The sequence below is a fragment of the Trachemys scripta genome, chromosome 9 (assembly GCF_013100865.1).
Source record: "Trachemys scripta elegans isolate TJP31775 chromosome 9, CAS_Tse_1.0, whole genome shotgun sequence".
Classification (NCBI taxonomy): Eukaryota; Metazoa; Chordata; order Testudines; family Emydidae; genus Trachemys; species Trachemys scripta.
The window spans coordinates 46,673,711-46,817,889 of record NC_048306.1 but is presented as its reverse complement, the minus strand read 5'-3'; the positions used below and the strand labels follow the sequence as shown (position 1 = coordinate 46,817,889).

Below are 144,179 nucleotides of genomic sequence, written 5' to 3'. Positions count from 1 at the left end.
CCTCTCCACTGGTTCCCCAGGATGATGCTAAGGCACATCAGAAGCTGTTAGAGGGTCGCCGCCAACCTGGGCCTCTAGGCGGAGGAGTTAAAGGAGCCCGCAGACTCTCTCTGATGTTCTCTGCCCCGTAGCTGTGGCCAGGGTAGCTTTGGCTCTACATGAGGGGGTCACGAAAATTACAAATGCCCTCTGGCAAGCCCCCTCCTCCTTGCCTCTGATCTCCAAGATAGCGGAGCACAAGTACTTTATGCCATCCAAGGGTCACAAGTACCTTTATACCCACCCTGCTCCCCATTCCCTAGTGGTAGAGGCAGTCAGCCACAGAGAGAGACTGCGTCAACCAGGGGCTACCCCTAAGAATAAAGACTCAGACTAGACCTATTTGGGCATAAAGTTTATTCGTCCTCCGGTCTATAGTTGTGGGTGGCCAACCATCAGGCCCTACTAGGCCGCTATGATTTTAATATGTGGCAGGCCATGACCAAGTTCAAGAGCTCCCTTCCTGAGGCTTCTAGGAAGGAGTTCCAGGCAGTCCTGGATGAGGGCTTGACTACAGCCAGAGCAACTCTCCAGGCAGTGGTGGACGGGGTGGACACGGCTGCCCATACCATGGCATCAGCCATCATGTTGGGCAGGGTTTCTTGGCTGCTCCTCTCTGGGCTTTCCTTGGGTGCTCAGCAGTCAATGCAAGACCTCCCTTTTGACGGGCACACCCTGTTTGCAGAACAGATGGACAATAAACTCCATGGTCTGAAAGATTCCTGCATGACCCTGAAACACTGGGCTTGTACATCCCCTGCCCTTCCTGCAAGTGGCTTAGTCCACAGCAGTCTCAAAGCCAGGGGAGCCACCCTCGCCAGGAGCCTCCCCACAAAAAAATCCAGGGGCTACAAGAGATGACCTGGCCACCAACCCCTGTTTACATCCCAGTCGAGCTCGACCCGCAGTTAGCAGATAGGCAAGCACCTGTTTTGAGGGTATGCCCCAGGGCGACCTACCGGACTGTTTTCTGGATCCTTCCTCCCCTCTATTTGCCAACTGCCTTTCTTCCTTCCTCCCTGCATGGGTGTCTATAACATTGGACCGATGGGTCCTCAATATGGTGGTGCAGGGTTACACCCTTCAGATATTTTCTACCCGCCCTTCCCACCCCTCCTCCCAATATCTCTTCAGGGACCCTTCTCACAAGAGTCTTCTCTCACAGGAGGTAGAGGGTCGACTGCAGCTGGGTGCAGTGGACCTCGGCTGGGGGCACACCTCAGCAGCCTCCAGACCCAAGGTATGTGGTCTCCAGAGGAATCAACGCTACACATAAATGTCAAAGAACTCAGGGTGGTGTGCAGAGCATGCGTGGTCTTCCTACCTCACCGATTGGGCAGAGTAGTCAGAGTCCTCAGCCTAAATGTTCTACATCAACAGTCAAGGCAGAGCATGATCCTTGGCCCTCTGCCAAGAGGCACTCCGTCTCTGGGACTTCTGCATCGACCACGGAATCCATCTAGCAGCGTGTCACCTGCCGGGTGCCAGGAACATGGTAGCAGATCACCTAAGCGGGGACTCTCACCACGAGTGGGTGTTCCACCCAGAGGTAGCTGGCATGATCTTCCAGAAGTGGGGAACTTCCCAAGTAGATTTGTTCGCCACCAGGCAGAATAGGAGGTGCCACAGGTTCTGCTCCAGATGGGGTCTGGGCAAGGGTTTCCTCTTCGACGCCTTCCTCCTGCCATGGGCAGGAATCCTGATTTATACGTTCCCTCCTGATTCCGCTCATCAACAAGGTCCTAGCAAAAATCAAGCGGGACAAGGCACAGGTTATCATGATCAACATTGATTTGGCATGCTATTGAACTTGGCAGCAGTCCCCCTGTGACCCCTGCTGGATCGACCAGACCTCCTGTCACAGGACCATGGTTGCCTCTTACACCCCAACTTTGCATCTCTCCAGCATGGATGCTGTGTGGCTGAATCCTGAAGAACGGACCTGTTTGGAAGTAGAAAACCCTTGACCAGACAGATCTACCTGGCAAAGTGGATGAGTTTTTCCCACTGGGCGGCCGAATGGGGCATCTCTCCATCGCATTCTTTGGTGCAGTCAATCTTCGACTACCTGCTTCATTTGAGGAACCAGGACCTGGCACGCTCCTCTATCAAGGTGCATTTGGCAGCCATATCCGCCTTTCATTTCCCCGTCCAAAGGCAGACTGTTTTCTCCCATGACGTGATGGTTAGGTTCCTCAGAGGTCTTGAGAGACTTTTTCCTCAAGTTCGGTCCCCAGTCCCTCTGTGGGATGTCAACTTGGTTCTGTCCAGGCTCATGGGCCCACCCTTTGGCCTCGTGCTCTCTGTCTCACCTATCGTGGAAGATAACTTTTCTGGAGGCAGTAATGTCGGCACCTGGCCTTCCTTAGCAAGGTGGTGTTTGCTTTCCACATGTGCCAGAACATCTTCCTTCCGGTCTTCTGCCCTAAGCTCCATGAGACTAGTGAAGAGAGGCGCCTCCACGCTTTGGACGTAATAAGGGCCCTGGCTTTCTACCTAGCTCGGACAAAGCCTTTCCATAGGTCAACTCCACTTTTCATCTCTACAGCGGATAAGATGAAGGGCATCTGGTGTCCACACAGAGGATTTCTAACTGGATTACTGCTTGCATAAGGGCTTGTTATGAGCTGGCAGGGGCCCCACTGCCGATCGTCAGAGCTCACTCGCCTAGAGTGCAGGCATCCTCGGCAGCCTTCCTGGCAGATGTTCCGATCCAGGACATCTGTAAAGACTGTATGTGGTCCTCGGTACACACATTCGCAGCCCACTATGCCATCACACAGCAGGCCAAGTACGATGCTGGGTTCGGCAGAGCTGTGTTGCAACCTACATGTCCGTGAACTCCTTACCCACCTCCATGGGTACGGCATGGAGTCACGTAAGTTGAATGGACATGAGCAATCACTCGAAGAAGAAAAGACAGTTAGTTACCTTTTTCCATAACTGGTGTTCTTTGAGATGTATTACTCGTATCCATTCAATGACCCCCCCCCCCCCCCCTTCTTCCCTGCTGTTGAAATTTTCGGCAAGAAGGAACTGAGGGTGGAGGGAGCCGGCGGCATATGCATTCCACTCTAGGGGGCGCCAGAGCTGGTCCCCTACAGATATTGCTATGGGAAAAACTTCTAGGACCGGTGCATGGGGCGAGCACACACACCTAAGTTGAATGAGCAACACGTCTCGAAGAACACCAGTTATGGAAAAAGGTAACTGTCTTTTGCAACCCCCAAGAGTGTGAAATTTAAAGTTTGGATTCTAGACCACCATCCTTTGGCAACGAGTGGCCTCTGTGACATGCTATGGTGCCTGAGTAGACAGGACTGTGGCTGTGCTGAAACCTCTTGGGTCCATATCCTGCCTCTAGCTTCAGTTGGAGCCAGGTGCCCTCATCCATGGGCTGCCCTGGGTTTTACTCTGCATGTGTGACAATGACACAATAGTGTTAGCACTAACTAGTGACTAAAGTGGAGCCATCCTTTACTCCATGTATTTGTAACAGTGGCGGGCATGAGCACCAGTTCTCTTATCCTTTAGTAAGCAAAGGGTGTGCCCTGTCCCTGTCCCTCGTAACAATCTTGGGTTTTTCCTGTAACCAGAATATGCCATGACACTGCCAAACCACAGTTGTTACTCATTTCAGTACTGCATGGTCCTGCAGAGAGCATAATGGGAAAACAAGCGTCCCTTCTCAAAGCTTACACCTAAATTAAACTTCTTTGCCATTATCTACCTCTTTGCCCTCCCTGGCTCTCCAATTCTGTGTTGGTTCCCTGCCAACTTGTATCCTACCACAGTGGAATGCACCTGCAATAGTGAGGTCTGCCACTTTGGGGTGGGGGTTTTGACACCCTGACTTTGTGAAAGGCCTATAATGCTTCTTGTGCTAAAGAGTGTGTTGGGATATGTGAGGGTTAAGTAAAGACCTGGGAAACCGCTGGTGTGCTAGCATGGTATTTTAGGAAGTAAAGGCACAGACAGGCACCGTTTCTTCGCTTGACAGCTAAAGTTGCCATCCCTATCCCTCTCCCTTCCCTTCTGCTTAAGGATTTTTTTCATAGATTCTAGGACTGGAAGGGACCTCGAGAGGTCATCGAGTCCAGTCCCCGCCCTCATGGCAGGACCAAATACTGATAGACATTTATCTAACCTACTCTTAAATATCTCCAGAGATGGAGATTCCACAACCTCCCTAGGCAATTTATTCCAGTGTTTAACCACCATGACAGTTAGAAATTTTTTCCTAATGTCCAACCTAAACCTTCCTTGCTGCAGTTTAAACCCATTGCTTCTTGCTCTATCCTTAGAGGCTAAGGTGAACAAGTTTTCTCCCTCCTCCTTATAACACTCTTTTAGATACCTGAAAACTGCTATCTTGTCCCCTCTCAATTTCTCTTTCCTAAACTAAACGAACCCAATTCTTTCAGCCTTCCTTCAAAGGTCATGTTCTCAAGACCTTTAATCATTCTTGTTGCTCTTCTCTGGACCCTCTTCAATTTCTCCACATCTTTCTTGAAATGCGGTGCCCAGAACTGGACACAATACTCCAGCTGAGGCCTAACCAGCACAGCGTAGAGCAGAAGAGTGACTTCTCGTGTCTTGCTCACAACACACCTGTTGTTACATCCCAGAATCATGTATGTTTGTTTGTTTGTTTGCAACAGCATCACACTGTTGACTCATATTTAGCTTGTGGTCCACTATAACTCCTAAATCCCTTTCTGCTGTACTCCTTCCTAGACCGTCTCTTCCCATTCTGTATGTGTGAAACTGATTTTTCCTTCATAAGTGGAGCACTTTGCATCTGTCTTTGTTAAACTTCATCCTGTTTACCTCAAACCATTTCTCAATTTGTCCAGATCATTTTGAATTATGACCCTGTCCCCCAAAGCAGTTGCAATACCTCCCAGTTTGGTATCATCTGCAAACTTAATAAGCGTACTTTCTATGCCAATATCTAAGTCGTTAATGAAGATATTGAACAGAGCCGGTCCCAAAACAGACCCCTGCGGAATCCCACTTGTTATGCCTTTCCAGCAGGATTGGGAACCATTAACAACAACTCTCCGAGTACGGTTATCCAGCCAGTTATGCACCCACCTTAGTAGCCCCATCTAAATTGTATTTGCATAGTTTATCGATAAGAATATCATGCGAGACCGTATCAAATGCCTTACTAAAGTCTAGGTATACCACATTCACAACTTGTCCCTTATGCACAAGACTCGTTATCCTATCAAAGAAAGCTATCAGATTGGTTTGACATGATTTGTTCTTTACAAATCCATGCTGGCTGTTCCCTATCACCTTACCACCTTCCAAGTATTTGCAGAAGATTTCCTTAATTACTTGCTCCATTATCTTCCCTGGCACAGAAGTTATACTAACTGGTCTGTAGTTTCCTGGGTTGTTTTTATTTCCCTTTTTATAGATGGGCACTATATTTGCCCTTTTCCAGTTTTCTGGAATCTCTCCCATTTCCCATGATTTTCCAAAGATAATAGCTAGAAGCTCAGATACCTCCTCTATTAGCTCCTTGAGTATTCTAGGATGCATTTCATCAGGCCCTGGTGACTTGCAGGCATCTAACTTTTCTAAGTGATTTTTAACTTGTTCTTTTTTTATTTTATCTGCTAAACCTATCCCCTTCCCATTAGCATTCACTATGTTAGGATAGATAAGCGTTGAAGCTGCATAAGGAATGTGGTTGTCTGAAGGATATCCTTTGTGTAAAGAAGTGTTATCTCCCCCCTCCCTTCCTTTTCCAGCTACATAAACGAGCTCGGGGTCATGTCCCCTTCCTCCCTCACCTGTGAACTGCTGATTAAGGGAACTTGTGTCTACAATTACTGCAAAGAAATGTATCTTCAAGGTAAAAATGTCTGTATAATATGCTTAATGCTGAAAACAGTAAACAGCTGGGTATAATTATATTCTGTATATAGCTATTAATATTCATTATATGGGCATTCATGTTATCAAATAAGGGTTTTGGGGATGTTGTAGTAAATGGGTAGTTACATATTAACTTAGGTAAAAAAGCGTGATGTGATTAACTTACCACTTACTTGACAATTGGGTCAAGGGGAACAAGTACCGCAATAAAGAAGCCTGTTTACTCAATCTGCCTCTGGGTCAGCCTGCTCTTCATCTCCAACAGAGTGGGGAAGTACTAGTGTGTGTTGTGCACTTCACTGAGCTGTCAAGCAAGTTACTGGTTTCTAAACTGTGACATTGCTATTGCACTTCCACTTTTGCATTTTGTGTGAGAGGAAGCATGGGCCTGGGATTTACTCACTTCTGACCTTAGACCCATCCCTTAGCCTCTCTGGACCTCAGTTTCCCATCTGTAAATTGTGGGATACTTCCCCTGCCTTGCAGCTGTGTTGTGAGGATAAATGCAGAAGGAATTGTGAGGTGCTCAGACCCCAGGAATGAGGGCCAGATAAGTACAGAACCAATGATAGATTGGCCTGCAGATGGCACTTGCCAGCTAGAATTGTCTGCCAGCTTCTGTTTTCACCATACCACAAGTACTGTCTATCTCAACCATCAGCAGTAATTGCAATGGAGGGCTTTCCTCTCCCACTGTAGGATCATCAGGGTATCAAGGGAATGTAGCATCCAGCCAGAAGTGCTACAGGACCTGGAACATTGAGACTGGTTGGACTGGTCTAATGTAAGGAGCAGTGTGCATGCTAGAATTTTCCCTCTAAAACCCAGCTCATGAAGAGAGGAATAAATGAGAGACTGTGATAGGTGAGGTAGCTAGAGGAGGGCAAGAATGGTCTCCGTGTGCTGGTAGCTCACAAAAAGCATTTGGGAGAATTGGAATTGGACTGACCTACTCAGTACTCCCTATCGATTAGGTCACCTCACCATCTCTTCAACATAGCATCACTAGCCTTTACTTTACAAACCAGATAGAAACCCTGCACTATGGCTGGGCTGAAATCAGATATTAACATGGCTGAAATTATAGCCACTAGCTTAGAGACACCTCTTCTCCACAAGGACCCAGATCCATATAGGGACTTAAATGATGCAGCGCTGAGTATTGTGGCTCCCATCTTTTAGGTGCCTAGAGAATGACAGAACACCACAGTGAGCCACAGAGCCTGAGTTAGGCTCCTAGGTTCCCTATACAATGAATGGGCACCTTAGAATGTGAGTCACAGAAGCCAGCATGCCACGTGGGGAGCCACCTAAAGTAGCCAATGGGAGATGCTGAGCTGAGAGCTGTGTGCTAAGTCCTGCTCCCCTCTCAGAGATGATGCCTAATTCCAGGCTGCAGGCAGGGGCCTCACAGTGCTTAGTGTTCCAGAAACAGGAACCAGACACTTGGCATCTTGTGGTTTAAGCACCTAAGGTGTTTCCTGGGGAATGAGTCCAGCATCTGCTTCACTTCACACAACACAGCTGAAGGAGGAGGAGGCGGCACCCATCTTATAGCCCAGCAGTTAGAGCACTTGCCTAAGACATGGGACACTTGGGTTCAATTCCCCCCTCTGCCAGGCAGGGAGAAAGGGTTTGAACTGGGTTTCCCACCTATTTGGCAAGTGCTCTACAACTGAGGTGCTCCCTCAATCTCCTCTCAAAGCTGTTCCACTGTGGGTAACTAATGATTCTTCTTCAAGTAGATGTGTATCCCATGTAGGATGTGTGTGATCTGTGCACCCGGGCCGGAGACTTGCCTAGCAATACCTGTAGAGAGGCAGCACTTGTGCATGTAGTCCCGCCTGTGGTTCTGTGAGGCAGCCCCCCTCAGTTCCTTCTTACTGCCCGTCAACTGGAGTTGGAGCTCTGTGTGATTTTCTTCACAATCTCTCAAATTTATATCTTAGCCTAGTTGTATATAATTAATAGTTAGTTGGTGATGGAAATGATGCCAGTACCAACGATATCAATGATGTCGGCATTCTGTCCTTGCCACTGGTCCAGGACTTTGCCAGGCTGGTGCCTATGATGAGACCCCAGTTGGAGCATGTTGTTGAAGTCTTGGCACCACACCATGAAGCACCACTTCTTCAAGTGCTTGCTCATATCCATTCCATTGTAGGTATGTGTGCTCACCACATGCTCCAGTGCCGGAAGTTTTTCCCTCAGTGGTATCCGTAGGGGACCAGTTCTGGCACCCTCTTGAATGTCATGCGCATTCACCAGTATAAGGGGCACTACCGGCTTCCCCCCCCCCCCATCCTCAGTTCATTCTTACCACCAGTAATGGTGGTGGAATGTCTCCTTGCCTCAGCAAGCCTATTCTTCTCAACTGTGCACAGTTGTGAACTTTGTATATAGTTGTTATAAAATTGTTAGTTTTAGTATAGTAGTGGGTCCTGAGTGGGACTTAGCCTAGGGACAGGGCATGCCCCTGTCCCCAGGCTTCAAACCTTGTTGTGACTTGCAAGAAGCCCATGCCAATCAGTGATCCCCATAGAAGCTGCTTGAAGTGCTTAGAGCAGGGGAGGACAAACTACGGCCTGCGGGCCAGATCGGCCCATTAGGCTTTCAATCTAGCCTGTGGGACTGCCAGCCCCATGGCACAGCGGGGCTAAGGCAGGCTCCTTGCCTGCCCTGGCCCTGCACTGCTACCGGAAGCGGCCGGCACCATGTCCCTGTAGCCCCTGGAGGGGCGGGGGGGGGGGGGAGAGGGCTCTGTGTGCTGCCCTTGCCTGCAGGCACCACTCTCTTTCCCCCTTCCCCCCTCTCTCCCCTCCCCCGCAGCTCCCATTGGCTGGGAACAGAGCCGCCTGCCCCACCCCACCCCCAGGAGCCACTGCCAGACATGCTGGCCTCTTCTTGGAGTGGCGCGGGGCCAGGGCAGGTAGGGAGCCTGCCTTAGCCCCATTGTGCACTGCTGCCACCCCGGTGCTGCTCGACGTAAGCAGTGCCGAGCCGGAGCTTGCACTCCAAACCCCTGCTGCACCCCTCACACCAACCCCCTGCCCTGAGCCCACTAACCCCCTGACTTCAGCCCCATGCTTCACCCTTCCTGCACCTCAACCCCCTGCCCTGAGCCCCCTCCTGCATCCCACACCCTTTCTGCACCCCAACCCCTTGTCCTGAACCCCTTCTTGCACAAAGCACTCCTTCCCACACCCCAACCTTACATTCATAGCCCTGCATACAATTTCCCCACCCAGATGTGGCCCTTGGGCCAAAAAGTTTGCCCACCCCTGGCTTAGGGGAAACCCACCTTAGCGACAAGTGTCACAATTGCAAGAGTTTCAGACCGTGGACCAAGAAGGAGCAGGACATTCGTCTCCAAGCGCTCCTTATGGAGTTTGCCCTTACTCCGTCCTCAGAGCCGAGCAAATCAGACTCTACTCCTAGCATTGTGGCTTCGGTGTGGAGTGTGTCGCAGACCAGCACCGATCCCCATCCCCGGTAGCAGCTAAAAAACAAAGAAAAGCCGTGAGGGAGCGTTCTCCTACATCCCATAAAGGGAAGGAGAGGGCTGGAGGAGAGCAAAGAGGGGCAGCTCTTCCCCTCCGGACAGAGGTCAGTCCCTGACTCCCGCTGAGTGGCCAAGCCCACTCCAGGACTCGCCTGCCATCCAGGGAGTGGCAGAAGCACTCGGCACCTGGCAGTGCCATCCACGCTGGAGGCCTTTCAGGCTGTGTGAGACATTCTATCCTTGCCAGTGCTGCCCATGCCAGCTACAGACATGCCTCAGTCGAGGGGTAAACTGGCCTTGGAACCCTTCCAATGGTCCTCATCAGTATGACAGCGCTCCTTGCCACAGGAGGTGCCATGTCAACGCTCACCTGAGCAATAGCACCAGCCCGCGGACGCGGGCCGTCTGGCCTGCCAGAGTCCCTGGCGTCAGTCCACGGACTCCAGGCAGTGTTCCTCGGGCTTGAGGTGGCAATCACCAGTGGGATGGCGCAGACCTGTAGAGGTACAACAGCAGTCCTCAGAGCCCCAACGCCAGGAGCGCCTGACCTGCTCACCCAGTGCATGGCACCACTCCACAAGGTCGAAACGCCAGTCCCCAGAGCTACGCCACCGGGTGCCAGACCGTTGGTACGGCTCACCATGAGCGCATTGACAAACTCCGACTCATCAGTCAACCTGCTCATGCTCCCACTCGATGGAGTGGCACCACTTGTGAAAATGTAAGGCGTCGATCGTGGAGGTACAGTCGCAGATCCACTGAAAGCTGCCGCTGGTCACCGGGATTGTGGCACTGCGAGACATTACCCTCCTACAGAGTCTCAGCAGAGGCTCGGGGCCAGAGCCGATGGGATTGGAGTAGACAGGCGCCCTCGGCACTGGCCTGGTCCCCAGACACATATCCCCTCCTCTAGCTCCGACAGTTAGGTGGAGATACTGCCCGCGGGCCAGGGCCACCCGTTAGGGGCATTGGCGTTCTCTGCTGGGCCACCAGTGGTACCATGGCCATAAAATATCAGGGTTGGAAGGGACCTCAGGAGGTCATCTAGTCCAATCCCCTGTTCAAAGCAGGACCAATCCTCAACTAAATCATCCCAGCCAGGGCTTTGTCAAGCTTGACCTTAAAAACCTCTAAGGAAGGAGATTCCACCACTTCCTAGGGTAACACATTCCAGTGCTTCACCACCCTCCTAGTGACAAAGTTTTTCCTAATATCCAACCTAAACCTCCCCCACTGCAACTTGAGACCATTACTCCTTGTTCTGTCATCTAGTACCGTCCTCTTTGGAACCCCCTTTCAGGTAGTTGAAAGCAGCTATCAAATCCCCCCCTCATTCTTCTCTTCTGCAGACTAAACAATCCCAGTTCCCTCAGCCTCTCCTCATAAATCATGTGCTCCATCCCCCTAATCATTTTTGTTGCCCTCCGCTGCACTCTTTCCAATTTTTCCACATCCTTCTTGTAGTGTGGGGCCCAAAACTGGACACATTACTCCAGATGAGGCCTCACCAATGTTGAGTAGAGGGGAATGATCATGTCCCTCGATCTGCTGGCAATGTAAGCCCAAAATGCCGTTAGCCTTCTTGGCAACAAGGGCACACTGTTGACTCATATCCAGCTTCTCATCCACCATAACCCCTAGGCAGAACTGCTACCTAGCCATTTGGTCCCTAGTCTGTAGCAGTGCATGGGATTCTTCCGTCCTAAGTGCAGGACTCTGCACTTGTCCTTGTTGAACCTCATCAGATTTCTTTTAGCCCAATCCTCTAATTTGTCTAGGTCCCTTGGTATCCTATCACTACCCTCCAGCATATCTACCACTCCTCCCAGTTTAGTGTCATCTGCAAACTTGCTGAGGGTGCAATCCACGCCATCCTCCAGATCATTAATGAAGATATTGAACAAAACCGACCCCAGGACCGACCCTTTGGGCACTCCGCTTGATACCGGCTGCCAACTAGACATGGAGCCATTGATCAGTACCCGTTGAGCCCGACGATCTAGCCAGCTTTCTATCCACCTTATAGTCCATTCATCCAGCCAATATGGAGGTGATGTGGTGGGGATGGGGCCAAGGGCTTTGGAGTGTGGAAGGGGGGTCAAGGCTGGGGCAGAGGGTTGGGGTGGGGGGTGAGGGCTCCGGCTGGGGTGCAGGCTCTGGGGTGGGGCCAGGGATGAGGGCTTTGGGGTGCAGGCTGCCCCAGGACTTCCCCCCCCCCTCCCCACAGCAGCACCTGGGCTGAGGGGGAGAGGCGCCTCTCCTCCAGCCGCGGCAGACCCAGGCTGGGGCTGGGGCCGGGGCTGGGGGAGGGGCACTTCTCTCCTGGCCACAGCCCTGAGTCCCAGGTAATGTTTAGTGTCAGGTGACAAGACCACCTGATTCTGTAGGATCACAGCATCCACGAGGCCCTTTTCACAATCCATTGTCCTCACTGATGGGTCATGAGCCCTGTCTGGCTTTTCCATTGTTGTACCTGAAGTGTTAGCAGTGGGCGTCACCCAAAGTAGCATAGTTGAAATACAGATACATAGTTAATATTCCTAACTTCAGATACAGAAATGATACAGGCATAACCTTTCCAATGATATCTCACATAAGCCATCTTGCATAAAGTACATCTCAGTTATGTCATATTCCTATCATAAGCATATTTTCATAAAGAATATGGAATGAAACGTCACACCCACCCTGCCCCAAGCTCACTGGTTGTGTTGGCAGCCAAAGAGCACAACAGATAAGGCCAACCAGGATCTACGCCCAAGAACGAGGAAGCAAAGAGGCTCGATCTATCCTTCTATGAAAAAGGCTCAATCTCTTAGGTAGAAAGATTTATTTTACATCCAGCCTCCAGCTGAGAGTGTCCAACCACCAGACCTTGCTTGGCTGCTATGATTTTAATATCTGGCAGTCCATGGCCAAGTTCTTGGATGCGCTGCCAGAGGAGCCCATGAAGGAATTCCTGATGGTCCTGGATGAGGGTAGGACAGTAGCCAGGGCAGCACTCCAAGTGGCCTCAGATGCCACAGACTACTGCCCGAACCATGGCCTTGGCAATTTCAAGGAGGCATGTGTTCTGGTTGCAATCAGCCTGGTTGCAATCGTCGGGCCTTTCGATGGAGGTTCAGCAGTCCATCCAGTATCTCCCATTCGATGATCTGGCACCGTTTTCTGAACAGACAACAAATTGCATGGCCTGAAAGACTCGAGGGCCGCCTTGTGCACCCTGGGCCTATATACACCGGTGCCGGCAAGGAAGTGGTTTAATCCGCAACAGACACATAGGTTCAGGAGCCAACCTCGGTCAGATCCCTTCTGTAAGAAGGGCAGGAGCTATAAGTGCTGGCAAGGCAACAGTCGGCTTCCTCTGCTCACTCAAGCTCCAGCCATAACCAGCAGGGTAATAAGCAGGCATTTTGAGGGTGCACTCAAGGGCGATCTTCCAGCCTGTGTCCTGGATCCTGCTCCCCTGTTATTTTCCAACCGCCTGTTCCCCTTCCTCCCTGCCTGGGCCTCTATAACATTGGACTGGTGGGCCCTCAGCACAGTAGCAGGGGGTATACCCTCCAGTTTATTTCTATCCCCCCTCTCCCACCTCATCTTCCTGTCCCTCTTCAGGGACCTTTCTCACAAGCATCTGCTCGCTCAGGGAGGTACAAGGCCTTCCCCGGGTGGGAATTGTGGAAGAAGTACCGCTGCATTTAAGGGGCAAAGGCTTTTACTCCTACTATTTTTTGATCCCAAAAGGGGTTTATGGCTCATCCATGACCTGCAGAACCTCAACAAGTATCTCAAGAAGTTGAAGTTTTGTATGCTCTCCCTGGCCTCTGTCATTCCTTCCCAGGATCCAGGAGTTCTCTGCCAGGAGGCCCTCTGCCTGGTGGACTTTTGCATCCAGCATGCAATCCACCTGGAAGCCTCGCATCTCCCAGGCATCCAGAACATGCTGTCGGATGGCCTCAGCAGGTCCTTCTCTCACCATGAGAGGTCGCTCCATTCGAAGGTCATTGAGGCGCTCTTCTGAAGGGGGGGCTCCCTGAGTGGACCTGTTCATCACCAGACAGAACAGAAAGTGTCATCAGTTCTGCTCTCTCCAGGGCCTTGGCAGGGGCGCCTTTCCAATGTTATCATATCCTATCATAGTCGGGAAACCTGATGTATGCCTTCCTACCCATTCCACTTATGGGCAAAGTCCTCTTCAAAATCAAGAGTCCTTATGATCGCCCTGGCGTGGCCTCACCAGTATTGGTATGGCACGCTCATGGAACTGGCTATGGTAGCCCCTTGGCCACTGCCCAGCCACCCGGACCTACTCTCGCAAGACTACGGTCGACTCCTGCACCTGAACCTTACCTCTCTCCACCTCAGGCTTGGATCCTGCATGGCTGAACCCAGAGGAACAGGCCTTCTCTAGTCAGATACAGGTTCTCTTGGAAAGCAGAAAACCCTCCACCAGAGCAACTTACTTGGCAAAGTGGAGGCGCTTCTGCTGGGCATCAGAGCGCAACATCTCCCCGACCCACTCGTTTCTGCAGTCCATCCTGGATTACCTGCTTCAATTAAAACACCAGGGCCATGCCTTCTCTTTGATCAAGGTGCACCTGTCAGCCATATCGGCCTTTCACCCTCGAGTCCAGGGCAAATTGGTATTCTCGCATGAGATGTCGATCAGGTTCCTGAAGGGCCTTGAATGGCTCTTTCCACTGATCTGGGACTTGGTTCCCCAATGGGACCTCAACCTAGTCCTCTCCAGGCTCATGGGCCACCCCTTTGAGTTACTGGCTTCTTGCTCCCTTTCCCATCTGTTGTAGAAGGTTGCTTTCCTTGTAGCGATTACTTCGGTGAGGCAAGTATCTGAGATTAAAGCCCTCACTTTGGAGCCACCGTATACGGTATTCTACAAGGACAAAGTCCAGCTGAGGCCCCATCCGGCTTTCCTACCTAAGGACCCTTTTCATGTCAACTAGGATATCTTCCTCCCAGTGCTTTGTCCAAAGCCACACTCAGCCAGTGAGGAGAGGTGGCCTCACACTTTGGATGTCTGGTGCAACCTGGCTTTCTACCTGGAGTGTACCAAGCCCTTCCGCAAGTCAACCCAACTCTTTATTGCAACAGCTGACAGGTGAAGGGACTTCTGGATTTCGAATTGGATCACGACCTGCATCCATACTTGTTTCAAGTTGGCGCAGGCCGTGCCTCCACCGATAGTGAAGGCTCACTCGACTAGGGCTCAGGCATCTTCCTGGCACATGTCCCTATCCAGTACAACTGCAGGTCCACAACATGGTCTTCAGTACACACGTTCACGATGCATTACGCCATCACCCAGCAAGCCAGAGATGATGCTGGATTTGGCAGAACTGTGTTGCAATTGACATGTCCATGAAAACCTGCCCGCCTCTGGTGGTACTGCTTGGGAGTCACCTACAAAGGAATGGACATGAGCAAGCACTCAAAGAAGAAAAGATAGTTACCTTTTCGTAACTGAGATGTGTTGCTTATGTCCAGTCTCTGACCTGCCCTACTTCCCCACTGTCGGAGTTTCCGGCAAGAAGGAACTGAGAGTGGGGGGAGCTGGCATTGCACCTTATACCAGTGCATACGCGTGCCACTCCAGAGGGTGCCAAAACTGGTCCCCTATGGATACCACTGAGGAAAAAACTTCCAGCACTGGTGCATGTGGCAAGCACAAACACCTACAATGGCATGGACATGAGCAACACATCTCGAAGACCAATAGTTACGGAAAGGTAACTGTCTTTTCCAGGGCTTGGTATGGCCACAGTACTGGAAACAGTACAAGGCTCTTCAGTATTGTGTCCTTCCTTGGCACTGGTGCAATCGATGCTGCAGCTGGTTCCGTGAAGGCTGTCTCCAGCCTCAACATTGAGGCATGCAGGCACTCCAATACCATCATTTACAACAGGCCTGACTTTTCCTATGGCACCAACCTTTTCAGCACTGGTGGTGAGGACTACTTTGGGAGCGCTGATCCTAACCTCATTCTGGGCTATGGATGAGTCGGATTGGCTATTGGCTCCTTCTGGAGTCACCACTCCTATGTTTCCGAGGTGCTGGGACTCCTCTCCTTCAGAGTTGGGCTTCACTTGACCTGAGAGCATCCAAGGGCCATCGGTGGACCACTACGTCTACCAAAGTTGGCATGTGCCTCAAGGCCAGGATGGAGGTCCCTTGCCTAGCGCCTTATCGTCTTCAGACCCAATGGGAGACTACTCACTCTCTGAGGTCTCGCTCATCGTCCAAGTCAAGAGTGAGATCTCCTGCTTGTGTGGCATTGGTGGGTGTGGATCAGATGCAAATTCAAACACCTGCAGTTCCCCTGCCCATGGAGCCCCAGAGTATCCTTCTTTGGAGGTGGTGTCCCGGGAGTAGGACCTGCTGGAGGTCCAGACAAGACTCATCCTTGTCCCTGAATGATGTGGTTTCACCTCATTCTTCCTCCTCTTCCATCCTGGAGGACTTTAAGGCATACCAGGACCTGTTATGCCAGCTAGCCTCCTCCCTGGGTACTCAGGCGGAGTTTTTCCAGAAAAATACCTATAAACTCGTGGACATTCTCCAGCCCTCTGTCCCTGGGAGAGTGGCCTTCCCAATTAATGAGGTGCTCCTTGAGACTGCAAGGGCTTTTGGGGGCACACCAGCCTTGGTACTACTGGTAGGTAAGCAGTTGGGAAGCGCTAATTTATCCCAGTTCAGGGATATGAGGGGTTGTATTCCCACCTGACCCTGATCTCCCTGGTGGTCACAGGGCCCAGCAAGGCAGAGTCAAGTCCTCCCCCAGGAGGCTCAAAGCACCTAGACCTCTTAGGCAGAAAGATATACATCTCATAGTAACTTCAGATGAGTATTGGAAATCAGCAAGTGCTGCTGGCCAAATATGACTTCCTCAACTGGCTGGCTATGGCCAAGTTTGAGGAGCAATAGCCTGAGGGCTCCTAGGATGATTTTCAGGCATTTGTCTCTGAGAGCTGCTTGGTGGAAAAAATGTCTTTGCAATCTGCCCTGGATGCGGAATACACTTTGGCCAGGGGGATGGCCTTGGCAATTAATATGAGGAGGACTTTCAGGCTCCAAAACTCAGGGATTGCTCTGGATGCCCAGCAAGCTATTGAGGATATGCCATTCGATGGCCGAACCTTGTTTTCAGACAAGAATGATGAAACTCTCCATTCCTTCAAGGATTTGAGGGCTACCTTATGGTCTCTGGGAGTATATACATCACCTGAACAGATATACCATTATGGGGCTCAGCCATAGCACCCCTTTTGCAGCCCGTCCCCCCCGAGACAGCAAGACTATCCCAGGAAGGATAGGTCTCATAAGAGGAAGCACTTGAGTTCAGGGCCCAGTCACTCAGTACACCCTCCTTGGATGCCTACTAAGCGCCCAATTTGACTCATTGAGCCAGAGCACTGAGCCAGTTGTTCTTCTTCCTCATTCATCATTCCCCATTCCTCTGGGGACAGGCTGGCTTGTTTTTACAATGCCTGGGTCTCTATAACATCTGACAGCTGGGCCCTAGACACTGTCAGATTGGGCTATGCCATCCAGTTCCTCTGAACACCCTCTCCCCACTTCTCTTCAGAGACCCCTCTCATGAGATACTGCTCTTTAAGCGGGTCAGTTCTCTGATACTATTGGAAGTGGTGGAGGAGGTCCTGCAAGAACACTGCAGTCCCGGATTCTACTCAAGGTATTTCCTGATACCAAAATCCAAGGGTGGGATGAGACCCAAACTCAACAAGTTCATCAAATATGTGAGGTTCTGTGTGGTCACTCTGTCAGCTAGCCTCCCTGTTTTGTCCCAGAATGACTGGTTGGCTGCTCTGGACCTTCAAGATGTTTACTTCCATATGGCCATTCTACCAAATCACAGGAAATATCTTTGCTTCATGGTAGGAGACCACACTTTCAGTAGATGATTCTCCCATTCGGCCTCTCTTCTGCCCCCTGAGTCTTCACCAAATGCATGGTGGTGGTCATGGCGCACCTCAGGAGGAAAGGAATCCATATCTTCCCTTACCTCGATGATAGGTTGTTGAAGGGCAGCTCCAGAGAGGAGGTTCTCACCCACATTGACACCACTCTATGCTTGCTCGACTGTTTGGGACTCATTCTAAACACCATAAAGTCAACTTTTGGCTTCCCACTCAGCAAATAGAGTTCATTGGGGCCTTGTTAGAATCCATGAAGTCGAGGGTGCTCCTGCAGACTGACCGCTTTCCAGGCGATTTGACAGTTGTGCCTCAGTCTGTAACCACAGTTGTCCATTACAGTCAATGTGTGCATGAGCCTATTGGGCCACATGTCCACTTGTACCCAGGTGGTCCATCTTACTAGGTCATCCTCATCAGATGTGGCTCGGGACGGTTTACTGCTCTGCCCTGCATTCTCTAGACAGGTTGGTTCACCTTCCTCCATCAGTCCTGGAGTCCTTGCGCTGGTGGGAGTCTCCACCCAATGTGTGCCAAAGGGTCCCCTTCACTCTCCCACCAAGTCACTGGTTATTGATGTGTTCCTCTTGGGTTGGGAAGCGCATCTGGACTCGGTGCAGGGTCTGTGGTCGGAACAGGAGACCACACTCCATATCAACATGTTGGAGCTTTGGGCCATCCACAACACACGTTTTGCCTTCCAGTATCGGATCAGGCGTTCACTGGTTCACATGCTCATGGACAAAACCACTGTGATGTACTATGTGAACAAATAAGGGGGAGCTCACTCAAGAGTACTCTGCCTGGTTGTGAGTTCAATCCTTGAGGGGGCCACTTAGGGATCTGGGGCAAAAATCAGTACTTGGTCCTGCTAGTGAAGGCAAGGGGCTGGACTCGATGGTCTTTCAGGGTCCCTTTCAGTTCTATGAGATGGGTATCAAAGAGGACATCACCCTGATAGCTGTCCACGTACCATGGGTCCAGAACCATCTCTTGAATCATCTCAGCAGAGTTTTTTCCCCAAGCCACGAGTGGTCCCTATAAAGATGAAGATCTTTCAGATGATGTTCACAATTGACATCTCTTTAACAAGGGAAAATAGAAAGTATTGCCTATTCTATTCTTGAGAGGGGCTCAGCCCAGGCTCCCTGTCTGATGCTTTCCACTGCAGCTGGAACTTGACCTTGCTGTTAGCATTTCCTCCTATCCTGGTCCTTCCCCAAGTCATCGTCCAGCTCAATGCGGATTGAGCCAGACTCATCCTCATTGCCCTGGCGTGCCCAAGGCAGCACTGTTCTCAGATCACCTTGCTCTGCCTGTTCAGCCTCCCCACCACTTCCTCTCCTTTCTGACCTCTTCACACAGGACTGCAGCTGCACCCTGCATCTTTCGGTGTGGCTGTTGCATGGCTGAACAAGGAGGAAGAGCATTGCTCAGAGGCTGGCCAAAAGGTTCTACTTAACAATAGAAAGCCTTCCACCAGAATGGCCTACTTGGTTAAGTGGAAGAAGTTTTCTGTGTGGTCCTTGGCCTGTGGGACCAATCTTGCAGAGGCTTCTATCCAGGACATCTTGGAGTACCTGTTGCACCTTCAGGAATCGGGCCTAGCACTCAGCTCTCTCAAAGTGCACTTGACATCGGTCTTGGTGTTTCATCCAGCAGTGGGTAGCATAGGCTGTGGAAGGCTGTGCCTCTCAAACAGGCAGGCATGTCCCTGCCCATACTCCACCCCCAAGCCCACTCCTGCTTGCTTCCAGTTCCCTTCCCAGCACTCTTCCATGGCTGAGAGGCTGGGGTAGGCATACTGGGGCTGGTGCTCACAAGGCCCGGGGCTGGGGGCGCTGGGGCCACACCACGCCACCCGTCCGCTCGGTGCTGGGGTTGGGGCTGTTGCCACTGCGCCACCCGCCTGGCTCTCCAGGGCTGGGGCTGGGGCCTCATTTCACACAGTTCTCCAGGGAAAAGGTTACGCTTTAGCCATATCCGTAGTTTGTATCCAAGGTGGTCTCAGTTTCACTTGACCTAGCCTATATTCTTCCCCAAACTGCATTCCTCCCTGGAGGAGCAATGCCTCCATATGCTAGACAATAGACGCTGTCTGGCCTTCTATCAGAAGAGAACAGAACAATTTCATGCTTCACCTTGCCTGTTTGTATCATGCAGACCACATGAAAGGTTAAGCAGTCTCTGCACAGACTCTGCACAGTCTGACATCTTTAGATGGATATCAACTTGCTTCAAGGCTGCATATGAGATCGTATGAGCTACACCTCCTCAACAGATAAGGGCATGTTCAACAAGAGCACAGGTATTGTCGGTGGCGTTCCTCAATGACATTTCCATATTGGACAGTTGTAGAGGAGCCACATGGTTGTCCATTGATACTTTTACAGACCATTATGCAATCACTGCTTCTTCCAGAGCAGATGCTAATGTCGGAAGAACAGTCCTGAGATCCTTGCTCAGGACTCCGAGCCCTGCCTCTGGATGGGGGTACTGCTCACTAATCACCTACTTGGAATACGTGTCTGCATCTACTCAAAGAAGAAGAAATGGTTACTTACTGTGTAGCTGTGGTTCTTTGAAATTTCACGCAGACATGTACTCCACAACTCACCCTCTGTCCCCTCTGTATTGGAGTCTTCTTTTGAATGTTCAGTGCAAAGGAACTGAGCGGGGTTGGGATGGCGCCACCTCATATAGCCAGCAGAGGGGTTACAGACACCAGGCACAAGTGGCACCCCTCTACAGGTACTGCTAGGCAAAAGGCTCTGGTGTGCAGCGCACACACACCTACTTGCAATACACGTCTGCATCACATCTCGAAGAACAGTAAGTAACTGTTTCAAGAGTGACTGGAGCAGTGGGGATTGGACTGTGGGTCTCCCACCTCCCAGGTGGGTATCCTTCCCACTGGACTACAGAATCATTCCCTCTGTCTCTGCTCCACTGACCATTCCATTGTGGATAGATACTTAAGTAGCCATTCGGTGAGAGAGAGAATGATTCTGCATAGGTGCTGACTCCATGGGTGCACCCACAGGGAAAAATTAATGGGTGCTCTGCACCCACCGGCAACCAAGCTCCCCTCCTGCCCCCCCTCCTGCCCCCCCTCCTCCTTCCCCCCTCCTGAGCACGCCGTGTCCCTTCTCCTCCGCCTACCTCCCAGCGTTTCCCACCCGGCCGCCGTCAAACAGCTGTTTGGCAGCGTTGGCACACTCTGGGGGAGGGAAGGAGGGAGGAGCGGGAACGTGGCGCACTCAGGGGAGGAGGCGGGGCCCGGGTGGGGATTTGGGGAAGGAGTTGGAATGGGGGCAGGGAAGGGGTGGGAAGAGGTGGGGCAAGGGTGGGGACTCATGGAAGGGGTAGAGTGGGGGCGAGGCCAGAAGCAGAGGTGGGGGGTCGAGCATCCACAGGAAAGAGGGGAAGTTGGTGCCTATGTGACTCTGTAGTCCAGTGATTAAGGCACCCATGAGGGAGACCCAGGGTCCAGTCCCTCTGCTCCATTCACTCCTTTCATTATTTGTACCCAGTGGAACAGCTTCAACAGGAGAAGTGGAGGGAGCTCCACATCAGAACATCCCACAGCTGTCTCCTGAGAGGTAGGAGACCCCTGTTAAAATCCATTCTCCCCGTCTGGCAGAGAAGTGGGAACTGAGCCTGGGTTTCCTACATCTCTGCTGAGTGCTCTAACCAGTGAGATAAAAGTTGTAAAGTGGGTGATAGCAGCAGCACTGGCTCCTCTCGCTGGATTTTGAATCTGATCCCATCAGGAAGCGCTTCTGAGCACTTCTACAGGTGACTCTGCACGCGACATGCAGCCAAACATCTGTCTTTCCCTGGTTTCTAAATCGCTCTTGGGCTTAGATGGGAGATAGGTGCCCATGGGGCCGGTGGAAGCACTAGGCAAGTTAGGCAGCCGCCTAGGGTGCCGAGATCTGGGGGGCGCTGAAAAGCCGGTGCCTAAAAATAGACGCAGGCTGCAGATCGCAGACTGTAGGGAGGATGTAGATAAGAACTACGCTCCCGGGGAATTGCTCTCTTGCCATTTACAAAGCCAGTGATTAGGGAAGTCCTTTGATTAGATCGCAGACTATAGGGAGGAGGAGGTGATAAGAACCACGCTCCCAGTGAATTGCTCTCCGACTCCTGTCTCCTGCCATTTAGAAAACCAGGGAAGTCCCAATTGCTCTCTGACTCCTGCCATGTGAAGTCCTTTGATTGTGAATTGATAATAGTACATGTAAGCAGAGTCAGGATGAGCTCTACCCTGACATCTGGTGGTGAATTATGGTGAGTGTGGAAAAGAACTCCAGGGGCTGATCTTGTTTGCATAGGCACACCCACTCGCCTGGCATGAAACAACAGCAACTGAAAGTGGTTACTTTGGCTGGTGTGGGATCCCCAGTTTTCTCTGTTATTGGGGCAGGAAGAATAAAGTTTTTTTTACCCTGATTCTGTGAATCAAGGCCAGTGGAACTGTTGTATGACAGAAGGACTGAGTGAGTCCTTCACCATTACCTAAGTAGCACTTGCTTGACAAGGGGCATGGGCTACAAAACCCAGTGAATGGAGAGAGGATGGGGATAGGTATTTGTACCTGATGATATGGGCCCCCTCTGAGGGTTTGAAACACCAATTGCACTACCGCGTTTCTCCACTGTTGAATGTCAGAGCTAATTTTGATTCCATTAGGAGTCTAGTTACAGGCTGCTGAGCTGAATTCACTTTGAGCCAATGGTGCACTAGCACTGGGGCTCCCCTACTATGAGCTGAAAGTGCTAAGAGCTGAAATCACAAAAGAGCTAAAGTTATTAAGAGCTGAGATCACTGAGTGCTGTGTTAACTAGTGGGGGAGCCTGAAGCTATATTGCTAAGCAGCTGGTGGAGCAATTTGTGGGGACGACTGGAGGCGCAGCGAGCGGCACAGAGCCTTGCAGGGCTGGTTGGAGCGGCCCAAGGAACGGCTGGAGCGGCTCACAGGTCAGTGAGCGGAGCGGAGCAGCTTGTAGAGCGGAGTAGTTTGTGGGACATCAGGAAGTGGACTGGCTCGTGGTGAAGGCTATGGCGGAACCCCACGGAGAGACGGCCGGCCGGCCTCGGATCACATAAGGTGCCCCTTAACACCCTGCGTGCCCCCCGCTTTTTACTCTGGGGCTGCACTGACCAGGGACAGAGACTTTGGGGTCTGTTGGACTTTTGGGACTTTGGGTGGTTGCTGGACCCAAGAGACTTTGGGGGTGTTGGACTTTGGGGACTCTGGGTGATTTTTGGGTTGCTGGATTCAAGAACCAAAGGGAAAGGACACAGCCCAATTTCCTGGGGTGGGTTTTTTGCTCATGGTTTGTGTTATGAATCCTGTTTGTGGTGTTTTTCCAATTTAATGCTGATGTCATTTACCTCATGTTGTTAAAACATTTTCTGTTACACTCAGACTCCGTGCTTGCGAGAGGGGAAGTATTGCCTCTTAGAGGCACCCAGGGGGTGGTATGTAATTGTCCCAGGTCACTGGGTGGGGGCTCGAGTCGGTTTTGCATTGCATTATTGAAACGGAACCCCTAGATACAGAACCCGGCCCTTGTTGCTGCCAACTTAGATGGGCAGAAGGGTTACATACAGATTGCTGTGTTGGTAGGTACATTATTACAGTATTAGCTCCTCTGTCTTGTAGATTGCACAGCAGCAGCCAGAAGGAGAGTGGAGCAGCTTCGGGGCGGGGGGGGGGAGTATAAGACCCCCCCGCTGGGGCTGAGTTGTGCTGTCAGTGTGGTGCAAGCCAGGCCGACTTGCACATGGCATGCTCCTCAGAGAGCAGGGTGCAGGTTTTCCAGGGCAGAGCCTCTGCTCCCTGGGGAGAGAAGGGAGGGAGGCCGCGGTTGGCAGCTCTGTGGACTCTCTTGCGTGGAGGGGCGGCTAAGCCGCTTTAATCCACCTCCCTGTGCCCCAGCTTTCTACCCTCTCGACCCTGCTTTGGCGTGAGGGCCACGCACTCTGCCTCACAGTCCTGCCCCACCCCCCCTGCCAGAGCGAGAGCCCAGCATTCAACTCCCCAGCCTGGGTGCAGGACAGCCTGGTGATACGCTCCCATTGTCCTGTTGCAATTGCACTGTGACTTGGCCCACTGCTGCATGCCAGGGACTGGAGAGGAGAGCGCCCATTTCACCTTGTGTCTCTTTGAATCCTACCCTTCGGCTCCCCCCATCCACACCCAAACCCGATCTGCTCCCCTTGCACTCCCCAGCCAAACCCGAACCCCCACTGACCAAACCCAGTCTGCTTCCCTTCCCCACCTAACCCAATACCCCACTGACTCAACCCGGTCTGCTTCCCTTCCTTTCCCCAGCCAAACCCGAACCCCCACTGACCGAACCCAGTCTGCTTCCCTTCCCCACCTAACCCGATACCCCAGTATGATGGAGTATCTGCCATTCTAATTTTATAAATTTTATTAATAGCAATAATTCAATATTACAAAGGTAGAATAAAATGTAGTAGATTTTGATTTGACAGAATGAAGGAAGGAAGTATAGGTGACCAAAAAGGGTGTATTTCTGATTACTTAATTTTAATGAAAAGTCATCTTGATCTCTTAATCAATGTTTACATCACCTAGGGAAAGACATACAGAATGAGCTTATTCAGTTTCTATCCAATGCCATCAAACAAAAATTCCTAGCATCTGCTCGTGCTGCAAAATACTTTTCGATCATTCTAGATTGTACACCAGATGCAGGCCATGTTGAACAAAGGACCATAATCATTCAGTTTGTGGATAGGCCTACTTCACAGACCGAGAATGAGACTGAATCAGTATTCATAAAGGAACACTTCTTGGGATTTATGTGGCTTACGGAGACAACTGGAGCTGGTATGACAGAAACTATTCTTCACTAGTTAGAAGAGATGTCTCTACCTATAGAAAACTTGTGTGGTCAAGGGTACGATAATGGGAGCAATATGAAAGGAAAAGAAAATGGTGTCCAGCGAAGAATTTTGGATATTAATCCACGAGCCTTTTTCGTTCCTTGCAGTGCACATTCATTGAATTTGGTTGTTAATGATGCTGCAAAGTGTTGCTTGGAGGCAACTGCCTTCTTTGATTTAGTTCAACGTTTTTGTGTATTTCTCAGCTTCTACACGTCGCTGGGAAGTTCTAACACACCACGTATCTAATCTCACAGTTAAACCATTGAGTGAAACAAGATGGGAAAGTTGAATTGATGCCTTGAAACCTCTTCGCTATCAGCTTGGTGACATCTATGATTCTCTGATAGAGATCTATGGTGACACTACTCTAACAGGATCATCTGGCAATACATCACGAGTTGATGCAAAGGATCTTGCAAAATCCATTTCTAGTTTCAAGTTTCTTGTTTCTCTTGTTGTGTGGTATGACCTATTGTTTGAGATCAACATGCCTAGCAAACAACTTCAGGCGAAAGAATTCGACATAAGTGACGCCGTTAATCAACTTGGAGAAACCAAGAAGTTTCTCGTAGGCCGCAGAAGTGACACAGACTTTGAGAAAACATTGATAGATGCAGGTTAACTTGCGGAGGAGTTGGATGTACCGGCACTTTTTGAACCAGATCCAATCTGTATTAGAAAAAAGAGGAAACAGTTCACACATGAAGCAGATGACGAACCTATTTACAATCTGAAAGAAAAATTCAAAGTGAACTTTTACTTTGCAGTCATCGACACAGCAATACATTCAGTTGAAGAAAGATTCACATTGATGCAGCAAATTAGTTCAGTATTTGGCTTCCTATATGATATTTACAGTTTGCAAAATACAACACCAAAGCAAATTATGGAACATTGCTTGAATCTGGAGCAAGCTTTGCAACACGGTGAATCCAAAGATTGATGCCTTTGACTTGTGCAATGAATTGCAAGCTATTGTACGACGAGTCCAAAAGAGTGCATCACCGCAAGATGTATTGAACTTCATATGCACAAATAAACTGACAGATAGTGTCCCCAACACAGTTATTGCTCTTCGCATCCTCTTGATTCTCCTGGTTTCTGTGGCCAGTGATGAGCAAAGCTTCTCGACGCTCAAGTTGATAAAAACATACATGCGAACATCAATGTTGCAACAAAGACTTGTTGGGCTATCTACCTTGTCAATAGAACATGACATTGCTCGCAGCATTGACTTGGAGGAACTTGTTTCTAAATTTGCTAAACTGAAAGCGCGGAAAAATAAATTCTAAATTATAATGTGTTACTCTGTGACAGTGTATTGTGTATAATGTATGTGATTTATTTTAAGATCCATGCTATGTTATGCAAAGTGAAAACAATAACAATGTCAACACTGTCAGGTTATTCATTTATTTTCATTAAATATGTAGACTAAATAATTAAATTAATAATTTTTCAAGCCGAACGTGTATTAATTCTAATGAACAATGCCACATTATGCAGCATTCATTTTTGAAAGTTTTTAATAAGTGATGTTCGGGGGGGGCGCAAGGTGGAAGTTTCGCCTAGGGCGCAAAATATCCTTGCACCGGCCCTGGGTGCCCAGGCACAGGGATTGTCAAACTTCATTGCATCACGACCCCCTTCTGACAACAAAAATTACTACACGACCCCAGAATGGGGAACCAAAGCCTGAACCCACCCCCACCACCTTGGGCAGGAGGGCCAAAGCCAAAGCCCAAGGGCTTCAGCCTCAGGTGGGGGGCCTGTAACCTGAGACCCACCACCCAGGGCTGAAGCCCTTGGGCTTGGGCTTTGGCCCTGGCTCCAGGCTGTGGAGCTCAGGCTTTGGCTTCTTGGCCAGCAAGTCTAATGCCACCCCTGGTACTGCTAGGGTCCCAACCCACAGTTTGAGAACCACTGGCCTAGAGGAAGGAAGCAGTGCGCATACCTAGAGGCAGAAACTTAGGTGCCCACAGAACTTTTACCCTGAAAACATAGGCACTGAGTGAGTTTAGGTGCCTACAGGATTCAGTGGCAGTTTTGTGGATTGCAATGGAGTCTAAAACTGGGACTTAGGTGTCTAAATACCTTGGTGAATCTGGGCCCAAGAGTTTTTTATACTTTGCTGAGCCCTCTGTTCTTAGCTTGCATGGCTTTTCATAGGCAGTCATAGAATCATAGGGTTGGAAGGGACCTCAGAAGGTCATCTAGTCCACCCCCCTGCTCAAAGCAGGACCAATCCCCAGACAGATTTTTAGTCCAGTTCCCTAAGTGGCCCCCTCAAGGATTGAACGCACAACCCTGGGTTTAGCAGGCCAATGCTCAAACTACTGAGCTATCCCTCCCCCATCCTTTCCCACAATTCCCTTTAGCATACAACCAGCCAAACAGCAGCTCTGCCCTCTTCAGGGCTCTGTCCTTTGCTTACTGTAAGTGCAAGAGGTGAGACATAAATGAGAGCCCTGTGCTTCCCCTTCCTCCAGTGTCTTGTGTGGCTTTTATTCCACCCCTTCTGTATTCAGAACCAGTGTCTAGCTTTCTTGTGGATGAACAAAACCCCAGTTAATTCCCTCTGTCAAAAGCTCCTTTTGACTTTCTGGGCTCAAATGTTTTATTACTAACATGCAGCTGAAGGCTATCGAGCCCTTCATAGACCCTTCCCTAGAGTGCTCTTACCTGGGGTCTCTATCTCTCCCTGCCTTTCTTTTCTTTCCTGGCTTTCTCACCGTGGCTCTTAACTTTGCTGACTCAAACCATCAGGTGGTGGAATCTCCATCCTTAGAGGTTTTTAAGGCCTGGCTTGACAAAGCCCTGGCTTGACAAAGCCCTGGCTGGGATGATTTAGTTGGTGTTGGTCCGGCTTTGAGCAGGGGGTTGGACTAGATGACCTCCTGAAGTCTCTTCCAACCCGAAGATTCTATGATTCTATGATCAGGGGACTGGAGTTTTTCTGATTTGAGGAGCAATGGGAATAGCAATAAAGGAGCTCTCCTGTATATCTCTGAGAGAGAAAGAAGGGCAATAGAGGGGAAGGTAAATGGCCTTGTGGATTATTAGTGGGGTTAAAACAATCTCTCCATTTCAGGAGAGAAACTGCAGTGTTCAGTATGTGCAAACATCAGGACTTTAAGTGTAAAGAATTCAATTCAGTCTTCTCTCTTGAGTCAGAGCTGCTGTAGAGCTCTCAGCACAGGCGCACCTAACTACCAAAAAAGGCAAAAGCATTGCTCAGCTGTAGGAGAATGATTAGTAGCTTGGAGCAGGTGAGAAGAACAATCAGTACAAAGCAGATCAGCAGCTATGGTATGTCTACTGCTCAATTGCATGCCCTGGAAGCACAAAGATGTGGGGACTGATTTCTGAATCAGTCCCAGGAATGGGTACATGGTAGGTTTCAGGTGGAGAGAGCTAAGGGCCAGAACTGTGTACAGGTTACCTCTCCCATTGGGGGTATGCTACCTTCCATGTCCCTTATGTTAGGATCTTGTTTTTAGTATCCCAATGGTAAAGTACAGGTTTTTTTTAGAAAAGACTATATGAAAATTGCACCTTCCTACTCAGCAGATCCCAACGTGTACCAGAGTCACATCTGCTGGCATTAGTGACATGCACACATTTGTACTGCCTTGTACTCCCATTAGCCCTGTGGATCCAACACAAGGGAGAATGAGTGGGCTGACGCTTATTTCTTCTTGTGCCTCATCAACAGAATTGTTTACTGAGTTCCAGTTACACCTGGGCAAACCCTTTTGAAGGCGCTGGGGTTGCACGGATGTAATTTGGTCTTTAATACTGGAGCAGGAAAGCACCCTGCTTGATTCAAATCCCAGAGAGCATTTACAAGGCTGATGATCAGGGGAAAAAATCTTTTTAGCTGTAAAGAGAGCACACTTGAGTTTGCTCTGGTGGGAGGCCATAACAATGGAACCCCTTGTGGCTATCTTTACAAAGGTGAACCTCACTAAACGTAATGTGAGTTATAACAAGACCATGAGATTTGCGGGGTGGGGGACAGAGACTTTCTGGCCTATTGGGCTTGGAGTGATGAGGTTTGGGCATGTTTTGAAAGCCTGGTTGCAGGGAAGCTCATGTCCATTTTGTACACGGGGGGCTGGATGGTAGGGTGGGGGCATTCCATAAAACACGTTCTGAAATAGTTCCTGGTTTTATTGTACCCTTCAAGCCCTACTCCTCACCCCTGACATGCTGCTCCCTTGTGCCTCCTCTAGGCACTTCATGTGTTTGGCATTGCCTTTGGGTTGAAGAGCTAGAGCTGGGCTCTCTCTGGCTGTAGACAAGCAGTTGCAGTTTGGAGTGGCTTCTCTCTAATAGTGCCCCTGGACTGGGGAGGGCCCCCCCCAGACCCCCCACTCCGCCCGTTGTCCCATTTCACATTGGAGCAGGAGGCTTAACCCCAGGATTTTTTGACCAACTCCAGCAAGGGAGTGCCTTGACCAGCACAAGACTCCCAGGAGTTGCTGAGATTTCTGTATGTCGCAGCAAGACAGGGAAGGGTGCGAGGCATGGTTCTGACACCTGCTATTGGAGGGAGGGCGGTGAGGTCTGGCATTTTGGCAGAGCTAGGTAATGACAACTGATGAAAAACCAGTTTAATTCCCTTGCAGCAAGTGAGTCTTCTGGTTTACACACCCTCCTACGTTTCACAGCCTCTTTCAATCCACTTAAAGGAGGAAGGCCTTAGTTCTGTGTGACCTTGGCATGAGGCCAAAAGGAGGGATTGATTGCTCACCTTCCTTTTACCCACAATAGCCAATTAAAGTGGAGATTAGTAAATAGAAAATAAAAGGAAATACTCTTGTACTGTGTATAGTCAGCCTGTGGAATTCACTAGTGCTGGGGGCCACAGACTCAAATACCATGGCTGGAAAGGGCTTGATAAATTTGACCCATAACAATATCTATTGTGATGCAAGCCAAGATAGCGATAATCAAGTCATATGCTTCAGTCATGCTGTCAATGTGTGCCTGGGTCAGGAAGGAATTGCTGCCCAACCTGGCATCCCACCATATTGCATAACTGTCTGGCTGCATTTTGTAGAGTTAGGGGCTTACTGCCTGCTCAGTATGAGCTTTCTTGTGTCGTGCAATTCTTGTGTTTTGCTGATCTCACTGAAAATGATCTGCTTTGGAGCTCACCAAAGATATATTTAATTCCTGGCCTACTGATGTTTCTTAGGAGGAGTATTTTGCCAAGGCCTTTGTCATAAATATAAAGGGAAGGGTAACAATCTTTATGTATGCAGTAACATAAAATCCCTCCTAGACAGAGGTACAGAATCATTTTACCTGTAAGGTGTTAATCAGTTCAGTTAACCTAGTTGGCACCTGACCAGAAGGACCAATGGGAAAAGAAGATACTTTCAAATCTGGGAGGAGGGGGGTAGGATTTGTGTGTGTGCTCTCTTTGTTTGTTCCCTCTGGCTAGTGAGAGAGAGACCAAGCAGGTAACCCATCTCTTGAAAAGATACCTTGAAATGATACATCTAAAATTACAGAGGTGCTGCTTTTACTTTTTTCTTTATTATAAAGTTCTTCTTTTAAGAACCTGATTGATTTTTAGTGTCCTAAAAATAAAGAGTCTGGTCTGTACTTTTATTAAAGGCAATTGGTTGGTATATTACTCTCAAGCCTCCCCAGGAAAGGGGGTGAAGGGGCTTGGGGGGATATTTTGGGGAAATAGGAACTCCAAGTGGTCCTTTTCCTGAATCTTTGTCTAAATCACTTGGTGGTGGCAGCAATATCGTCCAAGGACAAGGAAAGGATTTGTGCCTTGGGGAAGTTTTAACCTAAGCTGGTAGAAATAAGCTTAGGGGGTCTTTCATGCGGGTCCCCATATCTGTACCCCAGAGTTCAGAGTGGGGAGGGAACCCTGACAGCCTCCGCCAATCGGTAGCTAGATTGTGCAGCATCACCAAGGAGATGTAGCCGGCATCCATTCTGGGTGAAATCAGATACTCCAGGCTGTGATTTACCTAAGAACACTGTTCCATAGATGGAACTAGGGTCCAGTCAAAACAGAAAGCCCTCCTCTGCTGCAGGAATGTGCATGTGTTGCCGTAGAAATGTTGTGTTGTTGAAACATGTCACGATAATTCCACTGGCATTTGGACTGAATGACTTGGTTTCCCTGGCACACTTGCTATGTTGGCATTAATCATTCCATTGTCTATTGGCTTAGAGTTAGTCCAGAAATGCAGCAGCTGTGCGGGGGCTTTTAGATGGACCCTGTTGGCCTTCCCTGCATATACTAAAGCTGCCACACATGGAGCCTGATTGTACGTCACAAAAGCTTTTTCCAGTGACTTCAGTTGGCCCAGGATCTGCTCCTGTCGGTGTTCACCTCACAGAGAATTAACATGCTTCCTCTAGAAACTTGTTTCAAATGTTAGCTTAGCTCACAACTGAACATGAGTTCTACCTTGAAGTAATAGCACATCTATGCATACTGAATCTGGGAACCTTTTCCTGGAAAAGCATGAGCCTCAACTGCTTGTACTAAAGGACTGGTTCTGTTAGTTCTGGGGCAATAGCAGGTTCATAAACCCCTATACAGTGTCTAGCAATTATAGGGGATAAAGAGCCTGGCTTACATGAGTGCCTGGATATTTGCCCCTCTACATAACTACATGCTGGGCAACCTCTGATCAAGAAAGGCCCAGAGGTGCTGCAGCTCACCAGGCAGGGGGACTGGCACAAGGTAGTGTGGGAAGCATCCATAACACTTGCTAGCATTAATTCCTGCCTCTCGCCACTGCTATTATTTTCACATGCACCTTCATTAAAAAAAATTAAACACCTGTGGCTTCAGCTCTTCATTCTCAGTGCCTTTCTGGCATCATTGTGGGCTAAAACAGTTGCAAAGAAATGCTGGGTTTCTCATGTCCTGGTGATGAAGATTCATTAGTTTATAACCAAATGTTAGAGCTTAGACATTGTGTTTCAATCCATGGACAATGCCATTGCTTCCTGTGATGGGGGCAGGGCCATGGTTTTGACACTAGATAGCTGAAGAAGAGATTATATGTAGGGCTTCTGGGTTTAGGTTTTTAACTAATAAACACTGATTAAAAAAACCCCACCCCATTCAAAAAAAGAAAAAGGAAAAGAAATTGGTGTTTAGCCAGTCAACACTGGCCAGACACCAGTTACTCAATTTGTGTTCCCAGTGCAGTTGGTTATATAGGCGATGTCCCTGCACCCTGACTTGTACCTAAGGGCTTGTCCACATGGAGTCAGAATGCGGACTATGGGGCTATGATTTCTAAAGTGCACTAATGTGTTGTGCCTGATTCTCCTGGTGTTGTGCATTAACATGCGCACTAAAGTTTACCTAGAGTGCTTTACCGTAGTGCTGTTTGACACAGTACATTAATGTGCCCTAGGGAACAATGCACTACATGCTAAATCAAGGTTTCAATAACAAGGATACAAAGCTTAAACTAACCTGTATGTGTTATATATACACCACTTCCCCGATATATCGGGTCGCATTATAACACGAATTCGGATATAATGCGGTAAAGCAGTGCTCCAGGGGGCGGGGCTGCGCATCCGGTGTTTCAAAGCAAGTTCAATATAATGCGGTTTCACCTATAACATGGTAAGATTTTTTTGGCTCCCAAGGACAGCTTTATATTGAGGTAGAGGTGTGTATATATATATACAGCATCTCAGGCTAGTGACCCCCCCTATGTTTATATACTGTCCCCAATTGCTATAGTCTCTGATGTGGTGCCAGTCCTTGACTAATGCATGGGAAGACTGGTAAAGCCAAGAGTTCAAACATCACAAGACAAATCAAATTAACCCCAGGAGGTCTATTTCCAAGCTGATGAGCCCCTGATTTGGTGCAGGTATCCCCATCCTACAAACATATATGATGGCATCATGCTGAAAAGTGCAGGATACTTACAAGCATGCTTCCTATGAGGTCAATCAATGACGCACTCCCTTTTTCAATGGGAAATGCTACCACAGACTTGACCACCTCTCCCTCAGCCGAACCTGAACAGATATTTGCCTGCCCGCAGATCCAGCTCAGCAATCTGTTTGTCTTAGGCTAGGTCTACACTACGGGGTGTGGGGGGTCGACCTAAGATACGCAACTTCAGCTACCTGAATAGCATAGCTGAAGTTGTGTATTTTAGGTCGACTTACCTGGCCGTGAGGACGGCGGCGAGTCGATCACTGCCGTCAACTCCGCTTCCGCCTCTTGCCGCGGTGGATTTCCGGAGTCGACGGCAGAGCCATCGGGGATCGATTTTATCGCGTCTTCACTAGACGATCCCCAATACATCGACCGCTACCCGCTGATCCGGCGGGTAGTGAAGACATGCCCTTAGGCCTTGCTCTAGAGCAAGCTGCCTTCTTTGCAGCGTCATGTGCCATTGGGGTTAGAGAAGGGACTGTGCTGTGAGAATGAAAGTTTCTTGCAACCCCCTGCCAACCTCCGAGGACAACCAGTAGAGAGATGGTTTCTTCTTGGTGCTTTTTCTTGTCTAGCTGGCCTGGTTGGTGGATGAGACACACACACAACCCGTTCAACAAGAAGTCCGGTTGTGCTACAAGCATGATACTCAGAGCACCAATCCAGGTGTCCCGCCAGCCTGGCTCCACCCTAGAACAGCAGTGGTTGGAACGGTGTATTTGCTTTGCTTCTGGCAAAGAGGTTGCTATTTGTCAGCCAAATTATTCTCGTAATAATCTGAGCATCACTCTACGTCACCAGGGTATGCGAGGAATGTGGAGGGAGAAGGGCACCTCCTTGGTGAGAGGCAGCGAGCAGGGAGACTGCATCTGAACAGAGAAACCTGTTTGATCTTCCCCTGAAGGGCAAGACACACCCACATCTCCTCCTCAGAACAAGGCTTGGCTTTCGGAAGCCAGCCCTTGCAGGTAACCCACTGCAGCTGCTGGGGAGTGCGAAGAAGAGACCTGCAGGGAGCTGGGGGAGACAGCTCCAGCCACTTTACATATCATTTTCAAGTTCACCTTTGGGGGAAACGTGAGCTGAAGAGCTGCCACAGGTAGGGCCACTCATGCTTCTCGGGGCATCTGGAGAGAGCGAGACAGAGCCTCTGTCTTTTTGTTCTCCTCTTCTCTTCCATGCTCACTGTAAGAAAAGGCTGTTTATAACCTGCCAGTGCTGGGATTCAGCCAAAGGCTTTTGCTATTAGCAGAGCTGGGCTTGAATCAAAATCCCAGCTCCCAGTGTGCTGTGGAGCATGCAGGACCTGTATCTGAAATCCCTCTATAATGGACTGTAATAGCCTGGGTCCAAGTGCTGCTGGGCTACCAGAGTGCTGGGTGTAGTATAAGAACCTGAGTGGACCAGAATGTTAGGAGGGGTCAGATCTGGATCTGGACAATGTGGCTTGGGCTTGGGTCAGGTATAATCCATATCCATTTACCTCTTAGCTTTGTCTGACTGCTGCATTCCTTCCTACCAACCTCTCTGAAGCCACTGTTCTACCTAAGATCATTATATACTGAGTAAGAACTGGTCTCCCCTTTGTATGTATTAACCTGATGGGCTGGAGAGCGAGAGAGTGGTGATGGAGGGCTAGAAGGCTTATGAAACTTCTGGCAAACCCTTTCTCCTGCAGAAGTTTATTTGCTTATCTCTGAATTAGTATGTAAATTAATGCTCTTGGAAGGGAGGTATGGGACTGACAGTACAGGTAGGGCCGGTCTAGTGTAGGCAGGCACCTCCCTCAATCCCAACTTCTCCACTGCACCTCAAATCCTGTTACATCCTTTCCACCCTACCTGCTGGTCTAGTTCTAGGTCTCTGCCTAACAGAGACTTGGCCATCTCAGCAAGTGATGTGGTAGCTAACAAATGTGATGCAGCCCTGCCCAGCTCATTTCACTTGTGAGCCAAGGCAACATGCAGACCTAGCTCTCCAAAGGTAAAAGGCTCCTGAGTAGAACAGCTCAGGAGTATTAGTTTTTTTTATTTTTTATGCCTGCAAAACAACTGTAAATGAAAACTAAGCATGTCAAATGTGTTCTCAAAAATTGGTGTTTTTCATTTAAAAAAAAAAACACCCCAAAAATCTGAAACCCTTTTTTTCCAGTTTTCAACAAATTTTCATGTCTTTTTTTATGAAACCCTGAAAATTTTTGACAAAAATGGATTTTTTTTGACAAAAAAATTCCATTTTGTTAAAAAGAAAGCTGTTTTCCATTGCAAAAGTTGAACATTTTCAGTTGAAAATAGAGCTGTTTATGATACTTCATCGATGAGATAGCTGTAATGTGGCCGTAAGGCTTGGCTGAGCCCTTGACGCTAGGGAAAATGGTGTCTTTACTTTTCTTTTTTTATATTGTGGTCAGGGCTCAAGCTGAAGGTTATGTGGGTATGGAGATCATTGCTCTCCTTTTTAAAATAAAGGAAGTACTTTAATAATAATTAGCAGTTAATTACTTCTAATTATAATAATTAAATGGCGGGCACAGTGTTGTGAAATGTGCTTTAGAAATATGTATCGTGATAATAGTAAGCTCACTAGATATGGAACTATTAATTGCTGTTTGTATAGCACAATGGGGTCCCAGTCCGGTTAGTGACCCCAGATGCTGTTGATTGGTGTGTGTGTGTGTGTGTGTGTGTGTGTGTGTGTGCAATAATATTACACATGCGGAGAGGGAAGAGAGGGGTCAAGGAAATGTTTCCCTTGTTAATGGTTTAACTCTGTGATTGTCAACAACAAAAATGTCAGAACTCGTAGCACCCATGTCTTGGAAGGGTTCTTAGGTTGGGATTTTGCCCACTCTTCTGTGTTATAATACAAAACACTGACTGGTGCTCAGAAGGCAGTTCTGTGCAAGCCTTTGTCTGCTCTGGGTTGATCCTGAGATGCTGATACCATAGAACTTCATATAGATTTGCCACCCTGGCTCATCCCAAGTCTGGGATTGTGTCTCTGGCACTGACTGGATCAGAGACTAGCAAATCCAGTAAATGCCTCAAGCCAGCTGAGCATCTGTTTGGTTGCAAGCTTGGGTACTGCACACCCTGACCTGTAGAGCCCACCCCCACCCCAGTTGAGACAAAAGTTCATTTGTGGGACCCATTCCTCCCTTAGCTCTTCTGCTGCAGCAGCCCATGATGGTTGACTTTGCGATGTGAACATCTGTTCACAAGTGACTGAACTAAGTCCTCAGACTCATTTCATTCCATTTCTCTGTTGCCATGAGCTGGATCTGAAAGGGTGCTGAAGAGGGAAAGGTTTCATCTCCCATTATCAGTCTCTGGAACCAGCTAAGCAAATCACTTACAAAAATTAAACTGAACCCTGATCGCTGCAGCAACCAGGACCAGAGGAAGGGTTGAAATGATTCTTTGCCTTCAGACCAACACACCCTGGAGGTTAAAATCTAAACAACAGTTTTCAAACCACCATTTTATATAATGGCATGGAATTCCGTTTATTCACCTGGCAGGAATCTTCGGAATTAATGTTTTCAGTATAGAGGAAAGTGCTGGAAGGAGGTCACCAATGTGGGATGGGCACCCAGGTGTTGAGGAACAAGTTAGTGGACTGAACTAAGTAGCAAGTGTTCAGTTTGGTCAAGGCAGCCAGTGCTTATCGGGTAACACATTAGCTATTGGAGATAGGTAGGGTTGCCAACTTTCTAATCACTCAAAACTGAACATCCTAGCCCCAGCCATTCCCTGAGCCCCACCCCACCCCACTCAGTACATTCCCCCTCCCTTGGTGGCTTACTCTCCCCCACCCTCACTCACTTTCAGTGAGCTCGGTCAGAGGGTGGGGTTGCGGGAGTGGGTGAGGGCTCCAACTGGAGTGCGGGCTCCAGCATGAAGCTAGAAATAAGGGCTTCAGGATGTGGGAGGGGGCTCTGGGCTGGGACAGGGAGTTGGGGTGTGGGATGGGGTGAGGGCTCTGACTGGGGGTGCGGGCTCTGGGATGGGGCTGGGGATGAGGGGTTTAGGGTGCAGAAGGGGGCTCCAGGCTGGGGGGTGGGACAAGGGATTCAGAATGTGGGAGGGGGTGCAGGCTCTGGGGTGGGGCCAGGGATGAGTGCTTTGGGGTGCAGGAGGGGGCTTCAGGCTGGGGGTGGGGCCAAGGGATTTGGAGTGCGGGAGAGTGCTGTGGGTTGAGGCAGGGGGTTGGGGAGTGGAAGGGTGTGAGGGCTCTGGGCTGGGAGTGCTGGCCCTGGGGTGGGGCTGGGGATAAGGGATTCAGGGTGTGGGAGGGGGCTCTGGGCTGGGGCAGGGAGTTGGGGTGTGGGACTGGGTGAGGGCTCCAACTGGGGGTGTGGGCTTTGGGGTGGGGCTGGGGATGAGGGGTTTAGGGTGCAGAAGGGGGCTCCAGGCTGGGGGGTGGGACCAAGGCATTCAGAATGTGGGAGGGGGCTGTGGGTTGAGGCAGGGGGTTGGCATGTAGGAGGGGGTATGGGCTCTGGGCTGGAGGTGCGGGCTCTGGGGTGAGGCTGGGGATGAGGGGTTCAGAGTGTGGGAGGGGGCTCTGGGATGGGGGAGGGGTTTGGAGCTCGGGGTTGGGGCATGGGCTTACCTCCAGCAGCTCCTGGTCAGTGGCGCAGCAGGGATGCTAAGGCAGACTTCCTGCCTGTCCTGGCACCATGGTCTGTGCTGCGCCCCGGAAGCAGCCAGCAGCAGGTCTGGCTCCTAGGCAGAGGCACGCACCTGACTGTGCGCGCTACTCTTGCCCGCAGGCACCGCCCAGCCAATGGGAGTACGGAGCCGGTGCTTGGGACGGGGGCAGCGTGTGGAGCTCCATGGCCCCCCTGCCTAGGAGCCAGACCTGTTGGCCGCTTCCGGGGTGCAGCGCGGTGACAGAAAAGGAAGGGACTAGCTTGTCGCAGCACCGCCGACTGGACTTTTAATGGCTCAGTCAGCAGTGCTGACCAGAGCAGCCAGGGTCCCTTTTTGACTGGGTGTTCTGGTCAAAAACCGAACACCTGGTCACCCTAGAACAGGGGTGGCCAACCTGAGCCTGAGAAGGAGCCAGAATTTACCAATGTACATTGCCAAAGAGACACAGTAATATGTAATGATTTTATATATATATAATATGCACATTCATAATCATTATATAGGTTGATAATGTATATTTATTATACATTTATAATGTATAGTTAACGATAATAACAACTTAATCTTTTACTTAGTGGTACTTCTGGCAATCTCTGCTTTCAAGAATTCCATTGAAGTTTGGTTTGTGTTCAGTTGTGCTCACACGGAGCAGTTCTCTTAAGTGTCTGTCTGTCAAAACGGATCAGTGCTTGGATTTCACATTTGAGTGTTGAGAAAACAGATTCACAAAGATAGGATGAGGCGAACATCGAGAATAATTTTAAGGCTGCACTTCTGATGTTGGGGTATTTATCCTTTGGTACAGATTTCCAGAAAGTAAGGGTCCCCTCTGTCTTCTGAACAGATTTCAATCTGTCATCTTCCAAAAGTTCTATTATTTCCATCTGGGATGTTGCTTCATCAGTGACTAAAGGGGGCTTCAGACAATCGGCTTTAGCACTAAAAGGGTCAATCAGAAGGCTGATCTGAGGTCCTTTCTGCTGCTAATCTTGGAATCTTTCCTCAAAACTGTCCTTAAGATCTTTAATCACACTCACATACCTAGTTGTGCTCCATTTTAGGAGTTCTGCTGCACCTTCTTTTGATCTGGCTTGAAGTTGTGATATTGAAGGAAAGTGTGTCAGCTCTCCCTCAAGTGTCTGTCTGTGAAACAACTGCAGTTTGTTCATATACGCAAATACGCCTTGCACTAGATCAGACAGCAACCGGATTTTTCCTTGTAAGTCCATATTTAGTTTATCCAAATTCAGCAGCATGTTTGCAAGAAATGCCAAGTCTAGAACCCATCCAGGATCTGTAAGCTCGGGGTGTATGCTGTGCTTCTCCTCCATAAACAATTTTACCTGTTCCAGGAGCTTGAAAAAAACGGGAAATAACTTTACCTCTCGAGAGCCATCGAACTGCACAGTGAAATGGCAAATCATCAGGAGAGTCTTCTTCATCCAGTTCTTCAATTAGATTTTGAAATTGTCTGTGACTGAGTGCATTTGAGAGAATGAATTTCACAATGTGCAAGACAGGTTTCATGACGTGATCAAATTTGAGATTTTTAGATACCAGTTGCTCCCGATGAATAATACAGTGAAATGTCCAAAATTTGGGAAAGTTCTCATCAGACTTACAAAGTCCTACTAATCCATTCGCAGAGCCCCACATTTGCAGAAACCCATCCATTGCAATGGCAGTGAGTTTCTGTAAAGGCAAGTGGCTTTTCGCAACTACCCACCATCAATGCCTCCTTTAAATCTCGTCCACGAGTTCTGTCCTTTAGTGACACGATATCGAGGAGTTCTTCCCTTACAACACAGTCATCAGACACAGTGCGGACAAATACCATTATCCTGTGCCTGACACGACTCATTCAAAGTGATGCTCAAATATTCACACTGCTGAAGTTGTGAGTGCATTTGCTATTCAATGACACTATTCAGGTCGGAGATTTTGCATTCTATTGTGTGGCATGAAAGCTGCAGGCCAGAAATTTTCCTCTATAGATTCTCGTTCTCTGGTGACAGGATTGAAATCACATTAGTGAGGCACGTTTGTATAGGCTTTCCTTCAGAGTAGGGCTTTTTCACATGGGCTGTGTGCCAGGCCCCATAATAGGAGGCTAATGTTACAGTCTGTGATCAGTTGGCAAATCTCGTGAAGAACTGGGCTTCTACATATGTTTGTTTTTTCAAAGTTTTCAGTTTTAAAGTGCGGAGTTCAGAACCTTGTGTGAATTCTTGATCCATATGTGCATGGCTAGCAGCGAAATGATGCTGCAAGTTTGAAGATTTGAACTGCGAGATATACATCTGGCAAAGAAGACACATGGCCTTACCATTTACATTCAACAAAAAAGTACTTATTCTCCCACTCCTGTTGGAAGCCTCGATTTTCATCTGTGTATTTTCTTTTCTGTTTGCACCCACCATTTTTTCCCCAGAGTTGGCTTCTAGCAGGAGCTGCATATTGTCTTCTTAAATAGAACATTCATATTCCATGGTTGGCTGTTCGCAGTAGATACTGGCACACTTTGGATGGTGTGTCCATAATAACTTAGCTGAGTAAGTGTCCATTTTACATGTCCACGTACTGACTGGGATATATTAATGTTTGATCTCAATTACCTGTTAGGAGCTCACATTTGAAACCAACCCCTAGTGCCAGTATGACAGAGATTGGGTGGCACCATGCAGTTGTGCTTCTAGAGACCTGGCTTCAGAGCTGGATTTTGAATCACAGGTGAAATGAGTTTGATGGCCTCCATCTAGTCCATATTGGTCATTTGTCCACAACACACAATTCAGAGGTTTGGCGCTTCTACTTTCCAACATGGATTTCATGTTAAATGGGGGACTCCACTCTGCCGCCCCTTATAACATTAGCCTGGATAGCTCAGCTTGTGCCAAGCATTAAATGGAAATGCTTTACAAGAATGCTACCTCCCTAGATTGCTTTGCTGTTGTAATGGTTGCCATCTTGGCTGACACCAGGCATTGAACTAGGGACCTCCAAAGCTAAAAATCCAAGGGAATAAAGTTCCCTAGGTGATAGCCGTTACAGACTCCTGTCCCCTGTGGATTGGGCACAGAGCACAGGTAACATACAGTGACCAGAGGCAGGGACAAGGTCGGGTGGCGGGGGGGACTTTCTGGAAATGAGTCAGGGGGTATGTAATGAAAGCATGCTCGGACCACTAGCTGCAGAACTTCCTTTCCTTGGCTGTCCCCTATTCCCATCTGTTTCTTTAACTACTCAGTTCTTTTCACAAGGGCTGAGTCTGATATATGCTGTTAAATTGCTCACCCAGAAGTTTCTCTCTTGCTGATTGTATCTTGTTGTCTGAACCAAGGATGTGTAGATTGCTTCATTATGTATCCACAGTGGTTTTAAGAAAGGGGCCCAATGACTCTGCATGCAGATATTGGATTAAAATATGATCCATTACACTTTTGATTCACTGCCAATCCTAAACTTTCTTGCTGCAACTGCTGTCTCTGTTGTACTGATTGCCCAAAGTCCCAAACATAAACCTTGTGGTTGTGCATCCTGCGTATGCTATTTTCATCTGAGAGTGATGGTGTCTAGAGCAGAGACTCACAAGTTTTGCTCCGTGGCTCATTCCCTGATACTGAACAGAATGAGTGATTTTGAGAACTAAGCAGTGAGGAATGGGAGGGTTGCAACAAATTACGGGGGACTACAAATGTAGAAAGTCTAGATGAGAGTGAGGGTCACAGGATTAAAACAAGGGAACCAGAGTGGGACACTGAGCAGAGAACCCCAGACAGCACCTCCCACTCCAAGTAAAAGGTGCCAGCTGGATAGCTCTGGAGAGTGAAGTCTCCTATTTATCCTGGTCACCTGGTAGATGGTGATCTGTTCAGATGAGCACAGTCAGCTCAGTTCCTGGCCAGAGGTGAGCATGCATTTTGTGATGTAGACACTGTAGGTGGATTTTCAAAACTGCTCAGCATTGACCTAACTCTGCTTCTGGTGAAACCAATGAGAATTTTACCAATAGCATAGATAGGCTGCTGCTGAGTGCTGCTGAGACACCACTTGTATATTAGGAACTGGAGAGGGGCCATCACCTCAGTCCATAGAAGACCCTGAACTGTAATCAGTTTTTGGTCACTATTAGCCTAGGCTGGATTCCTGTCGGGGACAATGCCAAGATGCATTGATTCCATTCAGAAAAGAGAGGGTTAACACTTCAGGAGCAAGGGAAAGATGCCCACTGTTTGGCTGAAGTGCAGAGTGTGGCAGGGAAACTTGTGCAGGAGGGGAGCAGAGCTGAGGTCAGCTAGGTGAAGTAGGTATTTCCCCAGCACTCTGTGAAAAGATGTGCTCAAGGCATCCAGCCTAGGTCCCAGGGTGGAAATACTAACTAGGACAGCTCACTTTTGATGGATTCAAACTTTGTCCCTAAGCCTTGTGGTTAATGAGGCTGAACGAACCTTTTAGAGCGCCTAGTTTAAGTTCTAGTTGAGAGAGGCTGTTGTTCTCTTTTGTCTACACTAGAACTGGAAGGTATAAATTACAGCTCAAGGAGACAGAAGCACTAGCATCCTAAAATGAGTAATGTAGCCATAGCAAGAGGGGCTAGTCGCCCTGAGTACCGACCTATGGGCTCAGGCTCCGGGCAGCTAGCCCTTCCTGCTATTTGCACGGCTGTAGTTATGTTCTTTTTTCAGTGTGGTAGCTCACTCAGAGCTAGCATGCATATGTCTCCTCAGCTATGGGACCTGAGCGGTAACTGAGAAGCAAACAGCTCCACTACCCTTCCCAGAGCTAGTCAGGCCTCTACCTCATTTCTGCCTTTCAGAGAGAATTACCATACCGAAATGGGCACCAGTATTATAAAAGGCAGGTTTGTAGGAGAGAGGGGTATGAACCCCCACTCCACCCCAGGTGCTGAGGCAATGCCATGCTGTGTTACGTGGGCTCCAGGACAGAGTGCTATCAGCAGCACCCTGATCACTAGAGTTGCTGCAGCACTGAAAAGGCTGCAGGCTCAGCTGGCAGCAGTTAATCACTTTCTATTGGGGGAGTAGGAACACTTGGGTGGTAATAGCTGGGTTAATGATATGATAGCTGTAATTGGAAGGATGAAGGGGAAGACAGGAAGTTGTGGGAAGGGTACAACGTGGAAGGCTCCTGCTACAATATCTTGTTCTGTTTGTGAGAGAGCTGAGGAGTAAATGTACAAGTGGTGAAAGGGCAACAACCTGGTGTGTTTTTGACTGAGGCAGGGCAGTCCTTAGGATTTATGGTGCCCTAAGCAGTACTATTAAAGGTGCCCCTATGCCCGACTTGGGGCACAGCCACCACCCCCGCCCACAGACCCCCCCCCATTGCTGACACACACCGAGCAGCAGCCCGGGCTCGCAGCCTGCGGGGAGGGACAAGGCAGCAAAGAGGATACCAAGCCGCCCGGCAGAGAGTCACAGTTCCCCACAGACCCTCATACCCTCTCCCTCATGCAGAATATGCCGCGCCGGCACATGCGGGTCTGTGAATACGGTCCCTGCCTTCTGCCTAGTAAGGAGACTGCAGCGTGTGCTGGGTGTGCGGGAGCCAAACCGCTCTTACTGGCCCGGTCATAGGCGTGGACTCCATGGGTGGGTGCTCTGGGGCTGGAGCACCCAGAGGGAAAATTTAGTGGGTGCAGAGCACCCACTGGTGCCAAGCTCCCCCCTCTCTCGGGGGAGGGGGTGGAGCAGGGTCAGGAAGAGGCAGGGCGGGGACTTGGGTGGAGTGGGGGCGGGGCATGGAGTGGAGGCAGGGGGGTCGAGCACCCCCTGGCAAGATGAGAAGTCGACGCCAATGGTCCCGGTGGTGCCCCAAATTTTCAGGTGCCCGACCCAGCTGCATATGCTGCGTATGCTTAAGGACGGCCCTGGACTGAGGGACCATGGAAACAGGCTAGGCAGTACAGCACACCAGGTAGCTGAAGAAGCACCTGTGATATTCTCTTAAAGCCACCTTTGTGCAGGGCATTGAGTTGGTTCTGAGCAAAAATAATTAGCTGTGCTTTTCTGACAGAGACAAGTACTGCACTGTCTCTAAAGCTCTCTGGGGAGGCGTTGTCTTACCGTGGCAGGTGCCAGTTCTGGAAACGGCAGTTTCTTAGAACAATGACTCAAATGTGTTTTAGCAGGTAGCCGCGCAGTCCTGAGTTGTGTGCTGGACCTGTTCTTTAACTTCCTTTTAGTTCAGTCTTGGAAAGTGCCTGTGGCCCGCGCTGATATTTCTCTCCTTTCAATGGGGTAACGTTGACGTTAATGAGATTACACCAATGCAAGGGCGACGAGAATCAGGTTCTCAGTCACTGATCAAAAAGCACAGCTTACTGAAGGTCCCTCCATAGATATTTCACAGGAGTTATTTTGACCTGCTCAGTAAATCATAGGCACCCACCCAACACACCCAACTCACTAGGGCACTGGACTGGGCTGCAAGAGGCCTGAGTTCAATTCCCAGCTCTGGTACTCCTTTGCTGGGTGACTTTGGGCCAATCACTTCCTTCTCTATGCCTCAGTTTCCCCATCTGCAAAATAGGGACCTCCATTGTGAAGTGCGTTGAGATCTACGGACAAAAAGTGCTATATAAGAGCTAGGTATTATTCTTTTATTCCACTGACTTCATTTTAAGACCTGTTATATGGCAGTGATTGTGACCTTGTGTGGAGCTATTTCTGACTGGGGTTACAGCCAAATACTTTTGTAACATGACCAGTTTGCTGAATCCTTTTGGTGGCAAACAAAAGGATCTAAGCTGCAAAATTTGGATCAGGATTTCAAAACCATGCATCTCCATGTCTGGAAATGTTCAGCAGCTGCAGGCTTTTGCATGAGGTTATTTGCAAAGTTTAGCTCTATCTACCCATGAGAGTCTGGCTTCAGATTTTGAGCCATATAGTCATTAAAGTTCAGAGGTGTTTTTGTAACAATCCTTATGTTCAGCACTGCTGGGGATTGAATCAGTGAAGCCTGATTTTCATTACATCCTTCTTGTACCAATGTTGGACCATAAGGCAAAAACGTATCTTCCTTCCTTCCCTCTCTGTCCCTTGCTGCTGCTTCCATCTGTTCTACCCTGCCTGCCATGTTCTTAAGCTTTCTCTTGGGTGTACCATGTCCTCATTTCCTCACACCAGCTGGTTTCCACTTGACAGTTTCATGTGGGAATCTGTGTGTTGGCATCCAGTGTACATGCCCCAAATATGTCCAGTGCTTCCTTCTATTTCTAGTAGAGATGAGCTGCTGGTAGGTGACTTCTTGGGTCTCTTCTTTGATGATAGTCTCTTCATCCAATGCCAAGAATCTTTCATAGGCAATTATTTTCGGAGTGAAGTCTGAGTTTAGAGATTAATTCTTCTGTCAGGGGGCTGCAGCAGATCATATTCTCTGTGGGTCAGGCAGAGTGTGGGCTGTGTCATATGCTGAATGAGTTGCATTTGGATCCAGGATTTTGGTTCTTGCCCATTTGCAGTTACCAGCTCTATGTGGAAATCTTGCCATGTCCCTACTGGAGGCTGGTATGGAGAGATTAGGTGCATGGTTTCCACTAGCATGTTTGATTCCCTGTCCGTGCTGGAGCTAAAGCCCTGCTAAACTCAGGCTAGTTACAACCATGTTTGGAAATGGCAGACGAGAATGGTTTTGCCAGAACTTTGACAGCTCTTTCAGAATCCGATTGGGTTAAGCAGAGTTCTGCTCTCATTGTGGAATAATCTTTAAATGAAAATAACCCCACTCCCCTTTCTCAGTCCCCTATATCCCAAAGGCATTTGATCTAGTGACTGTCACAGGCATGTCTATACTAAAGAATCCTGCTGTTTGGCCATGGGGCCAAATCTAGTGCTTCAACCATTGTTAAAAATGTTTGTCCAGCTAGCATTGACAGGGCCAAATGAATTCAATGCAGCAAAGCATGGGTGACCCCTTTGTTCTAAAAGGGGTATGACTCATGCTTCCTTACAACTGGTGTTGAACTCTATTGACCCTGCTCACTTTAGTAGAGGATCACTTTCAATATTGGTGGAGGGGGAAGGGTGGGGGAGCAGGGGACACATGTTTTCAAGTGTAGACACTGATTGGAAGGGACAATGAATCCACTAGATTCTCTTAAAGACATAAGGTATGGCACTATTTGCTGGGGCAGAAGAAATTATTTTTCTCCAATCGAGGAATGATAGCCTCCCTTGATTTTATTTTCCTCCTATTTGTTCTTATTGCTGAAGAAGAAATGTCTCTAGTAAGCAAGGTCTGTTGGAAAGATGGCAGGCATGTGTTTAGGAACCAAACAAGTTCTGACCACTCTTTGGGGCAGAAAGAATTTAAGACCTGTGTATCCACTACTTTGTATAAATGTGCTGATGCACAAAACAGAGGTAGCTATACTGAATCAGGAGAAAAAGAAAAATGTGGACAGGATAGAGCATAAGATACCTGCATATTGAAGCAACTGATGGGGAATAACAACTGCTTTTGGTCCATTAACTTGTGTATATATAAACTGTAGTTTCTGTTAGCCATAAACCATTGTAATGAACTGGCTTGTGGCAGTGGGCGGGTAGTGTCTGTCTGTGTATGTGCATACAGCGTAGCACAGCCCTCTTCTGGACAGAAACTGAACTGCTTTGTGTGTCATAGACCCTATGCTTCTAAAGCTAAGGCAGATTCTCCTTTAGCTCAAGAGGGAGGGGCCTATGAGAAGGTGCAAGTGGATCTGAATTCTATCCCCACTGTTGCCTGGAAGTTCTGACTGACTACTCTAGTTGATATAATGACAACTGACGTCTTAGGTAGCCATGGGCTTGTGTCAAGAGATTGCATGTGATTTGTCCACAGAAAACCATTGAGTAATCTTTCCAACAAACCCTTAAGGAGAATGAGAAAGGAGTTGGCCCAAGTAATGAATCTAGGCACTGTGGATAAAAGGAGTCTGCATTCTCCCTTATGTTTGTTCTCTTTCACAAGCAGTGTGGCATGTGTTTATGAAGACAGATTTGGCAATATGGAAAACATGTTTAAATTGTTACAAAACAGGAAGCATGAGCAGTCAGATGCTGCCAGTAGGTGGTTAGCCTGTTCTCTCTAGTGGATTACAGATAAGAAGGCGAAGAAGGATCTTTACTTGCATTATAGGGCAAAATATAATTCAGCCAAGGGTCATCTGCCTCCATTTGCAGGATCAGCATGAAAGATGGGAGCAGTATCTTGTAGCAAGAGGAAGGGACTAGAACTTAGGACTTCTGAAGTCTATTTGTAGCCCTGCCGCTGATTTGCTGCCTGACATGGATGGACATCATGTCACATGTTTGTGCTCAGTTTCCCCACTGGTAACACGTGGATAGCACTTGGCCTTGCTCACAGGCAGGTTGTCAGGCTTACTTTTAAAGTGTGACTCCACTTTTTTGATAAGCAACTATGAAAATGGCAATTGGGATCCCACTTTTCCTGTCTCCTACTGACTCCATAAGAAAAATGCTCAATTTCCAAGTAAAAAGATGGTTTTCTAACTGCTGACCCTGCAAACTCCCACTGGGTTCGGAGAGTCGCACTGGGCGCCTTCCTTCCCAGGAATCATCTCAAAAAGTATCTACAGGCTCAATTATGCTATCAAGGACACTTGTGTTATCTATTGTCTTCAAACTATGCCCTGTCTCAGTGACACCTGTAGAGCCCCCTTACCTTCAATAGGTTTGCACAGGTGTAACTAATTGGAATTTAACAAGCCGTTCTGTCACTGCTACCCAAGATGGAAGAGACTCCAGCCCACTGGCTCTACAGGTCTACCAGGAGTAAGAAGCTGTAGAAGAGTATATGTGTCACTAAAGTCGGAAGATGGGAGTTTGATATACACAGCGAGGAGATCTGCTGAGTAGAAGGGGAGATTTTTGTAGGGTTACTTTTCAGAGTAGAATCACATGCCAATATTTTGCACTTCAACTGAATCTTAATTTAAGGATCTCTGAGCACTTCACAAACACTCAGTCTTACACCCTGGGATGTTTCATAGGAAAGGGCTATTCAGGGATCATTTCTGCTCCTTGAAGTGCAGCCAGTTCTGGCGTGGAACATGGCAGCTGTATAACAGAGCTCAGGAACATGACATAGAGGAAGTGAAGAACTGTTATTATGTCCTTTACATTGTGGGCGAGCCTTTGGGTGCTACATGAGGACTGAGGTCCCATTGTGCTGGGGCCTGGATGAACACACACAGTTCCTTCTTTGAAGCATTTACATTTAAAGCTGGTTGAAAACCTTCCATTTAAACTTTTTTTTTTAAGGCAAAAATAGTTTTTTGTGTTTAAAAACCTTTCCATTGTTGTTGAAATTTTTTGGGAGGGTTATTGAAAAACTGAAAAATAAAATCAGTTTCTAGCAACCAAAATCAGGAAACTTTGTAAGTTGACTTATTTTCAGTTTTCAACTGAAGTGAAAATATTTGACAAAACAATCAATGAAAATGGAAAAAATAGTTTGTTTTCAGTAAAACGTTTCACAGCGGGGAAAATGACCCCATTCCCAAAGAGCTTGTCTTATAGTGTAACATGGACAAAGGCTAGGAAACAGTGCTATAACAGACAAGGAGATTTGTTGCATGCCTGTATTAGTCACATGCTGAGTTATTATTGATTTGTATTACTGTTGAATCTAGGAGCCCAGTCATAGACCAGGACCCCATGGTACTAGGTGCTGAACAGACAAAAAAAGACAGTCCCTGCACCGAAGGCCTGGATCCTTGAAGGTAATGAGAGTTAGGCACCTAAATGGAATCAAGAGCTAACACTCTACATGGAAGACAAGAGACAGCTAGAGGGAGGCAGACAGGGAGTACAAAGAAACAAGGAAACAAAGTGGTCAGTATGACAGTCAGTGGTCTCTGCATACCAGCAGCCTAAATGTTATCAAGGGCTTGTTTTTTTTGCAGGCAACCTGCTGTTGATTTTAATTGGGAAGTGCAAAGGCAGGGGTATGGGAGTGGGAGAAGGGACTCTGAGGGTAGAGGGGAGATAGGGGAAGGAAAACTTGGCAGGTGGTGAAGAGCGCAGGGGGTGGTGAGGCTGGCAGCAGAGTAGAGATCAAGAGGGGCAGGGAGGAAGATGGGGCAAATAATCCAGAATGGTCAGTTAAAACCAGTAGTTAGGCCAAGTGTAGGCACCCAACCTGGAAAATAGCCAGGGCATTGGGGTTAATACCCCCTCATGACAATTACTGGGGATCTGTAATGAAACATGTGGTCAGCTGGGGTGGGAGTGGGTTCTCTCTCCTCTGAAAGGCAATTTAACTAAGGATTCTATCCACATAAAGTGCATTGTGGTGAAAGGGGCTGTGGAAGAGCAAGTGATATAGTGAAATGTCAAGGAAGTAACAGGCCCAGGAGCAGGAACTTTGCCGAAGCAACAGGTAAGGGCATGCAGGGTTTCTTGGCAGGCTCTGCAGATTCTTTGTGCAGAGAACATGTTTTGGGCCATGTCAATCTGCATAGTTCCCGAAGAATTCCATAGACACTCCCTCAGGGAGTTGGGCTCGCTCTCCCATCCTGCTCCGCACTGCACTCAGCCTTTAGAGCTAGAAAATAGAGACCAGAAAGATCTGCTACAAAGAGTTTTCAGAGGGTGGCAGGATCGGAAGGCTGCCCAGCCATGAGGGATCCTTGTTATTCAGCCAAGACCTGAAAACGTGACGCCCTGTGTGCAGTGCATGAATGTCAGTGATCTCATGGGGAAATGCATCCTCTGTTATACAACAGGCAGCATGCTGGTTTGTTTTCACACCCACCCTAAAGGTGGCTGCATTTCAGTGGTACTACAGGTGGTACTACAGAGCCTGTGAAGTGCTATGGGATACAAAGTGCTATATAAAGCTGAAAATGATGTTATCAGTGTCAGGGGTTGGGTGAACTACGGTATAAATGGGATCCATTGCCATTATTTTCTCCTGCCCTGAGGAACCACACTTGGGGCTGTGGTAGCTTTCTTACAGAGTTCTGTTTATCCTCCCTCCTCCCCCAGAAATCATAAAACCCTTTCATCCTACCAGCAGGTAGTAGAAATAGCAAGATACCAATGGACTGACTGGGACCATTTACAGCTTGCTAATAGTTCTTCCTCTCCTGTGCCCTATAACTATGGAGATCAGACTGAAGGGCTCTGAAATAAGTTCCTACAATCTCCTGGGCACATCTCAATGTAAGAGTTGGTTTTGGAGCTAAAATACTTCTTACCAGGCATTCCCCTCCTGTAGAGACCCACAAAGATACTCCAGAGAAGCTGCTATATTGCTCTGACTCAGCGGTGGGCAAGCTGTGGCCCGCTAGGGTAATCTGCTGGCGGGCTGCCAGACAGTTTGTTTACATTTACACTGCCGCCCGCAGCTCCCAGTGGCCGCGGTTCACTGTTCCTGGCCAATGGGAGCTGCAGGAAGCAGCGGCCAGCACGTCCCTGCTGCCCGCACCGCTTCCCGCAGCTCCCATTGGCTGGGAACGGTGAACTGTGGTCACTGGGAGCTGCGGGAGGCTGTGCAAATGTAAACAAACTGTATGGTGGCCCGCCAGCGGATTATCCTGAGGGCCTGCATGTGGCCCACGGGCCGCAGGTTGCCCACCACTGCTCTGACTCGTAATGTGGATATCTTATCTTCTTTTATTTTTCTATTTCCCATCACAGCAGCCACCTCCCATCACTGTCCTCTGGACAGAGGAAACTTGTCTTGAGGCCCAGCCTCTCCCCTGATGCCACTTCAGTCTGTAACATGATGCCAATAGACATCCCCTTCTCCACATAACAACCTAAGCAATGGTATTCTCCTCAGCCTCCCATGGTCCATCCTAGACAACCAGGTATTCAAGAGCAAGTCAGGGTTGATTGCACTGTTGTGACTGTTTATTCTCACCACATGATTCTGCCCTATGACTATTTTTTCAGCAAGAGTTACATGAGAATTTAATAACTTTCTACATTAGCTATCATCATTGAATCTGTGAGTCAGCACTGTTGAAAGTACCCACAATGCAGTCAATGTGTCCACAAAAGCTGTGTTGTTTTGGGTTCAGAATGGTTGCAGTTTTGCCCTGTGTCCACCCTAACTGCGATTTACACAGCTGTAGTCACTTCTGGGTACCTATCCCACATTTCCTGGTACTGCCACCAGAAGCTGTAACTTCTGGGACATTTCAAAAGTTCTAGGTTACCTGGAGTGGCACAAGAGAATTATAGGAGAAGAGGTCACTCTGCCATAATTCCCTGGAAAAACTCTTGTAAATTCTCTGGTGTTGGCACTATTTCCTAGTCCGTGACTCAAAAGGGAGGCCAGGGGACACACTCTGCTCTTGCTCCTCACTTAGTTGGGAGGGTTTTGCTGTTGAAAAGTAGTTATGAAAAGTGACTGTGGAAGATATTTCAGAAGAGCCTATGGAGAGCCAGAGATTGTCAAACAGCTCCCAGCACTCATGATCAGGAAGGCATCCATCACCACTGCCTAGCAGGCCAGATGAGCTTCACTGGGTGGAGCACAACTTTCGTGTCCAGATCATGAGCTCAGAATCCAGAGGGGCACAAACCATACACAAAGCTGAGGGCAATATTGCAGCACCAGGTGAGCATGGGATTTGCTGCACCAATAATGATCCCTCTTATCCAGAGCTGGGGGTGTTCAGCTCTGAGGTTTTGGTTCAGTCCAAACAAAATACCTCAGCATTGATTTGTTTTTCCCTTCCCTTCCTTGCTGAGTTCAGAAGTCTGAGCCTCCACTGCAGTGACTGACAATGTGCCTAAGGTGGGGCAGGGATGAGAGCCATTCTACCTGGTCTCAGAGGGCAGGTCTACACCATTGCCTAAGTTGATCTAACTTACGTCACTCAGGAATGTGAAAAAGTCATCCCTCCCACCCCTGAGTGACACAAGTTTTGCGCAGTTCACACTAGTGCAATATTGGTGGGAAACGTTCAACCGAGAACATAGCTTCCACTTCTTGCCGAGGTGAAGTAATTATGTCGACAGGAGAGCGCTCACCCATTGGCATGGTGCATCTTCACTGGCTGTGCTACAGTGGTGCAGCTGTGCTGATGTAGTGCTCTACTGTGTAGACTTGCCCAGAGCTTCAGCCTCTGTGGCTATGTTCAGTCCCAGCTTGAGTACACAAATTTGCTCAAGTTCTTATGGCGTTAGCATGCTAAAAATAGTCATGTGGCCATTGTGGCATGGGCAGGGGCTGGGATCGTTGCAGTCCAAGCCTGCCCACCCTCCCAAGTCCAAGCTCGGGTGGCCAGCCTGAGCCTCTGCCCATGAGGTACCATTCACATTGCTAGTTCTAGTCCGCTTGCTCAAGCTGAGCTAGCACCAACCTGGCTGCTACACTGGGAATCATCCCTCTCAATTGCAGTGTCAATAGGCTCTAGGCTTGTCTAGATTGGAAGGGTAAGCTGGTCTAGCTAGTGAAGACACAGCTTATCCTGGCAAAAGAGTGCTGTCACTTATGTAGCTTATACCACTTCCCAAATGAAATAAGCCAAAACTCTCTTACCAGCTATACTGCCATAAGCTGGTGTAACTGTGTCTACACTAGGGCTTTTGCCAATGTAAAAATGTTGTAACAAAATCTCACTTCTAGTCAACAGTACTAGCCCAGCAAATGGTTCTAGTGTGAACCTGGGCCAAAGCTGAGATTTTCTGAAGTGAATTAGTGACTCCAATGGGCCAACGCTGAGTGCTTTTGAAAACCCCGCCCTAAATCCTGAACTCAGATCTCTGAAGAAACTTTGAGCTATGATTTGTGCTCTTCATTTGTTGAAAGCTCCAGGCTCAATAGCTACAAGTGATGGAGAAAATGCTTGCCAAGCATTTTGTTTTAAAATCTAATTGTCTCTTTGTTGAAGTCCAGATGCATTATGTGTTGTATTAATGGAAAGGTATCTCAAGCTGATTTGATTTGGAAGTTTTTGATAATTACCTATAAAGAGATAGGAGGGAGGCGAGTGGGCACAGGGGAAGCAAGAGGGAGGCAGTATTATCAGATGAGCCTCTAAAGCTTTTTTCCTGATAAAAAGTTTGCTGTTTGTTACTCTGTCCCTCTTTCAGTTTGCCTTTGAGTGTCTCGTGTATCTCTGTTTTTGTTTGTTTCTCTAATGCAGGGGTCGGCAACGTTGGCACGTGGCTCGCCAGGGTAAGCACCGTGGCGGGCTGGGCCAGTTTTATTTACCTGCTGACGCGGCAGGTTCGGCCAATCACAGCCCCCACTGGCCACGGTTTGCCGTCCCAGGCCAATGGGGATGAGCGATGTGCAGGCCGCGGCTTCTCGCTGCCCCCATTGGCCCGGGACGGCAAACGTTGCCGATCCCTGCTCTAATGCAACTGTCAATATCGCCATCTCAAACTACCAGTCTATCTGCTGAGAATCAGTGTCTAGCAGGAAGGAGAGGTTTTCAGTTCAGTTCCAGCAACTGCTTGGTCCCTGTTGTGTTCATTCCACCATGGATGGTCTGGATCTGTGTCTTTCTCTATTGTGCCAATTACCATAGTACTGAGATGTTAAATACAAGAAGTATAATTTCTGTCCAGTTATGGATCTCTGGCTCTGCCCCTCCCTTGGTTAGGACATATTTCTGTGATCATGTTGGGGGATGATATCTAAGCAGAGGATAAAAGTTGTTGGCACTTTTTAGCCTCCATTAATAAGGAATGTGAGTCTTGTGTTGTGCTATAAATTAATCAAGTCAGGGACTCCTGCTTTCTCCTGAAGAAAAAGCCTATTATCCTTGTGAACCTACTGCAGAAAACTGGCTAATGTGGCCACTTCACTCTGGACTCTAACATTTACAATGTTCCCACAGAGCATCTAATTCTCAGTGTGGTACAGAAGAACAGACGGACCAGTGGTTCTCAACCAGGGCTACACATGCCCCTGGGGCTACGCAGAGGTCTTCCAGGGGGTACATCAACTCATCTAGATATTTGTCTAGTTTTACAACAAGCTGCATAAAAAGCACTAGTGAAGTCAATACAAACTAAAATTTCATATAGACAATGACTTGTTTATACTGCTTTGTATACTATACGCTGAAATGCATGTACAATATTTATATTCTAGTTAAGTTATTTTATAATTATATGGTAAAAATGAGAAAGTAATAATGTGTTGTGACACTTTTGCACTTTTCTGTCTGATTTTGTAAGAAAGTAGTTTTTAAGTGAGGTGAAACTTGGGGGTATGCAAGACAAATCAAACTCCTGAAAGGGATACAGTAGTTTGGAAATATTGAAAGCCACTGCCCTAGCCCATAGAGGCTTCTGGAGATGATACAGCTTAAAGTCAATATTTCCGTAGATCTGAAATTGGGTAGAAACCCAAAGTAGCTCTCAGAGTGCTGGTGTGATATGTTCTCTCTGAAGTGTCCCACTTAAGAGAATAGCCACCCCATGTTCGACAATGCAATGGTAAGCGTCAGGTATCAAGAGAATCTGCTCTCCAAGGCCCCTGTTCAACCAGGTGTTTAAGCACATGGATTGCTTTCAGCACACGTGTAGACTCACTGAAGTCAACAGGATGACTGAGTCAGGGCCCAATTGTTAAAGAGCTGCACAGGCTTCAAGGCATACTGGACTCATCTCTACACCTAGATCTCCAAATAGTGGTCATAAGTGCTACTCAGCCCAATTTGCAAGGTGGCAGAACTGTTCCTCTCAGATATAGAGCTTGCCATTACAATCCATGTCTTTGTCATCTCATGCTGTACTCTATCCAGGAGTGACTTGTGGAGGCCAAGTTGGAGCTCTAACATCTGGAGATGCTGTGTAATTTGTGTGTCTATTGTGCTCTGGCACTGGAAGAAGACTCATTTATACTTAACAACCCCAAGTGTGCCTTGGCATAGCCTTCCCAGGATAGAAATTCCACACTAAAAAATTCCACACTTTGTCCCCCACCACAAAGCCTGGAGTTTTCCTGGTAGCTGAGAATTATCTTGGGAGGTTCTTCCTATGTGGATTGTAGTAGTCAATTAAACATTGTCTGCCCCCATGTCTGCCTCAGACCAGGAGTGCGGTTTGGTACTAGACCCTGTTTGTGTTTACTGTCCCATTTCTTGCAGTGCACTCTCCTGCAATAGGTTTTTTGCTTTAGAAAAAATCTCATCATCTCCAACACGTCATTAGGAAATCTGCTTAGAATTCTGCACTTGGGCAGCCCCTGAAACTGTGGTGTGGCCCTTTACTGAGGCTCTAGAGACAGCTGTCCCAGACACTGGCCTGCCACTGACTCTGAACCACCACACTCAGCGTGCTTGTACCTTACTAGGCCATAGCGTGCCTGTCAAGGAAGGGCAGGGCTGGCTGCTGCTGTGTGAGTCACGGTTGGAAAAACAATGTGTGGGAACCACTGCCAGTCCCGCAGAGCCAGCCCTAATGAGCCATCAACATGCCCAAACACCTGTCTGCAGAGCCAGAAATATCTGTGGTGCACAACTGTTTGTGATGCGCTCTCCCACACTGATGTGAATGGAAAGATAGAGACAAAAACTCAAGATATTTTTTGCAGGGAGGTACTTCCAGAAAAATTCTGTTTCAGGAGAACCAAAACAAAATTTTTCAGCTTGCTGGCTCCCAGCCTGGCATGCTGCCAGGCTCCTACGCTGCCTAGATTCTCAGCTAGCTACTTCTTTGCAGAACAGGAAGCCAAGTAGCTGGGTAGCCGACCATCCTGGGGATCTGGCCAACCTAGGAAGCTTGACAGCTCACAGGCAGTGTCAGCCTGGGTACCTGCTTATCTGGTTTCCATTGAAGCTGTTGATGGAATTGATGCATGTTGATTCTGTCAAATCAGGCAGAACATTTTCGATTAGCTGTAGCCATCAGTCTAGTGACGCCACTGCTTCTAACTCAACATGGATCAAGGGCAGCATCTGACCGTTGGGTAGAGCTGGGTGCAAAACCGTTTCCCTCAAATATTCAAGAGTTCACAATTTATTCTCATCTTAAATCAAGATGAAAAGTCAAAATCTCAAAAAAATTTGCAATGCAAAACACCGAGAAATGTTTTGGTTTTGGACTATGGAAGCATTTTATTTTGAAAATTTCAAAATGTTTCATTTCAATTTTCACTTTTTTTTCTTTTTTCCTCAAATCTGACTCAAGAACAGTTTTGGTTTTGACAAATTAGCCTCTTTCAATGAAAAACGATTCATCCAAAAAATTCCCAACTAGCCCTATGTTTGGGCTAGTTCCTTGCCACCATTTTTCCCTTTGTCCCTGTTCCTGGGTTGTTTTATACCACACAGTTACTGCAGGAATAGGAAATAATTTGTTAACAACTAGAAGGGAGGAAGAAATGCATCAGAGCAGCTTGCATATCGAAGATTTGAATTGAAATACTTTATGGTCATCCATAATAGGATTATTGTCCTTGTTCTGTCTCTGTCCCCTTGTGAGACTGAGTGGAAAGGCCTCAAGAAGGCCAGTCTGGGAAGGATGGGGGCAGGAGAAGGCTGTCTATATGCAGTGAGAGTTAAACTAGCATTCTAGAAGGAAAGGTTGAGCAGGTGAATGGAACTTGAGAGCAGGAGTTGTCATGAATTTATTGCACTTCGGTTGTGTTCCAGAATTCAGTGCAAACTAGGAGGGAAGTTGGATCTGCAAAGAGCAGAGGTGGTTATTCATCTTCCCATGTGCCAAGCAAAGGGTGAGGACTTCGCCAAGCAGTGATGCCATGAGATCAGTACTAGGTATTTTTTAATGGGAGCGTGGTTTCCATGCAATATTTCAGAAACAAGCCACCCACAGGTAATAATAACTTAACTTTATATTCATTCAGCATCTTGAAGATTCCCAAGCACTTACAGACTGTACACACAGGGAGCATGGCTGCTTCTGGGGAGGAATACACAGCTGTTGGAAGCAGTGGCACAGGACAAGCCTTTAGGACAAGAAGTGAAAAATTCTGCTCTCTTGTAATGTTTTCAGAGGGCATTTAGACAGGTAGCATACACTTAGCCAAATTGGAATTTGGCCAGGACACTCACACTAACCCTAGTCTGGGATGCCCAAAATGCATGGGACGTCCAATGACCATTCATGGCCAGGACTTTGGTGTTGTATTTCAAAGGAAAGGTGACACCTCCAATAGCAAAATACTTCCTAGCTTCCCAGTTGGTGCATCGGTTCAAACTGACTCAGATGCCTAAGAGAACATTGCTGCAGAGGATTACACTCAAAGGGGATCATGCAAATCATCATCATGCAAATCCCAAAGGGACGTAGCATCCTTGCAGTCTCAGTGCCACGCAGATCAATTTCTAACTCGGTCCTTCAAGTGGTCTGGCTGGATAGTCAGATTATGTCCATCATTGGTAATTTTACTGCACCCCTGAAATTTGTGATTACCACGGGATCTCTGGTCATGTAGCAGCATTCCTTGGTAAATACACTTTGGAATTCATTGGTCTTCCATTGTAATTATATGTCCATATCAAGAAAGCCACCGAACCTGAACCAGTGTTGATGGAGATGATTACTGGGTCTGGCTACAAACATTCTCGTTGCTGATCTTGTCCCTTAATACGGAGCAGATGACGAAGGTGGTGAGAATTGCAAATGTTAGTGTGCCACTCGTCCAGCAATGAAATGTGGCTGCTGAAAATAGAGCTGGTATCTAAGGCCTTGGCTACATTTGCAGCTGTACAGTGCTGTGAGTTATACCTGTCTTCGTACAGCTGAGTAGGGAAAGCGCTGCAGTCTGTCCACATTGACAGCTGCTAGAGCACTTCCGTGGCCACATTTGTGGCAATTGCAGCGCCATTGGGAGCGGTGCATTATGGGCAGCTATCCCACAGAGCATCTCTTCCCATTCTGGCATTGTGGGTTGTGGGAAGGGGGCATGGGTGCGGGGGATTCTGGGTCCTGTCCCGACACCCCGTGATGCATCGCTTGGCATCCCAGAAATCCCTTTGCTTCCATCCACCTTTGGCGCCATTTTTCAATGGTTTCTGTGCAGCACGATCTGTCTGCAGGAAATGGAGCCCGAACTGCTGAGGCGTATGCTGACGAGTCTCGCCAGCACGTCATGTTTGGCTGTCGAACTATTCCTTAAGATCCAAAGTGAGAGTGAGGAGTCCGACGATGCTATCGAGCTGTGTAACGCGTATGACACGAAATTGCTTGTGGCATTCACGGACATGGTCAGCACCGTGGAACGCCGCTTTTGGGCTTGGGAAACAAGCACTGAGTGGTGGGATCACATCGTCATGGAAGTCTGGGATGACGAGCAGTGGCTGCAGAACTTTCGGATGAGAAAAGCCACTTTCATGGGACTGTGTGAGGAGCTCGCCCCCACCCTGCGGCGCAAGGACACAAGATTGAGACCTGCCCTGCCAGTGGAGAAGCGGGTGGCTATTGCAGTCTGGAAGCTGGCAACTCCAGACAGCTACCGGTCGGTCGCAAACCAATTTGGAGTGGGAAAGTCGACCGTTGGAATTGTGTTGATGCAAGTTTGCAAGGCCATTAGTCACATCCTACTCAGAAGAACCGTGACTCTATGTAACGTGCAGGACATAGTGGATGGCTTTGCACAAATGGGTTTCCCTAACTGTGGAGGGATGATAGATGGGACGCATATGCCTATTCTGGCACCACCCCACCTAGCATCTGAATACGTTAATCGGAAGGGGTATTTCTCTATGGTTCTCCAGGCGCTTGTGGATCACCATGGGCATTTCATTGACATTAACACAGGCTGGCCAGGAAAGGTGCATGACACACGCATCTTTCGGAACACTTGGCTATTCAGGAAGCTGCAGGCCGGGACTTTTTTCCCAGAGCAGAAGATCACAGTAGGGGAAGTTGAAATGCCCATTGTGATCCTTGGAGATCCCGCTTACCCGTTAATGCCGTGGCTCATGAAACCCTACACAGGGGAGCCTTGACAGCAGCAAGGAACGGTTCAACTACAGGCTGAGCCGGTGCCGAATGACTGTGGAGTGTGCCTTTGACCATTTAAAGGGCCACTGGTGATCTCTGTATGGGAAGCTGGACTTGGCTGAACACAGCATCCCTGCGGTTATATCTGCATGCTGTACCCTCCATAATATTTGTGAAGGGAAGGGTGAAAGCTCAGGCATGGACCTCTGAGGTTGAACATCTGGACGCTGAATTTGCATAGCCAGAGAGCAGGGCTATTAGAGGGGCCCAGCGCGGGGCTGCAAGGGTTAGGGATGCCTTGAAGGAGCAATTTGAGGCTGAAAACCAGCAGTGATATCTGGTGCCCTGCACGGGAGTGAAGTGCAGTAGTTCCAATCTTTAGGAATCAGTGTTTGCTAAGCAGACTTGCAGTGCCTGTTTATTTCCTGGGCTAAGGAATCTTTTACTTTATGCAATAATAAAGAATGTTTTCAAAGCGAAAAAGTCCATTTATTGAAAAGAAAATTTATTTATTGAAAAGAAACTCAACTGCGTGGGAATCAGAAAGGGCAAGGGGGTGGAGTGGGGAACGGTACAATCAGAGATTCGCGTATGTCCTGTCTGGTGTGCTGTGCAGTGAGTGCTGAACTTCAGGATAGCTATACTGCATGGTGATGGGGGTTGAGTGCAAAGGGTAAGGGTCATGGTTTTCAGGGCTGGGTGGTGAAGATACTGGTGTTGGAGGCAGCTGGTGGCATGAAGAACCTGAAAGTTGGGGAAAGTGGGCTGGAGGTAACAGTGGGGCACAAGGGAAAGAGTTTTGGGACAAGGGCTGGGGGGGGGCGTTTGCGGTACTGCTCCTTCTGCATGGCTACGAGCTCCTGGATAGCGTCTGCTTGGCGCTCCAGGATGCTTATGAGCCGATCCGTGCTTTGCTGCCAGTGCTCCGTGCTTTGCCACCAGTGCACTGCGTTTTCCTGGCGGATCCTGCTTTCTCTCTCCCTCCAGTTCTGTGCTTTTTCATTCTCTTTAATAGATTGCCGCATCACTTCTTGCAGCATGTCGTCTTTGTTTTTTCGCGGTCTCTTCCAGAGTCTTTGCAGTCTCTGAGCAGGCGATAAAAGGGACGGCTGAGGTCTCAAGGGTGTTGCAGCTGTATAGGCAAAATGCAACATTTAACAGAGGCAGCATTGTTTATAGCAGACAGAGTAATGATTTCCGCCGCACTTAAGGAGGGCACACGCAGGGTCTACACAATAGCATAATTTTCCCGTCCCAAACAGAGCACACATAACCCATGGGAGCCTCAAAATGGTGAGTAAGGGGGACTGATTGTTTCAGGGCTGTACTGTCCTCTGGGTTCTGTGCCTTGGGGAGAGCCAACAGCTGCAGGGGGCACCTACACTGAACACTGTCCCAACATTTTCCACAGGAGTTCATCCTGGACGATATCTCGCTGTTGAGGGTGACTTGGAAAGCAAGGGAGGGTCTTCTACTGCAATGCAGCTTCCGCCCTGGTCCATATGCAGTTTGCCTGTGTGCAGCAATGGTCCCCTTGCCCCTCGCAGCACAGTGGCGCGGACATGTTAGTCTGGCTGGGACAAGGACCACGGTGGCTCTCCCGATAAGCCTGTGCAAGCGCATTGCACACATTCTGGATGAGACATTCAAAGAGATTACCGAGGCCAATTACCGCGATGTGATAAACCACATCAATGCACTATTTCGCAAAAAATGCACATCAATGCACTATTCCCCCAAAAAACCCGCTTACCGGGAACCTGCTCTTCTGTTGTCCTCCACGAAGTACCAGCCGCTACGACTGACTACCTTCCTCCTGGCTCGAGAAGAGCTCCTGGCTGCATGCCTCCAGGGATTCCGGGGTGTCTCCATCCGCCCCCCCACCCTCACTCCCATTTTCCTCCTCCTCCTCCTCCCACCCCGGCTCTGAAGTGTCCATGGTGGTGGTCAGAGTGGAGGCGGGGTTAACCCCAAGTATCGCATCCAGCTCTTCGTAGAATTGGCAGGTTGCGGGGGGAGCACCCAAGCGGCCGTTTGCGTTGCGGACTTTGTGGTAGGCACTCCACAGCTCTTTGCGGTAGGCACTCCGCAGCTCTTTCACTTTAATCCTGCACTGCAGGGCGTCCCGGTCATGGCCCCTTTCCATCATGTCCTTTGATACCTTCCCGAAGGTATCGTAATTCCTACGGCTGGAGCGCAGCTGGGACTGGACAGCTTCCTCCCCACAAACACTGATGAGGTCCAGCAACTCGCCATTGCTCCATGCTGGGGCTCGCTTGGCGCGCGGAGGCATGGCCACCTGGAAAGATTCGCTGATAGCACTCCATGCCACTCCTGGCTGAGCAAACAGGAAGGGAATTTTTAAAATTCCCAGGGAATTTTAAGGGTGGGTCACATGGTTGGTTACCTGAGGCCAGGGCAGTAGAGTTTGAACTGATGACCAGAGTGGCTAGAACAGGCATTGTGGGATACTGCCGAATACTTCTGGAGGTCAGTCACAGTGTATTGGGCGGCCACACTGGTGCTGCAGCACTGCAGCGGCGGCGCAATACACGATATTCCTCTCGGGGAGGTGGAGTACATGCAGCGCTGCAGCCACGGAGATACAGCGCTGTAAGTGCCTTGCCAGTGTGGACGGGGAGTGAGTTACAGTGCTGGGGGAGGCTTTATTGCGCTGTAACTCGCAAGTGTAGCCAAGGCCTAAGGTTCTATAGATCCACAGCTTTGTAACTGTCATGATGTTCCCATAGAAGCTGCTGAAAGGCCCAAAACATGACAGCACCTACTGCTATACAAGAAGAAGAGGGTCCTTGCATACCAGACTGTAGAGAATATAGCTCTTTGGATGAAAGAGATTCTTAATTGTCAGTCATTGTCATTTACGCACTTGTAAAAGAGACAACAATGTGTGTGGGTATCTATAGGCTAAGGTTACTACAGCTTGCTACCTGCTTGTGAGATCATTTGGCAGGGAACAGGAATTGTCAGTTCTGCCTGGAAAAGCGATGCTGCTTTAAAAGAATGTCAATGTTATATCAACATCAATATGTGTCTTGTGTCTTGTCTGAGTGGTTTGAGGCATATGACCCTGGGGTGCCTCTTCCTCCGCTGAGTCTGGATAGACGTGTCTGCCATGACTAGACTATGGAGTTAATGGACCTGAGCATGAATCCAAGTGAGTTTTACCCATCTTGATCCTGCCTCAGAGCAGGGGGATGGACTAGAACGACCTCTCAAGGTCCTTTCCAGACCGACATTGCTATGATCCCTTAATTCTGAATGACTTTTCACATGGATCCATGAGAACAGTGATGGGAAAGACTCCAGTTGGCCAAGAGGATGAAATAAAATAGAGGGGTAAATAGACCTTCCCCGTCTCATTTCGGCTAGTGTGATTTTACTGTGATATGTAATTCACACACTCACCCAGATCCTGTCTGGAAACCATTTATAACTGCAGCAATAATTTGGGTTTCTCCCGCTTTTTCATTTTTTCAGGTGGACCCATTACCCTGAACTGGGAACTGAAGTAGAAGAAAATTCTACCATGATGTCTCTTGGTGTCAGCAAAGGTAATTTATCTTGCCCCTACCTAAGCTGCTTTGCAGCCCGCTCCTTCCTTAAGATCATGCTATTTGCTATTTGTTATATGAGCTCTAACATCTATGATTTCCCCTATTCTAGTGTATGATGTCTGATATGTCATTGGTCCTACTCTTTCCTCTCAGCCTTACCCACCGTGAGAGCCCTCTCCAGTACACAGGCATACTTTCTCCACCCTCCCAAATACCCCTCAGTACACATTCAACCACCAGCACCCCGAAAATATCTCTCCCAATACACATGCACCCCTCCTGGACCCCCAAATATGCCTCCCAGTACACATGCACACTTGCTGCACCCCCCAAATACTCCCCCAATACATACCCATCCTGCACCCCTGAAATTTCTCTCTCAGTACATGCACACTCTTTCCACACCCCACAAATAGCCCCCAGTACACACGTACTCCCCCCAGAATCAACCAAATACCCCCCACACAGTTTCTGCATGCTCCAAAATACCCTCCAATACACATGCGCCCTCAGAATTCCCCAAATACACTTTTGAATACATACACCCCTCTGGCCCCCCCAAATACCCCTCCCAATACAGACGCACCCCTCCTGCACACCCCAAATACTCCCACCAGTACACACATACACCCCCCAAATATCCCTCCCAGTACTGTCACTCCCCCAGCACTCCCCAAATACCCCTCCCAGAACACTCTTGCCCTTTCTGCACCCCCCCCAACTATGCCCCCCATATTCCCATATTGTGTCCTCTTTTTGGGAACCTGCAATATGGTAAGCCTAACTCTGTCCACATTCAGGGTTGTGCTGGTGTAACTACTGTGGTAACCTTTCTCCCCCCCCCCCCCCCGACATAGTTTCACTCGTGCAAAATCTGGGTGTGGAGCAAGCCGAACCCTTCTGGCCCTTTGTTGCTAGGGCTACCAACCCTCCAGGTTTGGCCATGAGTTTTGCAGAATTGGGCTCAATCTCCCGGAGGCTACTGAAGCCAATCCGGGAGATTTTAGGCCACTAAAAGTCCAGCTGTGCAGCGGGGCTAAGGCAGACTCCCTACCTGCCCTGGCTCCGCATGGCTCCCGGAAGCGTCCAGGGGCATCCAGGGGGTCTCTGTGTGCTGCCCTCGCCCCGAGCGCTGACTCTTCAGCTCCCATTGACTGGGAACCATAGCCAATGGGAGCTGTGGGGGCAGTGCCTCTAGGCAGGGGCAGTGTATGGAGCCACCTGGCCACTCCATCTAGGAGCCAGACATACCAGCTGCTTCCCGGGAGCCACCTGAGGTAAGCACCGCCCAGCTGGAGCCTGCACCATGCGCCCCCTTCTGCACTCCAACCCCTGCCCCAGCCCTGAGCCCCCACACCCAAACTCCCTCCCAGAGCCTGTGTCCCACACCTTCTCCCGCACTCCAACCCCCTGCCCCAGGCTCAGCCCGGAGCCCTCTCGGCCCCACCTCCAGCCCAGAGCCCACATCCCCTCCCGCACTCCAACCCCTTGCCCCAGCCTGATGAAAGTGAGTGAGGGTGGGGGAGAGGGAGCGATGGAGGGAGGGAGGGGGTTGGAGTGAGTCGGGGTGGGGCCTCAGGGAAGGGCCGGGTCAGGGCATGGGGCGAGGGTGTTTGGGTTTGTGTGATTAGACAGTTGGCAACCCTATTTGTTGCTGGTTTCCAACTGGAAAAGTTGGAGGCTTTTTGGCAGCAAGCTTTCCTCACACCTTCTCATTTTTCAAAAATTTCTCCTGGGAAAACTGTTTGTATGCAAGGGGGAGGGATAACTCAGTGGTTTGAGCATTGGCCTGCTAAACCCAGGGTTGTGAGTTCAATCCTTGAGGGGGCCACTTGGGGATCTGGGGCAAAATCAGTACTTGGTCCTGCTAGTGAAGGCAGTGGGCTGGACTCGATGACCTTTCAAGGTCCCTTCCAGTTCTAGGAGATGGGATATCTCCATTAATTTTTTTTTTATTTTGAATGGGGATTTTTCCCATGCAAATTCCCATTTTCCATCCAGCTGTACTCAGCCCCTTGTAGATAGTGTTTAGCAATCTGCAAGATCGATCCATGTTTTGATATTCCTCTCCCCTCCTCCCCCCCACATACGGCTCCTCCACACCCTAGCTTTCCTCAACACCTTCCACTTTCTCTAGCCCCTCCCTAGGCTTCTTTGGTCCTCTCAAACACCACCCTGTCCAACCCCCACTCTCTCCCATCTCCCCTGAACTGCTTTCTCTCGCCTGATCTCTACCCTGCTGATTATGCAGCATGTCCTAATTACCAATTTATGGCATTTTCACATCTCCTGCTTCAATGTTTTAATTAATGTTAACAACACTTATTCCAGTCAATTATGTAATTAAGGCTCCTAATAGATGAGAGGACAGAGCCAATGGAAGATAAGTAGATTTTTGACAGAGTAGCAATGAAGGAAAGGGCATTATAGGGACAGGAGGCTAGTACTTGTGCCACAATCAAAATGAAAGCCCCATTGTGCCAGGTGTGGTACGCATATTCTGGAAGACATGGATTGATCACTTGCATTTGAAATAGCAATTTTGAATGGAAGGGTAGAAATGAGCAAGGCAAGGGTCTTTCTAGTCCGCTAATTTGAGGTTGTCATTAGACAAGGTTTGCAGGAGGGACTCCTATGTTCTTTCAATCTGTCCGTCCTTCCATTGAGCAAGTCCTAAACTTGTCTCACCACTAGGTGGCAGAAATGGCAAACCATGCATGACAACCAGAAACATGTTTTTTTCCAACCTAACACTTGCATTAGCTTCAGCCACTCTAAGTAGATTCAGGGAGAGGGAATGTGGAGGCAAACATACTGCCTTTTAGATAAGCGAGCAGACAGTCACCTGAATGTCTTTGGTTCTCTGTGGTAGAAAAACAACTGATTCATGCTAAATACCCCCCTTAAAGAAGCACAAGCAAATGAGTCTGTGAATTCTAGTAGAGGGTCCTGTAGGCCAGGATATCCAGTGTAAAGTGGCCCTCTAAGTCCATTCTGGAGTCTGCCTCTGACTTTGCCAGCTGCCAAAGCCTGTATGAGTGGGTGAAAGATCCCTCGGTATTTTAAATCTATTAGAATAAGAAGGGGGAAATAAGGGCTGGCTTCTGTTCCCAACTGGAATGGCTCCTGGATGGGTCTGTTGATAGTGGGAGTTCTGTGCTTATTCAACAAGCCCATTCCCTCAGTCCCCTAAACCATCTCCCCTTGTTCTGTATCAGGGGGTGTTATCCCACCTAGTGAAGAAGATCGCAAGAAGATCATCAGACAGATGAAGGTACGCACCACACTAAAAGGAGATAAGAGCTGGATCTACCCACAAAACTCAGACAAGGAGGAGGAGATGAAGAGCAGCCCATTGTAAGTAGAGTTACCAGTCTCACCCACCCACAGCTTGTTGCCCCTTCCTCTCAGAATTCTGTGCTATTTTGGTAGAGTCCCTTCCCCAAACTCAGTGGAGTCATGGGACAACGCCATCACTGTCAGGCATTCCCTAAGGGTGGCACAAGGCCATGCAGCTGGCAGTGAACTCACAATCAAATGGACGCATTGCTTGTATTTACTTTTGATAGTTAAATGGAAATGACCTTTCCAGAGAACCATGAACCCAGCAGCTCGGAGGTATTTTTAATCCTCAGGAGATGTCCAACGGCAAATGGGAGAAGATCAGCTGAACTCATGGAGCCAGTCCTGCCCAATGCTCTGTCCCTGTGGTTGCTGGCATGGTAAAAAGGGGCTGCAAAGCTGCCAGAAGTGGGCAGATGGCGGTTGCCACATGTGGGGGAATCCTGGACCCTAAGTGTTGTAAAGCCAACACAGCTAGCTCTCCACCACCCCCTGCTGATCCCAGGGGCATAGCATTACCCTGGCAAGGTGCACTGGGCAGAGTGTGGGATACAGACACTTAAAGGGCCAATGTTTTATTAAACTGCTTAATGAAAAACAAAACAAAAAATCTCCCTTCTCTCTAAACAAGCCTCCCCAGTGCTGATGAAACCTGAGTGCATCAGCAAGCTGGCAGCTGACCACAGGATGCCCCAGCCCCACACCAGTTTGGGTGCTGTAGATTTTCTGGCAGGGACTTTTCTCCCTACTTGTTTATAAAGCACATCTGCAGCATGAGCACTCTCTAAATAATAGCAGCAAAATAGGGAGGCAGACAGTGCAATCCCAGAGGCTGGGTGAACCAGAGTAACATTCAGGAGATCTGGGTTCTATGCTTGGCTCTGCCACAGACTCGCTGTGTGACTTTGAGCAAGGCACTTCCCACTCTTTGTGCCTCACTTTCCCCATCTGTGCAATGGGGATAATGCTCCTTGCCTCATGGTGAGGTGCTTTGAGATCTGTGGATGAAAGAGCTGGGTGAGTATGATGACACCAATGTGGTTCTTCAGGGAGCATTGCCTGCACGAGATTTCCTTCATGGGTGAATTCCTCTGGAAGTCCTCTCTGGCTGCAGCACGCCATCGCCACACTGGCACCATGATGTGCCATGCACATGGGATGGCACTGGAGGTGCATTTTACTCACATAACTGTCACATTTGGCATGTCTAAAGCAGTTGAGAATTGTGTGAATGGGACTGTTACCATTGTGATTCTGTTCCTCCCCCCCCACCAGGCACTCACCATGTAGGTCTGGCAAGATCGACGGGGGATCCCCAGCCTCAGCATCTGTTACACCCCACGGTGACAGGTAACTGAAGGCTTCTGGCTGGGATGGTATAAATATGCAGTGCCATTGCAGCTTCCTGGACAAGGGGTTCTTCGAGGTCTCCTCACACCCACTCCTGGTATTATTAGGTTATAAAATGTAATGCAGGAGGAGAGCTGCACCCATTGTGCTCAGCACAGCATTCTGCAAGCATTCATCTTGGACAGAGCATGGCCCCCATCCTGCAAGTTCATACATGCGGATGGATCTGTGTGCCAATGTAGTGCCATGTATGGTCCCAAGCAGTGGCAGATTATCCAGTGGGCTGATGGGACCTGTGCCCAGGGGCCCTGGCCAATTTGGGGGCCCTGGAAAAATGTGTGCCCGACCCTCAGCAGAAATCTACCGCAGTGTGGCGGAAGTCCAGAACCCTGGCAGAAGCGCCAAGCCGGGAGTGGGTGGGGGAAGCTACGGCGCCTGGACCCTCACTGCGGCCCCAGGACTAGAAGAGCTCTCATCTCTGCCATGGCTTCTCTCGTGTTAGAGCAACAGAGGGGGAGGCAGAAAGGAGCAAACGGGTTGCAGGGCAACAGTGTGTGTGTGGAGGTGGAATGGTGCACGGCCATGGGTGGAACAGGGGTGAGCTGCGGGGGAAAGGGGCAGAATGGGGTGTGGCCGTGGGCAGGGCCAGAGGCAGAAGGGGCAGAAGGGGCGGGACTGCAGGCAGAAGGGGTAGGGAGGGGCCCCCCACTTGCTCTGACCCAGGACCCCAGGAAACCTTAATCCACCTCTGGATCCCTGTGCCAGTGTGCTGCCTGGGGATAAGGATCCAGCTGTTCAGATCCTAAGAAAATAAAAATATGGGGCAGCGATTAGCCCAGTGTTTGAGCCCCCTGCTGGCTGCAGTCCCATTGCTGAAGAGTGACAGTCCTCGCCGATCTGAATTTTTCATTAATAACTCTCCTGTGAGCAGTTTGTTGCCGCTTCCCCCTTCTCCTCCATGACCTCTTATCAGTTCTCGTTGCGTTCCCCCTCTCCTTAGCTGGCAGGATTCTCCAGGGAGGGACTTTGCTTGAGGCCTTCCTGTAAAGCAACATGCACATTGGGGCACAATAGATAATAACAGCAACATTTGTGACATTGCAGGGAAGTGCACTGGAATAAAAATTTGGCCATTTTCTGTGCCCCAGGGCCAGTGGAGCTCGCTCTCCATGCCTGCCCCCCATGGCTGGTAGAGTTCGCTCTCACCTGGCAGCTGGAGGATCTGGATCTCCCCCTGCAGCCTCAAGGCTGGAGGAGCTCGGTCTTCCCGACCCGGAGGAGTTCTGTGCCCCCACTGATTGGAGGGCCTGTGCCCCTGCTTGCCCTGCACACCCCTGTGACATTGGCAATGTGATGCCTTCGGGGGCATGTTCACCTTGCAGTGAAAGGGGAGGAGTGGAGTCTGCTGTAACTGAGGTAAGGGAGAGAGCAAGGTGCTCAGAAACCCGATGGTAATGAGGACCACTGTCTTTTTGTTCTGTTTGTACAGCGCTCAGCACGGGGGTCTTGGTCCGTGACTGGGATTCTGACATGCTACTGCAATACAAATAATTAATGGGCCAAGCTTTCCAAGAGCATCTAGTGATTCTGGGTGCCCAACCTGAGACATGTTAAAAGGGGCCAGACTCACCAAAGCCCAGATCCTCAAAAGCCTAAGCACCTCTGAGGACCTGAGCCCCAGCTGCTACAAATCAGAGCCTTTAAGGTATCTCAGGTTGAGCACCCAAACATTGAAGCACCTCAAATGACTAGTCACTTTTGAAAATCCAGTGCGGCCATCCCTATGCTGCTTCTTCTCCAGTCCCTGTCCTACTTTCACTGTCAGAAAGACATTTCTGACTCAATATTTCACAGGTTTGTATGTCAGTCCTTTTAGCATGTCACAATTTGCTGGTTCTAACCCTATCTAACAATGTTTCCTTCCTGGTCCCCTAAGGGAGTGTTTCTCCAAACTCCTTCCCTAGCTGAACAGCAGGCCCCTTCTGCAGATGGACATTTGAATAAGTTAATGTAAATATGTTGTTCTATAAGAGAGACAATGTTTGATCCATTATCCATGCATTTATATTCCATCTGTGGATTTATGTTTGTGTCTGGAATTAAATAGACTGTCAGCACAAATTTTTAAAGAATGAGTCAGTTTCCTGATAGAGCCCTTTATAGCACATCCTGAAATAGTGTAAAAAAATCCTTTGGAGCTAGTTGTAAACAATAGTGGCTACATAAACTTTGGATGGGGATATGAAATAGCATCACGGGGCTCGCTGCTCTGGATTTCCACTGTTGTGGCTTTGGACAGCAGCAGAAGCCCTGGTGCACTGACAGCCTTGTACCCTATGGATATTGCTGCTCCCATTTCTTCCTTGTGAGTTTTTGATTTCTATTCCCTGTGTAGGTTGCCAGGTTCCAAGCCCACCTCCGGTTACCTCATCAGGTTGGTATGCAGAGCCACATCCCCGGAGTTAGAATCACTGGGGCTGCAGGTGACAAAGGCTAAGACAGTAGAGGATAAAATGGGTGAAATATCAATATCACCTGTGTTTCACTGTTATGGTGGTGTCTGACTGTGGGGATCCCCTGTAGGTAGACATGTTTGGGTGCTTAACAAGCAGAGCCCTGGCAGTGATGGGAAATCAGATCTCGTAGCCTGAGGTCACTTGGTGGGGGTGTTAGGAAGTCTCTCCCAGTCCCTTGTAAACAGCAGTGCACTAGAAACTCAGAGCACTGTGGGATTCACCTTCCATTGCAGCACTAGGTGTTGACCAGCAGTGGACTTGGTCCTCTGTGGTCTGACAGAGGATCATGTATCCTGTATTGCCATACTCCCAAGTCCATTTGGGAGCTGATTAAGTATTGACTATGACCATGGAATGGTTTAATCTGTTTCTGACCCAACATCTTGCCCTCAACATGAGACATAGGCCCTTGCATTAGCCAAAACGCTAGGTGTATTCGATTCCTCTCACAATTCCATTACCCTTTGGGTGCTGGATGAATCCTTGTACACACTCAAGGGTCACAAAGTCATCATACTGCCATGGAATGCGAGGCTGGGCAGTACATCTCCATCAGGCTATACAGATCATAATGTACTGGAGGTGATGAGAGCCCTGCAATCTATGAGGAAAATCTGCAGCTTAATAGATTTGATGGAGAGACAGATTTGGGGCCCACTTTAGCATGGAACTGTGCTCTAGGGCCTTTCTCAATGGCTCCCTCAGCCTTTCTGTAATTTTGGTTCTAAGATGGCCCTGCATCTAACTACAGTTCTCCTCTTCCTATAGGGGGGTGTTCACCAGGACCATTGACAAGACTCCGCCCGAGAGCACCTTCTATTCCAATGGCACGCAGAAAAGGTTTGTCTGATCCTATTCTTCATACAAGACCTGGTTGGCATTTTGGAATATTCTGCATACACTGGTGCCCAGTCTTTGATTTCATACAGTGCCTGTAGAGTCCCACAGATCTCCATTAAACTCTGGCAAAGCCACTCCAGCCTCAATTCACATCCAGAGACGATGAAGCATCTAACAAGCTAGAGAGACTTGGACCCAACCCGCTGCACTTGAAGCGCATTCAAAACTCCAAACTCGGATCCCAATTCTGAGGCTTCATGCCATCTCTGAACTGGTTGTGGCACATAGTGGAAAGGTTCATCTTGGCCCATCACTGACCTCTGAGAAGGCTGCCAGAAGTTGTCTGGAGTGGGAGTGTTCTGGGTGTGCCCTCATTTTTTTATCTTGGGATGCTTGTCCCAGAAATCATGTGCTGATTAGAGCTTTTTGGGGTGGGTAGGAACCTTGAGAAAATGTCCATGCTGGTTTCATTCAATAATCATTGTAACAAACATGTCACAAAAACAACAAAAATATTTTATTACGATGATGATGTTGTTTATTTTTGAAAGCTCGAGTGGTGGGGCGAGGCTGTGGTCACACACCTCTCACTCCCAGCCTGCCACTAACCTACTCCTGAGCGCTCATTACATGCCCCTGGCATGAGGAGTACTTGGGGGATGGAGAGTTGCAAAGCTAGCATAGCCAGTCCTGTGCCTTCCCCATGGCAGGGTGATTTTCGGCTTCTTTGCCACCATGGCACACCCATGCATTTCCCCCTTTACTGTCCAGTGGATAATGCTAGAGAGAACAGTGTTACAAGATGTGTCTCTCTCTCCCTTGTAACAAGATAGGGTTGTGTGATGGAGGGGGATTCCAAACCTAGTAATGACAGTTTTCAGGAGCCCTTGGGAAACTACTGGGCCTTCATATCTATCATATTATATCCTGGGCCCAGGACAGCTCAGAAGAACAATGTGCTGTCCATACACTGGCTAAAGCAATCAACATGATCCATTAGGTCATCCTTTTTGCCCTTCTCTTGTGAAACATTCTCGAATCTGCATGGGAGGGAAGCTGGTGGGAGGGCAAGAGGTCACAAGTGTCACATTAATGGAAGTGACTGTGTGTTATCTGCAGTGCTGCAGCTCAGGCTAAGAGTGCCAGCCTCCCCCGCTTCTCCTCCGGATACAAGATGACAACTGAGGATTACAAGAAACTGTGAGTGTACCAAGAGGAGCAGTACACTGCTTATCCAACTGCAGGGCCTCGCCTGGTCAAAAAAAAAAAAAGAAAAAGAAAAAAGCCGCGATCGCGATCTAAAAAAAGCCGCGATCGCGATCTGTGGCGGCAATTCGGCGGGAGGTCCTTCACTCCCAGGCGGAGTGAGGGACCGTCCGCCGAATTGCCAGCGAATACCTGGAACTGCCGCCCCTCTCCGGAGCTGCCGCCCCAAGCACCTGCTTGAGAAGCTGGTGCCTGGAGCCGGCCCTGCGCCTGGTGCAATCGCCTGCATGATGGAGCCACCTGCTCAGCCAGGCTGATCGCTTGGCTTGCTGAACATTCCACTGCCATTCGTTTTAAAATAAGTTACTGTGTGGAGCTTCCTTCTGCATGGGGTGAATTTTGTTCTTAGTAAACCCAGTTGGGACAGGAGTCAGAAGCCTCCAAACTACCACAAGGGATGCTTGCTTTGCCGTATCTGTGGCTTGTCTGAAAGCAAGAAATGTAGAAATCTCATGTCTGGGCCTGCTGCCAGGCCACTGCCTGATTTTTCTGATCAAAGCAGGTTCTGGCTGAGCATTCAGCGTTATCATCTGTTGAGGATCAAGCCCTGTAAATCAGAAAACCTGGACAGGGATATATTTTCACCATTGTGCCTGGAAAATAAAAGTGCCTCTCCCATGAATGAGCATCAGGATTCCTTTAGGCGCTGCACGGACGTCTACCTCTAAGTCATCTCATCATCTATGCTCACCTGGCTAAGGCTGCTTCAAAGTCTGTTATCCAGTGTCCATTGCTTTAAATTCTTTTATTACTAGGTACAAAAGCGAAGCCATTAACATAGTTCTCCTCTTCTCTTGGATTCAGGGCTCCATTCAATGTCAGGCAAATATCAGTGGAGTCAGATGAAGAGAAACCATCCTTTTCCCCAGATGAACATAAGAAGAGGTACAGACTGCTGCAGCCAATATCTTTCCATGCAGGGGTTTTGGGGATTCAATGGACACAACAGAAAGTATCTTTTCATCTTATCTACCAGCATCATGCAGGTCAAGTTTATGAAAATTTTAGCTGAGCCAGTCAGAATAATAATGCATTTCTATATAGAGTGCATCAATGCCCCCAGGCCTCCGGGCTCCTAACAAAATATAATTAAAAGCCTGACGTGATTCAAAATGACAGTATGGCCCAATTAATTTCCTAGCGAGTGAGAGGAGGTGGGGAACCCATCAGCTACATACAGTCTATGTGAATGGATGGAAAAAATGGTGTAAAGACTCAAGATTATCCTGGGAGTAAAGTGAGCAAGCCACTTTCTGTAGCCAGACCCAAGCTCCAGAATTCTAAGTCTGGATATTTTTGCATTTGAATCTAAATACAGATCTGAACTTCCATAGCTCAGGCCAAGCGCTAGCTTTCACATCACTTCCTCTGTAAGGCGGGACTTCCTGGAACACTGGCTCAGAAGCAGCGAATCAGAGTTCCTGACACTTGAAATAATATTTTCAGAAGTACCTTTTTCTGACATGGGACTTTAGGAATGGAAACATATATTTTGGCAGACTTGTTGAAAGTCTCTGGGTAAAGATAAAAGAGGTAAAAACAATGGTGATGACATCGTAGGGGTCCACTACAGACCACCTAACCAAGAAGAAGAGGTGGATGAGGCTGTTTTTAAACAAAATCATCCAAAGCATAGGACTTGGTGGTGATGAGGGACTTCAACTACTCAGAATTACATCTGTCGGGAAAATAACACAGATTATCCAGCAAGTTCTTGGAATGTATTGGAGACAATTTTTTATTTCAGAAGGTGGAGAAAGCTACTAGGGGAGAGGCTATTCTAGATTTTATTTTGACAAATAGGGAGGAACTGGTTGAGAATTTGAAAATGGAGGCAGCTTGGGTGAAAGGAACCATGAAATGGTAGAGTTCATGCTTATAAGGAATGATAGGAAGGAGAAGAGCAAAATAAAGATAATACATTTCAAGAAGGTAGACTTTATCAAACTCAGGGAGTTGGTAGGTAAGATCCCATGGGAAGCAAGTCTAAGGGGAAAACAATTGAAAACAGTTGGCAGTTTTTCAAAGAGACATTATTAAGGCACAAGAGCAAACTATCCCACTATGTAGGAAATATAGAAAGTATGGCAAGAGACCACCTGGCTTAACCAGAAGATTTTCAATGATCTAAAAATCAAAAAAGAGTCCTACAAAAAGTTCAAACTAGGTCAAATTACAAAGGATGAATATAAACAAATAACACAAGTAGGTACGGGCAAAATTAGAAAGGCCAAGACACAAAACGAGATCAAACTAGGTAGACATAAGTGGTAACAAGAAACCATTCTACAAATACATTAGAAGCAAGAGGAAGACCAAGGACAGGGTAGGGATGTTATTCAATGAGGGGGGAAAAACAATAACAGAAAATGTGGAAATGGCAGAGGTGCTTATTGACTTGTTTGTTTTGGTTTTCACCAACAAGGTTGGTGGTGATTGGACGTCTAACACAGTGAATGCCAGTGAAAATGAGGTAGAATCAGAGGCTAAAACAGGAAAGAACAAGTTCAAAAAACAAGCTAAATATGAGTCAACAGTGTAACACTGCTGCAAAAAAAGCGAACATCATTCTGGGATGTATTAGCAGGAGTGTGGTAAGCAAGACATGAAAAGTAATTCTTCTGCTCTACTCCACGCTGATTAGGCCTCAACTGGAGTACTGTGTCCAGTTCTGGGTGCCACATTTCTTGAAAGATGTGGACAAATTGCAGAAAGTCCAGAGAAGAGCAACAAAAATGATTAAAGGTCTAGAAAACATGCCCTGTGAGAGAAGATTGAAAAAACTGGGTTTGTTTAGTCTGGAAAAGAGAAGATTGAGAGGGGACATGATAACAGTTTTCAAGTACATAATAAGTTGTTACAAGGAGGGAGAAAAATTGTTCTTCTTAGCCTCTGAGGATAGGACAAGAAGCAATGGGCTTAAATTGCAGCAAGGGAGATTTAGGTTGGACATTAGGAAAAACTTCCTAGCTGTCAGGGTGATTAAGCACTGGAACAAATTGCCTAGGGAGGTTGTTGAATCTCCATCATTGGAGATTTTTAAAAGCATGTTAGACAAACACCCGTCAGGGATGGTCTAGATAATACTTAGTCCTGCCATGAGTGGAGGGGACTGGACTAGATGACCTCTCGAGGTCCCTTCGAGTTCTATGATTCTATGATTTTGCCCACATTCCACTGTGGGCAAAAAAATGAGGTTGTCAGCACCCCATCCACATTTAGTGATACCAAAATCTTCAAATGAATCTGTATAGACACACCTGGTCTATTCAGCAATCCAACTGTGAAGCTCAGGCCCCACACTCTGTATTTGCATTGTTTTATTATGTACCATATTGCAACCTTTCATTGCCATTGGACAGTAATCTCCTTGAGCTAGGGACTCTATTGATTGCTTGGCACATTTCACCCATTGCACAGAGCTATGTACACGCCTAGTACAATATAAATAGTATGCAGGTGGGAATTGATACCTGGCCACCACAGTGATGGGTACAGATTAAATGGACAGATAGGCCATTGTTACTACCCTTGGCTCTTGCTTGATTTATGTTCTTTCCAGCGAAGTCTGGTACAAGCCTTCAGTGACTCATTCACCTCTAGCCCCCTACCATCTCAGTCTCCTGCCTCCCACCTTCATCACTGGAATGTGCTCTTTTTAGTCCTGAGGGCATTCTGTGCCAAAAAAATTAAAATTCTGTGCACAATATTTTACAATTCTGCAAATTTTATTTGTCAAATAAATGTGGAGGCTCCAACATGGCATTGGGGAGCACAGGGCACTGGCTGCACAGAGGTAGGAGGTCACTGTGCAGCTCCCCCTCCCACCCCCAGGACATGGACTCAGCGATAAGGCTGCACCCAACCTTGACACAGCGCAAGGACCAGGCCTGCCCCAGTAACACCCCAGAGCCCTGCACCTCCGTGCCATGTGCACCAGGTATGGGCAGGCAGGATCCAAGTGTGGAGGGGCTTATTGGGGCGGGAATCCAGGTGTGGGTTGAGAGGGTTCTGTGTGGGGCAATCTGGGTGCAAGCGGCTCAGTGGGGAATCTGGGTGCAGGGGGGATCTAGATGCACAGGAGCTTACTTGGGGGGTTCTGGGTGCAACGGTAATGGGACTCTGCAGGAGGATCCAGGTAAAGGTGGTTAGAGCTTAGCAGTGGGGTCTGAGTGTGGGGGGATAGAGCTCAGCAGTGGGATCTTGGTGGGCTCAGTGTGGAGAGCCAGATGCTGGGGGAGTGGGGCTTATGGGGGTTGGGACCCAAGTGCAGCTGGTTGGGGCTCGGTAGGTTGGGGATCCAGGTGCTGGTGCTCATCAGGGTGGGCCAGGTACAGGGGGAGTGGGGCTCATTGGGGGGGTTCTGGGTGTGGGGTGGGTGAGGCTTGGTGGGAGGGTCTGGGTATGAGGGGGTCTGGATGCATGGGGGTTGGATGGATTGGGGATCAGCTCCCTGTACAGTGATCTCTCCCGCTGCAGCTGAGGAACGATGGGTGCAGGAAGAGCTGGTGGGGGGAGGGTGAGAAATCTGGGGGAGGGATGACATGGCCCTGGATGCCATGCAGGGGAAGATGAAGTTCTGTCCTCCCCAGCCCAGCTGGGACTAGCAGCTGAGCCCGGCACAGGGAAGGAGCCACCAACAGTATCTTCACCAGTCCCGCCCCCGCCCCACAGTGATTTGCCTTTCTGTCGGCTGCCCCGTGCACCCGAAACATACTGCTGGGGAGGGTCGCATGACCGCTTTTGTGGCTTCCCTTTGCTTCCCTATCAGAAAGTCATTTTTCTGTGGGGAAACAAAGAAATCTGCAGGGGACATAAATTCTGCATCTGCGCAGTGGCGTAGAATTCCCCCAGGGGTATCTCTTCCTTCCCTTCCAGGACAGAGGCAGCCAACAATGTACTGAGGCGCACAGCCAGCAGGGAGCGCTCTTACGTCCTCTCTGCTGCCAAGAAAAGCCATGGGTGAGTCTCATGGGAGAGGTGAACAGAAAGGGAAACTATTAGCAAATGTTTCACAGGGACTTATGGGCCTGATCCATTGAAGGCAATGTGAGTCTTTCCATTGGCTTCTATTGACTCTGAATCAAGTCCTAACTGAGAAAAGTCCAAGGAACTGTAGAACTGGGCATATCCATTGAAGGACCTTTGAAGTGTTTCCCATCCGAGAAGGAAAGGAGCAAAAGGAAAGAAAAACAGCCTGAAATCTTTGAAAAAATTATTCCTAACAGTCTAGAACCTACAACTAAGACCCATATTTTCAGGCCTGTCTGCTCAGAACATCCCAAGCACCTGTTTTCTCCAGCCCAGCTTTATTGCACCAGGGAGAGAGGGGGCAGGGGCAGAAGGGGCTTGTAAACATTAGTATGGGCCAAAGAATCTCCCACAAAGAAATTGGATTCCAAGCAGGATTTGCATCCAGTTTAGATAAGCTCCTTGGGGCAAGGACTGTCTTTTACCATATATTATGAGCCCCCATCTCAGCAGCAGCTCCAGTAGTAGTGTAAGTATGCAGGAGATACTGCAGGTGTAGGAAGCTCCTCTATCCACCTCTCCTCTGGGGGTTGTAAAGGTCAGTTCTACTGGTCAAAATAAGATTGATCTCCCAGGATAAATAACTGCAATTTTTGCAGCTTAAAGGGCATCTTTTTCTCTCTTGGTCTAACTCGGGGTGGCACAATGAGGTGGCAGGGAGGCTGGCAGTGCCTGTGAGGGAATGGGAGAAGCAAAGAAGGAATGTGCCACAACAGTGACATAAAGTGGTGTAATTTACACAAGGGCAATAAGATAGTGTACCTTGCACTGATTTGGAATTCAGCTGGTATGCAAAACAAATGCCATAAACAAATGCCGAGGCAGAAGGATTTTGTGTGTAACAAGAAAAAAACTACTAAAAGAAAGGTGTAAAATAAGAGGGGGTGGCTTTATTTTACACCTTCTTATCAGATGCTTTTCCTGCTTTTGCCCCCTAGGTGTGTAAGTTACATTGGTTTTGTATACCCACTCACTGCTAAATCTGTGCAAACTGCATTACATGGCCCTATATGTAAAATAGCATCACCCTTCAGGTCTCTGTTGAATTTGTCTCAGCAACTCCCGTGAGAACTGCCCACATGCCAGGTTTGCTCACTGGCTTCATGCAATCTTTGCCCTTGTATCTCCTTTACAGAAGCCCAACACAAGAAGTACCACCCTTCATTGCCAAGAGGTGAGTTATTGGCTCTGTGCCCCAAAAATTACAGTAGAACTCCCCTTCTATGGTACCATCTCAGTGTAGTGGTTTCTACTAAGGGCTAGGGTTTGGCGTTTCCATCTGGTGTGAAATTGGAGGCAGGGAAAATGCCTAGATAGGCTGGACCCATCCATCTAGGCTGACTTATACTGGCACTGGAAAGCTCCTAGTGGGATGAACACGGCGACTTAGGCTATGTCTACACTGGCACATTCATCATTACAACCTTTTTTGCTCAGGGTGTGAAAAAAACCACCCCCCTGAACAACAAGGGGTTGGATGGAGCGGCGGGGGGCAGTCAGGGGACAGGGAAGAGGGGTGGATGGGGCAGGGGTCCCTGGGGTGGGGGAGGGCACCAAGGAACGTGGGGGGTTGGATGGGACAGGAGTCCCGAGGGGTAGGCCATGACCCCCTCGTGGGGTGAGGAGGGAACCAGTTGTTACGATTTTGGCAGCTCATCACTGATTGTAAGGTGCGCAGTGTAGACATAGCCCTAGATATTGAACTGGAAGATGACAGCCGTGGATTGTCAGGAAACCTGAAATTGTGCTTGGGAGATCATGGGGACCCACTTCCTTTCCTCTTCCAGAAGAGATTGACCCCTGCAATCAGGGCCACCATTGGGCTTTTAACTTCCTGAACAGTCAGTCCCACACAAAGAAAGGCTATCGAGGTGAGGGTAAGGGCTTGCTTCACTCAGCCAATTAATAACATATTCATTGTTAAGTCCAGCTGTGGACTCCAGGGACAGAAGCAAAGTTTGACCCTAAGATGTGCAGAGAAAAATTCTACAGCATGAGGGGAGACTAAATAAAATGTTTGAACAAGTGTGTGTGCATGTGTGTGGAATGATGTGATGTTTGTGTCTTTATTTTTCATCCTGAAAGGGTTGAGATTGAGGAGGAAGGACGACTGCGCATGCAGAGTCAGCCCCTTCCGGCTTCATCAAGGTTCGGTCTTAGTGGCAAAAGGTAGTGTCCCTGACTCTGGATTATTCTGTGTGTGTTTGGGATGGGGTCCATTTTCCAGCTTGTCTTTCTGTGTGACACTGAAGATAGTTGCTGGTGAAAGATGACAGTCTTTCTGACCACAGTTGATGATGGAGGGTCCCCTCCCACAAGAAGCACCAAGAATGACTATGGCTGAAGATGGTACTGTAGGCAGGGTAGGCCAGAGTTCTGAGGTGGCACTGAGCATTCTCTCTCTCAGGTGGTTGGCTGGCTCATATGCTCAGGGTCTAACTGGCCACCATATGTGGAGTTGGAAAGGAATTCTCCTCTAGCTCAGATCAGCAGTGACCTTGGGTGGGTTTTGCTTTCCTCTGCACTGTGGGGGTGCAGGTCACTTCCCAGGATTATCTGGGTGTCTCTCACTTCATCATTTCCCTGCCAATGCAGGGTTTTGGACACTGGTGCACCTCAGTCCCTTCTATTCTCTGCCTGTGGCGCGTAATAGTCTAGTCTGCTGTGGTCTCCTCTACTTTGGTCTCATTTTGGGTTTAGTGTGTGGGTGCTGGGTGATGCTGGTGGCTTGTGTTCTATGGGAGGTTAGACTAGATGATGTAGTGGGCCCTTCTGGCCTTAAACTCTGTTACAACCTTGGCCACACCTGCTGAAGAGGGGAGGGGGCCAAAAGAAATAGGTCAACTAATTCTAGGGGACAAAAGGGCAGGGATGGGAATGGGTCCAAAAGGGAGCCATTCCTTACTTTTCCTAGTGGGCTCCCCACTGCCCGCAGCAAGCTGTACACCTGCCAATCACAGTGGGAGAGATTTTTGAGTTTGAGTCACTGTGGCTCCCTCCAGTGCTGCACCAGAGCCCAGGCACAAAAGTAGCTAAAAAGCCAGACAAGGAGCTTCCCAGGAAAGGTCATGCACACACTCTAAACTCACATAATCACTGTGAAGTGTCAAGACCACTTGCAATGAACATCAGGAACACCTGAGCTCCATTTTGATTCCTGTGGGAAGAGGGGAAGCGCTCCAATCCGGTAGAACAGTTTATTCAGTATTTCAGAAGTGTTCCTTGCACTGCTGCAGGGAGCAGACCTTCACTCCACGGGCACGCATTTCTATCTGGGATGGAGTGTTCAGTGCAGCGCTGGGTGTCTTGGAAAGCAGGGGGGCATTCACACTTTATCTTGTGTTTTATTAATTATTTATTGTGATTATCAGTGATAAAGTGGATGAAGAGAAGCCTGTTGGGACTTCTCCAGGTGAAGCAATAACATCCAAACCCGCTCTGGCTACAGGCAGAAGGTAGAGTTGCTGTGGAGTTTGTTACATGAAATGAGCCTGCATGCCAGTGGGTGCTCCCAATTCATATGTACTTTGTGTGGCCGGGGGTGCCACTTGCTATGCTATTGCCTTTACTAACTCCACTGAGGAACAGGTGATTCCTTTCAGCATTGAGAAAGACGCTGCTCTGCCCAATGAGGAAGCAGTGAGGCACTTAGTTTGTTCTACCCAGGAGTAGATGGGGGCTGCTGGCTTCCCCATATTCAGATCTCCTCTGCCCCAATCTCAGTTATACCCGCCGGTCCAGCTGAGAAGGCTTGCTACCCATTTCTTTTATACAGACCTCCTCTGGCCTAGGTTATATCCTTTGTCTGTTTCAGAGATCTTTCTGTCCTTTCCTCAGATTCAGACTTCCATGGGTGGAAGAAACTCATTTGCTTACTATGTCCCATGTTAGTGCAGTTCTTTTCCCTCTCACGTTCACTGCGCAGAATTTGTTTGCTATGATTTGGTTGGATCAGAACAGGCTTCAGACCTATTTATTTGGCATTTCCTTTTAAATTATGTCTTCCTTTGCTATATGGAACTTCAATAACTGTAGAGGACTTGGATGTACCAATGAGTTTGTAGTAGCATGCCGGTTAATTGCAACTTTCTTTCTATATTTATCAGTGAAGAAAGAGTTATAAATGACCCCAAACCAATGCCTCAGAGTGAAATAAAGTTGAGAGTCACCTCCTCCCCAGAGAAAAGGTAAAGTTCAGATTGTGTTGATGTTCCCTTAGTTAAGGTCCGTGAATAGATCCCAGTGTCTCATTATTGCAGCAAATGCATGATCATAGAGCACTGGCCATGGTGGGAGTTATCTGACATGGCCACTCCTACCAGTGCAATCATTCCATGTGTGGGATAGTCTCCCAAAAGACAAAGGGGATCGCTGTTACTTGAGCTAGGCAGGGCAAAGAGTGAAAAAAGATTACACTGTAACGAACAATTGGCAGAGCGAGAAAATAGACACAGCAGCTGAACAGGTCCATGGTGGCTCTGATTTATATGATTAGCTTGAGCAGAGTGGACTATCCCCCGTATATTTTTCTGTTTTTTCCTATGCACCCCGTATTATATTTCAGTAAGTTATATTAGGCTACAGTACAAGTACTACATACTGAGTCTTACTTTTGTTTTTTTGTTACTAGTGACAAACCAGTTAAAGCGGAGCCTGACCTGATCTCCTGGGATGAATCGATTCCAAAAGCCACCACCATTTCCACAGGGGAAAGGTAGGGTCCGTATGAAACACCTTCCCTCCTCCTGCAGTGAAATGAGCGTTGTGCAGAGAGTGAAATAGATGTTGTAAAACTCACATAGGCTCAACAGTAAGACTCACATACAACATAAGGGAAAATCCCCACTTCATCACACTAGGAAAATGGGGCAGCCTGACATGAAGGTAGCATGGCAAGTATCTAAATGCCTCTTCTACCCCTGGAGCACATTCTATTCAGAAGTAGCTGTTGTGGGTGTTCTCCCCACATCTCTAATGAAAGCTGCCCACCACTGCCCTACTTACCTTCAACGTAAGATCAGTGATGTAGCGCTCATTTATATAGCTCATTTCATCTAGCAGGATCTCAAATCAGGTTTGACTGTTGACTGATTCACATGTGCTGGAGAAAGAGAGGAGAGGAAGATGCAAATTGAAGCCCCTGCACTAATGTTACCATGAGAATTCACCCTGAGGGCAGGTGGTGTTTAAGACATTGCATGCCCTGCAAGTTTCCCCTATTCCTTTCCCTGATCCCCACTCCCATCTCAGAAGACTCTACTCATTTGTATAGTTTCCACCTTTAAGAGAAACAGCTGCCAACTCCAGCTCCCAGCAGCCTACTAGACCAGAATAGCAACCTCCTTTCTCCAGGCCTGGCAGCTTAGAATCATAGAATATCAGGGTTGGAAGGTATCTCAGAAGGTCATCTAGTCCAACCTCAAAGCAGGACCAATCCCCAGACAGATTTTTGCCCCAGATCCCTAAATTGCCCCCTCAAGGATGCTCAAACCACTGAGCTATCCCTTCCCCAGAGCTCAGCTCTAGCAATCGTTGAGAAAGAACCAGAACTCTCAAATGAGTCTAGTTTGCTTTAAATACCAAAGGGGAAGGGACAAATGGCTTGTAAGCCCCTTCAAACAGGTCCAGACCACCAGTAGAAACACCTGTATCATCCCTTTCCCCAACACTCCAACACTCTTGAAGGGTAGACACCTCCTCTCAGCACAGCAAAGGGGATTAACCCCTTTCTTGCTCAGCCAGAGATGGGGAACATATACACCATCACACTTCCCTCCTGTGCCCAGAGGTTGTGTCTCCAGCTCAGGTGGGAGGCAGGTTGGTGATGCAGTGTGTGATGGAAGCTTGCAGTGAGGCTTCCTGTGCTGTGGATAAATTGACTGCCATACAACCTCTTTCACCAGCTGCAAAGTCATAGAATCATAAAATATTACAGTTGGAAGAGACCTCAGGAGATTATCTAGTCCAATCCCCTGCTCAAAGCAGGACCAACACCAACTAAATCAACCCAGCCAGGGCTTTGTCAAGCTGGGCCTTAAAAACCTCTAAGGATGGAGATTCCACCACCTTCCTAGATAACCCATTCCAATGCTTCACCATCCTCCTAGTGAAATAGATTGTCCTAATATCCAACCTAGACCTCCCCCACTGCAACTTGACACCATTGCTCCTTGTTCTGTCATTTGCCACCACTGAGAACAGCCTAGCTCCATCCTGTTTGGAACCCCCCTTCAGGTAGTTGAAGGCTGCTATCAAATCCCCTCTCACTCTTCTCTTCTGCAGACTAAATAACACCAGTTCCCTCAGCCTCTCCTCACAAGTCATGTGCCTTAGCCCCCTAATCGTTTTTGTTGCTCTCCACTGGACTCTTTCCAATTTGTCCACATCCTTTCTGTAGTGGGGGGGCCCAAAACTAGATGCAGTACTCCAGCTGTGGCCTCACCAGTGTTGAATAGAGGGGAATAATCACTTTCCTCAATCTGCTGGCAACACTCCTACTAATGCAGCCTGTGACAAGGTTGGGACTCACCACCGCAGCGCCTCCTGCTGGTTACCTCTGGGAATTAGCTCAGTCCAGTGGAGCGCCCTCTCTCAGTGGTGTCCCACCCGTTGCCTCGTCCTTGGTTGGCATCTGAGCCCACGTCACTCACCAGCTCACAGCGTCCTCTTCTGGACCACTGCCCTACGGCAGTGCCCCTTAGTCCATCCACACCCCCTTCTGGGGGTGGGGGGGTGCAGTTGATCAGCAGTCTCTCTACGCCCCAGCCACCATGTCTAACCACACACCCCCAAAGTCTATCCCTCTTGTCAGGGATTGGGTGTAGTCTATAATGGCCGCTCCCTACGGCCAATGGCTGGATGTACTGCAAGGGGGGAAAGGAGGACCCAGGCCCACCCTCTACTCTGGATCCCGGCCCAGGGACCCTCTGGCGGCAGCCTCGCTGTCGTCCTTCTCTCCCCTCCGTCTGTCCACATCCCTGGGCTGCTTCCCCTTTGGCGCCTTGCGCTGGCTAGTCCCTTCCCCTCAGGGCCTGCAGTCTGGCAGACACCAGGCTGGAGTTCCCTTCTGCTCCGCCAGGCCTGCCCAGCGCTGTGCTGTGCTGTCTTGTCCCAGGTGCTAGTCTCCCCTCTGAAGACAGACCTTCTCCCATGAAGGTCTGGGACAGGCTGACTGTTCCCTTCCTGAGCAGCCTTTTTATAGGGCTGAGCCAGGCCCTGATTGGCTGTCTCCAATCTGGGCCCTGATTGGCTCCCACTAAGCCCTTCTCTGATTGGCTGCCCATCTGTGCAGGCCCACTGGCCTGCTGCAGCCTAAATTCTCCAGGAGTGGGGCAGCCGCCCCACTACACAGCCCAATATGCCATTAGCCTTCTTGGCAACAAGGGCACACTGTTGACTTATTTCCAGCTTCTCATCCACTGTAATCCCTGGGTCCTTTTCTGCAGAACTGTGGCTTAGCCAGTCGGTCCCCAGCCTATAGCAGTGCATGAGATTCTTCCATCCTAAGTGTAGGACTCTGCACTTGTCCTTATTGAACCTCATCAGATTTCTTTTGGCCCAATCCTCCAATTTGTCTAGGTCACTCTGGACCCTATCCATATCCTCCAGTGTATCTACCTCTCTCCCGCAGCTTAGTGTCATCTGCAAACTTGCTGAGGGTGCAGTCCATCCCATCATCCAGATCATTAATGAAGATGTTGAACAAAACCAGCCCCAGGACTGACCCCTGGGGCACTCCATTTGATACCAACTGCCAACTAGACATCGAGACGTTGCTCACTACCCGTTGAGCCCGATGATCTAGCCAGCTTTCTATCCACCTTATAGTCCATTTATCCAATCCATACTTTTTTAATTTGCTGTCAAGAATACTGTGGGAGACCGTATCAAAAGCTTTGCTAAAGTCAAGTCCACGGCTTTCCCCATATCCACAGTGTCAATTATCTCATCATAGAAGGCAATCAGGTTGGTCAGGCATGACTTGCCCTTGGTGAATACATGTTGACTGTTCGTGGTCATCTTCCTCTCTTCCAAGTGCTTCAAAATGGGGAGGGATAGCTTCGTGGTTCGAGCACTGACCTGCTAAACCCAGGGTCGTGAGTTCAATCCTTGAGGGGGCCACTTAAGGATCTGGGGCAAAAAGTACTTGGTCCTGCTAGTGAAGGCAGGGGGCTGGATTTGATGACCTTTCAAGGTCTCTTTCAGTTCTATGAGATAGGTATATCTCCATATATTATATTAAAATGGATTCCTTGAGGACCTGCTCCATGATTTTTCTGGGGACTGAGGTGAGGATGATCGGTCTGTAGTTCCCCGGTTTCTCCTCCTTCTCTTTTCAAAGATGGGCACTATATATGCCTTTTTCCAATTGTCCTGGACCTCCCCTGATCGACATGAGTTTTTAGAGATAATGGCCAATGGCTCTGCAATCACATCAGCCAACTCCCTCAGCACCCTCGGATACATTACATCCGTTCCCATGGACTTGTGCATGTCCAGCTTATCTAAATAGTCCTTCACCTGGTCTTTCACCACTGAGAGCTGCTCACCTCCTCCCCATCCTGTGCTGCCCGGTGGGAGCTGACCTTATCTGTGAAGACTGAGGCAAAAAAAGCATTGAGTACTTCAGCTTTTTCAACATCATCTGTCACCGCCTCCTCCCCGAGCTCCAACTTTACCGGCTTCCTGAACAGCGGGGCCCGAAGCAACTTCCCACCCCAGCAGCTCTGCCTGCTGCTGCACTGGGGAAGTGCCTGGCCTGGGGCGCACGGGCTGGAGAGCGGCAGGAGTCGAGAAAGTTGGAGCCTGTGGAGGAGGTGGCTGCACACTCAGATGCCACCTACCGCCTATGTCCCCCACCGATCGCCAGAGCCCTCCAGCAGGGGCAGTGGCGGTGGTGGCAGCTCACACGCCGGGGAGCCACAGAACCCGAGCATGGTGAGGGGGGAACCAGGGGGTGTGCCTGCCACAGCCCAGCGCCCCTCCAGGGGGCTCCTGCAGTGGATGCATGTGGGCGCAGCCCCCGTGCACCCCCTCGGTTCCTCCCTCGCCCCGCTTTGGCTCTGCGGCTCCTGGGAGCAGGCTCAGGGCCCCGTGCCCAGGCGGCGGTAGCGGCTCACATGCCCGGGAGCCGCAGAGCCCGAGCGTGGCGAGGAGGGATCCGGGGGGGTGCATGGAGGCTGCCGCCCGCATGCATCTGCTGCAGCCTGCAAGAGCAGGGGGTGGGCGCCGGGCTGCAGCCTGGGCAGGAGGGGTGGGGGGCGTAGCTGCTCCCTGCTAGTGACGCCTCTGCCTTTGCAGGACTGCTGCACACTGCGCCGCACCAGCTCCTCCATGGCTGGGGCTTGCCGCTTTTTGGCACCCCCAACCACTTGGCGTCCTAGGCGACCACCTAGTTTGCCTAGTGGTTGCACCGGCCCTGCTGATTGCGCCCTCTCCACCAGCCACACTGCTGATCACAGCTCTCCACCAGCTGCCCACTCACCAAGATGTCTTCCCCCCCCACACACACACACACTTAACACAGCTCTCAATGAGTTCAGCTGTTAGTGGGGGAACTTTACTGCTGGTGCACACTGGGCAGTCTCTTGCACACTGTGCAAAAGTAGATCTAATATTTAGACCTAGGTATCAGGGATTTTAGCTTTGCAGCATGTAACAAGCCTCTCAATCGAGTCTAAATTAGCTCTTTTATTATACCCTGGAGAAGGAGAGTCAAGTAGTGCCTAGGACCCTTAAAGACAGCCTACACCACTAGATGCAAGTACCCATCCCCACCCCCTCTCACCTCATTGGGCTTTGGAACCCATGTCCCCTGCCTAGCGACTGCTGTTAGGTTGAGGGTGAGTCCCTCCATTGGGGTATGCCAGGTACAGTTTTGCTGCCCTGGGTTCACACAACAGGGATAGCAACCCTTTATTACTCCTGCCCCCAAAACAAGGAGACTGGGGATCCAACACCAGCCACAAGTGATCATTTGAGCAAGCAGTCCCATCATGCCAAGCACCTATGCAGGGTGGGTGTGTCCTTGCATACGACGTCAGCTTCTGAATCTTTTTCCACAGCTCACCACTAGATGTCAGGGGAGAGCTCATCCAGACTCTACTTACACTAACATACCTCTAGAAACCCTTCTTGTTACCCTTCATATCCCTTGCTAACTGCAACTCCAATTGTGCTTTGGCCTTCCTAATTACACCCCTGCATGCTCGAGCAATATTTTTGTTCTCCTCCCTAATCATTTGTCCAAGTTTCCACTTCTTGTAAGCTTCCTTTTTGTGTTTAAGCTCACCGAAGATTTCTCTGTTAAGCCAAGCTAGTTACCTGCCATGTTTGCTATTCTTTTGGCACATCGGGATGGTTTGTTCCTGCGCCCTCAATAAGACTTCTTTAAAATGCAGCCAGCTCTCCTGGACTCCTTTACCCCTTATATTAGCCTTCCAGGGGATCCTGCCCATCAGTTCCCTGAGGGAGTCAAAGTCTGCTTTTCTGAAGTCCAGAGTCCGTATTCTGCTGCTCTCCTTTCTTCCTTTTATCAGGATCCTGAACTCAACCATCTCATTGTCACTGCTACCCAGGTTGCCACCCACTTCTACTTCCCCTACCAATTCTTCCCTGTTTGTGAGCAGCAGGTCAAGAGGAGCATGGTCCCTTGTTAGTTCCCCCAGCACTTGCATTAGGAAGTTGTCCCCAACACTCTCCAAAAACTTCCTGGATTGTCTGTGCACTGCAATATTGGTCTCCCAGAAGATATCAGGGTGATTGAAGTCCCCCATGAGAACCAGGGCCTGTGATCTGGAAACTTCTGTTAGTTGTCCGAAGAAATCCTCGTCTACCTCATCCTTCTGGTCTGGTGGTCCATAGCAGACGCCCACCACGATATCACCCTTGTTGCTTTCACCTCTAAACTTAACCCAAAGACTCTCAACATGCTTATTTCCAGTTTCATACTGGAGCTCTGAGCAATCATACTGCTCTCTTACATACCGTTCAACTCTTCCATCTTTTCTCCCCCACCTGTCCTTTCTGAACAGTTTATACCCAGACATGATAGTGCTCCAGTCATGTGAGTTACCCCACCAAGTCTCCGTTATTCCAGTCACATCATAGTTCCTTGACTGTGCCAGGACTTCCAATTCTTCCTGCTTGTTTCCCAGGCTTCTTGCATTTGTGTACAGGCACCTAAGATAACTAGCCGATTGCCCTACATTCTTAGTATGAATCAAGAGGCTTCCCCTGTTGCACCCTCCTCCTTGTGTTTCCCCCACGGGTATCCCACTTTCCCCACTTACCTCAGGTCTCCATCCCCCAGCGAACCTAGTTTAAAGCCCTCCTCAGTAGGTTAGCAAGCCTGCCTGTGAAGATGCTCTTCCCTCTCTTCGTTTGGTGGATCCCATTCTTCCTAGCAATCTTTCTTCTTGGAACAACATCCCATGGTCGAAGAATCCAAAGCCCTCTGTCCAACACCACCTGTGCAACCACCCATTTACTTCCACAATTCGATGGTTCCTACCTGGGCCTTTTTCTTCAACAGGGAGGATGGACGGGAACACAACCTGCGTCTCAAACTCCTTTATTCTTCTTCCTAGAGCCACATAGTTCCTAGGTCATTCTTGGCAATATCATTGGTGCCCATGTGGAGAAGTAGGAAGGGGTAGCCGTCCGAGGGCTTGATCAGTCTCGGCAGACACTCTGTCACATCCTGAATTCTAGCTCCAGGCAAGCAGCACACTTCTCAAGTTTCCTGGCCTGGACGGCAGATGGATGACTCTGTCCCCCTTAGGAGGGAGTCCCCAACCATCACCACCCGTCTCCTCCTCTTAGGAGTAGTGGCCAGGTCCATCCCTAGAACAATGCAACTTATGCCTTCTGGCCGAGGGGGTCTCCTTCTGATCCCTTCCCTCAGGTGACTCCTCCAAACCATTACCCGCCATAGTACCTGTGCAGAGAACCTGAAAATGGTTTCTTACCTCTATCTGTATTGGGGGTACATAAGTTCTCCTCTTTAATCTTCTGAAGGTCACATGCTGCCAATTTTCTTCTCCATTCTGCACTGCCCTCTGATTCTTCAGCATGCTATGCCTGCAGTACCAAATGCTGACTTCTATCCAGAAAGTCTTCATTTTCTCTGATGCAATGCAGGGTTGATACTTGGGTCTCTAGTCCTTTAACCTTTTCTTCCAATATGGAGACCAGCTTGTACTTCGTATAGACGAAGTCGCTTCTATCCTCTGGGAGAAAGACAAACATGGCACATCCTATGCAGGTCACAGCCGCTGATTGCTCACTATCCATATTGTTTTCCTTCTAAGAGCCTCTTCAGATGTTTTATTTATTGCTCACAGAAGCCTGAAAGGCAAAAACTCTGAGGGAACTCCCCCCAGGCAAACTTCCTCTGTTTGCAGCTCACTCGGTTCGCAACTGACTGCTTTTTATAAGGCTGCTGGCTTGAAGCAGTTGCCCCGGCTCAAAGCTTCCCTCCAATCAACCACTCAAGGCCCATCCGGAACAAAGCACTCCCAATTCACACTTTTCAAACAAACAAAGTCAGCGCCTGTTAAAATAAACCAAATGCTCTATGCTCAGAAGAGCAGGTTAAAAAATTTCCTTTGACTAGTCTTCCCATGTTCCCCACAGCAGGTTTGTCTGAAGGTAGGAAAGGAATTTGGGGAGCAGAAGAAGAAAGACTGAATCCTTTTCACTCACTACGTGTCTTATTTCCATAGTGAAAAGGAGGAAGTGCATGTGAACAACTGTGACCACATGTCTTCTGAGGAGAGGTAGCATTCCCTTGATGCCTCTGAATTTGAAATAATCTCTTCAGTTGATTTGTAGAATGTGGTAGCTGGGTCCTTACTTTGAGTAGCAGAAGAAGGCCCTGACACACGTAACCATGGACATCCAGCCTCCTTTTAATTAGTAATCAATGTGTAGAGTATTTTCCTTTGTGCAAGTGAAGGTCAGGGTTACGATAATGGTGCCAAATGAGAGGAAAGAACAGAGGAGTGCAGACACGGATCTGACAGTTAAACCCTCGAGCTTTTTTTGTCCCATGCAGTTCATTGAACTTGGTGGTCAGTGATGCAGCATCAACTTCTAGTGAGGCTGCTGAATTTTTTAATGTAATTCAAAGCATTTATGTATTTTTCTCTGCATCAACTCATCGATGGCAAATTTTGAAGCAACATCTGGGAACATCCTCTCTGACACTGAGTGCCACATGATGGGAAAGTCGAGTGGAGGCGATAAAGCCTATCAAACACCAAATTGGGAAGATAGATGATGCCATAGTTGCCATTATGGAGGATAATGTTATGACAGGAACTGTTCGCGGCGGTGATTTAAAAGGCCCCCAGGGCTCCAGCCGCTGCGGGGAGCCCCGGGCCCTTTAAAGTGCTCCCGGAGCTGCGGCAGCCAGGTCCCGCGGGGATTTAAAGAGCCTGGAGCTCCGGCTGCTGCGGGGAGCCCCGGGGCGCCCAGCCGCCTCTGCAGCTGGTAGCTCCGGGGTGATTTAAGCCGGAGCCCCAGGGCCTTTAAATCTTGAAAGGCTCCACCTCTTCCGGTTGAGCCACGCCTCTTCCGGTTGAGGCCACACCCCCGCTCAGGACTCCAGCGTACCGGTAAGTCCTTTAAGTTACTTTCACCCCTGCACGGGATAATCCCATAAGAGACTCCGAACAACAATTCAAAGTTGAATTCTTTAAGCAGGTGCTAGATTGTGCAATACAGTCAGTTGAAGAACGTTTCATGCAGCTCAAAGAACACAGCAGTATAATTAGGATGTTGTATGATATTCCAAAACTCCTCACTATAGCTGAAGAAGACCTACACCAGCAATGCAGGGCACTAGAGACAGTGTTGACACATAATGACATGCGCAATATTGATGCAAGTGATTTAGGTGATGAACTGAAAGCCCTTTCAAGATACATTTCAGCAGGATCAACTCCAAAGGCTGTTCTGGAATATATGTGCACAAATAAGATGACCACCCTCTTTCCAAATGCTTTTGTAGTTCTGCGCATACTTCTAACACTTCCTGTAATAGTTGCCAGTGGAGAACACTTCTCCAAGCTGAAGTTAATAAAAACACATCTACGCTCCACAATGACACAGGAGAGGCTGGTTGGTCTTGCAAGCTTCTCAATAGAGCATGAGCTGGCCCAGACTGTGGACCTTCAGGAATCTTTGCAACCAAGAAGGCACAGAAAGCACCACTTTGATTATTCAAACAGATAAAAATGCCAGTGTTTACTATGCAGACAAGAAAAGTTACATTTGCTGTTCAGGCGTTTGAAAGTTAAGTGTTACTTAAAATTTTTGAACAAGGCATTTTAAGTTGTTAGTTCTCCTTTATTGGGGTAGGTAGCAGAGCAGTACCATGAGAGGAGTAGAACAGGAAGAAGGCAGAATCGAGACCTTTCAAAGTTTTGGCCCAAACGAGGGGGCATGGGGGTGTCATTTGAGCTCCCCGCCTCAGGTGCCAAAATGTTGTGGGCTGGCCCTGTGAAAATGGCCTTGTCTGAATCCCCATATGCCTGCCATACTACCATCCTCTGTCACTCACCCTGATGTTCAGGGCTGGCCCCACCTCCCTGATACACAAAGCAGGAAGTGGGGAAGTTTGCATTTATTTTCCCAAAACAAAGGAGCGTTTCCCAGTAAGAAATATGCTGAGGCTCATCTCCAGAGGATGATGCCTTTTCACGGTTGCCCAAAACTGTTGGATGCTGAGGCTTCCCAAGAAGCCCAGTCTCCCTGTTAGACATTGGGAAGATTCAGGAGAGCCCTTTTGGTTTTTATAAATGCCAGATACAAATATTCAGGAAATGGGTAATGCAAATTATCATGCTCTGCACACTGGATATGTTTTCTAAGGGTGATATCTTTCCTTTCTTCTAGCTATCCTGATTCCCTAGAGGCTGGCAATGAATTTGACCCAATAAAGTAAGAGCAGAGTCTGTTAACAGCATCACATGCTGCTGTTTTTGTCTTGCCGTTGGGATAGAGGGCATCCTAACAAAGGGCATACCAAGGGGACTGCACTTCTGCAGAATTATGAGGGAGGTGATGCATATATTGTCCCTGGGGAAGAAAAACACCCCATCATTTAAAAGTGCATTGAGGTCCTTCAGCTTCTTTCCCATGTTGGCATGTGTCTCCCAGATTCCAGTCTGCACACTTTGACCAGCAGGCTGTCATGTTGTATAGTATGCTGGTGCATGGTAACTGATGGGAAGTTATATCTCACTGTCTGAAGTGAACAGCAGGTAGGTCAGTAAGTTCTTTTCCAAAAGGAAAGTTTCACATCATACGATTTTGTTACTTCAGACATTAACTCCATTCATCAAACTGCTCTTACAAGGTGTCACGAGTCTCTCTCCTTTGCAGGTCCAACGCATATTATATGGACAATACAGCTGACCCCCCATCTGAGACACGCCACCGGTACAGGGTTCCTGAATATCTGGATGACACAAATTCTGACCTCACAAGGTAAGAGCCTAGAGATGGTGTTCACAGTGGTGTAAGTAGAGGTCTGATGATATTGGGATAAACTAGCATCAGCTTTCCAAAGGGAGCAGGGTGACCTACAGGGCTGTGGGGCAAAGGAGAATGAGAATGGGATATCTTGTACATAGAAGACCAGGAAACACAATCCACATCCTGAGCCAAAGGTATAGAACATGAAGCGGGCACAGTTCACTGCAGTCACATGGTTATTAGTCTTGTTCAGGGGTCGGCAACCTTTCAGAAGTGATGTGCCGAGTCTTCATTTATTCACTCTAATTTAAGGTTTCGTGTGCCAGTAATACATTTTAACATTTTTAGAAGGTCTCTTTCTATAAGTCTATAATATATAACTAAACTATTGTTGTATGTAAAGTAAATAAGATTTTTAAAATGTTTAAGAAGCTTCATTTAAAATTAAATTAAAATGCAGAGCCCTCTGGACCAGTGGCCAAGACCCGGGCAGTGTGAGTGCCACTGAAAATCAGCTCGCGTGCCGCCTTCGGCACACGTGCCATAGGTTGCCTACCTCTGGTCTTGTTGATTCATCGCTCATCAAGCTTTCTGTTGCAGAATCAACCAAGCTAGTAGCGGTAACTACAGTTGTGCTGTGTCCACTTCACCTTTATGATTTCCCTGGGTATCTAGAGTCTTCATTCTACACAAGTGTTGGAGTTTGTTCACTTTCAAACTTGACATCAGCCATGTGAAATCAGGAAAGTGATAGCGGAGTCGCAGCTATGGATGCTGAAGACACTCAGCGTCTCTTTTTCTTGGGTGCCTAGTTTTTGATATTGGTCTCACACTTTATCCCACCAAAGGGACTGGGGAGTTGAGAGGTATGATCTTGTGACACCATTCTATCCTTTTTGTGAGTTGCATGGTGAACCCAATGTGTGGGGGCTGGCAAAAACCCAACCCAGGTAGTCAGAAGCCGTGGAGTTGCTGATAGCAATCCTGGGTTTAGCTAACATTCCTGCAAGAAACTTTTGCTATGCTTTATCGGGGATTGCTGCACTAGCTGAGACAGAGTAACTGCATTTGTTCTCTAGAAGTCTGTATTTCTTGGTTAGAGATAGTGAGAATGTTTTTCTGAAAGGAACACAGCTTTCCACACCACTTACCTGCTAGTTTCATAGAATCATAGGACTGGAAGGGACCTCAAGAGGTCATCTAGTCCAGTCCCCTCCATTCATGGCAGGACTAAGTATTATCTCGACCATCCCTGACAGGTGTTTGTCTAACCTGTTCTTAAAAATCTCCAATGATGGAGATTCCACAACCTTCCTAGGCAATTTATTCCAGTGCTTAACCACCCTGACAGTTAGGAAGTTTTTCCTAATGTCCAACCTAAACCTCCTTTGCTGCAATTTAAGCCCATTGCTTCTTGTCCTATCCTCAGAGGTTAAGAAGAACAATTTTTCTTCTTCCTCCTTGTAACAACCTTTTATATACTTGAAAACAGTTATCATGTCCCCTCTCAGTCTTCTCTTTTCCAGATAAACAAACCCAATTTTTTCAATTTTCTCTCATAGGTCATTTTTTCTAGACCTTTAATAATTTTTGTTGCTCTTCTCTGGACTTTCTCCAATTTGTCCACATCTTTCCTGAAATGTGGCGCCTAATCAACATGGAGTAGAGTGGAAGAATTACTTCTCATGTCTTGTTTACAGCACTCCTGCTAATACATCCCAGAATGATGTTCGGTTTTTTTGCAGCAGCGTTACACTGTTGACTCATATTTAGCTTGTGGTCCACTATGACCCCCAGATCCTTTTCTGCAGTACTCCTTCCTAGGCAGTCATTTCCCATTTTGTATGTGTGCAATTGATTGTTCCTTCCTAAATGGAGCACTTTGTATTTGTACTTACTGAATTTCATTCTATTTTCTTCAGACCATTTCTAGTGTCTCACACAGTGCAATCTTATTAGTCTAAACCAGTGGTTCTTAATCTTTACTGCAGCCTGCACCCCTTTGGTTTTCAAAATATGTTCTTGCACCCCTTATCAAAAATCAAAATTTGTTCTCGCACCCCTTAAATCTAATAAATATGTTCTCACACCCCTTAAATCTAGATATATTTTGTTTGTATATTACAGTACATAATCGTTAAATATATAATGTTAATAAATACATAGGTTTGATAAAACAAAGTAGTTGTACTTACATGCCTGTGCTTAATTTGTGTTTTCGATGATTTACCTTCTAAAAAAAATCTGGCATGTCTCGAACCCCCAGAAAGGGTATCTTGCACCCCCAGGGGTGTATGCACCCCCCGGTTAACAACCACTGGTCTAAACAGTAATTTCACTGAATGCCCTTTCTGAAGCACTTTAACAACACATATCAGCGAGTGAAGCAGTTTAATGACTCTCCTCCTCTGGCAGGTCCAGCCCTCAATCTAGAGACATCCCCGCACATCACACTGATGCCAGATTCACAGTCCCTGGATACCTGGGTGATACAGAATGTGACCCTAAAAGGTACGTGGGTGTTGCATTTAGTGGGGTTATCCAGGAAATCTGAGGACAAAGGAAAATCTAAAGTCCACTGCTCTTGGAAGGCACTCTTATTATAGCCATCATCCCTGGAGTGTGAAATGATGAAAGGGACTGTGCAGAAGAGTGTAGATACCCCAGCTTGCAGGACGTAAGGTGAGCTTGAGGTGTATTTCACCTCAGCTTTTCCTGACAAGATTCGAACACTTGAGCTCTATTCTCTTGTCAATGCCATGTGCTTGGAGGGATTAGAACCCTTAGTTCTTACCCAATGTTAATGTGAATAGGCTCTCCTCCCATCCTAGTAACCGTAAGATGCTGCAGAGGCAACAGAGGTGTTGAAGGGCAACTGAAATATATAGAAAGTCAGTGTCAGTAGGTTGGCACATTGAAATGCAATTGGGGCCCATGAAACAGTCCCCATAGAAAGAGTCTTTGAACAGTTGGACAGAGTCTTTCCTTTTTCTCAGCACATAGAACAGGTTTACATGATGATTCAGGTGCCAATGATGGGCTTTTCCTTCTTTACCAGATCTGTCCCATGCTATGAGGAGAGACGTCCCACAAGAGAGATCAGATACGAGAGTACCAAAGCCACAGAACACGAAGAGCCTGAACTGAATGTGGCAAAGTAAGGAGTTAGGGGGAACAACCATCATATTGCTCTGATGATGAATTCTTGAGCTATGTTCCGTTCCCCTTTTGTCTAAGGCTTTGAAAGTGCCTGTTGCTCCCTAACCTCTTAACATCAAGCAGGTGCAGAACATCACAATTTGAAATTCCCATGCCAGGTGCCAATTTCATTTATTTCCTGTAGGGACCTTTGGCACTGCTGCACCTTGGTCCCTCCTGTTCTCTGCCTGTAGCACACAGTAGTTTGCTCTAATTCTGGATGTGCAGGTGCTGTGTGGTGCTCGTGGCTTGTGACATACATGAGGTCAGACTAGATGATCTGCTGGTCCTTTCTGGCCTTAAACTTTATTACTCTACAATGTTCAGGGCAATTAGGCCAACCAATTCCAAACTCACTGCCAAGGGTCTTAATTTGAGTAATTAATATTCAGATGATATCCATTGAAAAATCAAATCTCAGTGAACTGATCTAATATAGCCCAAGCTTCTTCCAATGTTCCCAAGATCTGTCCATTGCATGCGTGTCTTCATGGGTACAATCCAGCCCTCAGAAATGCATGCAGGACTCTCACTGACTTCTGTAGACCTTGCACTTGTGTATAGTTGAGTGGAATACAGCCCATGCTAAAGGTCTCCTACCTCCAGCATAAGAGAGCCCAAGTAACAAAATAATCTTTTCTATAGCAGCTCACACCTTAACACCTTAATTATACATGAGTGAACTTAGCCTTGCAACCCCCTCTCTGAGATAAGTAAATATGATTATCCGATGTTACAGATGAAGAAACAGAGGCACAGCAACTAAAAGATTCTTGCCAAAGGACAGGCAGTGAATCAGTGGCAGAGCTATTAGAGGTGCATATCTTCTCAGTCCCAGCGTTGTGCCTTAATCATAAGACCTCCTTCCTTCCCAGTCTGACCCTGGATGTTGGCTTGATGTGCAGGTGCTGACCTTGGGTCAGACTCCGTTGGCTATTGCACTTTGCTTACAACTGTCAAGCTACTATTGCTGGGAGGAAAGCTCATAGAATGCTGTACATCCCCAGATTAATGGGTAGTGCTAAGAGGAGTTTAGGAAAAGGAGTTCTGTAGTCCACGCTTATTTTGCATTGCCTATACTTCCCCCACATTGCCATGTTCTGGAGCAGATATTTCACAAAGGATTCGGCCATTTTAGAATCTAATCCCATGAGCCAATTTCCAAGGCCCTTTGCATACTGGAATGACCCTCCTTCTTTGGTAGGTCCAGCCCTTCTTCTGGAGACAGCAGCGCTGTTACCCAAGAGATCCGATACAAAGTCCCCATGCACCTGGATGATGAAGAATTTGATTTCAACAGGTGAGGGGGAGATGTGTGTTTTGTTGAGTGATATTAGACAAGGACTCTAAGGAAAATCTTGAGGATATTGCACTGGTAAGTCTTGGAAGTAGAATCGGGACTTTGATTTAGATTGTCAGGTACCCGGTCTTCATTTATGATTGTACGGCACTGAGCACACTGCCAATGCTCAATATATAATCAAACATCATATAGTTTTCTGCAGACAATAATAGCGCTTTTTCTAGACTGTCCATATTAATGTTCGGTACTAAGAGGCCTTGACCAAATGGGATTCCACATTTCATTCCTACTGCTTACACTTTTCCCACAGTACATTTTTCCTTGTGGAAAGGGATCACTTAAGAATGTGCTGTTTCAGATCGTGATGCCATTAGCCGATCTCTGGGGCTCTTCATGGCCTGCAATGACTTTCTTTCTTCAGCAGGTCCAGCTCTCATTCTACAGAAAGCAATGTTACTATCAATGACCCAAGACACAGAATCCCTGGGTGTATGGAGGTTGGGGAATTGGACTCTGAAAGGTATGGCCCTACCTTGAGTAGTTTTGTATCATCTGCCAATTTTGCCATCTCACTGTTTACCCCTTTTTTTCAGATCCTTTATGAATATGTTGAATAGGATTGATCCCAATACAGACCCCTGGGGGATACTACTATTTACCTCTCTCCGTTCTAAAAACTGACTATTTATTCCTACCGTTTGTTTCCTATCTTTTAACCAGTTACTGATCCATGAGAAAACCTTCCCTCTTATTCCATGACAGCTTACTTTGCTTAAGGGCCTTTGGTGAGGGACCTTGTCAAAGGCTATCTGAAAATCTAAGTACGCTATATCCACTGGATCACCCTTGTCCACATGCTTGTTGACCCCCTCAAATAATTCCAGTAGATTGGCAATGCATGATTTCCCTTTACAAAAATCATGTTGGCTCTTTCCCAATGTTTCCCAATGTTCATCTATGTGTCTGATAATTCTGTTCCTTAGTATAGTTTCAACCAGTTTGCCTGCTACTGAAGTTAGGCTTATCAACCTATAATTGCCGAGATCACCTTTGAAGCCTTTTTAAAAAATTGGTGTCACACTGGCATCAGAAGTTGATTTAAATGATAGGTTACCTAAAAAGAATGGCTCAGGTTTAGAGCTGCAAAGAGTTCTTTCAGAATTAGTCCATAGGTTTAGTCCAGAGTTCAATATCAGGGTGATCCAGAATAGAAGTGGAGATCTCAGTCATGTGGCTCAAACTTCCCCTGACGAAGCATAAGCAGATTTGAGATGAAAGGATCAGAGCCCAAAAGCCCTTTATATATTTTCTTGGCAGCCTTTTGACTGCATACAGTCCTTGGGTGAACAGTAGTGTTTTTGAAGTAACCTCCTATTTCTTAAACATCACCAGTAATTAGCTACATGGATTAACATAAGGCAATTGCCTGTCTCCCACCTTTTGCAGGTGATTTGCTATATACTTAAAAGAAAAATCAAGACAGTGATATCACTACATTCACAGTTCATTTAAATGTTAATATGTCCTTTTGATCTCTGAATTAACAGAATACAGCAATAGACAGGAACTGTTTGGTTACATTGTTAACCTCTAACAATATGTATATAAACACACAAAACCACAAACATTATCTACTAATATGTCTCTAAAGGTTGAATCTGGGTCAATTAGCCAGCTAGTTGTGTAACCCTTTCTGGCTCTGTGTCACAGAGGGTAATCAATCAGTGGGACGAACACAAAGTTAGCTAGACAAGATGGGTGAGGTAATATCTTCTATTACCTCACCCACCTTGTCTCTCTATATCCTGGGACCAACCTGGCTATAACAACACTGCAAATACCAAAGTTAGCTACTCAGCGGAAGAATTCCTCCATCTTATTTTATTCCGATCCCACTCAAAAGCACAGAAATGCATTTATCTCTAACCCCTTTGCTTCACACTAAACCATGAGCCATAACACCCGGCAATCCCAACTCTGACATCACAGGAGAGCAATTTGGATTATGAAAGTTCAGACATTGTCCAACGAGAAGTCAAAAGGCAAGTTTCTTCCCTGAGTAGCAAACCACACCACTTCATCAACAGATGCTGGGTAAATAAAGGATTTGTCCATTTGCTGGCAATTTAGAAAAGTTGGGGTGGGGGGTATGATGTTTCCCTCTGGTGTTACGCGGACCCGTGGTCTGCTAGGTCACTCCAATCCTTGACTCTGGGAGCCAGGCTTACCCCGCACTGCTGTGAGAACCCCCACTCCTGGGCTGTTCATGCACAGCCTCTGGCATGTAAGCTGCTCCCAGCTACGTGCAACCGAATGACACTAGCCAATATCTCTGGTCCTAGAAACAACCCTAGGAACCTCCATCTTGCAGTGTCCAGTTATACCTGCTGGACGCTGCAAGCTTATATAAGTTCATCAATTTAACAAAGAAATAGATATGTACTAGGCTTGTTATCCCCAAGGGAGTCTCTGACACACATCAAACCAAACACACTGCTTCAGGTAGAATAAACAAATAGATTTATTAACTATAAAGATAGATTTTAAGTGATTATAAGCCAAAGCATAACAAGTCAGTGTGGTTACCAAAATAAAATAAAATATAAGCACGCAGTCTGAACTCTCAACCCTATTAGACTAGGCAGCAACTAGATTAAGCAGTTTTTCTCACACCACTGAATACTGTAGTCCTTAATACACAGGTTTGTTCCTTAAATCTGGGCCAATCTCCTGTGTTGGAGTCTTCTTCTCAGTGTCTTGGTTGCTTGCAGCATAGGTGGGGCAGGAGAAGGGCCCAGTATGTGTCCACTCTGCCTGTTTTATACTCTCAGTCCATGTGCTTGTAGAACACAAATCCAGGCATGTCTGTGTGGCATTGCTGAGTCTCTCCAAGCAAGGACTTTGTCAAGCCAGGCCTTAACAATCTCTAAGGATGAAGATTCCACCACCCATTCCAGTGCTTCACCACCCTCCTAGTGAAATAGTGTTTCCTACTATCCAACCTAGACTTCCCCCACTGCAACTTGAGGCCATTGCTTCTTGTTCTGTCATCTGCCACCACTGAGAACAGCCGAGCTCCATCCTCTTTGGAACCCCCCTTCAGGTAGTTGAAGGCTGCTATCAAATCCCCCCTCACTCTTCTCTTCTGCAGACTAAATAAGCCCAGTTCCCTCAGCCTCTCCTCATAAGTCATGTGCCTCAGCCCCCTAATCATTTTTGTTGCCCTCCACTGGACTCTCTCCAATTTGTCCACATCCCTTCTGTAGTGGGGGAACTGGACACAATACTCCAGGTGTGGCCTCACCAGTGCCGAATAGAGGAGAATACTCACTTCCCTTGATCTGCTGGCAATGCTCCTACTAATACATCCCAATATGCCATTGGCCTTCTTGGCAACAAAGGCACACTGCTGACTGATATCCAGCTTCTCATCCACTGTAATCCTCAGGTCCTTTTCTGCAGAACTGCTGCTTAGCCAGTCAGTCCCCAGCCTGTAGCAGTGCATGGTATTCTTCCTTCCTAAGTGCAGGACTCTGCACTTGTCCTTGTTGAACCTCATGAGATTTCTTTTGGCCCAATCCTTCAATTTGTCTAGGTCACTCTGGACCCTATCCCTATCCTTCAGGGTATCTACCTCTCCCCCCAGCTTAGTTTCATCTGTGAACTTGCTGAGGGTGCAATTCATCCCATCATCCAGATCATTAATAAAGATGTTGAACAAAACCAGCCCCAGGACCGACCCCTGGGGCACTCCACTTGATACCAACTGCCAACTAGACATTGAGCCGTTGATCACTAACCGTTGAGCCCGACAATCTAGACAGCTTTCTATCCACCTTATAGTCCATTCATCCAATCCATACTTCTTTAACTTGATGGCAAGAATACTGTGGAAGATAGTATCAAAAGCTTTGCTAAAGTCAAGATATATCACATCCACCACTTTCCCCATATCCACAGAGCCAGTTATCTCATCACAGAAGGCAATCAGATTGGTCAGGCATGACTTGCCCTTGGTGAATCCATGTTGACTGTTCCTGATCACATTGTAGCTCCCTTGCTGGACAATAGCTGTTGATGGGCTCGTTGACACCCCACCCAGGCATTGGTTACTTTCCTTGCTGTTGCCTCTGGGGAGCTAATATCTGGTTGATTCCCCAACTTACAGCATGCTTTAGTGACCTCCATACAACACAATTCTCATAATTTCATATGCACTAATGATACACATATTTGGATAGAGAAATGACTTTCAGAAGATCATAATCTTTCCCCTGATACCTTACAAAGCATGCTTTATATGTGAGATCACAATTATATGAAAATGAAGAATATGGGGATTACAATATGCTCCCCCTAGCTATAGACTGTCACGGGGGGAAGGAATGTTTTCAAACTAAAAAGTCAAAACATTTCCTTTCCAAGATGTAAAAACAAAATTTTTGCAACTGTCTGTGGTTGGAGAAGGGACAGGGTCAGGAGCAGTCTCTCAGAACTACCAGACAGCTGGTAGCAACACTGGGCAGATTGAATTGGCTGCCATAAGCGCCGACTCCGTGGGCGCTCCAGGGCTGGAGCAGCCATGGAGAAAAATTAGCAGGTGCTCAGCACCCACCGGCAGCCAGCTCCCCTCCTCCCCCTCCCGCCCACCGGCGGTCCCCGCCGATCAACTCCTCCCCCTCCCTTCCAGCGCCTTCTACACGCTGCGTGTAGGAGGTGCTGGGAGGGAAGAGGAGGAGTGGGGACGGAGTGAACTTGGGAGAGAAGAGGTGGGGTGGGCGTGGAGTGGGGGTGGGAAGAAGTGGGGTGGGATGGGGTCTTGGGGAAAGGGGTGGAGTGGGGGAGGGGCATGGGGCTGACGGGGGTTGAGCACTCCCTGGGAAAATTAGAAGCCGGTGCCTGGATGGCTTATTCCATTAGGAACCTATGTACCTGCCTTGGGGTCACCTGGTCAGACCACTTCTTGTGGATTGTCTGGGCCCTTAGGACTCATAGGGAATTACCTTGGATGACCCATCAGGCTCAGAACACTCATGACACGAAATATGCATTTTTCACCCAAAAAATTTCACCCAGCTCTACCCATTTACATCAGTATGGTGCAGTGAATATTAGTGAGTAGCCAACGTTTGGCCCAGAGATGTAACTCAGTGTTATCCAGGCCTTCAAGGACACTGCCTAGATGCTGTGTTCAGTATGTGTATTTCTCTGTGGGACTTGTGTCAATGGAGAGAATTATAGCAATGCTAGCAGGAAGGAACCTACGTCTGGCAGAAGTACATGCTCCAATGGCTAATATTTTCCCTCTGTGACTGTCTCAGACAATAGGCCTTTAGCTAAGATTTTCAAAGCCAGCTAGGGGATTTAAACACATCATACCCATGCATTTCAGTTGGAATTGTGCATTCAAATCTCCAAGGCGGCTTTGAAAAGCTCAAGCCTAGCATAATATTTCTCCAGCTTTCAGCCTGATGGTTCCTATCTTTGGAATGGATTTCCACATAATCCAATATATTAATTTTTCACATGTTCTTAAGAAAACCTCTTTATTTTCTTCCCTAGGCTTTCTCCCTTGAAGGGCAATACTGATGCTGAGAATGAGAACATATCTACTACCCGATCCAAGCCTCTTACCACTAGAAATCACACTGAGCCTGACATGAACACGGCACAGTAAGGAGCCAGGGAATTCATGCCCTGTTTTACACTGAACTTTCTTCACACACACGAGGCTAATGAAATCCTTTCCCTGGCTGATGCTGTCTGTGGGATACTCACTCCATTGCTTGACACTGTTAACTACATTTTCTATGAGAGTGGGGGCAAAAACATCCGTCACGCACATTAATTAGACCTGAGGTACCCAAACATTGCCCAGAGAAGGGCTGCACTGACATCTTGCCAGAAGCCCCAGGGTCACGCCTACTGTGCATAAAATGGATCTGGATGCGGAGGCCTGCAACTTAACTATGGAGGTGGGACCTGCTTATGGAGACATGGCCCAATATGCAAGGAATGCTGGGACTTGTATTCTCTGGGCCGTGCATCCAAATTAAAGATCATGGGAACCACAGGACTCTCATTTTAGAAGTTCGTAGTCTTGGCCACCCTGAGTTAGGGATTGATTCCCTTTCCTCATCTCCCAGCTTCCAGTTATGAAGGGACACATTTCAGCCTCAGTTATACCTCTGCAACTCCATTGGCTTCAGTGGCACTGATTGGGCATAATTGGGGGTGGAATTTGCTCCAAAGCTTATAAACAACCTAAGAATATATTTGCCAATGTAAGTACTTAGTTTTTAAGAGAGAGCTGGACAAATTTGTGAGTGAGGTTGTATGATGGGGTTGCTTGTGATGGTGGGATCCCTTTTGGTTCATGTCCAGTGTTTCTAAAATCTTAGGCTTCAGGGCTTCAGATGGTTACCTTCAGGGGTCAGGAAGGGATTTTCCCCCCAATGTATTCTGGGTATTTTTTGGTTTCCTTCAGAGCAGGCCATAGCTGGAGATGGGACACTGGATGAAGTGGGCCAATGCTCTGAGGTGGCACTAATAATTCTCTCTCAGGTGCTTGGCTAGCTGGTTTTGCTCACATGTTCATAGTCTAACAGATCACTGCATGTGGGGTTGGGAAGAAATTTCCCCCAAGGCAGATTGGCAGTGACGTTGGGGGTTTTTCACTTTCCTCTGCAGTGTGTGGATGAAGGTCACATGCCAGGACTATTTGGCTATATCTCACATAATCATTTCCCTGCCGTTGCAGAGGCATCAGGCACTGGTGCATCTTGGTGCCTCCTATTCTCTGCCTGTGGCACACAGTAGTTTACTCTTATGTGGGCTGTTATACTTTGGTTTAATTTTGATTGTTGGGTGGTGCTGGTGGCCTGTGACAGGAGCTCAGACTAGATGATCTGGTGGTCCTTTCTGGCCTTAAACTCTGTGACTCTATGATTGTGACTCAATTTATGGGCAGAAATCTTGACTTGTATTTCTATTTTCCATAGAAATGTGGACTGTTGACAAACTGAGATTTAGAGCTCATTTTGGCTCCAGGCTTCTCATGTGTTTTTCCAGCATGAAAGTGTTTTCTGAATGCTAGTTACTTCAGGCTATAGTTCCACAAAGCAAACTCATGAATCCCTTTCCTACAAGTCATGCTTCTCTTCTTTCTCAGGTCCATGTCATTTTCCAGAGACAACACCATCACTAGCACAGATGCTAACAGTGGGGGCTTACCATATATGGAGAGTTTAGAACCTGCCTTCCAAAGGCAAGTGGGATAGTGGGATTGGTTATATCAAAGAGGAGCCTGAGGACAAGAGAAATTTGGTGCCAGATGTTTTGGGAAAGAGGAAACTGAAAACAGATTTGAGGGTGTTAGTTCCTGGTTCTGGTTGGGGGTTGTCCTGTTGTCTCCAGTGTGAGAGCAGACACATACACACTTTTGTACCTGTAGGCAGTAATAACTAATGGAATTAGGGTGCAAGGTATCTGAGAATGCACTGGACATTCCCAAAATGTAGATCCTTGCCCTTCATTGCAAGGAGATGCAGAATGAGCCAAGAGGGATTTTTCAGGTTTCTAAGGGACCCACTCGTGTTTGAGCTATACCCATTCACAGGCTGTTGGGTAAGAGAGAAACCTGCCCCTCTGTGATGGGGTTCGCTCAATGCAGGTGGTGCCTCCTACTGATCATCCTGGGGATTAGCTCTGCCAGGCATTGCACGATCCTCTGGCGATGTTTTCACTCAGCCTGTCTCACACTGTGACTCCTCTCACTCCAGGAACTGCAGCCTCTTCTTTGTGACTCAGCCCTCTGTCTGGGTCACTATGTGGTTTCCTCTTCTCGGGGTTACCCAAAGTTCTTCCCACAAACGGTCTCAGGCAGTTTTCTCCAGCACTATTCTGATGGTGTCACTTCCCCAGTGACTAGCAGGGGAACATGGGCCCGCCCACTACTCCAGGTTCCAGTCCAGGGACCCTTAACCTGCAACTGTTGTCTGCTTTCCCTCAGCCCTGGCTGCTCCTTCCCTGGATTCCTTCCTACAGGTTCTGGTTCCCCTAGTGCTCTGGGTGTACCAGCTCAAAATGTAGGCTACTCTCGAATGCCCCAATACCTCTCCCTTTTCCCAGGGAGTGACTGCAGATGACTTCCCTGCTGCCATCTTCTGTTGCCAGCTTCCTGGCTTTATAAACCTGGCCAGCTCCTCCCCCAGCTGGACTTCATCAGAAAACTAGGCCTTAGCACTCCCTGGCTTGTGGGCTAACAGGCCTAATTTACCCCCTCAGGGACACCCCATCACACCCTCCCTCCCCAGTCCCACCCAATGAAATGAGAGAGGAAGATAAAAACACACAAGACACATGTGAAACACAAGTAACCACTCTGTCACCTGCTCTGCCCTACCTTTTAAATGCCCCTGTTGAAACAATCATTGACTAGCCCGGCTTTGCCCTTTTTTCTCAGTGCACAGAACTGAGCTCTAAAATGATTCAGGTACCAAGTGCTGTAGCTGTTGCTGGGCAGATCTGTCCCAGGTTATGAGGAGAGAAGCAGCACCAGAGAGACCAGATATGAGAGTCCTAGAGCCATAGAATAAAGGTAACAAGCTTTGCAAAGTGAGAAGTCAGGATTGCTAACCATGGACTTGTCTACACATATAGAGAGAGTTTGGTCAATGATCAAAAAGCATTTAAAGAAAATCAATTTTGTGTGTTCACACTGTCATACGCTGTCCGCATAGCGCATCCACACTTGGGGCATCGACAGTGAGAGCAATCCATTGTGAGTAGCTATCCTACAGTTCAGCTCTCCACCTTCTGCCAGTAGGTGTTATGGGAAGGCAGAGGGGATTGCAGTGCACCGTGGATCCAAGCTCACTGTCCCACAATGCATTGCTTTCCTTTTCAGCATTCAGTATGTTTCCGTCTTCAGCTCGCGGCATTTTTCAATGTCCCATGTTTTCTATTTGACACCAACATGGATTTCGCTCTGCTCTCAAATGCTCTGCCAGCTATCACTAGCACCTTGCGAATGGCAGTGGAGTTAATGTTGAAGCTCCAGAATCAACGGGAATCACAGTTGCCTGACGTGCTGTTCGACTTGGATATGGCCAACATTAGGTTGCTTTGGGCATTCACAGAACAGCTGAATACAGTGGAAAGTCACTTTTGGGCTTGGGAAACTAGCTCTGAGTGGTGGGATCGCATTGTTATACAGGTCTGGGATGACGAACAGTGACTGCAGAACTTTCGGATGAGGAAAGCCACCTTCCTGGAACTGTGTGCTGAGCTTGCCCCAGCCCTGCAGTGCAGGGACACCCAAATGAGAGCTGCCCTCACGGTGGAGAAGTTCATGGCGATCACAGTGTGGAAGCTGACGACTCCAGACTTCTACCGGTCAGTTGCGAATCAGTTTGGAGTGGGGAAGTCGATCATTGGGGTTGCATTAATGCAAGTGTGCAGGGCCATTAATTGCATTTTGCTGCAAAACACCGTGACTCTTGGCAACGTGCTTGAAATAGTGGAGGGCTTTGCAGAAACAGGTTTCCCTAACTGTGGAGGGGTGATAGATGGCATGCATATTCCAATTATGGCACCGGACCACCTTGTGATGGAGTACATAAATAGGAAGGGATACTTCTCCATGGTGTTGCAGGTGCTTGTGAATCATCGTGGCCGTTTCACTGACATCAACGCGGGGTGGTCCAGAAAGGTGCATGACGCACGTATCTTCAGGAACATCAGCCTCTACAGAAAGCTGCAAGCAAGGGCTTTCTTTCCAGCCCAGAAGATCACCATTGGGGATGTTGAAATGCCCATAGTGATCCTGGGAGACCTGGTGTATCCCTTAATGCCATGGCTATCACAGGAAACCTAGATAGCAGTAAGGAGTGGTTCAACAATAGGCCGAGTACGTGCAGGATGACCGTGGAATGTGCGTTTGGCAAATTAAAGGTGCATTGGTGATGCCTTTATGGCAGGTTAGACCTCAATGAGGAAAATATTTCCATGGTCATAGCCACGTGTTGCACGTTGCATAATATTTGTGAAGGTAAGGATGAAAAGTTTGCTCAGGGGTAGACTGCTGAGGCAGACCACCTGGCTGCTGATTTTTGAGCAGCCAGACACCGGGGCTATTAGAGGGGCACAACATGGGGCAATTCGATTCAGGGAGGTTTTGCAGCAACACTTCGAAAATGAGAACGAGTAATATTTGTTGCTATGCTTGGGACTGCAGTGCTTAATGAAGTTGAGTTTTACTAGGCTAGGAAGCACTTGTGATTGTTCAGGCCAAGGATTCAATGTAAACAAAAGATTACAGAGCTTGTGTATTTGTTGATGCCTTTTGCTAACATAACTTTCATGGAAACAAATAAAGAGTGGTTATCTGTCAAATAACTTTTCTTTTAAAACAAAAAAAAAAAGCCCAACAGCACACATATATTGACACATGCACATTCTTGGTGGGGGGGGAGTAGGATGAGGTACCAGGGTAGGGCTGACTTTCAGAGCTGAGCATAAGTCCAGCTATCATTTGTGAAGGTGTCTGTGTGGTGTGGAGGGCATGGGAAAGCAAGAAGTCCCAGAAATCTGAAAGGAATGTGCATGTGGTGTTTGGGGAGGGCATGGGAAAGAGTTCTGAATGTGCTGAAGGGGCGGCAGGCACGCATGTGCTCAGTCTGCAGCATGAGGGACTGCAGCATGTTGGTTTGCTGCTCCAAAACTTTTATCATCCTCTCTGTTGCATCCCTATTTTACGCCTCATTTTCTTTTCTTTCCTGTCTGTCGCTTTCCCAACACTGCCTGTGTTCACTCTTCTCTGCAGCACCTCCCTGAACATATCTTCCTTGTCCATCTTGGGTGCTTTCTTAACCAGCTGAGATGCTCAGCCAGTGTGTGTGGAGTGCCTTTCAAGGACAGATCTGGAGAAGCACAAGGAACAATACCCAGAAGCATGATTTTTAAGTATATGTACAGGATTGAAACAGTTCAGTAAAATACACCACTACTAATATACCAATGACTTTCTCGCTGACCCTAGACAAGCAGACGTGCCAGCAAATATCCCAAGCATGGTGCATTTACCCTGGGGCATTGGAGAAAAGCACTATTATAGGGTCTCAGAGCACTTGATGGGGGAAATATTCTAAGGTTTCCCTCCCTTTTCCACAGGCGGGGGTCATCGTAGCAGACATCTCACTGCTGAGATTACCCAGGGAAGCAAGGGTGCATCTACTATATGCTTGTGGCTTGCATGGCCCCTACGCTGCTCACCTGTGTGCTGCTTTGGTCCCTCCTCAAGTGATTGCAGAATGCTGCTGGAAAATGTCCCTCAATGGGGGAAGGAACAAAGCAGCTCTGCCAAGGAACCTTTGGCAGAGGGTTGTCAGGTACCTCCAGGAACATTTCCTAGAGTTCTCTCTTGAGGATTCCCATGAAATCTTGGTGTGCATCAACACCCTGTTCTGCCGTGCTGCCTAGATGCACTGGGAGATGTCCAGCACACAGAAACCTAGCCAGCCTTGCACATTTATCTGGCCTCAACCCATCTCTGCACTACACAAAGCAAAACCATTTACCAGGGGTTCCCTCTCCTGCTTCTTGCTTGCCGGAGAGCAATTGCTGAGACTGGCTAGACACCTCCAAAGTGAAGAATAGCTCCTGACTGGACACAGCACTAGGCGACCCCGCCATGGGCTCCACATCGTCTTCTGCCTCCACCTCTTCATCCATGACTTCCTCCTCTGAGTTATGTCCATCTTTTGCCAGCTCCAGACCTACCAAAGTATCCACTGGGCTCTTGGGGGTGGAGGTGGGGTCGCCACTGAGGATAGTGTCCAACTCTTTATAAAAACGGCAGGTCTGGAGTGCAGCACCGGAGAAAAGGTTTGCCTCCTTTGCTTTCTGATACACCAGAAAGTTCCTGCTTAGGTTTCCTTTCATGTTTTATTTTGTTTTTAGTTATTTAGTAATGTTTTTGGTGCTAGGCACCTGTGGCAATGCCGGGCTTTATGCACTGCCCGTCAGTAGGGTCTCTATCCCAAATAGTGACACCCCCTCCCCCCACCCACCCACGTGTGCTGCTTTTTGGGTCTTGGCACATTAAAGAGAGGTGCTGTATCTGCTGTTCGTCAAGAAAACCAGGCAGGTTTCCAGAGATCTGCACCTCATGGAGTAGACAGTGAGACCAGCCTGGGCCCCAAGGCCTGCAACTGAACATCCTGTTACCCACACACACAGTCCCCTATGGAGGCTGCAGTGGTCACTGACAGACCCCTGGACTTAGACCCTTCTCCTTGGAGAAAAAGAGGCTGGTCTTTCTGTCTGGGTTTCCCCAAAAGAGGTCCCATACAGAGACTGCAGCCATTTGAGGCCAAAGAAGGGTTCTTCTTCTTCTTCTTCTTCCGCAAAGAAGGACTCAGAACATCACTGGGACTCCTCTGATACTCAGGGCAGAGCTGGGCTGTCAACCTGTGTCTCCACCAGTTGAACTTCCATCTTTTCAATGGTCTGGGACTCATGCTGAACAAAGGAAAATCCACATTAAACCTGACACAGACAATCAAGTTCATTGGGGCCCTACTCGATTCCATTAATTAGATGGCTTTTCTCCCACAAGACAGATTTCAGACCATTTGCCCAGTTGTGCGTATCTCTCAATTCTCACCCTACCACCATAGTCCAAAGATGTTTAATACTAATAGTCCACATGGCCTCATATACTTAAGTGACCTTTCATGCCATGCTACACCTGAGCATCCTTCAAGGGTGTTGACCAGACACCCCCTACCCAAGTTGGTCCAGGTTCTTCCTGTGGTCCTATGTTCCCTAGATTGGTGGATGGATCAGAACGCATATGTGGAGGTGTACTGTTTTCTTGCCCCCTAACAACCGGACCATCATTACATGTGCCTCTCTGATAGGGTGGGCTGCACATCTAGGGGACTTGCAAACCAAAGCATTATGGACAGAATGAGAAGCAGCTCTTCAAGTCAATGTCTTTGAACTTGGAGCAGTTCACAAGGTTTGCTGTGCTTTTCTCTCTCACATCAAGGGCTTGTTGGTCCTAATACTGACCGACAATACAATCGCAACATACTGTGTAAACAGACAAGGAGGGTCACAGTCCAATCAGCTTTGCCAAGAAGTGCTGAGACTCTGGAATTTTTGCATCAAGGAAGACAATACTCCCATTGCCACTCACTTACCTGGCTCCCAGAACCAGTTGTCCAACCATCTTAGCAGGAGATTGTCCCAGAATCCTGAGTGGTTCTTCAAGAACAGTGTGCTGAGGACCATCTTTCAAACGTGGGGTATTCCAGCAGTCAACCTATTCACAACAAAAGACAACAAATAATTAAATCTGCTTGTGAGTGACTACCAGTCCAGGTTCACTAATGAATGCCTTTCTCTTATGATGGGGATCAGGTCTCATCCCTGGTCCATTCATCCCACTGGTTATTCTCAAACTGAAGCAAGATCACCCCAAAATAATTCTCATCATGACAGTGTGGTCGAGACAGTGCTGGTTCTCAAAGCTTCACAGTCATTGATTCAACTCCCTTGTGCTTTGAAATGTACTAATGAAAAGTGCTAGATAAGAGTTTTATGTTTTGTTTCTGTATCTGTATCTTGGAAGTACCTGTTTCTCACCAACCATTTAGCATCAGGCAAGTACAGAACATCTAGCTAGGACTAATGTATCTTCTCTCATGGCAGCAAGCCAGCAAACCATAACCCCAGTGGGAGTCTATTGTGTTGATGAATATTCACATTATGGATTTTGGTGTATAAAGTAAAGATGTCTCTACAGCTCTTTCCTCCTGTTGTGAAAATAGCAATTCTCTTTGTTGGCTAATACACTTAATCTGTGACACTCTCTGGTAATGTGCTACTAGTGGTGGAAGTAAAACCCATGATACAGAGACTAACTAGGAAATAAGAGCTATCATCCCTCTCCCTTCTCCCCCATATACCACAATCATAGACTTTCAGTGTAGAAACTTAGCCAGCATGTTAGGAATTTATTTTCTAAAATGTCAAAATAAATTCACATTTTTGCTGCAGAATCCACCTTTTCCCAGATTTTCCACATTGATATGTGGTATCAAGATTCCTTTACCAAAGAGGAACAAAAGACTTGGCAATCTGGAGCTGACCAGTGGCCCACCTAGTCCAGTATTCTATCTTTGATAGCAGCCACTACTACCAGATGCATCAGAAGGAAAGGTTCACGAAAGCCTGAAGTAGACATTTATAGAATAACTTGTCCACAGGGAAAGCTACTTTCAAACTCAGCACAGTATACTATTAAAATGGTGTTGTCAGATGTTTGGTAGCATGCGTGTGTTCTCTCTGCTTGCTGTACTGGCTCTCTACAGATAGCCCATACAGAGGCTCTGATCGAACTGCCTAATAAAACCACAAGACTTGGTTTAGTAGCGAAGGCACTAGGCCAGTTTATTGCCAACGAAGCACAGTGCTAGTGCCCCGACACAATGGTTACAGGTACACTAACACATGTATGCCTGTGACATTGGACCAGCTCAGTCAGTGGCAGGACTTTCCACTGCCGCATAGGCCAGAGGAAGGGTTAAAGTGAGGTATCCCAACATTTATAGACTGAGACAAACAATCTGGGATAAACAACTTACGTATCACCTTACATGTTTCATGACATGTTTGTTACCTCCCCTTGTACATTCCTCTGGATGTTTCAGACAAAACATCCCTATTCACCACCTGTCTTTGTACCTTTACTCCTGATGTTTCACACAAAATATCACTATTCCTCACTTTTGTCAAACCATCTTATTGTTTGCTAGGTTGGGGTGTTCTTGTGCTGGCCTGCTGGAATGTGTTTACATATTCAATGTGTTTTAGCAATACTGGTGTCAAGTTCATGTACCGGACACTGATTTGCAGGTAAGCATCTACTTTTGACAGGGCTTGACTGTTGCTCATAGTATAACTGTTGCTGACTTTGGTTCAGGCCTCAAGCCTTGCACCAGGCCCATGCTTCAGCCTCTCTCTTTCTACTACAAATGGTACTCAAATAATGACAGGAATCCCCCAATTGTCTGTACGAGTGTATGTGTGAGATGTCCCCTAGAGTAATCCCAGCAGAGACAAACCCACAGTCCCTTTGCAGCAGGCCCAGAAATGCAGTGAGTGTTCTCCTGAGATCATTATCCACACAAGCTCAGCTTATGCTCCTTCAGTAAATGCAGAGGCTGCAAGTGAATGTAGAGGCAAACTCAACCAGTATGACACTGGCTAGCTGTAGATGTCCTGACTGAGCAACAACAGTCACAGATAAAGTAATTACCCTGACATTTGGGATGGGGAGACCGAACAGGTAATTCACATTAATTAGGACATATCATTTTCTTGTTGCTTCCAGCTTCCAATCTCCAGCTGTTCAGTCTAGAAACAGCTTGTTCACACAGTCCCTACATTCATATTTTTTTGAGATATGCATATTTTTCTCTGTTTTCCACACCACTGTGAAGGACACCAGCTTCTTGCTCCACAAGGACCCCACGCTTTTCTAATGCAGAAGTTTCACAAGGGAATTTGTTTCTTCACACTCTAATTCTGCTGGCTAATCCCAGGGACACATTGCAGGCCAAAATAACCTTCCTTCTTTGGCAGGTCTAGCTCCCCATTTAGAGACAGCAGCATTACTATTGAGGACCAACAAAGACACCTTCCTTTACCTTAGCTTCACTTAACCTTGGAAATTTTCCACGGAGGTTCTTGAAAGCTGCTTGTGTTTTGTCAATGGCCTTGACAAAGTCCTTCATCAGACCCACCTTGATGTGTAAGGGTGGTAACAAAATCTTCCTTGATTCAACAAGTGGTGGATGCTGAACACTTTTCCTCCCAGGCTCCAATGACTGTCGGAGTGGCCAATCTTTCTTGACGTAGTGGGAATCTCTTGCACGACTATCCCATTCGCAGAGAAAACAGCAGTACTTTGTGTATCCAGTCTGCAGACCAAGCAAGACAGCAACAACCTTCAAATCGCCACAGATGTTGGTCATAGTTTATGCACCTCAAAAGTTGTTTCATGTTATCATAGGTTTCTTTCATATGGACTGCATGACCAACTGGAATTGATGGCAAAACATTGCCATTATGCAGTAAAACAGCTTTAAGACTCGTCTTCGATGAATCAATGAACAGTCTCCACTCATCTGGATCGTGAACGATGTTGAGGGCTGCCATCACACCATCGATGTTGTTGCAGGCTACAAGATCACCTTCCATGAAGAAGAATGGGACAAGATCCTTTTGACGGTCACGGAACATGGAAACCCTAACATCATCTGCCAGGGATTCCACTGCTGTAGTCTGAAGCCCAACAGCTCTGCCTTACTCTTGGGTAGTTCCAAATCCCTGACAAGGTCATTCAGTTCACCTTGTGTTATGAGGTGTGGTTCAGAGGAGGAGGATGGGAGAAAATGTGGGTCCTGTGACATTGATGGTTCAGGACCAGAAGTTTCATCCTCTTCCTCTTCCTCATCTGACTCAAGTGAGAATGATTCTGGTGCATCAGGAACCGGCAGTCCTTCTCCGTGGGGTACTGGGCGTATAGCTGATGGAATGTTTGGATAATGCACAGTCCACTTTTTCTTCTTTGACACACCTTTCCCAACTGGAGGCACCATGCAGAAGTAACAATTGCTGGTATGATCTGTTGGCTCTCTCCAAATCGTTGGCACTGCAAAAGCCATAGATTTCCTTTTCCTGTTCAACCACTGGCGAAGATTTATTGCACAAGTGTTGCAGCATATGTGTGGGGTCCACCTGTTGTCCTGATCTCCAATTTTGCAGCCAAAATAAAGGTGATAGGCTTTCTTAACTATAGTGGTTATACTGCGCTTTTGTGATGCAAAAGCCACTTCACCACAAACATAGCAGAAGTTATCTGCACTGTTCACACAAGTACGAGGCATCTCTGCTCGCTTTGGCTAAACAGAAATGTGTCCCTTTGCAAAATCAAACACTGACAAATAAGAGAGCACGACACTGTATGATTTCTAGAGCTGATATAGGGCAATTTGTTCAGCAGAGTGATGTAAGCTTCATTATGATTGCATCATCCATGACTTCTAGGAATAACATGATGCAATTCATATCATGTATGACGCAATACCAGCTTCAGATTGCATCATTCATGGTTTTGCCTAAAAAGCAAGTACTGTCCAAACCCAGTCATAGATTTATTCATAGATCCAGTCAAAGATGTATTTTAGTCATTTAGGTTTAAATTGAGATCCCTTCCCTTTATAACTCACTTATCCTTCGCCATTCCCAAGTCAAGGGTCGTATATACTGACCCAATAGCATATCTTGAAAACTAGAGCCAATCAACAATTTTAAGCATCATTTTCATTCTCAGTGACCCAGAATTAGTAAAGTTTGACTACATTTATTTCAGAAGCATTTTGGCTGTAGAGCAGTGTTATATGATAAAGAGGTGTCTGCTATACAGAGTAGCCCGGATCCAGGAACAGCTTTTAGTACCGCAGAAGCATCAGAGGGGTGTGCTGGATCTAGCCCACAGCCATCTGTTCGGGGGGCATCTAGGGGTAGATAAAACCCTCGATCGAATTCTACAGAGGTTTTTTGGCCTGGAATTTATAGACTCATAGACTCATAGACCTTAAGGTCAGAAGGGACCAGTAGGATCATTTAGTCTGACCTCCCGCATGATGCAGGCCACAAAAGCTGACCCACCCCGTTTCCCTTGACTCAGCTGTTGAAGTCCCCAAATCCTGTGATTTAAGAACTTCAAGTCGCAGAGAATCCTCCAGCTAGCGACCTCTGCCCCATGCTGCGGAGGAAGGCGAAAAACCTCCAGGGCCTCTGCCAATCTACCCTGGAGGAAAATTCCTTCCCGACCCCAAATATGGCGATCAGTAGAACCCCGAGCATGTAGGCAAGATTCTCCAGCCAGACCCTCATTGACCATTGATACTATTTACCCGCGATGGCACGCTGTTGATTGATTGACTAAAATCACGTTATCCCATCAAACCATTCCCTCCATAAACTTATCAAGCTTAATCTTAAAGCCAGAGAGGTCTTTCGCCCCCACTGTTTCCCTCGGAAGGCTGTTCCAAAATTTCACCCCTCTGATGGTTAGAAACCTTCGTCTAATTTCAAGTCTAACTTCCCCACCGCCAGTTTATATCCATTCGTTCTTGTGTCCACATTAGTACAGAGCTGAAATAATTCCTCTCCCTCCCTGGTATTTATCCCTCTGATATATTTAAAGAGAGCAATCATATCCCCCCTCAGCCTTCTTTTGGTTAGGGTAAACAAACCGAGCTCCTCGAGTCGCCTTTCATACAACAGGTTTTCCATTCCTCTGATCATCCTAGTGGCCCTTCTCTGTACCCGTTCCAGTTTGAGTTCATCCCTTTTAAACATGGGAGACCAGAACTGCACACAGTACTCCAAATGAGGTCTCACCAGTGCCTTGTATAACGGAAGCAGCACTTCCTTATCCCTACTAGATATACCTCGCCTAATGCATCCCAAGACCGCATTGGCTTTTTTCATGGCCACGTCACATTGCCGACTCATAGTCATCCTGCGGTCAACCAGGACTCCGAGGTCTTTCTTCTCCTCTGTTACTTCCAACCGATGCGTCCCCAGCTTATAACTAAAATTCTTGTTAGTCATCCCTAAATGCATCACCTTACACTTTTCACTATTAAATTTCATCCTATTTCTATTACTCCAATTTACAAGGTCATCCAAGTCTCCCTGCAGAATATCCCGATCCTTCTCCGAATTGGCAATACCTCCCAACTTTGTGTCATCCGCAAACTTTATCAGCCCACTCCTACATTTGGTTCCGAGGTCAGTAATAAATAGATTAAATAAAATGGGACCCAAAACCGATCCTTGAGGAACTCCACTGGTGACCTCCCTCAAACCTGACAGTTCACCTTTCAGTACAACCCGCTGCAGTCTCCCCTTTAACCAATTCCTTATCCACCTCTGGATTTTCATATCGATCCCCATCTTTTCCAATTTAACCAATAATTCCTCGTGCGGTACCGTATCAAACGCTTTACTGAAATCGAGGTATATTAGGTCCACCGCATTTCCCTTATCTAAAAAGTCTGTTACTTTCTCAAAGAAGGAGATCAGGTTGGTTTGGCACGATCTGCCTTTCGTAAAACCATGTTGTAATTTGTCGCAATTGCCATTGACCTCAAGGTCCTTAACTACTTTCTCCTTCAAAATTTTTTTCCGGGACCTTGCATACTACAGATGTTAAACTAACAGGCCTGTAGTTAACCGGGTCACTTTTTTTCCCTTTCTTGAAAATAGGAACCACATTAGCTATTCTCCAGTCCAATGGTACCACCCCCGAGTTTATAGATTCATTAAATATTATCGCTAACGGGCTTGCAATTTCTCGCGCCAGTTCCTTCAATATTCTCGGATGAAGATCATCCGGTCCGCCCGATTTAGTCCCGTTAAGGTGTTCAAGTTTGGCTTCTACCTCGGATACGGTAATGTCAATCCCCCCTCCTTTATTCCCCTCTGTCACGCTGCCACTATTCCTAAGCCCTTCATTAGCCTCATTAAAGACTGATGCAAAATATTCGTTTAGATATTGTGCCATCCCTAGATTATCCTTTATCTCCACTCCATCTACAGTCTTCAGCGGTCCCACTTCTTCTTTCTTTGTTTTCTTCCTATTTATATGGCTATAAAACCTCTTACTATTGGTTTTAATTCCCCTCGCAAGGTCCAACTCTACACGGCTTTTAGCCTTTCTCACTCCATCTCTACATGCTCTGACCTCAATAAGGTAAGTTTCCTTACTGATCCCTCCCCTCTTCCACTCCCTGTCCGCTTTCTGTTTTTTCTTAATCACCCCTTTGAGATGCTCGCTCATCCAGCTCAGTCTAAATCTCTTTCCTATTAACCGTTTTCCCTTTCTCGGGATATAGGCCTCCGACAGCTCCTGCAACTTCAACTTGAAATAATCCCAGGCGCCATCTGCCTTTAGATCCATAAATATGTTAGCCCAATCCACTTCCCTTACCATTCCCCTTAATTTATTAAAATTAGCTTTTTTGGAATTGTAAACCCTAGTCTCTGATTTAATTCTGTTAATCTTTCCATTTAGTTTAAATCGAATTAGCTCATGATCACTCGAGCCAAGGTTGTCCCCTACAACCATTTCCTCAACGAGGTCCTCGCTACTCACCAAAACCAAATCTAAAATGGCCTCCCCCCTCGTCGGTTCAGCTACTACTTGATGAAGGAATTCATCAGCTAGCACGTCTAGAAACATCTGAGCCCTATTATTGTTACTAGCATTTGTTCCCCAATCTATATCCGGGAAGTTAAAGTCTCCCATGATTACACAGTTCCTATTAGTATTTACTTCCCTAAAAATATTAAATAGTTCTCTGTCCATATCCTGGGTAGATCCCGACGGTCTATAGCACACCCCAAGGGGAGGCTCTAGTACTTCTTTTACCCAGTGTGAGTATTGCCCAGACAGACTCCGTCTTCTCCATTCCATCAGTTATTATTTCTTTACAGTTTACCTCATTATTGACATACAATGCTACCCCCCCACCTTTACCTTTGTTCCTATCTTTCCGAAACAGCACATACCCTTCCATACCTGTACTCCAGTCATGACTACCGTTCCACCATGTTTCGGTTATTCCTACAATATCCGGTTTCATTTCTCGGACCAGGAGCTCCAATTCCTCCATTTTGTTACCTAAGCTTCTCGCATTGGTGTATAAACATCTTAATGTATGCCGTTTAGCCTGTCTCCCATTAGTTATGCAATTTGGTACGGACCCCTTGCTGTTTATCCCCCTTGCTGTTTATCCCCCCTCTCCTTCTTATGTCCAATCCCTTCCCCCCGGCTATATCTGTTCCTATCTCATCACCTTCCTTTTCAATGTTGGAATCTGGCGTGGAGAGTAACTGGACATCTCCCAACCGTCTCCCCCAAATTCCTAGTTTAAAGCTCTTTTGATGAGATGAGCCAGCCTCCCTCCCAGAAGTCTATTTCCTTCCCTACTCAGGTGAAGTCCATCCCGTGAGAACAGTTGTCTGTCCCCGAAAGCCTCCCAGTGACCATACATCCCAAAGCCCTCCTTATAGCACCACTCCCTTAGCCAGCTATTTATCCTCACAATCCTATCAGCCCTTTGCTGCCCTTCTCTAGGAACAGGCAGAATCCCACTGAAGATGATCTGAGCCTCAAGTTCCTTGAGCGTCTTCCCCAGTCTGGCATAATCTCCCTTGATTCTCTCTAACGAGAACCTAGCCGTGTCATTTGTTCCTACGTGAAGGATTATCAAGGGGTTCTTACCTGCTCCTTTTAGGATCCTTTTCAGCCGCAGGTCCACATCCCGTATCTTAGCACCCGGTAGACAGCACACCCTTCTGTTCTCTGGGTCCGCCCTGGTCACAGGCCTGTCTAACCTCCTCAGTAAGGAGTCCCCAATCACGTAAACCTGCCTTTGCCTGGTGACAGTGCGATCTACTAATCTATCCTCTGTTCCCTCTAGTCATAACCTGTGTCCGTTCCTATTTTCCCTTATTCTCCCCCTTGTGCCATCCTGTATCCTCCCAGGGCCCAGATTTGGTGCTGTCTCCATCAACTCCTCCCCTCTCTCTATTGGACTAGCTGTTCTTCTCTTCTTCCTCACCCTCCCACCTTCAGTTACCACCTGCTGCCCCCCCTCCTCGCTATCCAAACACCCAAACCTGTTCCTGAGTTCTATTTCCCCTTCACTAGCCCTCCTTTTCCTTGGCCTGATTCTCACAGTCACATGCTTCCACTGCCCTTGTTCTCCCTCAGATATTCCCCCCTCACAGACCTTAGCCCCTGCTTCCACCTGAACCCCTGAGCATTCCCCTTCAGCCCCTCCTTGCCTTTCCTCCATCAGCTGCTCGAACCCCCTTCTAAACTCTACCAGGGTATCTACCTGCATCTCCAACCCTCGGCTCTTTTCTTCCAGCAGCTCTATTAGGCGGCACTTCATACAGACATACCTCTGTTCAGGCACCCCCGCTAGCACCATGTACGTACCACAGCTTCCACATGCAATCATCTGCATTGTGTCCCCTGCTGCTTGGCTCATGGCCACTGTAATCTCTGCCCACTGCACCTGGGGAAACACAGGACACGGGACACCGCGCCCTCCTGCCTCCCCTTCCACCTCCTCCAATAAGACTCCCACTCAAACTCCCGTTAGCAGCCCTGTTCGCTGCCTCCTGTGCCGCTGCTCGCAGCTGTGCCGCTGCCTGGCTGGGCGGCCGCTTTTATAGGCCACCTAATCAGCCAAGCTCCGCCCCCTACTCAGGGCTCGGCTGCCCTCCCAGCACAGTGCCCCTACAGGCCTCTACACACACAAGCACTACAAAGACAGACACAAGTACAGATACCTTCTCCTCCAATGAGACTCCCACTCAAACTCCCCTGTTAGCAGCCCTGTTCGCTGCCTCCTGTGCCGCTGCGGTGGTCGGACGATATTGCGCCTCCTCTCCTGAATGCCAATTACATGGCCCCTGACCACACTTAAGGGCCCCTTTGGTACCTCTGTCGATTATTGAAGTCCCATTCGAGCGGATAGCTATTGACCTAGTAGGCCCACTGGAGAAGTCAGCCCGGGGCCATCAGCACATACTGGTTGTGCTAGATTACACCACCCAATACCCCGAGGCCATGCCCCTACGAAACACCCAGTCCAAGACCATAGCTAAGGAATTAATCCAAATTTTCTCTAGAGTAGGGATACCCAAAGAGATCCTGACAGATCAAGGAACCCCTTTTGTGTCTAAATTAATGAAGGATTTGTGTGCGATGCTCCACATACAGACCATAAGAACATCAGTCTATCATCCACAGACTGATGGCCTCGCTGAACGTTTTAATAGAACATTAAAGAACATGATACAGAAGATGGTGAGCCAGAACGGGAAGAACTGGGGCACCCTGCTGCCATATCTAACGTTTGCTATAAGGGAGGTTCCTCAGACTTCAACTGGGTTTTCTCCATTCGAGCTGTTATATATGGTTGCCACCCCCGTGGCATACTGGACATTGCCAAAGAGAGTTGGGAAGAACAGCCGAACCCAGGGAGAAACATTATTGAGCATGTGTTGCAGATGAAAGACAGGATAGCCCAAGTTTCCCCCTTAGTACAGGAAGATATGGAGAGGGCGCCAGGGGCCCAACAGACATACTACAATCGCCGAGCGATGATCCGAAAATTCCAGGTGGGAGATTGGGTAATGGTGCTCGTACCCACAGTGGAGAGCAAATTCCTGGCCAGGTGGCAGGGGCCATATGAGATAATAGAAGCCATTGGAGAGGTCGACTTTATGGTCCGACAGCCTGGTCGCCGGTAGCCGGAACAGATCTATCATATAAACCTGTTGAAACCTTGGCAAGACAGAGAAGCTCGTGTGTTCACTCTAGGGTCGCCGCCGGCCCGAAAGCAACTGGCACGGCCAAGTGAGAATATCCCCGGAATTGATCCCTGACCAACGAACTGAAGTGATCAACATGGTCAAACGCAACCAAGACGTATTCTCAGAAAAGCCAGGCAGGACTACCAAGGTTCATCATCACATCCTCACAGATCCTGGAGTGAAGGTGAATATTAAGCCATACCAGATACCAGAGGTGAAAAGAAGTCAGGAAAATGCTGAAGTTAGGAGTCATTGAAGAGTCTCATAGCCAATGGTCCAGTCCAGTTGTCCTAGTACCTAAGCCCAATGGCAGTATGAGGTTCTGCAAGGATTTCCGGAAACTGAATGAAGTGTCCCAATTTAGATAGATGAGCTAATTGACCAATTGGGAAAAGCACAATTTTTGTCCATCCTTGACCTGACCAAGGGTTATTGGCAAATCCCCCTGGCCAAGGCCGACAAAGAGAAGACAGCCTTTTCAACACCAGAGGTACTGTATCAGTACACTGTCCTCCCTTTTGGTTTACATGGGGCTCCCGCAACTTTCCAACGTCTCATGGATAAGCTGTTGCGTCCACATGACAGGTATGCGGCCTCCTATCTCGTCAACGTCATTATACATAGCCCAGACTGAGAGACGCACTTGGAGAAGGTGGAAGCAGTCCTGGACACCCTGAGGAAGGCAGGGCTGACTGCAAATCCCTCCAAATGCGCAATTGGGCTAGTAGAAGCCAAATACCTCGGGTATATCGTGGGGAGGGGCATGGTGAAGCCCCAGCTAAATAAGTTAGAGGCAATACAGAATTGGCCCCAACCAGTCTGGAAGAAATAGGACAGAGCATTCCTGGTCAGAGAAGAACACCCAGTTCTGTTCCTCCCGCATGGCCCCACAGTATGCCAACATTTTTATGGCTGACTTAGAACAACGCTTCCTCAGCTCTCGTTCCCTAACACCCCTACTCTACTTATGCTACATTGATGACATCTTCATCATCTGGACCCATGGAAAAGAAGCCCTTAATAGATGTATACAATCATACAGAGGGAGTTTTGCCATTGACACTAGTGGAGTCAGGATTTCATTGAGGGTATGCACTTGGAGAAGGTGGAAGCAGTCCTGGACACCCTGAGGAAGGCGGGGCTGACTGTAAATCCCTCCAAATGCATAAATGGGCTAGTAGAAGCCAAATACCTTGGGTATATCATGGGGAGGGGCATGGTTCCACCATGATTTCAACAATTTCCATCCCACCATCAATCTCAGCCTAGACCAATCCACACTAGCAGTCCATTTCCTGGACACTACTGTGCTAATAAGTGATGGTCACATAAACACCACTCTATACCGGAAACCTACTGACCACTATACGTACCTACACCCCTCCAGCTTCCATCCAGAACACACCACACAATCTATTGTCTACAGCCAAGGTCTAAGATACAACCGCATTTGCTCCAATCCCTCAGACAGAGACAAATGTCTACAAGATCTATATCAAGCATTCTTAAAACTACAATATCCACCTGCTGAAGTGAAAAAACAGATTGACAGAGCCAGAAGAGTACCCAGAAGTCACCTACTACAGGACAGGTCCAACAAAGAAAATAACAGAACGCCACTAGCCATCACCTTCATCCCCCAACTAAAACCTCTCCAGCGCATCATCAAAGATCTACAACCTATCCTGAAAGATGATCCCTCACTCTCACAGATCTTGGGAGACAGACCAGTCCTCGCTTATAGACAGCCCCCCAACCTGAAGCAAATACTCACCAGCAACCACACACCACACAACAAAAACACTAACCCAGGAACCTATCCTTGCAACAAAGCCCGATGCCAACTCTGTCCACAGATCTATTCAGGTGACACCATCATAGGACCTAATCACATCAGCCATGCCATCAGGGGCTCGTTCACCTTCACCAATGTGATATATGCCATCATGTGCCAGCAATGCCCCTCTGCCATGTACATTGGCCAAACCGGATAGTCACTACGCAAAAGAATAAATGGATACAAATCTGACATCAGGAATCATAACATTCAAAAACCAGTAGGAGAACACTTCAACCTCTCTGGTCACTCAGTAACAGACTTAAAGCTGGCAATTTTGCAACAGAAAAGCTTCAAAAAAAGACTCCAACGAGAAACTGTTGAGCTTGAATTAATAAGCAAACAGATACCATTAATTTAGGCTTGAATAGAGACTGGAAATGGCTGAGTCATTACACAGATTGAATCTATTTCCCCATGTTAAGTATCCTCACACCTCTTGTCAGCTGTCTGAAATGGGCCATCTTGATTATCACTACAAAAGTTTTTTTTTCTCCTGCTGATAATTGCTCATCTTAATTAATTAGCCTCTTAGAGTTGATATGGCTACTTCCACCTTTTCATGTTCTGTATGTATATAGATCTCCTTACTATATGTTCCAGTCTATGCATCTGAAGAAGTGGGCTGTAGACCACGAAAGCTTATGCTCAAATAAATTTGTTAGTCTCTAAGGTGCCACAAGTACTCCTGTTCTTTTTGCAGATACAGACTAACACGGCTGCTACTCTGAAAAGAGTAACAAGGTGGTTCCTGTTGCTACAACCTTTACACTTCAGAGTACATCATAGGTCTGGAATCAAGCATGGCAATGCTGATGGCCTATCAAGGGTGCACTGTTTGCCGACCCAAGCAGTCCAACCACGTAGACAGAAAAACAAGCCCATAACACTGGCTGAGAGAAGGACGGACTGCCCCTGTGCAACCAAGAGGGACTGTTTTACCCCAAGTCCTTCTCACCAAGGCTAAAAATAGTGCAGGCTGGTGAGGCCAAAAAGGTGCTTTGCCACAGCAGCTACTTACCACTCTTTAAATAACCTGGTTTGACCCCTTTTTCTCAGTGCACTGAGCTGATCCCTGACCGGTTCAGATGCAAGTGCTGAAGACATTCATAGGCATTTTCCTGCTTTACCAGAATTGCTCCAGATTACAAAGAGAGAACTTCGAGCAGCAGAGAGATGAGTCAGGAGAGTCCTCAAGCCAGGAGGCACAAGGAGCCTGACCTGAACTCAGAAAAGTAAGGAGTCGGTGGGATCAACGCCTTGCTTGTTGTCTTGGATGGATCTTGGCTCCTCATCCCCTGTTGTTTCCATGAATTGATACATACCCTCGATGAAATCCTGACTCCACTAGTGTCAATGGCAAAACTCCCTCTGTATGATTGTATACATCTATTAATAATGAAAAGAGAGCAAGGATTTTACTCCCGGAATGTGCTTGATCGTGTTTAATTCCTTGGCACCAGGTTAATCAGAGCATCACTAATAGCACTACTGAATTTTGCATCCACGTACTGTGTTGGGAAGTTCATCTCTACAATTGTGGGAGTAAATGTAGACTATGACTCTTTATGGGTTAACTGTTGCAAAGCTAAGCATAGCAAATAAATTCATTCTCTGAGGGACTTTACAGGCTGCAGTGACACTAATATTTAACAGGTCCAACTCCCACTCTAGACAGAGTACTTTCAGCATGATAGAGACCTGTCATGTGATGCCTTCATATCTGAACCGCCAACAATACAACACCAGCATGTCAGAACTCAGTCAGAGGATCCCATCATAGCTGGACAACCAAGTATACAATACCAGAAGGTAAGGGAGTTGGGAATGGTCATTGAAAGACCATTGAGATACTTAGAGTAAGCTACTGTGTGGCTAGGGATCTGAAAGCAAAGTTGAGTCTTATGCCCAGGCCCAGGCATCATGTAGACTGTGGTCTGTAATCGAAGAACAGGCTATGGGAGCCTGTTTTGTACCGATTGGCAGCAGTAACATGGAGTAGTGTTACAGAATGCAGCAAGGGTCAGACATTGGACTGGGATTTGGGAGATGTGAGCCGAAGTAGCTCCATTAGATGAGCGTTGGACTGAAGGTTTAAAGGTTCCTGGTTCAATTCCTAGCTTTGGCGTGCCCTACTCTGTAGTGCTCGGGTGTTTTCTGGGAATGTAGCTGTGCCCTTAGCCAACAAGAGTCTCTGATCTCCAGCTCCTCAGCAAAAGAAGAGAAGGTGAGGTTCTCTTCCTAGGTGGCCAGCCTGACCTTTCTTTCATCTTGGCAGGGGGTTAGACTAGATGACCCTTGCAGTCCCTTCTAGCCCTATGATTCATGGCTTTATCTCATTATGTTTATGTGTCCTTGGGCAAATCATCTCCTCTCTCTGTGCCTCAGCGCCTGATCTATAAAATGGGCATAATAATACTTCATTTCTCCCACCCATGTCTGTCTTGTCTCTTTGGACTATAAACTCTTTAGGGCCAATACTGTCTCTTGCTATGATTGCACAGAGTCTAGCACAATGGGGCCTTGGTCTTAGTTGTAGCCCATAGGCATTTTTGTATTATAAATAAATAAATACCAACAACAAAATGCATGAGATATCCCCAGATTGTGGTCTCTCCTCACCACTCTGGCAGAGTGCGATGCCAGGAGGTCAGTTTGCTGTGTTTTAGAGCAGTGCTGCATTGCTGATCTGCTTTACACCACTGGGACTCAGAGGGAATATGTCACAGTGCACAGAGCAAGGGCATCACATGTAGAGGCCAGAGAGCTATTCATTTCTCTACGGCCTTAGTCTCACCTTCCTTCATTCTTTAATTCACCATTAATTTTTTATCATAATTTAATAGTTAGACTTATATACCAAGTTATACCAAGAGGACCCAATCGGGATCAGAGTGCCTAGGAGGCAGTGCAGCCTAGTGCCTAGAGCAGTGGATTGGGACTCTGGAGACCTGGGTTTCTATTTCTGGCTCAGCTGCTGGCCTGCTGGGTGAGCTTGGACAAGTCAGCTCACCACTCTGTGCCTCAGTTTCCACATCCGTAGAATGGAGATGATACTGATCTCCTTTGTCAAGTGCTTTTAGATCTACTGGAGGGAAGTGTTATGTAAGAACTATGTGGTGCTGTTATTAATACAGGTGCTGTACAAACACAGACACAGTCTGTGTCCCAAAGCACTTATATGGTAAGAAATAGAACTATGGAATGTTGTGTTGTCTGAAAAATAGAGTTTTTCTTGCAGTTTGAAGTCAGATCTATGCTGGAGAAATACATACTCTGTCAATACATGGACTGCTTGACATGCATAGGTTGCCAAGCCCATAGTCAGCTTGTCACCCCCCAAGTCAGCAGTTGGGAATTGCAGATGGTGCAGTGATATTTGTTGTGAGCGCCAGGAGATCCAGCGGAGTTCAAGACAGGTCAATTTCCAGGCAGCTATGCAAGAGAAGCCTCAACTTAGTAATCAAGCATTAGCGTTAGCTCTTGCAGGAACTGGTTACATGGCCTTCGGACCTTTGCTGCATTGCAGAACTCAGGTGTGTGAAGCAGGGAAGGGCAGAAAGGGAGCTACATTAAAATATCTCCATTGAGCCAAAATATTTGGAATTGACCCGATACCTGAATTGCTACATGTCATGTCCTAGAGCTATTACTGGGCTTTCTTGCTTCCTTAACAGAACTGTCCCAGGTTATGAAGGGAGAAGCAGCCCCAGGGACACCAGATACGAGAGTCCTAGAGCCAGAGGGCACAATGAATTCGACCCCAATATGCAAAGGTAAGGAGCCAGCAGGATGAAACCCTTATTTGCGAGGCCAAATAGAGTGCTATCACTTGGTTCATTCAATACCTTGAGCATAGTGGGCCTGTTCCTATTGAACCCCTGGCAGCAGTCATGGGCATTGCCGTTAGCTGGATTGTGTTTTAAATCAATGTGTTTTGGGGATTTCAATTTCAGTTTTGGGGACATGGGGATGAGGAAGTATAATGAGTATTCAGAATGTTTGTGGATTCTTCATCACACATTAATATTCATTCTCTGAGGCTGTATTGATCCTTTATAACAGTGTAGGTACCCCCTGTCATGGGGTGTTAGGTCCCATCTGGTCCAAAGAAAGGGAAAGGATGTACCGCAGCCAGTTAGGTCCTATGCTGGTGACCCTGACTATAACACGAGGTAGTGCATCCTAGTGGCTGGAGTCAATAAAGGTACCCTTCCTCATGGGTCTGTGTGGCTCAATGGCTGGAGTCAATAGAGTAGCCCACCTCTGTGTGGCTGTGTTGGCCTATTGGCCTGTTACAGAAGTGGAGTGCCTTCTAGGGGTGTATGGCGCTTGGGATAGGGGGACTCGGGTCCTCCCTGCTTCTCCGAGTCCCAACCCAGGGCTCTGGCAGTGGCGAGTGTGCTTGCCACTGAGTCAGTGGGGATCCCCCCGAAACATGCTGACCTGTTCCCTGGTTCTCCAACCAGAGCAATGTCTAAGTACCCTGAGCTGTTTCCTATCCTGTCTTCCTTGGTGTTGGTCTACAGTTCCCCATGATCTCTGGGGTCCTCAGCCAGTGCAGCTGCTGATTGCCCAGTTCCTTCTTTGGATTCTGCAGGCAGCCTGGAATCCATCTGGGGCATGATGCGCCTTGGCTCTGTGGTCAGGGCAAATAGCAGCTCCAGAGAGAGAGAGCCTGCAATCTATGTCCTTCCCCTTCAGCAGCCTGCTGAGGCAGAGAGGTGTGGCCTCCTTGGCCTGCAATGCGCAGTTAATCTCTGCAGGCCACTGCAGGGCAGGTACACCCTGCCACAAACAGACACTACTCCCATTCTAGAGACAGCATTGTAACTATGTCACAGGGAAGTCACAGCATGCCATTTTACATGGACAGCACAGAGTATAACACCAGAAGGTAAAGGGATGGGGCTGGTGACGGCCATGTGAAAAGCCTGCAGTCAGCTGCTTTGGGATGGGAGCCCAGAAGCAGAGTTGAGATATTTAACCTCCAGTTCAAGGCAGAGAGATGTCATGAAGGTGATGTGATCGCTCACTCTCTGGAAAATGATTGCAATTACAAGAACCATTTGTAGCCACTGGGATGCACAGGACTATCTTTAATCTGGATTAATTGTTACCGGCAGATGCTACACAGGATGGGGCTGTGATATGTCCTCATCTACACGATGCTTGATGGAGATTCTTTGCCATTCCATTTGTGGACTTTCCATGAGCAGTGCAAAACGCACAGTACACTATCTCTAGAAAGCCAATGATCAGTCAAATTGGCTCCAGAATTGCCAATGACCTGTTGAAGGTGGCAGTTCATTCAGTGTATGGATTTTTTTACAGTACTTTCCAGAATTTAAGCCCATACAAGCACAGCATGACACTCTGTAGGGTGCATGCCCTGCAGGCTGTGAGTATCGGATCTGTAGTTTACACCCAGAAGGTACTTCATATAGGTATGAAAATCAGTCATGGAATTCCTAGATATCCTAGAGCCATAAGGTTTGACTCTAGGCAGGATCAACTCTGCCCTTTATCCTTCTAAGGCAGATTAGTTATGTTTCATACAGGTTGCTAGGCATGGCTATTTCTGGTAACGTCATAACAACCATGGTCCACTCTACTCTCTATGGGAACTTATAGTCCCACTGCATTCTTTTTCTAAGGCTAAAAATTTGGGCCAAGGACCTGGCCAGGTAGTTCCCCTCCCTCTCCTGTTGTACAGTGTTTTGTGCTGGTTGTCCACTTGGCCATGGCTCTCCCATCTCAGAGATAGCTACTTGATTCTATATGACCTTTGGTCTTTTGAAGTTCTTAGTTGACCCTCCCTTAGTTGACTGCCCCAGGATTAATCCTCTGAGAAGCTACTCCTCTCTCTAAGGGCGTGGCTACATTTGCAAATGTAGAGCGCTTTGAGTTAAACCAGCCTTCGTAGAGCGCAGTAGGGAAATGGCTGCAGTTTGTCCACACTGACAGCTGCAAGCGCACTGGCATTTCCACATTTGCGGCACTTGCAGCAGCATTGGGAGCGGTGCATTGTGGGCAGCTATCCCATTCTGGCGCTATGGCTTGTGGGAAGAGGGCGGCGGGGCATTCTGGGTCCTGTCCCAATCCCCCGTGATGCATCCCGGCAATCCCTCTTCTTCCATCCACAATTGGCGCCATCTTTCAACATTTTTTGTACTGCGCGCTCTGTCTTCCCTTTCGGTCTGCAGGAATGGAGCCCGACCTGCTGAGGAATATGCTGATGAGTCTTGCCAGCACATCACGTTTGGCAGTTGAGTTATTCCTTAAGATCCAAAGTGAAGTGAGGACTCCAATGATGATATCGACTCGAGTAATGCATATGACATAAGATTGCTCGTGGCATTCATGGACACGCTCACCACCGTGGAACAGCACTTTTGGGTTCAGGAAACAAGCACTGAGTGGTGGGATCACATCGTCATGCAAGTCTGGGATGTGTGAGGAGCTCGCCCCCACCCTGTGGCGCAAGGACAAGAGATTGAGAGCTGCCCTGACAGTGGAGAAGTGGGTGGCTATTGCAATCTGGAAGCTGGCAACTCCAGACAGCTACCAATCGGTCGCTAACCAGTTTGGAGTGGGGAAGTCGACCATTGGAATCGTGTTGATGCAAGTTTGCAGGGCCATTAATCGCATCTTGCTCAGAAGAACCATGACTCTGGGTAACGTGCATGACATTATGGCTGGCTTTGCACAAATGGGTTTCCCTAACTGCAGAGGGGTGATAGATGGGACACATATTCCAATTCTGGCACTAGCCCACCTAGCCTCCGAGTATGTTAATCAGAAGGGCTATTCCTCTATGGTTCTCCAGGAGCTTGTGGATCACCGAGGGCATTTCATTGACATTAACGCATGACGCATGCATCTTTCGGAACACTCCCCTATTCAGGAAGCTGCAAGCCGGGACATTTTTTCCAGACCAGAAGATCACCGGACGGGAAGGCGAAATGCCCATTTCGATCCTTGGAGACCCAGCTTAACCTTTAATGCCGTGGCTCATGAAACCCTACACAGGGAGCCTTGACAGCAGCAAGGAGCGGTTCAACGACAGGCTGAGTCGGTGCAGAATGACTGTGGAGTGTGCTTTTGGTCGTTTAAAGGGCCGCTGGAGCTCTCTGTATGGGAAGCTGGACCTGATCGATAACAGCATCGCCACGGTTATATCTGCGTGCTGTACCCGCCAAAACAGTTGTGAAGGGAAAGGTGAAAGATTCACTCAGGAATGAAACTCGGAGGTTCAACACCTGGAGGCTGAATTTGAACAGCCAGAGAGCAGGGCTATTAGAGGGGCCCAGCGCGGGGCTGCAAGGGTTAGGGATGCCTTGAGGGAGCAATTTGAGGCTGAAAGCCACCAGTAATGTCTCCTGTGTAATGCAGGGGAGTGAAGTGCAGTGGTTCCAATATGAGTAGTAATCTGTGTTTGCTATGTATGATACACTCACTTGCAGTGCCTGTTTCTTTCCTGGGCTAAGGTATCTTTTACTTTATGCAATAATAAAGAATGTTTTCAAAGCAAAAAAATCCATTTATTGAAAAGAAACACAACTGCTTGGGAAACAGAAAGGGCAAGGGGGTGGGGTCGGGAATGGTACAATCACAGATTTGCGTATGTCCTGTTATCATACTCAGCTGTCCTGTCTGGAGTGCTGTGCAATGAGTGCTGCACTTCAGGATGGCTATACTGCATGATGATGGGGGTTGAGTGCAGTGGGTAAAGGTCGTAGTTTTCAGGGCTGGGTGGTGAAGCTACAGGTGTTGGAGGCAGCTGGTGGAGATAAGAACCGGGATGCTGGGTAAAGTGGGTTGGAGGTGACATGGGGGCACAAGGGAAAGTGTTTTGGGATAAGGGCTGCAGGCGCAGACGGGCGCATAGTGCTCCACCTGCATGGCTACGAGCACCTGGATCGAGTCCGCTTGGCGCTCCATGATGCTTATCAGCCGCTCCATGCTTTGGTGACGGTGATCCTCATTCTGCTGGCGGACCCGCCTTTCACTCTCCCGCCACTCCTGCACTTTTTGATTTTCATTAAGGGACTGCTGCATGACTTCATGCAGCATGTGCTCTTTGCTTCTACATGGCCTCTTCCTGATTCTTTGCAGCCTCTCAGCCAGTGATAACATGGATGACTGAGATCTCAAGGTTGCATCTGTAAAGGCAAAATGCAACACTTAACAGAGGCAGCATTGTTCACACCAGACAGAACAATGATTCCCCCGTACCTAAGGAAGGCAAGCACAGTCTACACAATAGCATAATTTGCCCGTCCCAAAGCGAGTGCACATAACCCCTGGGAGCCCCAAAATGGTGAGTAAGCACAGGGTTAAGGGGGACTGATTCTTTCATGGCTGTATTGTCCTCTGCCTTGGGGAGAGCCAACAGCTGCAGGGGGCCCCTATACTCAACACTGTCCCCACATTTTCCACAGGAGTTCATCCTGGAAGATATCTCGCTGCTGAGGGTGACCTAGGAAGCAAGGGAGGGTCTTCTACTACAATGCGGCTTCCGCCCTGGCCCATATTCAGCTTGCCTGTGTGCAGCAGTGGTCCCCCCACCCCTCACGGCACAGTGGCGTGGACATGTTAGCCTGATTGGGACAAGGACCACAGTGGCTCTCCCACGAAACCTGCCCAAGTGCATTGCCCAAGTTCTGGCTGACACCTTTGAAGAGATCACTGAGGCCGATTACCGCGATGTGAGAGAGCACATCAATGCCCTCTTATGCATCTAGGCATGCATGCAGCCCTAACCCTCCTCGCTCCAAGAGCCTGCTTCCTTCCCAAAATAAAAGCCATTTACCAGGAACCTCCTCTGGTGTTTGTCCTTCCCCAAGCACTGGCAACCACGACTGGCTACCTTCCTCCTGGCTTGAGAACAGCTCCTGGCTGCATGCATATAGGGACACCGGGGTGTCTTCCTCCTCTTCAGCACCCTCGCTCCTGCTTTGTTCCTCCTCCTCCTCCTGCTTTGTTGGACTGGGCTCTGAAGTGTCCATGGTGGTACTTGGAGTGGAGGTGGGATCACCCCCAGGTATCGCGTCCAGCCGTTTGTAAAAACGGCAGGTCGCCGGGGCAGCACCGGAGCAGCTGTTTGCCTCGCGGGTTTTGTGGTAGGCATTCCGCAGCTCCTTCACTTTAACCCTGCACTGCAGAGTGTCCCAGTCATGGCCCCTTTCCATCATGGCCCTTGATATCTGCCCGAAGATATCGTAATTCCTACGTCTGGAGTGCAGCTGGGACTGGACAGCTTCCTCCCCCCCAAACAATGATGAGGTCCAGCATATCGCCATTGCTCCATACTGGGGATCGCCTGGCACGTGGAGGCATGGTTACCTGGAAAGATGCACTGAGAGCACTCCACGCCTGGCTGAGCAAACAGGAAGGGGATTTTCAAAATTCCCAGAGAATTTAAAGGGTGGGTCTGACGGTTGGTCACCTGAGGGCAGGGCAGTAGAGTTCAAACTGGTGACCAGAGTGGCTAGATCAGGCATTGTGGGACACTTCTGGAGGCTGATCAGAGCGCATTAACAGACCAGGGCATCCACACTGGTGCCACGGCACTCCAGCGGGGGCGCATCAACATGATTGCCGAGGTGGAATACCAGGAGTGCTCTAGCTGCGGAGTCAGAGCGCTCTACGTGCCTTTCCAGTGTGGACGCGTCATGAGTTAGAGCGCACTGGGCTGCTTTAATGCGCTCTAACTCGCAAGTGTAGCCATGCCCTAAGATGTTGTGTGTGTCAGGTGTGGGAAGGGACATGAGCCTATGTTACCTGTGACAAAATATGAATCAGGATGCTATTTCATGCAACTGAGGGACTTAATATTGTCCCACACCTTTGAAACAATGTCCTTGTGTTCTTGCTTATCCATTCTCCCCTAGCATACAGACCTGACACCTGCTGCAATTCAGGTTCCAGGTGTTTGTAGCCTTTTCCCTCTCTTGCCAGGTTTCCCTCAGCTTCAAGTGAGAGGATCTCCATGTCTACTGCCAGCTCTCAGTACCACAGTCCATCAGCTGTGGGATACAAATCCAACCCCAGCACTGCAAGGTAAAGAGTGGAGAAGACTTACCCTGTGTTTGTTATCCTGAGCAATTCTCTTCTCATGCACAGATCCCCACAGAGAGCCAAATCCTGTCCTTGATGCATGTGAATGGCTCTTACTGCAGTGAAATGGGAGCCCTATGAGTATACACTGTGCTTAGATAATGTGGTGACAGGCACCTTAGAGATAGAAGATAAAGCTAGAATTTGGCCCACTGAGTAGACTTCACCTGTTCTGTTTCATGTGGCTGATAAATACTTTGAGCTCTGAAATATGGAATGACCTAATAAAATGAGGCAGCTTGCAAACCTTCCTGCCCTGCTCACTTAGCCCCGGATTGGAACGCTCTGATTCCATTTGGGTCACAGGCCAGTCCGTCAAACTGGACTCATTTTTGAGGAGGGGTGATTCTGCAAAGGCATTGCATAGTGTAGGCAAGGCCAAAATACAGCTGCAGGGGGCCAGTGTAGCATATAGGCACCCGTAGTTTTATTATAGAAGGTTGGCCTGCAGGGCCACAGTGCCCTAGTCGGATAAACTTGGCCAAGCCAGGGTACTGCATGCTGGCACATGTAGTCTCTACAGGCTGCACCTTAAAGCTGAAATCAGTCCATTTAATGCAAATTATCTGCAGCTTTCAAGCTCCTGCTAAGATGCCAATGTGGGCGTCTGTTGGCTAGTGTTGGAGTGCCCTGGTATAGTGCCACACTGTTTATGATAATATCACTATGCAAGCAGAGAGTGCTCATCTGAGATGCTGGCTCTGGAAGAGTCTATGCAAAAGAAAAAGGCTCTGCTTTTCTTTCCTTAGCTGGAACACAGCTTAATTTGATCACATAAGAAGAAAGGATTAGTTGTAGCCCAAAGGCAGCCATGAAAATGAACCATGGAGAAAGATGGGTTACTTGAACTAGACCTCTGATTAGCTCATTCTCACAGGCTCTGGGAGTGTGCTGGCAGGAATGATGTCTTGTGTAGGATCTGTGACAGAGGTACAGACACATGGTGGGGAGGGGCAGGTCACTTTGAAGAGAGCATTACAAAGTGTGTGTGGGGAGAGGGGGACAAGTGCAAGGAGGTTCAGTTTCCTGATCTGCAAGAAAATCAGCACAAAGGATAACCATCAATTAGCAATGACAATCATTCTTAAGTATCACTAAGGTTTTTAATGTTAAAGGACAGAGAGAGCAAGAGAGAGCTAATGGCTATTAAATCCTGAGATTGTTGGAAATGGCCAAACTGAATGTAAATTGAGATTTCAGTGATAATCCAGTAGCAACTGCATCCCACCTTCCCCCTTGCCATGCACACGCATGTGCGCACACACACATTGTCTCTCTCACACTTCCATTAGTTCCTGACTCCTCTGATGTGAATGTTTCTGTTACTGTCTCCACCCTTCTCTAGCAAAGGGATCCTCTTTGTGAAGGAGTATGTAAACAGCCGTGAGTTATCTCCACGCGACAGCAGGTATGAGCAATCCATGACTCACTCCACAGTGGAGATGCAGAACTGAGTCTGTTGGGTTAGGGTAGTGAAACAGTCGCACTGAAATTCCAAAACCTCAGTGTTTGATGCTGTTGGGCTTCATTGCATATTTGCAAAAGTGGTTAGATTTGGTGTGAAAACAGATTTGTTGTGGGTTTTCTGTCAAAAATAGGACCATTTTTTATTGAAAATTATCTATTTTCAAGCCAAAACTCACAATGTGTTTTCAATTTTGTTTAAAGTCAGTGAAGTTATTCCAGATTCTCACCAGTGTTATTGAGAGCGATATTTGGCTCTCTTTGCTTTCTATTTATGCTCACCTGGTAAACATTAACATCTTGTTAAAATGCATGCTTGCTGTGCTTTTATCCTCACTCAGTACAGCGCTAGAGTTTATAACCCGCTGGCCACAGCAATGTTACCATTGTCAGCTTCTAGCTATTCTGGTCTCAAAAGCAGATCTCAGTGACTTAGAGATGTGCTTTTATATTTGGCATATTAGCATTCACTCGGGTGCCCACAGTATTTCTAACACAAATGTCTTCAAGAAAGTAAACAAACATGAAGCTCACTAGGGCAGGGATTGTGTCTTTTATTTGTCTGTGGAGTGCCTATCACGTTGGGTAGGTATTGGGAGTTATACTATAATCAATATTAATAATATCCTAAAATGTTAATAGGACGCCTTGTGTGAAATCCTGGCTGCACTGCAATCAATGGGAGTTTTTTCACAGACTTCAGTGAAGCCAGAATTTCACCCCAGTCTGTCCAGTGGCCAATGCCAGATAGTTACTGGTCTCATGATATATCTACACAACAAAAGCTGTGCACAAGCTAGCCTGTCTGAACTAAGCTGAATCCAGGTAACAATAGTGCAGGTAACAATAGCAGGGAAGGCAGCACAGCATGGGCTTCAGACTGTATAGCATGGGCTTGGCACAGATGCTAACGCTTGCCCATTATGAAGCCCGCACTGCGCTCTCTTCAGTTATCCACCTAGTTGGATTCAAGCTAGCTGGGTAAGCCAGCCTGTACACAGCTTTTGCTGTATACATTGTGACGGATTGAATCACAGAAACCCCCTTGGGAACTGCCAACTGATGTGCCAAGACTACTTCTGCCCCTGCTTTCCTGCCCTGGCAGCTCAGGAATCCAGCACCCTGTCTTGTTGAGCCAGACATACCCGTCTGTTCCAACACAGACCCAGGGTCTGAATTACTTGCCCCACAGCTGCAGGTTTACCTGAAAGCAGCTAACAGAAGTGTTCTTTTCTTTAACCATCAGATGCACAACTCCCAGTGGGGTCTAAACCCAAATAAATCCGTTTTATCCTGTATAATGCATATACAGGGTAAACTCATAAATTGTTCACCCTCTATAACACTGATAGAGAGATCTGCACAGCTGTTTGCCCCTCCCCCCAGGTATTAACACATATTCTGGGTTAATTAATAAGTAAAAAGTGATTTTATTAAATACAGAAAGTAGGATTTAAGTGGTTCCAAGTAGTAACAGACAGAACAAAGTGAATTACCAAGCAAAATCAAATAAAACATGCAAATCTAAGCCTCAGAGGGGTAGCCATGTTAGTCTGAATCTGTAAAAAGCAACAGAGGGTCCTGTGGCACCTTTAAGACTAACAGAAGTATTGGGAGCATAAGCTTTCGTGGGTAAGAACCTCACTTCTTCAGATGCAAGTAATGGAAATTTCCAGAGGCAGGTATAAATCAGTATGGAGATAACAAGGTTAGTTCAATCAAGGAGGGTGAGATGCTCTGCTAGCAGTTGAGGTGTGAACACCAAGGGAGGAGATGATGGTGTTGCTGGTGTAGACATATCTAATACATACTGTAGACATATTTACACCAGCAACACCATCACAGGACCTAACCAGATCAGCTACATCATCACCGGCTCATTCACCTGCATGTCCACCAATGTTATATATGCCATCATGTGCCAGCAATGCCCCTCTGCTATGTACATTGGCCAAACTGGACAGTCACTACGCAAGAGGATAAATGGACACAAGTCAGATATCAGGAATGGCAATATACAAAAACCTGTAGGAGAACACTTCAACCTCCCTGGCCATACAATAGCAGATGTAAAGGTAGCCATCTTACAGCAAAAAAACTTCAGGACCAGACTCCAAAGAGAAACTGCTTAGCTCCAGTTCATTTGCAAATTTGACACCATCAGATCAGGATTAAACAAAGACTGTGAATGGCTATCCAACTACAGAAGCAGTTTCTCCTCCCTTGGTGTTCACACCTCAACTGCTATCAGAGCACCTCACCCTCCCTGATTGAACTAACCTCGTTATCTCCATACTGATTTATACCTGCCTCTGGAAATTTCCATTACTTGCATCTGAAGAAGTGAGGTTCTTACCCACGAAAGCTTATGCTCCCAATACTTCTGTTAGTCTTAAAGGTGCCACAGGACCCTCTGTTGCTAAATCTAAGCATAATACAGTAATACAACTGAGTACAGATAATATCTCATCCTGAAAGATGTTTCAATACATTTCTTTCATAGACTGGATGCTTTCCTAGTCTGGGCACAATCCTTTCCCTTGGTACAGCCCTTGTTCCAGTTCAGGTGGTAGCTAGGGGATTTCTCATGATGGCCCCCTTTGTTCTGTTCCACCCATTTATATATCTTTTGCATAAGGTGGGAATCCTTTGTCCCTCTGGGTTCCCACCCCGCCCCCCTTCTCAATGGAAAAGCACTAGGTTAGAGATGGATTCCAGTTCAGGTGACATGATCACACGTCACTGTAAGACTTCATTATCCACTTGCCAGCAGACATCTTTACAGAAAGACTTACAGGTAAAACAGAGCCATCTGCAGTCAATTGTCCTGGTTAATGGGAGTCATCAAGATTCCAAACCACCATTAATGGCCCACACTTTGCAAAATTACAATAGGCCCTCAGAGTTATATTTCATATTTCTAGTTTCAGATACAAGAGTGGTACATTTATACAAATAGGATGATCACACTCAGTAGATTATAAGCTTTGTAATGATACCTTACAAGAGATCTTTTGCATAAGGCATATTCCAGTTACATTAGCATATTTTCATAACATTATATAGAGTGCAACTTCACATACATAATCTCCGTCCAGGTCACAAAATCATATACTTTGGTTAGCACCCTCGTTAGCATACTTAGCAGAGAGGCCAGGCACTAGGTGGGCCATAGAGCCTAAACTACCCTGTCTCACCATCAGAGTGGTCCCTTTGGGTTGGGAGTGAGGCACATTGGTGCCCGAGCAGGGAAAGCTTGTGCTCTGCTGCTCCTTATGCAGTATGTGCCCTGAGCATAAAGGGAAAATTCAGTCTGTGGTGATGACACTTTGCTGCCTTTCACTAGCACAGCACTCACTTTTAAGAAAATGTCTATTGATATTTAATTGGCAAGGGATGACACTGTTGTCAGTAAAGAGGCACCTGGTAAGTTGCTCAGCAGAACTGTGACCCAATTAGAATTTTTGGATGCTCTGCACTGATGATTAATGGTTCCGCTCCTACATGTGACTATCAAGTAATGATTCCTCCCTCCCTCTCTTCTCCAGTGACAGCTTGGTTGATTTGTCTGACATAGAGAGAGCAAGCTACCTGCACAGCAGCACCTCCCAGAGGTAGGAAAATTCATTGCGCTGGGGTGATTGCAAGGGGATGTTATACAGCAGGGATCGGCAACCTTTGGCACGTGGCTCACCAGGGTAAGCACCCTGGCGGGCCGGTTTGTTTACCTGCCGTGTCCGCAGGTTCGGCTGATTGCGGCTCCCACTGGCCGCGGTTCGCCGCTCCAGGCCAATGGGGGCTGTGGGAAGCGGCGCGGGCTGAGCGGTGAACCACAGCCAGTGGAAGCCATGATCGGCCGAACCTGCGGACCCGGCAGGTAAACAAACGGCCCGGCCACCAGGGTGCTTACCCAGGCGAGCCGCGTGCCAAAGGTTGCCGATCCCTGTTATACAGAAACATTCTTTAAGGCTTTACTGTATATGATCTTTTATATCATATGTAGGTGTTCAGTAAAATAATGTCCTTTTCTTTGGCTTCCTGGTAATGAAGCTTAGAACTGTCCAAGGAGACTAAAGAGCATCAGCCATAGTTACTGGGGGTGGTATTAAAACAGTGCTTCCTGCTGCCATGCTGCTTTGGAGTAAATACATAGGAATCTTTGCCCTTGAACTCTGGCAATCCTGCTACACCACGGATGCTTCTGTATCGGCTCTTGGCATGGCCAAGACATATGGATAGATGTCCACTTTTGTACTGCATGGTAGTGCTGGTGTTAGATCTAAGATTGCCTTTGCTCCTACTCAGAGACAGGAACTGTTTGTGTTATTGAGGTGTGGTGATGTTGTGATTCGAGTCCTTTCCTCTCCAACCCCACAGGTCATGTGAAGGTGTCTGCACTTACTGTGGCCATGAGATCCGAGACTGTCCTAAGATAATGATAGAACATCTCAACGTTTACTGCCATGAATACTGCTTTAGGGTAAGGGACATTATTATGTAATGGAACTGGAGGGGACTTGTGGCTGGGAAAGTGATCATAAGGCAATATTTGTTCAGACTTTCAGATTAAAAGCAGATTAAAAGAGATCTGGGTCCATCTTGGAGTAGGAAGTCATGTGGCCACAGATTTTGGAAGTGCCCACAAAAATTATCTTGGGCCATTGTATAAACTAATTATTGAGCTAGAAGATCCCTTTGTTATCATGTTGATTGAACTGATTTTATAATCCAGTGAAATTAAACAGCAAATTGACCATACAAACAGTGATTGTCAGGCATCGGATGGCTCAGAGGGTTTGAAATAGTAGATCACTATTTCATATCCAATAGTGACTGAAACTTGTTGCTATCTAGTGGGTAAGGTGAATTTAGCTAGTGGCCTTAGTTCACAGTTGACTATTGTCTGCATTAAAAAGTCGACTACACAATTAGCATTCCAAGCAGAGAAGCCGAGTTTTGGATGTGTTATGGAGACTGACATTCCCTCTCTTCCTGAAGTTGATATACATTCCTCAAGGTTGATGCACACTGAGGTGATGAGGTGTATATGGGGAGCTTGCTGTGATATGGCTTGTGCTTACCTGTTCTTTACAGAAGCAGAGGTTTTTAGACTTCAGGGCCATTAATCCAGCACCTTTCACCAGCTTTAAATTCACTTAAAAATTACAGAGATTGCCACTAATTTCTCAATCCTCTTCCTATATATGCTTCTAAATAGGGCTCTGGTAACCATCCAACTCCCTGTTTTTATTTCCACAGTGTGGGATTTGCCATAAGGCAATGGGAGACCTCCTGGATAAAATATTCATTCATCGTGACATTGTCCACTGTGACCAGTGCTATGAGAAGCTCTTCTAGGTGAGTGCCACTTTTTCCAGGGTTAGCATGACTGGGGGTAGATCTACACTTACCCGGTAGTTCGGCGGCAAGCAAATCGAACTTCTGGGTTCGACTTATCGCGTCTTGTCTGGATGAGATAAGTCGAACCCGGAAGTGCTCGCCGTCGACTGCGGTACTCCAGCTCGGCGAGAGGAGTACGCGAAGTCGACGGGGGAGCCTGCCTGCCGCGTCTGGACCGAGGTAAGTTCGAACTAAGGTACTTCGAACATCAGCTATGTTATTCTTGATTTTAGTTGGTCAAATCAAGCAGAAACCTGGCTTGATTAGTGAATGAAGTAGCTGTTACACATGGTTAGTATCTTCTTCAGTATCAGCTGGATACAATATTCCTCCTCATTTCCTGTACTAACCTGTGGTTGGGGCAGCAAGTTATACACACTCGTGGTGCCTGGGCTCCACCAATATTTAGGGCCTGGCTCCACCAATGTTTGGGGCCAGGTCTCTCCCCCGGCCCCGCCTGCCACCCCCATGCGCCTCCCCCGACCCCTACTTGCTGTCCCTGCTCACCTCCCCGGGTCCCCAGAGCCTGCAGCTCACACTGACTCTGCTCTGCCGGCTCCCAGCATCAACTGCTGCCGCAGGGTCCTAGTGCCCGCCCTCCATCCACTAATGGCAGGGCAGGCTGCCCTTACCCTGCCCTTACCCTGCCCTTCTGCCCTAGCCCTGAGCCTCTCCAATGCCCCAAACCCCTCAACCCCAGTCCCAGCCAGAGCCATCACCCCCCGTACCCTAATTCTCTGCCCCAGCCCTGAGCTCCCTCCTGCATCATGAACCCCTCATCCCCAGCCAGAGCCCTCATCCCCATGCACCTTAATTCTCTGCCCCAGCCCTGAGCCCCCTCCTGCATCATGAACCCCTCATCCTCAGCCCCACAGCCCTGACCCCTGCACCCCCCATCCCCAAACTCCCTCCCAGAGCGTGCACCCCCTCCCCCTTCACACACACACCCCTCCTGCCCCCAAACTCCCTCCCAGAGCCTGCACCCCTCACCCCCTTCTATGCCCCCACCCCCAGCACAGAGTCTGCACCCAAACTCCATCCCAGAGCCTGCACCCCTCACCCCCTCCTGCACACCTACCCCCTGCCCCAGCCCAGAGCCTGCACCCAAACTCCATTCAAGAGCCTGACCCCTCACCCCCTCCTGCATCCCCACCACTTGCCCCAGCCCACAGCCTACATCCAAACTCCATCCCAGAGCCTGCACCCCTCACCCCCTTCTGCACCCCCACCCCCTGCCCCAGCCCGGAGCCTGCGCCCAGCACCCAAACTCCATCCCAGAGCCTGCACCCCAGACCCCCTCCCACACCCAAACTCCATCCCAGAGCCTGCATCCTGCACCCCTCCTGCACCCTAATCCCTAGCCCAGGGCCTGCACCCCAGACCTCCTCCCCCCACCCAAACTCCCTTCCAGAGCCTTAGGCAGGAGGGGGATGGAATTGGGGGGCAAAGTTGGGGGGGGGGTTGGGTACCACCAAAATTTCTATAAACCTGCCACCCATGCCTGTGGTGTAGTGTTGCTGTGCATTGTTAAGCAGATGCCACATTCCAGCCTAGATGTGGCAGCATTGCAGTGGTGGGTGAAGTGATTCCTGCTTGTGAAGATTTTTGGGGGTCAAAAGCAGTATGAAAAGTCTAAATTTAAGATACTGTACTATATTTTTTGCCAACCTAAAAGGAACTAGATTTATTTTTTAATTTTCTTTTGTTTGGTAGCTAGCTTGAAATAAAAGGCACAAACATAAGATAAAATGCGTGGCCTCTGCCATTGCAATGAGATCAGAAATGGTTCTCTCTTTCTGATGATATATACACATGCTTCACTGTACACGACTGCTTTATTGTCACTTTTGATTAGATAAGACTAGCTAAGCTTTTGCATCCCACTCCTTCTATGCTTATATCTGCTCCAGTGGCCTCTGTAATGCCATTTTCTGTGCAGCACCCAGTTCTTGCACTCAGCTTCTCCTTTTTGCTCTTAGATCTTGAAGAACTGAAGGAGCCAACCAGTTGGAAGACTTCAGCAGTGTATATGGGAATGTATCCAGCAGTGCCTGACTGGCTAAGATACCAAATTTCCTGCTACCCCTTTCCTGGAGTTATTTCCCTCTCACCATCTCATCACAATGAATGAGTTTAACATCCACTAGTTTATTTTGTTAACAGCACACAAGACAAGTGCCGATATTAAGGAGAAAAGGGAGTGTCCTCTGCAAAAGAGAAGTGGCCTGATTTTTGAAAGGCGCTGAGCACCTCCAGCTACCATTAACTTCAGTGGGATTTGTGAGTGTTTAGCACCCTGGAAATCAGGCAGAAGCTTCTCTCTGAGGCTGATATGTTAGGATTCTCTTTTATCTTTCCTTTTCTTTGATTTTTACAATCGGAGTGCATCTTGGTCTGCATCTGGTTACATCAATCAGGCTGCCTATAGGTACTAAAGGTGTGAAAGGCCAAGCTTAGGGCCTTGGGAGCTTATCCAATGCAGGCTGAATCTAGCTGTAAGAGAAGCTTCATTCCCATATTCTGATGATAAATGACAATTGCTTTCCCCTTGCCTGCAATGGATTTTCTGAAGAACTTGCGGACTGACTTTGCCTTAATTGTGTGTGAGCTTCAATTTCCCTTTTCTTCCTACTCTCCAGTGGATCCTTCAGCAGCACGCATGTCTGCTACATGTTTTGGAGAGCTTGCACATTTTTTCACCTGGAATGCTAGTTTAACTTTGTGTGGGGTGACTCTGATTGCCTTACACAAAATGCCCAGTGAGTATTCAATTCTACTGTCCCTCATTACATGGAATATCTCTCATCTAAGATCTAAATTGACTTCTCTATAAATGCCTGTTGTTATCCCACTTCTATAATTACTGTAAATTATTTACAGCACAAATGCTGAAGCATAAAACTTAGGTTGTAACAAATGTACATAACTAAAAATATAGCTCTTGAGTAATTTTTAGCTCTCACATTCAGCCTTTGTTAAGGCTGAGAGTTATGCCACTGAGATTGTTGGTCACCTTGGAGCTAAAATATAGCTCCAAGTATTCATCACTCATATTGGACACCTCAAAATTGAGGCATTCAATCACTGCTCACTTTTGAAAATCTTGGTGTGAAGTACCTTGGGAATCACTGGAAGAGCAGCTGGGACAAGGTAGATGTGTTTGGGGCACTATTTTTGTTGCAAAACTCCTGTTGCAAGGCTGGCTCTCCCACAGTCCAAGGGGATTATTTAAAATCCCACAACACGACACTCTATTATAGGTGCTCCTTCTGCAGAAGATACACACAGCTAATTGTTAACTAATTCCATAGGTTCCTGTTTGATGTTTGATATGATCTTGCAAAGCATTGCGGAATAGGCTTCAGTTCATTATAATTTTTTTGCTTCATCGTTGTTGGTTGCTGTGTTTCTCTGTAGCATTTGTTTAACCTCTATGTACAATTCTAATAAACACCAATTTACTTACCTGTGTCACAATGTAAACATGTTCTTATTGCCAACTGGAGTCATTTGGTTTGATAGACTGTTATTTTTTTTCCTGATGACATAAGAATATTAGCATCAATAAAGCCATCACATACTTTCTGAAGGTTCAGGCTTTGGGGAAAAGGTGGAGTGGTGAGAATTCGGGGCAAAGTATTCAAAGGAGAAGGTAGGATTTAAATGCCATAAAGCCTTGCATATAGCTCAAGGCTGGATCAGCTACTGCCCTCCAAACCAGCCGCTGCTGGGCATGAGAGGGGAATCTAAATTAGAAGCTCCTGCTCCAGTCATTCCAAGAATGTGAGGGATTCTCTATTTGAAAAATTCTCCAGCATTTAGAAATGAGCACAAGTGAGTCTGTCTCGTGTGATGTTCTCGGTGGGGCTCCCTCAGACACTACTTATTTGCTCTCTGGAGAGTTCCCTGGGACCAGGGTTAATGAATTATTTTTTGCCAAGGTCCACATTTCTTGGTCAAGGTATAGTCAAGGTCCAGACTCCAGAGAAAGTAATAATAAATAACGATAATGATGATAAGTAAATAAAAAGATTTCGGGGTCTGTACAAAAGTGTCTGGTGGTCTGGATTTGGCCCACAGATTACCCCTGCCTGGGACAATTATAGAATCATAGCTATGTAGGGCAGGAAGGGGTTTTGAAAAGCCATCCAGTCCAGCCCCTGTACTGAAGCAGGACCAAGCATGCTTCTGTGGTCCTGGAAGCTTTCCATGAGATGATGCTTATGTGTAGAGTTGCACAGAATTTTCCAACTTTTTTCCCCAAAGACATTTTAAATCAAATATTCAAATTACCTTAGTCCATCCCGTGCTTAGCTGCACATTGGGCTACCCACATTTTCTATCCTTGCCTGTCAACTGCCCTTCAAATCTTCCCAAATTTTTTGATAACAATACGTCAGCAATTTTCACCAAAAAAATTTCAGTTTTCCAGTCAGCCCTGTAGCTGGTGGAAATTTTATTTTTTTTAAAAATGCATCGACATTTTTTTTTAAAAACAGTATAAAAAGTCAAAAAAGAAGCATTTTTTAAACTGTTTTTTTCAGTTAACTCTACTCGTGTTCCCAGGAGTGTTCCCTCAGATGTGACTTCTGCATTTTTGGGGACATTCTAATTAGCAGGATAGTGCTTTTCAGCAGTGTGTGCTCTTCCTGGGAGTGGTTTCTAAATACCTGTTGCATGTGTTGTATTGACACATTGAGAGTTGCTCTAAATTCTCACCAAATAGCCTTTTGCCAAAAAACATAGAGACACTATGTTCCAAAAGTGACGTTGCATCCAGGGCTTTGGAGCGGAGCCCAGAGCTGGAGCGCGGAGCAGTGGAGCTGCAGGTTTTTGCCTGGAGCTGGAGTGGAGCCAGAGCACAGAAAATCTTGACTGCTCCACTACTCCAGTTTTTTTTTTTTCCCCATTTTCAATCCAAAATGAATGATATTTAGCAAGAAAGTCCTAAAGGTGCCAAAAAATTTCAGATTGTATATCAATTGATATTAAAATCTACTTTACCACTTTACGTAATATGTCACAGTTATTCTCACTTCGGCCGAAATCAGGATTTAATGTACAGATACAAAATTACAAAGTTTTTTGGAGATATGTTTTATTAAAGAATCAGATAATTATCAGACATCCGGCAACACTGCAGACTGCTCCCACCCTCATGCCAAGGTTAGGCGAGTACGTACTGCATAGATTAGTTAGATAGTTAGATTAGCATGGGTTGATACTTTTGTAAGGGTTGATCAACAAGACGTGCTGAGTGCTGAGATTACAGAAAAGTGTGAGCAAGACGCAACATTTAAGATATCACAAACAGGTATATTGCTAAAAAAATGTTTTTGTTTATTGATATATTAAGATATCGCAAGAGATATTAACCACTTAAGCTCATTTCTCACACAGGCTCCCGTTAACGGTACATTTGTTCATTTGTACGTGCTCCTGTATCACCCTAGCGGACTTATTTTATATGTCATCTGTGCAACGGTCTTTTGGTAGCGTTGTTTGTAATTTTAAATTTACTGAAAAAGTCGCATGCAGCAGGCATATAAATGTACAGTAAACATTTTTGCATAAATTAGGAGTGATTTTTGTGATATATCCAGAGTGATTGGAAAATGTCCAACACAACTTTGGGTGTGAATCCTTAGGTCATTTTAAGAAAAAATGTTTCTGTGAACATGTGTCCTAAAATTCTTCCTAAGGGAACTACAGTCCCTTCAAGGAAGTGATAAAAAGTTAATTTCTGATTAATATCTCAAAAACGCTTTAATATAAAGTCTGTGTCTTAGTGTTAGTATGTGCTACCTAATGACATTATCCAAAATTATTTAAACCATAGGCATCCCGAACTGGCGGTCGGTCATTTTTATTTCATATTTCAAGAAAGGCTTGTCGTCGACTGCCCCTGGCTATGAGCGGTAATACTATGTTCCATAATAAGTTAATAATTTTGGGTTATTATTAATTATTATGTTTAAAATTTATGGTTCCAAAGTTGAAAAATAAGTAATAAGTAAAATTGTTTGTATCATTCTAAGCATCTAAGCAGATTAAAATTTTTAAACAGTTTCTTCGGAAACAATTAATTATACAAAATAAATTAAGAGTACCATTTTAATGCATGTTTTAGCATTAAATCAT

The 144,179-nt window shown here is 47.6% G+C and overlaps 2 protein-coding genes across 12 annotated transcripts in view; both read left to right on the top strand.

Moving 5' to 3' along the window:
- The window catches only part of NSDHL (NAD(P) dependent steroid dehydrogenase-like), a 34,128-nt gene extending 27,969 nt beyond the window's left edge, over nucleotides 1-6,159 (top strand). For all 6 annotated transcript variants that reach the window (XM_034780612.1, XM_034780616.1, XM_034780611.1 and 3 more), the window contains one exon: nucleotides 5,805-6,159. In XM_034780612.1, the coding sequence (XP_034636503.1) occupies nucleotides 5,805-5,964 (160 nt within the window). In that variant the 3' untranslated portion in view covers nucleotides 5,965-6,159. The remainder of the gene's footprint in view (nucleotides 1-5,804) is intronic.
- A 26,928-nt stretch (nucleotides 6,160-33,087) lies between these two features.
- ZNF185 (zinc finger protein 185 with LIM domain) lies at nucleotides 33,088-141,871 on the top strand. 6 transcript variants are annotated; one of them, XM_034782508.1, is made up of 28 exons: nucleotides 33,088-33,234; nucleotides 61,329-61,402; nucleotides 64,624-64,762; nucleotides 66,023-66,097; nucleotides 68,493-68,531; nucleotides 69,382-69,453; nucleotides 70,573-70,653; nucleotides 71,524-71,604; nucleotides 75,598-75,681; nucleotides 76,886-76,924; nucleotides 77,836-77,919; nucleotides 79,122-79,205; nucleotides 79,857-79,937; nucleotides 80,381-80,464; nucleotides 90,652-90,696; nucleotides 91,141-91,245; nucleotides 93,649-93,744; nucleotides 94,292-94,390; nucleotides 95,636-95,731; nucleotides 96,156-96,254; nucleotides 101,297-101,407; nucleotides 124,730-124,828; nucleotides 131,016-131,117; nucleotides 132,520-132,582; nucleotides 136,187-136,252; nucleotides 137,016-137,118; nucleotides 137,898-137,996; nucleotides 140,018-141,871. In XM_034782508.1, exons 2-27 carry the CDS (start codon nucleotides 61,378-61,380, stop codon nucleotides 137,994-137,996), a joined length of 2,151 nt encoding a protein of 716 aa, XP_034638399.1. In that variant the 5' UTR covers nucleotides 33,088-33,234; nucleotides 61,329-61,377; the 3' UTR covers nucleotides 140,018-141,871. The 6 variants fall into 6 exon arrangements, with proteins under 6 accessions (XP_034638399.1, XP_034638400.1, XP_034638398.1 ...); XM_034782509.1 differs by having other exon boundaries at nucleotides 33,088-33,365; nucleotides 96,159-96,254; XM_034782507.1 differs by having other exon boundaries at nucleotides 33,088-33,365.
- Nucleotides 141,872-144,179: the final 2,308 nt, after the last annotated feature.

What these genes read in the sequence shown, in the direction of transcription:
- ZNF185 (XM_034782508.1), top strand. Translation starts at nt 61,378, where the DNA reads ATGATGTCTCTTGGTGTCAGCAAAG. An exon ending in ACCTCCGGTTACCTCATCAG is followed by an intron (nt 68,532 to 69,381) that starts GTTGGTATGCAG and finishes CTCTTCCTATAG; the next exon opens with GGGGGTGTTCACCAGGACCA. An exon ending in ACAAATTCTGACCTCACAAG is followed by an intron (nt 91,246 to 93,648) that starts GTAAGAGCCTAG and finishes CTCCTCTGGCAG; the next exon opens with GTCCAGCCCTCAATCTAGAG.